Below are 126863 nucleotides of genomic sequence, written 5' to 3' on the forward strand. Positions count from 1 at the left end.
AGACCGCGCAAAGGGACTTTTCACAGCAGCTGGCGTTTCCGACCAATCATTCGCATGCCTCAGATCAAAGTCCCTTTTCCAGACGCCCGAGCAGGTGTTCTGTCTGTTCTCAAGCAGAAAGCATATTCTGGAATCACGGAGTCAATTTTCAAAGCGAAGAGAAATGCTTGTGTAATGAATGGCCCCACGGGGAATGAACAGCCCGCTCTCTTTTCTCCCAAGTTGCCCTGGGATAGCAAGCAGCGCCTGTTGGGCATATTGGCTATTTAATGGATTCTCCATTGCCCTTGTCTTTCGGCCTTTCAGTTTATATGTTTATGATACATTGATTTCCTTCGAAGAGTCCTGCCCCACCGCGCCCAAGGCCTGCAGCCAAGACATGCCCTTATAAGGAGATGCCGAAGGTCCCATCCCTCCTGCCGAGCCCACCTGGCCTAAGCAGGGTGGGTGGTATGCAGAGGCTTTAGGGAAGATCCCACGGACAGGGATTTGCGTCAGACCTGGACTCCCGCTCCCCCGCTGCCACTCACTATCTGTGCACCATGGACCAGCGGCTCCTCTCTCCCTGAGTGTTGACTGAGTGTTTCTGAAATGGAAGCTCTCGCTCCTCCTCAGAGTGGGCGCGTCTCTGCACCCTGAAAGCCTCTTGGGGCAAATCCCTGCACACAAAATTCGGGCTCTTTCCCCCACTCGCGACGCACTCAACCAGGGGCCGGGGGCGGACAGCACGCCGCACGTGACCTCCCCACCCGCGCCACCGCCCCTTCGCAATTGGGGCGTGGTTTCGCAGGGCGGTCGACTAGCGATTGGCTCAGGGGCGGGGCCGGCGGCGCACGGGCGGAGGAAGAGGTGGCGAGGGCGGGGCCCAGTGGGCCGGAGCCGGCTGCAATTGGCTGGGGCATGTCTGGGCGTGGCCGAGGGCGGTGGGCCGCGGGCGGAGCCGGAGGGTACGGGAGTCGCTGCTGCCTGCGGTACACCTGAAGGTGGTCGCCCGGGTCCTCGAAGCTGCAAGCTCCGCGGTCCCCGCCGCCATGAGCCGCTTCAAGGTGTCCAAGTACCGGCACACGGAGGCCCGGCCGCCCCGCCGTGAGGTGAGCCTGGTCCCGCGCCCCCTCTTTCTCTCTCGGCCCCGCACGGGGACTGCGAAGCCCCTCTGCCTGAGGGCGCCCCCTTCAGGTTCGGGCCCGGCGTCGGGGCCGCTCGGTCGCCGCCGCGAGGGCGCCGTCGGTAGCTGCTGGGACGCTCGCTTGGATGCTCTCTGGCGGCTGGGTGAGCCCCGCGGTCCGTCGGCCCGCCCGCTTGGCTCCGGGACCCCCGAGGCGGCGCAGCTCGCCCGGCCGGGCGGAGGCTTGAGGCCTGCGAGGCTGCCTGCCTTCCCGGCTTCCGGTCTGCCTCGCTGGGGAGCCGCGGCGCGGCCACTGCTGGCGCCGGCTTCTCCTTCCTGCGGTCCCGATCGCCCCTGCCCGGGGCTTGTGTGTGGGACAGATGTTTCTATAGTCCCTGGCCTCGGCGAGCCCGGGTGTGTCCCTGGAGGGGGAGCCCCTCGGACAGAGGCGCGCCCCTCCCTCGGGTTTCCGCCGGTGCTTCCTCCTCTCGCGGCTGGCGCAAGCTCTTCCCTTCCTCGGAGTGATGCTACCAGGGCCTGGGTGGGGCCTGGAGCAGCCCGAGAAGGTGGAGCCCTGAGGTGCTGGGGGAGCTCCTCGGACCTCCGGAAGAGCAGCCGGCCTGATAAGAAGTGTGCTTCGGAGATGGTGCCAGCCCTGATCAGCCGCTCCCCATGTTGTTTGGAAGGCCTTGGCGTGTCCTCCCATAAGTGGGCCTAGGAACTGACCCCATCTAGTGACCCCATCAGGGGCAAACGCACGTCAGGGCAGCCTGGGACACAAGACTGGTTTTCATTCTCTGGACAATATTTCCTCTGAACCTCCCATGTGCTGTGCCCAGCTGCTGGAGGCGCAACAGTCCACAGGACAGCACTTTCTGTCCTCTCTGGTGCCTCTCACTAGGGAGACAGCCAGCGAGCGGACAGTCATGCAAGGGATTGCGAGTTTTAATAAGTGCCCTGAGGAACGTGGCGGGAGGGGGGTGGCTGGGATGGAGATTGACAGTGAGGCAGGGGTTAATTTCACCAGGGTGGTCAGGGCAGGCTGCTGGAAGGTGACATTTAAGCTGAGGCTAGAAGGATGAGAAGCAGCCACTACAGGAAGAGTGGTGGTGGGAAAGAGCCTGGTGGAGGAGTGGAAAGGGCCAGGATGATGGAGGGCAGTGATGGGAAAGCATGGTGTTTGACAAGTCCAGAGTGGTCTTGCAGAGCCCAAGGGCCACAGGAAGAAGTTGGCTTTTATTCTGAGTACAATGGGGAGCTGTGGAAAGTGGGTGGGATGGGGGTGGGGAGAGAGGTTCTCAGATTTGCATTAAGACTTTCTCTCTTGAGTACAGTAAGTACTGCTTAGAAGGGTCAGGAGTGTCTTTGAGGGGCTCTGGGGCTTCTTCCTTGGTGGGGGAAGGTAAGCAGACAGGCACGGAAACACAGATTGCAAAGGGAGTTTTAAAAAGTTTATGTTAGGGAGGTGGGAGAACAGGTGATCAGTTCTTTTCAAAGCTATTTCCTGTCACTGTGTTTATACAGTAAACATGAATCAGGAGGGAAGAATAATGTAAGATGACAATTTTCTACTCGAGGCAGGTGAACATTGAAATTGAAACTTGGGTGCTGGAGGTGGTTTCCAGGATACTGTGGGTGGGTGGTCTGGGAAATACAGGTGTTTGATTGTTGGGTGGCAGGAAGGAGTGATGAACGATGCTTTGATACCAACAGAGAAAACGTGGATTTCGCCGATCTTAGTTTCAGAAAAAGGGCTCCTCTGCCCCTCTGGGTGTGGGGCTGTTAACATTATTGCCTTTTCATGGGGGGGTGTCGTTCACCCACCTATGGGACTTCATGGAAAGGCCTTGATTTTCCCCTTCTCTGGGCTTGGGTGTTTTCTCCTGGTGTTTGGAGAACCCTGGACTCAGGTGGAGACCTTCAGTAATACAGTTGAGGAAGATGAGTTTGTCTTCTGAGTAGGTGCTGCTCCATACTCTGCTTCTCTCTTTCCTTCTTAATAGAAACAACACACACACACACACGCATGCACACACTGCCCAGTTACCCTCTTGACTTTGTTCAGCCTGAGATTCTTTCTGACGACCTCCTCTCCCTGTTGGAGAACTGATTTAATAAGCAAAACTACCCCCTTTATGACTTAGGTTATCATTTCAAGAACGTTTTGCATTTTCTAAGGTACTGCATGAGTAGGAACAGGGTTTGATCCAAAGGAATGCTTCTCTAATAGTGCAGCTTTAAGGTAGAGTTTCCTGGATCATGTCCCACCCCTTGCTTTAGGCACTTGGAGAGAGCTCTGGCCTTCACTGTTCTTATTCTTTATTTCCAGGCCTGGATCAGTGACATTCGAGCAGGAACCACCCCCTCTTGTGGGAACCATATCAAATCCAGCTGCAGCTTGATCGCCTTCAACGCTGACCGTCCAGGTAGGGAAGGAGACATGGGTGTAGAGATTCAGACATTATCACCCAAGTAGCGTGGGGCAGAAGGGCAGACTCACAGCAGGCTGGAAGCTTAGAGGGGCTTCTTGGGGTCAGAGGTCAACACTATTTAGGGCCTTAGACACCTACAAACTGGTCATTGTGCAGTAATCAGGTCTTGGTTAGAATATGCATGTGTACTTTATATAAACCATGTTGGCTGTGGTCTTTAGGAGCATGGCCCGGAGGGTGTTCCCTTTGTTTCCAGCTGGCCCCATATGCTGCTCCCCACTCTTCGTCTGGAGGCCTGGGGGGTAGCTGGGATCAATAGGAACACAAAGATTTGAAAAGCTCCCTCCTTTGGTTGGGCCTTTGGGTTGCCTGTGATAACTCAGACCTCAAACTGAATGAAGCAAAAAGCGATACCGTTTTGACTTGCATATTGAAGAAATCTAGGAGGCTTCAGGCAAAGATGTATCCAGAAGCTCACATGTGCCATTGGCCCTGGCTTCTCTCCTGTCCCTCAGCTCTGCTGCCCTTTGGTGATGCCTTCTTTCTCTGGTAAAGTGGGGAAAAGTAGCAGCTGCTGGCCCCAAGCTGACCCTTTATGGCCCCCAGTGCCAGAAAGAGCCTCTTTTCCCACTGTGTTCTGTACCTCTAGTGTCACAGAAGGTTCTTGTATGGGGCAAGCACCTAACCCGAGGCCAATCACTGTGTCCAGAGGTGTGTGATCTTATGATTGGTAGAAGCTTTGGGAAGATCCCAGGCTGAGCTTTTGGGTCTTATTGTCCCTTGGGAGTCTTGGGCAGGGAGGTAGATGGTTTCCATTAGGCCCGAAGTCAGAACCCTGTGTTTATTTGGCAGGTGTGGTGGGCATCGTGCCTCTGGAAGGCCGGGGAGAAGACAAGAGACATGTGACTCACCTGGGATGCCATTCAGGTGAGTGAGGTCTGGAGCCATGAAGTCTGGAACTTGCTTCTCCCTCTCTGGGGTCAGGGATTCATACTCACCTGGCCCCACAGCCCCGTGGCTTGCCAGGTCACTCCTTCGTCCTCACTGTGCTTCCTGACAGGTGGGGTCTAGATTGGAAGGCCAGGTCCTGGTAGAGAATGTGGGCCGAGGCAGAGAGGAGGAAAGCTGGGTGCTCCAGGTGGTCAAGCTGGGAGGAGGGAGATAAGCACCATTCAGCACCAGACTCCAGGCTGGTGCTGGCTCCCTGTCACTACAGGGGACTCAGTCCTATGTGGCTCTTTGTCCTGTGTCCTCTCCTGGAGCCCGAGAGACCACCCCTCGCCACTAGTCCTCCTCCCCAGACAGCCTGTTCTGGGCCCTTCAAGGAGGGGGTGGGCTGGACTGCAGAGCTGGAGATGGGCCCTCACAAAGAGAGCTTTTGTCTGCCACTGCTGCTTCTGGGGGCGCCCAGCAGCCCGTCTGGCAACCTGCCCGATTTCAGGGAACAGTTTGCTGTCCTAGGACAGCGCCCAGCTGCCTCCTCTCTCCCTGTCCAGCTGTGGTGGCTGTGGGCCCAGCCCCTCTGGCCTGCGTTCCTGGCCGCCTGTTGGCTGGCCTTGGGTGAGGGGAGGGGGCCGATCCTTGGTCCCTGGTCTGGGTGTGCAGCTCAGTAGAGGAGTCCTGATGCTGATGGCGGAGACCTCTGCACCTGCTAAGTCTGTTATCTGCGTTTTCTCACCTAATCCTTTTTTGAAGCTTTTAACAACTTTAGTGTGGTATCACTTACGTACCATTCACATTACCTTTTTTAAGTGAAGAATTTGATAACTGTGGTTTTCAAACGTTTCTCCAGAAGATCCCTTGTGCCGCTTTGTGTGTAAACCATTTCCCCCTCAGGCACCGCAGCCTCCGGCCTTCTGCCTGTGCAGTAGAGGTCTGCAAGCTCTGGTGTGCCGAAATCTGGCCTGCTGCCTGTCTTTGTGAACTGTTGTATTGGAATGCAGCCATGCCTCTTCATCTGTGGTCAGTCTGTAGCCGCTTTCTCCTAACAGCAGCGTCAAGCAGAGACCACATGGCCCTCAAGGCCTGAAATATTTACTATCTCACCCTTTCCAGAAAATGTTTGCCGGCCTCTGCTCTATAGATTGGCCTTTTCTAGACATTTCACATACATGGAAAATAGCATACGTAGTCCTTGGAGTTGGGCCTCTTTCACTTAGCATGGAGCTTTGAGAGCCACCTATGTTGTAGTGTGTATAAGAAGTCTGCTTTCTCATCCACTTTCACACCTTCTTGAAACAGATTTTAAAATAACCCACTTTTCAGCTAAGAAAACTGAGGTTCAGATTGGTTAGAAACTTGCCAGTATTAGTCAGCAATGCTGCAGACAGCCGGAGGATGCTGCCAGAACCAGAATCCCACCCTATGTTCTTAGGCACCGTGCTGCTTGCTTCTAGGTGTTTTTTATCACAGGGGAGCTGCCCTAAGTTGGTGATGTTTATGAGGCGGTGAGCCCCCTGTAACTTGGGGGCTCCACACAGAAGCTGAACCAGGCTTCTGTTGGCAGGTTGTAGCCTGTGGCTCCCACTGTTCAGAGCCTCTCCCTGCAGGAGCAGCCTTGCTGGGAGGCTGCTCTGGGAGGAGCTGAATGCCAGCTCCCTCAGAACCTGCCCTCGAGGCACCAGTGCCATTCTGTCTTTTTAGGGGTCTGTGGTGGGCGGACTGTGGTGGGCTGGGCTCTGGCTGCCACCCTGTCGTTGGGGCATCCTCCACCTCCTGGCTCAGGACCAGTTGGTCCAGCTGCCCAGGGAGCAGAAGTCAGGGAGGCATCTAGGGGTCCTCTCTGCATGTCTGGGCTGTGGGATGGGCCAGGGGTCCGCTCCAATTTGGGAAAGGCAGTGTGACCATGTGCTGAGGGTGTAGGTTCTGAAGCTAGACTGCCTAGCCAGACCCTCAGCTTCACCTTTTCTTAGCTGTGTAGCTCAGGGCAAGTTACTTAACCTCTCTGTCTTTGTGTCCTCGTCCTCCACTTGGGTGATCATGCCACTGTGCCATCCTGGTTTGTCGCTGTGAGGATTTGCTGAGATAAGTGCACATGAAGGACTCGGGCTTCCGGCACAGCCAGACACTCAAATCAGACACGTTACCACTTCTCAGTCCCTCCGCGTGCCAGGCTGCGCACGCCAGTTGCTGCTTCGGGCCTGGACCTTGCCTTGTCCCGCGCAGAGCCCACAGGGTGGGGAAGCAGGGGTTTGTGGTGGAGAGTCCAGGCTGGAGCTGTCCCAAGGGGTACCTGTCCTTGCCACCCCCTTCTCTTTATCCCTGGCCAGAAAGAAAATGGAGTTCTTGGCCCCATGGGGAGGCAGGCAGGAGGGTGGCCGCTGTGCTCCTTGCTCTGGTGATGCGGGCCTGGCCGTTCAGCTCACATCCTTCACCACCCCCACCTCCAGGAGCTGGTCTCGTCTCTGCCCCCGAAACCACCAGGCTCGTTTCCACTCTTGGCTCTGGCTCACTCTGTGTACCCCCACCTCCCATGTCAGCCCCCCAGAACCGGGCAGGGCAGGTGGTTTGGTTGCAAAGAACTGAAACCGGTTCCAGCCTGCTTAAGCCAAAAATGGATTTATCAGGAGATTCCTGGGGAGCTTCCAGGCCCGATGGAGCAGCTGGATGCGCAGGCCTGAGGAGGGTCCTGGTGTGGGAGCTGCTCGCTCACTCCCAGCGGGCGGCCCCTCACCCAGGCCAGTCCCTAAGGCACCCTGTCACTAGGCGTTCCCATTCCGGATTTAATTCCCCTATGAGATAAGCTGGCTGTTTGGGTGCAGGTCACGTGCACTCCCATGATTGGACTGGTCAGCTCTGCTTTGAGGGGCAATTGGGGCAGAGAACTCCTTCTAAGTTGGGCATGTGACAATCCCTGCTCCCAACCTCGGGGTCACCCCTGTGTGCACAGCCCACCCCTCGCTGTAGCTGCACAGATGTATGTCTCCCCAAGGAGGTACTGAGGGCAGGTTGGGCTGGGTGGTTTGTGAATCCCTCATGGCTGGAGTGGGGCCAGCATTTGTGTTCATTCACACATTCTTTTTTTTCAAGATTTTTTTTTTTATTGGGGAAGGAGAACAAGACTTTATTGGGGAACAGTGTGTACTTCCAGGACTTTTTCCAAGTCAAGTTGTTGTCCTTTCAGTCTTAGTTGTGGAGGGCACAGCTCAGCTCCAGGGCCAGTTGCCATTGCTAGTTGCAGGGGACGCGCAGCCCACCAACATTTGCGGGAGTTGAACCGGCAACCTTGTGGTTGAGAGGACGCGCTCCAACCAACAGAGCCATCCGGGAGCTCAGCAGCAGCTCAGCTCAAGGTGCCGTGTTCAATCTTAGCTGCAGGGGGCAGGGCCCACCATCCTTTGTGGGAGTCGAGGAATTGAACTGGCAACCCTGTGGTTGAGAGCCCACTGGCCCATGTGGGAACCGAAGCAGCAGCCTTCAGCGTTAGGAGCATGGAGCTCCAACCACCTGAGCCACCGGGCCAGCCCATTCACACATTCTTGACCCAGGCCCTGTGCTGGGCTCTGGATTTGGGACAAATGTAGGTTTCTGGTAATCTGAAGAGCTTCCTTCTTGTTGTCCCACCAACCCCCCCGATGCTGGGCCCTTGGCCCCCTGGGTCCACAGGGCTTTCCGGGAAATGTGTTGCAGGCTGGGCCTGTGGTGTTTGCCCGGGCTTTGCAGAGATGCCCTCCCTCTGAACTTTGAGCCTGCTGCCATGTGTGCAAAGGTATCACCTCTGAAGCCCTGGGCCGTGGTTCCCAGCCTTGGAGAGAGCATGTTGGGCTAGAAACAGGACGTTCTGGCAGGTTCTTGGGCCTGAGTCAGCCATTCCTCTTCCACAGACCTGGTCACAGACTTGGACTTCTCTCCCTTTGATGACTTCCTCCTGGCCACGGGCTCAGCTGACAGGACGGTGAGTGGAGCCCCATTGGAAGAGCTTCTCGATGACTCACCTGCTCCTAGTTGGGCCTTCTGAGCCCCCTGAGCCCTAGGGCCCTGCTCCCTCCCAGTCTAGTTCCTCCTGCTGCCCCTCAGCCCCTCTGCAGACTTGCAGAGCTGGGCTAGCCCCAACTTTCTCGGCTCCTCAGCCCACTCTGGCTCCCATGTGCTGCAGCGTGTTGACAGCTGTGGCCTTGACCTGCTTTCCTGCTGATGGGCTACCTGAGGACAGTAGGACTGGGATGGTGTGGGAGGCCTGGCTCTCCCACCCCCATTTTCCCCCAGCCTCCAACCACACCTGTGATCCCAAGCCAGCTTCCCTTCCTTGGGGTCCCCAACACGGATGCACAGCCCCGTGTCCAAGCATGACCTCTGAGGTCGGGCAGCCCCGGGCAAGGCTGGCTGGAGACATCAAGGCCCCTCCTGGCCCTGGGCTCACAGACTTGCTCTTTCCTGCAGGTGAAACTATGGCGACTGCCAGCCTCCGGCCAGGAGCTGCCTCCAGGGCCTGGGCTGGTGCTGGGCCCTGAGGACACCCAGGTGGAGGTGTTGCAGTTCCACCCCACTGTGGACGGAATCCTGGTGAGCGCAGCAGGCATGGCCGTGAAGGTGTGGGACGTGGCCAAGCAGCAGCCCCTCACAGGTATGTGCCACACTGGCTGTCCCTTTGTGGGCAGTGCCCTCCTGGACAGCGTGGACAGCATCCAGTTTTTGTTTTTGTGTTTGATAACGTGAGTTGTAAAGTGCGTATCAAAGTCTAACATGTACATAGTATATAAAACTAAGTCTTTTATAAATACCCCATCCTCTCCGTTTTCCGTGGGCATCTGTTTTCATCTCGGTTAGCTGTTTTTTTCTGCTTTTTCCTCCATGTGTTTAAATAACTTCCTTATACTATTACCTCTTGAATTGTATGTCATTTTAGTTTTGAAAACAAACTACTGTCTTCTACCCCGGAGATGAGGATTTGCTCCCTTTACAGCTTCTCCTCTCATTTTGCCAGTGTAGATTGTCCCAGTCTGTTCGGGCTGCTGTAACAAAATCCCATAGACTGAGTAGCTTATAAACAATAAAACATTTCTCGTAGTTCTTGAGGCTGGAAGTCCAAGATCAAGGTGGCAGCCATTTGGTGTCTGGCCTGCGTCCTGATTCATAGCCAGCTGTCCTCTCACCTTGTCCTCAGGTGCTGGCGTAAAGGGCGAGGGAGCTCTTTGGGGCCTCTTTTATAAGGGTGCTGGTCCCATTCAGGGGCGCTCCACCCTCCTGAGCTGATCACCTCCCTAAGGCCCCACCTCCAGATTCCATCGCGCTGGGGGACAGGTGGATTCAGGATTCAGACCCTGCATAGGTGCTGACAGCTTTGGGCCAGGACTCCTGAGCGTTTGACTGGTTATGACCCTACAGTGTGACCTACAGCTGAGCGCAGGTGTTCTCTGTGGTGGCGTCACTGAGTCCTTTCTGCAGAGCCCTCCCTGACGTGCTCATCCCCTTTTTAGGGTAAAGACAAGGCTGAGAGGTGAAGGACGGACTTGCCGCCCAGGGCTGTCCTGTGTCCTGTGGGCTAAGCTCACCGTGGCGATGTCCCCACCTCTGGGGATGGGGCCAAGGGCCGTCAGTAACGTAACTGGGTGTCTCGGGTCCCTTCCTGAGAGCTTCAGCCAGTGTCCACTATGCAGGCATCTTGTGGCACAGGGATGGGAGGTGCAAGGTGCAGGCCTTGCCCCCACAGGGCTCCTGGCGCAGTTGAGACCAGCCTAACCCTTGAAGCAGAGGTGCAAGGCACCAGGCAGATGTTATTAGGGCTGGAACTATCATCTCAAGCCTTTCTCATGGGCCCGGCACTGTGGTGAGGGCTTCATGGCTGCTCAGCTCAGGACAGCAGTTCCCCTGGGGGTGTTGCTGCTCCCATGTGACAGATGAGGTTGAATAGCTTGGCCAGGGCCACGGTGCACGTAGGTGGCAGGGCTGGGATGAATCCCAGGGAGTGAACTTTGGCATAGTAGTTACTGTTGCTGTAGATTTAATTACCCCCAAACAGAGAGGCTTCGAACAATGGGAAATACTTATTATCAGTTTCTGAGGGTCAGGAGCTTGAGGGGTGCTCAGCTGGGTGGTTGTGCCTCATGGTTTCTTGTAAAGTTGCAGCTGACGTGTCGGCTGGGGCTGTCGTCATCTGAGGGCTTGACTGGGGTGGAAGACGGTCCACTTCCACGGTGCCGGTTGGGGCAGAAATCCTGTTTCCCAACATGGGCCTCTCCGTGGGCGGCTTGAGTGCCCTACAACATGGCGGCTAGCTTCCCCTGGTGAACCATTAATCCAAGAGAGAGGAGCAAGGAGGAAGCACAGTGCCTTTCATGACCCAGCTCTGCAAGTCACATCCCATCCCTTCCAAGCCAGTCGCTGAGTCCTGCTCACCTCTCACACTCAAGACAAAGGACTTAGGCTCCACCTCATTTTATTTTTTTAAAGATTGTATTGGGGAAGGGGAACAGGACTTTATTGGGGAACAGTGTGTACTTCCAGGATGTTTTTTTCGCAAGTCAAGTTGTCCTTTCAGTCTTAGTTATGGAGGGCGCAGCTCAGCTCCAGGTCTAGTTGCCGTTGTTAGTTGCAGGAGGCACAGCCCACCATCCCTTGAGGGAGTCGAACCAGCAACCTTGTGGTTGAGAGCCCACTGGCCCATGTGGGAATCGAACTGGCAGCCTTCGACTTGAGGAGCACAGAGCTCCAACTCCCTGAGCCACCGGGCCGGCCCCTAGGCTCCACTCTTAAAGGGAGGGTGTGTTGGTTTCCCAGGGCTGCCTAGATGAAGGACCACAAACTGAGTGGCTTAAAAATAACAGAAATGTATCATCTCACAGTTCTGGAGACCAGAAGTCTGAAATCAAAGTGTTGGCAGGGCTGGTCCCTTCTGAGGCTGCGAGGAAAAATCTGTTCCATGCCCCTCTCCCAGCTTCTGTAGCCTCAGGTGTTCCTTGGCTTGTGGGTGGCCGTCTTCCCCCTGTGTCTTCACCTCATCTTCTCTCTGTGTGTGTCTATCTCCGTGTCCAGTTTCCCTTCTCACAAGCACACCAGTCATACTGGATTAGGGCTCACGCTGATGACATCAGCTTAACTTGATCATCTGCAAATAAAGTCGCTTATAAATAGTCACATTCACAGGTATTAAGCCTCAGGACTTCAACATTTTTGGGGGTTGTGGGGGTCAGCCTATAACAGGAGGAGTGTCAAATTTTCAAAGTCATATTGGGGGAGGAGAGGGGATGACCCGAGCAGAGGCCCAGGCAGGAGTGCGTGTAGCATGTCTGTGGGCTGGTGTGAGCCAGTTGTAGGAGGAAGGGGTTGAAGTGTTGGTGAGTGACCGGAAGTGAGCCTGGGTGGGAAGTGAGAGGCAGGCCAAGCAGCAGGGAGCCTTGGGAGGCTTTAGAGGAGGAGCATGGCCGGACGATGGCAGGGCTGAGGAAGGCGCCCCTGAGTGTGGTATAGCATATCTGGAAGGAGCTGCTGCCCTTGTTTTTCCTGCATGAAAGGGACCCTGGCAGCTTCTGCCTCTGCCCTGGAGAGTTACCCTCAACCAGGCCCACTTACTTCCCTGGTGTCCTCATTGCCCAGGGCAGGGTGTTGGGACACTGGAGCCCCTCCTGACCTTGGCTGCTTCTTCACAGAGCTGGCAGCCCACAGGGACCTGGTGCAGGGTGCTGTCTGGAGCCGGGACGGAGCGCTGGTGGGCACGACGTGCAAGGTAAGCAGGCGAGCGCCTGTGGGGGGCCCAAGGCATGCCTTTTCTGTGGGGGCCATGGGGTACAGAGCACACATCCTGGGCTGACCTGTCAGGCTGGGTGGTATTTAGGAGGCAGAAGAACACTAAGATCAGGATGGGCATTCGCGAGAGCCTCCCCCACCTCAGCTGCCCTCACATCTTCTGGCTCACAGCTACATCTGCGTGCCCCCACCCCACCTTGGTACCAGGGCCAGCGGTCCCTATTAGATGAGGACTCAGGTAAAGCCCCAGCTGGCCCTGCTGGGCCCTGGAATGTGCCATCTGGTTCCTGTCACTACCTTTAGACAGCCTCACCTGCCTGCCTATCTGCTCTGTCCAAAGGGCCTTCCTTTCCTCAAGGCTCATGCTAGGATCCAGACACAGGGCACTGTGCCAACCCCCACACCCCGTCAGCGGGCCACAGGGGCCTCCGTGACACCAAACCCTGTGCCCACCCAGTCCTGTGCTGGTGGGGGTGGCTGATGTGCATGATGGGATCATACAGATGAAACAATGATTGTAACCTTGACACCAGCTCTGAGAGAGGGACACAAGGTGCTGGTCAGAGGAGCTGTGGAGGCTTGGCCTCAGGCAGGGGCCTCAGGCAGGGGCTCTGAAGGAAGGGTTGATGGCATGGGGCAGAGAAAGGTGCTGGGCGGAAGGCGCTGCAGGTGCAGGAGCCAAGGCAGGGCTGGGTGCAGAGAGCAGAGTTGAGTGCACGAGGGTTGTGCCTGTTACTATAGAAGCATCCAGAAAGCGCTGGAGTGTTTAAAGCCAGAGAAGGACGAGCTGTGGCGTGAGGTGAGCAGATTTGCATTTTGAAAGCTCCCCAGCTGCGGTATGCACAGAGCATTGCAGGGGGGCTGTACCCAAATGTGAAGGTGGGACAACTCCCCGGGAGGAGAGGAACATCCTGGAGACTTGGGCAGGAGGGCGGCGGGTTTGTGGTGGCTGGGTGTGAGGAGTGGGGGTTACAGGCTGGAGGAGACGCCTGCTACCCACAGGGCACTCTGGGTGTGCCTGTCGGCCTGTAGGGTTGGAGGGACCTGGGACATCCAAGCGGCGGTGTCAGTTCAGTCCAGGGACTGGAGCTCTGGGCAGCAGGCTGCACTGAAGTTGGAAGCATGGGCGTCATCTGTGTTTATGTGGTACCAGCGGAGGGATAGGGGGTGCCCCCAAGCAGGAGAGAAGGCAATGAGAAGAAGGTGACAGAGTGAGCCTGGAGGAAGGATCAGAACTTGCGTGGGAGACAGAAGGACCTGCCGGTGGGAGGAGGGAAGCCAAACAGGGCTGGCTGTCTACCCCAGAGCTGGCGGGGACACGGGGAAGAGTGTGAGGAGCTGAAGGACACACAGCTGTTGGACTGGGGACACAGGTGACCTTGAGGACTTTCTGGGGTGTGCTGTGGCCTGAAGCCATGTGTGAAGAGTGGGTGGAAGGTGAGGAAAGAGCCTGCAAGGGCTCTTCTGGGAAGTGCGGATGGCAGGCAAAAGTTGGTCAGGAGGGGGGTGGAGGGAGGGAGCGCATTTCTCCTTTGGAGAAAACGTGGGCTCTGCATACTTGGGATCCTGTTTCCAACTCTCCTTTTCTCTGTCTTCTTGGAAGCCCCATTTCCTACTCTTTTTGAACTCCCCCCCCATTTGATTCATCAAACAGTAGGTTCCTGACATTGGCCTGAGCTTTGGGGGTCACAAGGTAAATAAAACCAGGCTGCTGGCCTCCAAGGAGCCGCTGCTGGAGGGCGAAGTGGTCGTGTAACCATTGCTTGGGCTTAAGGCTGGTGAGCGTGACTTCCCAGAAACAGGGAGGTCAGGGCTGTTTCTTAGGGATGAGCCCTCCCTGAGAAGGAGGGGACAGGCGTCCCAGGCAGGGGGACCATCCTCGATAGAGTCTTGTGTTTGGACCGTGACCTCCCCCTCCAATGAGAAACCTTCTCTGCCATGGCATGCGTTTCCATGGCATGTGTTTGAGAAAGAGACGGGCGCAGAATGAGGTAGGGAGGGAAGGAAGAAGGAAGCTGGAAGGCGATCGTCCCAGGTTTCTCTTTATGATCACCAAAGTATAGTCGTTTATGCTTGTTTTACAAATTTTGGAGAGCAGTGAAAAAGTAAAGAAGCAAGCAAAAAAAATCACCTGTAATCATCCCGCCGAGGTCACCATTTTGACATCTTGCTCTCCATGCTTTTTCTAGTTCTCTTTTTCTATATGTGTTGAAACCCTTCTCTCCATGTTACTCCATCCTGCATATTTTTGTTCAGCATAATAAACATTTTCCCCAGTTCATCAAAAATGTAACAAATGTCCGGGGAAATATTTTATCACATAGATTTACCAGTTTGCTCAATCAAACTGGTAAATTTGTGAAATGAGCCAGTTACTTCCACTTCTGGTCACTGTATTGTAAGTTGTAACAGGTGAAAGTATTTGTATGTAGAATTTTTTCCTGCCTTTTACGTGACTTTCTTGGCCTAGAGCAGCGGTTGGCAAACTTCTGTAAGGGGCCAGATAGTAAATACTTTGGATTTTGCAGGCCATGCTGTCTCTGTCAGTGCCGCCTTGTAACAAAGAAGCTGTCACAGACAATATGTAAGTGTGGCTGTGGCCGTGTTCCAGTGAAAGTATTTGCAGAATCAGGCCCCAGGTTTGATTTGGCCCCCGGGCCTTAGCCTGCCCATCCCTGGCCTAGATTCCCACCAGGGCGTTGGCTTAGAGGCTATGATGATTTGTAAGGTGGTTGGTACATTTTAACCAGCTGCTGTCCAGAGGAGTAATGCCAGCTCCCTGGAGCCTGTTCTGTGGAGACTGTGGGCTGGAGCAGCTGGGGCTTCGGGAGGAGACTCGTGTCCGTGGCCAGGCTGTGCGGCCCTCTCAGAGTGGATGCAGCTGGGGTGACCATCCCCCAGATGAAAGCCCTGGCTCTGGGCCGCCTGCTGCTCCCCCGCCTTCCAGCTCCAGTGGATGCCTGAAGGGATGAGAGCTGCAGCCTTGTGACAGCCAGGGCTGTGACAAGAAGGTGGCAGGAAGGTGCCTTGGTTTCCCCAGGAAGGGAACAGCTGGCGGCAGCATCCTCACTGTGGGGGACAGTTGTGGTCTCCACACTGAATGTTCTGAGCAGGGACTGGCCTCAGTGGCCCACCGCCCATGCTGGGCTCTCACCTGGCCTGGCCCCTGCTCGTCATTGAGGAGGGGTCATTCCCTTCTTTATGAGGAGTCTGAACCCCATATACCCATCACAATTGGGGGGGCAATGAGCTACCCACGCTCTGAGTGCCCACTGTGTGTTTGCCCCTCCTGCCAGTGTGGCAACTGTTCCTTGTCTGCTGGTGTCTCGGGAGGAAGAATTAGTGCAACCAGGCCAAGTTGAGTCCAGTAGAATGAACACCCCGTCCTTCTAGACCCAGAAAGCCTAGTGTCAGATGAGGAGCACACATTTCATGAGTGGTGCTGAGTGGACCACCCCACCCTTCCCGTCCCGTCCCTGGACCCAGGTGCTCTGCCTGGAGGAGGATGCCAGCCTCGCGGGGCGTCACCTGTTAACGTGTGCTCATGGGCACCATGGTCCTGCATCCACTGCTGCCATCCGTCATAAAGCAGGGGCCTTGGCATCCTGGGTGGATGCATCAAATGGCGGAAACCCGTGACAAATGGTGCGGGAGGGGTGTCACCCTGTGACCGCAGGCCAGGTGGACATGCCCGTGGGTTTGTCTTGAACACGTGCGAGAAACTGGTGAGTGGCCCACCAGCAGCAGCAGCAGGGAGCCTAAGTCCCTCAGCCAGTGGTCAGCCAGGCCAGGCTCTGCGTTTGCCTGCAGATGCCTGATTGGGGTGGGGTGTGGGTTACACTCTGCTTCCCATCAAATCCTCTCCCCGCTTGGCACCATCTCCCCCCTCTCGGGGAAACCTCCTGGTTCCTGGCTTGACCTCCATCCTGCCTTGGAGCAGCTGTGCCTCCCAAGCCTGGGCCCAGCCCCACAGATGCCCCTTCCCGCTCCCCTCACCGCTTCTCTGGGCGGCCACTAGGGGGTGTGCTGGCCTCACGGATGGCGCAGCTCCCGCTGAGCTCCCACTCTGTCTGTGAACCCAGCAGGGGGATATGTGCCCCTGAAGCCCAATGCCACCCCCTCTGCCGCGACCCCGCAGGCCCCCATCAGCACCAGCCCAGCCTCTAGCATCCAATCTGAGCCCTGGTCCGATGGCCCAGCTGCTTTTCCCACGTTTTGAAACTTACTCAGACCCATGAGAGGCGCTGCCATCATCCTCATCCTCCTGAGGGCTCGGGTTTGCCCAGGTCACAGAGCACCTCAGTGCTGGAGGTGGTGTCTGAACCCAGGCCCCTGGCTCTGCACGGCAGCTGTGCCGCTCAGATGCCAGTGGCCCTTGGTGCCAGGAAGGAGTCTCTGTTACCTGGAATCTCTCGAGATCCTGTCTCTCACTATTTCTCTGTCTCTGTCCTTGATCTCTAGCTGTTTTCTCTGTTCCTTGCTGTCTTTCCTCTGTCTGGAGTTGTCACCTCTATATTCCTCTGTCTCTGTCCCTCTCTGTCCTCTTTCTATCCCCTGTGTATCTCTGTCCCCTCTCTATCTCTCTCTGTTCTCTCTGTATCTTTCTGTCTGTCTCTCTGTCTCTTGTCTCTATCCTTTCTGTTTTTTTTCTCTCTCTCTTCCCATCTTTCTGTTTCTCTTCTCTCTTTCTCACTGTCTTGTTCCTCACTGTCCTTGGCTGTCTGATCTCTGTCTGTCTCTAAACGGCATTCTGAACAGCTGTGGAGAGGAGTGGATTAGCTTCAGAGCTAATCCCTGGACTGTGCCTGGTGCCCTCCTGGCACATAGCAAGTGCTCGCTAAACTGTAGCGGGGAACGCTTTCCAAGAGTGACCCAAGAACACTGGGAACCTGCTGAGATGTGTCAGGAGGGCCTGGGACTGGTCCAACAAGGGAGGCCTGGCTTTTGAGGCCATCTTCAGGTGGCCCCCTCCCTCGTCCAGCTGTGTGTTCCCCCATGACCTCCCATTCCCGCCATCTGTATTTTCGCATGGTCAACTCTTCCGTCCACATCACATGCCAGCAAACTCATGTCTCCACATCTTTGCTCATGCTTTTCCACCTCCTCGAGTGTCTTTCCCTTCCCTGTGCAAGCACCGTTTGTCTTTTGAGGTTCAGCTCAGGTCCACATTCTTTCCCGAAGTTTCCCGTGTTTGCCTTTGGGTCGCAGAGTCCCGCACTGGGTGGGAACTGTTTGCGCTCTGCATCCCAGGCACCCAGGTGGGTGCCAGGCAGAAACATTGAGCAGAGAGTACGGAGAGCTTGCATGTCCCCTCCCCTTCCCATCTTGCACTGGTGTGGCACATTTGTCACCGTTAAACCATATTGCTACATGATTCTTAACTAAAGCCCATCATTTACGTTAGGGTTCGTTCCTGATATTGTACATTCTGTGGGTTTTGACACATGCGTGGTGTCATGTACCCACCATTCCAGCATCACACAACTTAGTTTTACCATCCGAAGAGTGCCCTGCGTTTCACTTATTCCTCCCTCCCTCCCTCTCCCCAAACCACTGGCAACTACTGATCATTTTGCTGCCTCTGGAAGATTTGCCTTTTCCCAGATGCCATGTAGTTGGAGTCATACAATGTGTAGACTTCCCAGCTTGTCTTCTTTCACTTAGTAATATGCATTTTTGGTTCCTCCATGTTGTTTTGTGGACTGAGAGGTATTTTTTTAAATTGTGGTTGAAAAACACATCAAGTTGACCATCTTAACCATTTTTAAGTATAGAGTTCAGTAATGTTAAGTGTATTTACATTGTTGTGAAACAGGTTTCCAGAACTTTTCCATCTTGTAGAACAGAAACTACACCCATTAAGTAACTTTCCTGTGCCCCCTCCCCCATTCCCTGGCACCCACCATTCTACTTTATGTCTCTGAATTTCGCCACTTTAGATACTGCATGTAAGTGGAATCATACAGGATTTGTCTTTTTGTGACTGGCTTATGTAAGCACAGTGTATTTGAGCTTCATCCATGTAGCGTCTGACAGGATATCCTTTCTTTTTGAGACTAATATTTCAGTGGTACATACACACACACGCACGCGCACACACACACACACACACCTTCCTTATCCATTCATCTATAATGGATACTTGGGTTGCTTCCACATTTTAGCTATTGTGAATAATGTTGCTTTGAACATGGGTGAGGAAATATCGCTTTCTGACATTGTTTTTCATTCTTCTTGGTATATACCCTGAAATGGAATTGCTGGATCATATGGTAATTCTATTTTATTTATTTATTTTTTTATTGGGGAAAGGGAACAGGACTTTATTGGGGAACAGTGTGTATACTTCCAGGACTTTTCCAAGTCAAGTTGTTGTCCTTTCAGTCTTAGTTGTGGAGGCCGCAGCTCAGCTCCAGGTCCAGTTGCCGTTGTTAGTTGCAGGGGGCACAGCCCACCATCCCTTGCGGGAGTCGAACTGGCAACCTTGTGGTTGAGAGGATGCGCTCCAACCAACTGAGCCATCCGGGAGCTCAGTGGCAGCTCAGCTCAAGGAGCCGTGTTCAATCTTAGTTGCATGGAGGTGTGGGGGCGCAGCCCACCATCCATTGTGGGAGTTGAGGAGTCGAACTGGCAACCTTGTGGTTGAGAGCCCAGGCTCCAACCAACTGAGCCATCTGGCCACCTGGGAGCTGAGCGGCAGCTCACTGACTTCATTCTAGTTGCAGAGGGCACAGCTCGCTGGCCCATGTGGGAATCCTCCCGGCAGCCCCATTGCCCAGAGCTCGCACTCTAACCAACTGAGCTACCTGTCTGCCCTGGTAGTTCTATTTTTAATTTTTTGAGAAACGACCACACTTTTCCATGTGGCTCTACCATTTTGCATTACTACCACCAATGCACAAGAGTTCCAATTTCCCCACATGCTCCGCAGCACTTGTTATCTTCTGGGTGTTTGATAGTAGTCACCCTAAGGGGTGTGAGGTGATATCTCATGGTGGTTTTGATTATCTTCCGATGCTTCTCGGTCTGTGTATATCTTTGGAGAAATGTCTATTCAAATCCTTTGCCCATTTTTTAATCAGGTTATTTTGTTTTGTTGAGTTGTATGAGTTCTTTATATATTCTGTATATTAACCCTTTATCAGATACATGATTTGCAAATATTTTCTCCCATTCTGTAGGTTGTGTTTTTTATTCTGTTGATTGTGTCCTTTGATTAACAAAAGTTAAGCTCGATGTAGTCCCCCTTGTCTATTTTTGCTTTTGTTCCCTGTGCTTTTGGTGTCATATCCAAGAAATCATTACCAAATCCATCATCATGAAGCTTTTCCCCTGTTTTCTTCTAGGACTATAGGTTTGGGCCCTTAGCTGTTTCTTTTTATCACTGAATAATATTCTGTTGTGTGAATGGACCACAGTGTATTTATTCAGTCACCTATTGGGGGACATCTTGGTTGCTTCCCGTTTTTTGCAGTTATGATTAAACTGCTATAAACATTTATGTGGACATAAGTTTTAACTCATTTGGGTAAATACTTAGGAGTGCAATAGCTGGATCACATGATAAGAGTATTTTTAGCTTTGTAAGAAGCTGCCAAACTGTCTTCCAAAGTGGCTGTACCATCTTGCATTCCCATCAGCAATGAATGAGCGTTCCTTTTGCTTCACATCCTCACCAACATTTGGTGTTGTCAGTTTTTTGGCTTTTAGCCATTCTAATAGGTGTGTAATGGTCATTAAAATTGTCATTTTAATTTACAGTTCTCTAATGAGATAGGATGTCCAGCATTTTTTCCTATGTTCATTATCCATCTATATCTTTTTTGGTGAGGTGTCTGTTCAAATCTTTGTCTTTTTTTAACTGGGTTGTTTATTTTCTTATTTTTGAGTTTCAAGTGTTTTTAGTATACTTTGGATACAAATCCTTTCTCATATATGTGTTTTGCAAATTTTTTCTCCCAGTTTGTGGCTTGTCTTTTCATTTTCTTAACGCTATCTTTTACAGTGCAGAATTTTTAAATTTCAATGAAGTCCAACTTACGAATTTTTTCTTTCATAGGTCATACTTTTAGTGTTGTATCTAAAAAGTCATTACCAAACCCAAAGTCACTTAAATTTACTCCTGTGTTATCATCTAGAGGTCTTATAGGTTTGCCTTTTACATTTAGGTCTGTGACCCATTTTGAGTTAATTTTTGTAAAGGTATAAAGTCTATATCTAGATTCATTTTTTCTTTTTTGTATGTGGATATCCAGTTGTTCGAGTACCATTTGTTGAAAAGACTGTCTTCTCTCCATTGTTTTGCCTGTGCTCTTGTCCAAAATCAGTTGACCATATTTATGGGGATCTATTTCTGGGCTCTATTCTAGTCCTTCAGTCTGTTCATCTGTCCTGTGCCGATACGTCACTGTCTGGATTACTGTAGCTTTAGAGTATAGTCGGGTAGCATTAGTCCTCCATCTTTGTTCTCCTTTAATATTGAGTTGACTACTCTGAGTCTTTTGTCTGTCTGTATAAACTTTAGAATCAGTTTGTCAGTAGCCACAAAATAACTTGCTGGAATTTTCATTGCAAATGCGTCGAATCTGTAGTTCAAGTTGGGAAGAACTGGTATCTTGATCATAGTGAGTCTTCCTGTCCATGAAGATGGAATGTTTCTCTGTTTGTTTAGTTCTTTTGACTTCTTTCATGAGAGTTTTGTAGTAGTCCTCATATAGATCTTATACATATTTTGTTAGATCAATAGCTAAGTATTTCAATATTTTTGGTCCTGTTGTAAACAATCTTGTGTTTTTAATTTCAAATTTCAGTTGTTCATTGTGGGTTCATTGTTTTTCAAAATATAAAAATAAGAATCCTTGCTGATTGTAACAAAGTGGAGCCATGCTAAAATGTGAAAAGGAAAAGCTAATTACCCCCACCTCCTCCACCCCTGGTACCCAGCATTAACACACGGCTTGTGGTGGCCAATACCTTTCTCCTTGCTCAGCAAACTTATGAAACCTACAGGAACATGGTTAGACAAACAGGGATTTTTGTTTATTTTTGCCATAGTAGGATCACGACAGGCTATGTTATTCTGCATCTTCCTTTTAGCACTTAACAATTTATCATGGCTTTGTAAGCAGGGGATACAGATTCTGCCCCCACTCTCTCCCAGGTCTTTATGCATATACATTTGTGTACACACACACACACACACACACACACACACACACACACACAATTCCAGAGATATAAAGTCCTTATACAAGGTATGGACATTTTATTTTATTTTTTTAATTTTCTGTTTGTTCCCATTGTCACCCTTGGGTAATCTGAATCAGGAGCTGTGTGCTGAGTGATGGTTAAGATGTATAAGCTCATCATTCTGGTTAGACACCAAGTTTTCTAAGTGTAGAAATGACGTCGTCTTGGGAGCCCTCTGGGCTGGGCCAAACACAGGGCCAGACACACGTGGAGCAGCCAGTAGCATAGAGTTTGGTTCTGGGCTTCAGTTTCTCCATGTGTGAAGGAGTCATGGTGGTAGCACCACCTCATTAGGTGGTTGGAAAGATGGGGAGAGATTCTGCATGCCCGGCACATAGTAGGTGCTCAGAAAATGTGAACTCTTGTCAGTGAGTTCTCTATTGTGGATGATTGGGGCAGGAAAGGGGACCTGACCCCTGCAGTGAGAAGGAGGAACCAGGCTGGGGAGGGATCTGCTGGTGTGCGATGCCAGCCCTGTGTACTGGGGGTGGGGCCATCAGAGCCTAGGGGTTGGGAGACAGGGTGGCTCCCAGGGACTCTGCCTGCCCTAACTTTGCTCTTGTTTCCTCCTGCTTTTCTAGGACAAGCAGCTGCGGATCTATGACCCCAGAGCAAAGCCTGAGGCCTCACAGGTGAGTTGTGTGGGCAGTGGGCTGTATTGAGGCTCCAGTAGCTCCCACAGGTGGAGGTGGGGGCGGGCTCAGCCTCCTGACAGACAGATTCTGCCACACCCCATGCCCCTGCCAGGCCCGCTGGGTGTGTGGGAGTGTCACCTAAGAGGTGGGCTCTGGCTCTTCTGGGAAGTGTGTTCTGGGTCCTGGGAGGGTCTGGCTTTGATCACAGGGTGGGGCACAGCCACGCTGCCCACAGGCCTTTGGTTGAGGCTTCCCGTGGCTGCAGGAAGCTAATTTGAGATTCCAACTTCCTCTTCTTCTTTGAGACCCTCATCCCCACCCACCCTTCCTGGCACGATCAACAGAGGCTAGCCACAGAGGAGCCAAAAGACACAGCCCCCGCCCTCTGCGCCCCTCTAGTCTCACAGCAGGCGGACCCTTAGTCTGTGCCTGAGGTCTGTACTGTGTCCGTGCTGGGGGCCTGCCAGATCTGTGGAACCCAGGCTCTGAACGTGCTTGGTTTTGTCTGTAGTTTTGCACAGGAGTGTGTGGCGCTTGGAGTGGGCAGGCTGCGCTCTGGGTTCATGCTACAGGCATTGAGCCACTGGGGAGTCATTCATTCGACGGCAGCAGCTTGGTGTCAGGCACGAATGTTCTGTGGTGAACGAGGTGGACACACTGGGTAATTGCTGGAGGCTCCTCTTTTTGGAGCCGTTTAGTGCTTCCCTAAGGAACTAGCTTGGAGCTGAAGCCTGATGGTGCAAAGGGGACACACACACATGGCCAGAGGTAGGATAGGCTTGTTTCAGGAGTGAGGGGCACAGGGGGAGGCAGGGCCCGTGAAGAAGGGCCTGTCATCTGTGCTGTGAGAAGCCACTGGAGAGTTTTAAGCAGAAAGTGAGATGAGCAGATTTACATTTTAAAAAAGATTTTTCTAGAAGCTGAGGAGCCTTCCCTGAGGAAGGTGCAGATCAGAGTCCTGCTGCCAGCTCAGGGGACGAGCTCCCCAGCAGAGCCTCACGCCCACCACAGATGCCCCGGTCTCCATTTCTAGGACTTGTTTCCCCACCCAGGGTGAAGAGGAATCCACCAGCTTCCATCCAAACAGCAGTAGCCAGGGCCATTCCCCCTACGCCCCAACACACACACACACACACACACACACACACACACACACACACACACACACTCACACACACACACACACACACACAGACACACACGATCCCCCTCTTAGTCAGTTGCACCTTTTTGCTCAAAACAGTCCAGTCAATTCCACTTCTGACCGGCTGAAGACCAGAAGGAGGCCCAGTCCTGACAGGTGAACCAAGCCGGGCAGAAGTGGTTTTAGTCCTATGGCTGGGGGGGTAGCTGATTCTGAGTCTCAGGGCAGTGGGGGGGTGAGCGAAGGGCCTCACTGTAGCTTTGTGTGGCTAGCCTCCAAGCTTTTGCCTGGAAAGGGGGTCCCAGGCTCAGCGCAAAGGAGGGAGACTGAGGCCCTGTACCCCCCGTTTTCTCAGGCCACACTCCCCTACCCAGGGTCTTGAGGCACAGTGCATGGCACCCTCAGTTTTGCCCCATCTGGACATTGCCAATTCCACCAGCCTGACCGTTTGCTCCCTTCCCCCCTCCTCCTCCTCCTTTTCCTCCCCTTGCAAGGAGGGGGGGTAATGGTGCTGAGGTGGAGAAGGAGTGGCTGCTGTCCAAGGGGCTCCAAGTTCCTAGGAGAGAGAGGGAGGGAGGGAGAGAGAGGATCTGGTTTTGGAGGGAGCCCCACTACAGGGGCTTCTGGATGAGGAGACCTGGGAAGAGCGGGGGTGGCTCCCACCCCCTCCCTGCTGCTGGGACAGTGCCTGTGTTCCGCCCGCTGGTGTGGGGGCAGCCAGCCTGGAATGCTGCCCTCCGTGTGGCCCTGCCCCCCACTTCCGCCCAGGGCATCTGGCCCACACCTGGCTTCTATTAGGAAAACCGCTGCTGGCGGCCAGGGTTGGTGTGAGGACTGGTGTGAGCCACGGGGCCAGCGCAGGGCGAGGCCTGCTGGGAGCGTCTTCACCCGAGATCCACTTCCCCACTAGAGAAGAGGGTAGGGGTCAGGGAAGGATGTGCTGCTCTCTGCAGCCTCTGCCCTCGCTGCTCCAGGGGCTGTACCCCGTAGCCTGGAGGCCGGGTGGGGAGGCCTCCCCAGGCCTCCCGCCACTGTCTCTTTTGGGCGACCTGAGCTTGGCACAGGGCGTACGTGGGCTGCTCCCTCCTGGTCACACCCCCTACTTTGTTTTTAGATTGTATTTATGATCATTAGTTATGTCTGTGGCCCTTCGTACATGTGACCTCCTTCCACCCTCATGGCAGTCCTATAAAGTTGGCTCTTTGGTCACTTCTGTCCCAGGGTCATGTAGCCCCTTCCTGATGCCAGAGTCCTGGTGGCGGTGGCTGAGGCCCTGAAGCCATGGGTATGCCAGAGAAGTAGCAGCGCGAAACTGAAGGGGTGTCCAGGTAGAGCAGAGGCTTCAGTACCCTCGTCAGGGGCAGGAGGGGTCCTGGGACGAGTGCTCTGACCTCTGGTGTAGGCAGGCAGGCCTGTGCCTTCAGCCTGCCCCAGTGTGTCAGACAGGCCTGAGGGGCCGGCATCTGGAGCCCAGCTAAGCCTGGCCGAAGAGGGTCGTGGGTGGAGGGTGGGCATTTTACCACTGAAGCAGGTAACCTTACCCAGGAGGGAGCCCAGGGCAGCTCCTGCAGCTGCCCTGCCCCACACAGGAAGCGTTGCCATGGTGACAGAGAAGGGGATTTGGCTGCACTGCAGCTGGAATGCTGGGTATGTGCCTGCTCCTAGCCTCAGCCCCTCCTGTTCTCTTCTTGGGGACAGGTATGGGGAAGACGTGGGGGAACTGGGGAGCTTCTCCACAGGCAGCACACCCTACTGCCTGTTGGGAGAAAGGCCATCCCGTGTGAGCGGGAAACCCCAAGGCCTGGCCTGCAGGCTCCAGATTCCCACCGCAGCTTTCCCCGAGGCCTCCTTTGACATGACTGGGGCTTGGGGTCATAGGATGCCTGGGTCCCAGCTGCAGCCTCCTCGCTGCCCCAGGAGAATGAGGATCTGGGGGTCTGGAGAGAGGGCTCCTCCTCCCCGAGTCCCGCGGAGGTCAGCAAATAAGAACTTACCATTTTTGAAAATGAAAATCACTCCAATGATCTGGGATAGATGAGGGGAGAGGGGAGCTGTGGACACCCCTTCCCCGCCTGTGGGACATCCTGTGGCCCCTGGGCAGACTGAGCTGGGTATGTCCACAGCGGACCCATTGGGCTCTGCCTAAGCTCTTACCTTGTTTCTACTTCTTGGTTTGGAGACTGGATAGTGTGAGTGGACGAGCAGGACTCGCCAGCCCACACTGCACCCCACAGCACTGCCAGGGCCCAGGGGCCTGGTTCCCCCCGTGTGAACTCGTCCAGGAATGTTTGCTGGAAATCTGAGGTGGCCCAGAGTCAGCCAGGGTCCTGGGCTTTTCTGATCTAGGCTGTGCTGCCTTCTAGCTGTGGCTTTAGCTCCTTGCTTGTCCTCGCCTCAGGTCCCTCTTGCACAAATAGATAGAGAAAAATAACCATGGGCCCCGCCCCAGCGGGCAGGGAGCTCAAATAGCTGACAGCTGACTTGCTGGGTGACTTGGGGCAGATGGCTTCACTCTCTGGGCCTCTGGCTTCTCCATGTGTGAAGTAGGAAAGTGGGGATATGGGCCAAGGCACGTTCCATCCCCAGCCTGTGCCTCTGAATGAAAAAACGCTCCATTACTGCCCACGGGCCTTGCAGACCGAGCAGCACTTCCTCTCGCTTGCCCATCCCGCCAGATATGCTGGGCTCTGCTTTCCCAGGCCCCCCATTCTCGCGACCTGCCTCACACCTCATCCTTCACGTTTTAACTTAAGTGTTACTTTAAATCTACTTTTCTCAATTGTACTTTTGTTGTACCCTGTTATCGTGCTTTAAAAAAAGAAACATTAGCTATATACCAGACACAATCGTCCTCCAGAGTAGGTCCCGTTATGGTGCTCTTTCTACAGATAAGGAAACCGAGGCACAGAGATGCTGAGTAACTCACCCTGGGATGAGGCCCTTGTGGCAGGGCCAGGTTTTCACCCAGGCGGTCTGCCTCCAAAGCTTGTGCACTTATCCTCCACTGTACCCCTTTGTGACAGACACTTGGTGACGCAGTTATTTCTATGCGTATTTGGTTCACATCTGCCTCCTGACTTGTATAGTCTATGAGTTTGGGGACCTTTTCTGTTTTGTCCACCGTGTCCCCAGTGCCTAGCATAGTGTGAGCTGGACTATTCATGTTAGGAAAGAATGAATGAATGAGCAGCTGTGCGTGACCCAGTGCGTGACCCTCCACCTGAGACCGGCCCCACCACCAGCTACTAGCACAGTGCCTGATCCTTGTGAGGCCTCGCGTGTCTGTGGAATGAATGAATGGTGCACAGATGTTTTGTGAGTCATCTGTGTTGCTGCTTTCACTGGGTATTTGCACACTGATGAGAGGGCGAGAGCCCATGTGACACTTCTGACGGACTCTGGGGTGTTGGGGGCAGGGCTGACCCTCGCCCTGACCCTACAGCCCCTTTTGCGTGGAGAGAGGGGTATGGGTCCCTGGTTCTCAGGCTCTAGCCTTGACTTCCTGTGCCGGCTGCGGCTGGGTGGGAAGTGAGCAGTGAGAAAAGCCCCTTGAACGACAGGAGCTGAGCCATTTCCGATGGTCTCCCACGCTGGGGTCTGTCTTTTCAGGCTGGGGAGGGGGCGCTGGGCCAGCTCCTCACAGGCCACCTCCCTCCCTCATTCATTCCCAAGGAGATCGTGGGAAGCTTGGAGGAAGCTGGCCACAGTTTGGGGTGAGCTATTTTTGGTAACAGGGTCTTTTGTCTCAGGCTCCAGAGGCCAGGGTGACTGGGAGGGAGCTGTTTGCATTTCCTCTGGCCCCCTCAGCTCCTCCCTGCCTGGGCCCAGGGGACAGGGCCGCCTGTGCTGTGAACTCAGCCTCTCCTCCCCAGGGCCCAGGAAGCCTTCCTGCTGGCAGCTGCAGCACCATGGGAGGGCGAAGAGGGGCACTTCTCTGCCCTCTCCAGGGACGCTCCCCAGTCCATGACTGCGTCAGGAGGCAGCAGTAATTCTAGTAATCCCTTGATTTGCACGGCGCTTTGCTGCAGGCCTGTTCCTCTCACATGTAGTCTCAGTTGATCCTTGCGACAGCCCTGGGGAGTAGGCAGCCCTGGCAATATGAGACCCATGCACAAGCTAGAAAAGTGAAGTTCTGAGAGTGCACGGAGGTCCCCAGGGCCTGGGGATGATGACCGGCAGCTGAGTGCTACCCCCAGGACACCTGCACGGGCAAGGATGCACCGCTGCCCTGAGTCGCTTTAGCAAGGGGGCTTAGTGGTGAGCAGGACACCCCAACAGTTCCGTTAGGAAGAGGGAGGCTGAACCTAAGCTGGGTGGCTGGGTCGGCCCTCAGGGTACAACACCGCCCTCAGCCGAGGTCCATCTTGTAGTGACATGAGGCCTCCCCTGTCTCCAGCCATTCCCCCGGGGGCCCTGACCTGGCCCCTCCTGCCCTCTGGGGCTCTCAGGCGGGTGGCCCTAGGGTGGCTCAACTCTGTTTCCTGCCTCCTGCAGAGCACACAGGCCCACGAGAACAGCAAGGATGGCCGGCTGGCATGGACAGGCACCCAGGAGCACCTTGTGTCCACCGGATTCAACCAGGTAGGGCTCCTCTCGGGTGAGCAGGACCAGCACTGAGAGCGGGGTGAGGCCCACTGGGAGGTGGGGGCTGCCAGCTAGCTCTGGGCCTGTCCATATACGGCCCTGAGCACAGCCGGGTCTCACAGCCCCAGGGGACCAACCACTGCTAAGAACTGGCAGATTCCATTTGCAATAGCTAAGTCTGACCCTGAGAACTGTGGCAGGCCCCCCAGGGACCAGAGTCCATGGAGGGAACCGCCCCATGTCCCTTGTCACCTAAGGGTTCTTAAAGGGGCAGGACATGAAAACTCAAACTCCCCTGGCATGATTCCTCCCCACATACTGCCTTCCAAGCTCTCTTCTGGGGCAAGTGCCCCTGTGCCAGGCTGTGTCCTTGGGCACTAGGTTCCTGGGGGGCTCTGGGGAGTGACAGATGACCCCTCTGAGTACCTCTCTGCCCCCTCCCCACAGATGCGTGAGCATGAAGTGAAGCTGTGGGACATCAGGCACTTTTCCAGCGCCCTCACGTCCCTCACCCTGGACACCTCACCTGGGTAGGAGCGGGCAGCATGTTGAATGGGCTCGGGGTGAGGGGGTGAGGGCCTAAACCATGTCTCGAGTTTAGACCTGTGAATGGGCACCGCTGCTCAGGGCCCCTGATGCGCCATTGGGTGGCCACCTGCAGAATGCAGGGGCCCAGTCCAGCCAGAAGGGCTTCACCTGGCTCAGATCCTGTCAAAGAGGTGGCCTGTCACCGGAGCAGTCAGAGGTGCCTGAGCTGGGCGACCTGCCACTCCCTGAGGAGCCACCTGGAACTTCACCCGCAGGGGTGGTGAGGCAGCCCCACATGGGCAGAGAAGCCCAACTGACCCGTCCTGTGTGCCCCCTTGGTCGTGGGGCAGGCTTCTGGCTGGTGACTCAGGCTGGCGTATTTTGGCATTTGGGGAGGGGACTGTGACAGCAGACATATGGGTGGCCAGCGCGAGAATGCACTCGGTTTTGCCGTGGGCTTTTTGGTGGGGCTGAGGGCTGAGGAGACCTGAGACTTTGTTTATCAAGGTGGACTCAGGGTGGATGTGGGGTGACATGGGAAAAAATAGGCTGGCAGGTTTGGGGGTGCAGAGGGAGGCAGGCCTTGAACTTGTGGGTTCTATGCTCAGCCCTGCTCACACACCTGTCCCTGCTTGTGCTTGGTGGGGTGCCCAGGTAGCATGGGGGCGGTGCAGCTGCACCTCATCCTTACGTCACCCCCGGGAGTGCGTGCAGGGGAGTCTGTGGTGGTGCCGTGGGGGTCTGGCTGAGTCGGCTCTGCAGGGACGGCCCCGGCTCACCGTGGCTCAGGCGCCGGGAGGCACATGGCGAGTGCTGAGGAGTGACCTGTCCCTTTAGTCCACGTGGCTCCCACATCACAGCCCAGGAAAGAGGCTCAGGGGTGGATGGGAAGGGAGGAGGCAGGGACCTGGCCCTGTTCCGAAGCCTCATCCCTGCTCAGCTATGACTCTCCGAGGGCCTTGCTGGGACCCCCACCACCACCACCAGGCAGGGGCCTGCAAAGGTCAGAGCAAAGAGAGGGCCTTGGTCCTTGGATATCCTTCTAGCTTCTTCCTCTTCTGTTTCACAACTGGGGAAACTGAGTCAAAGAAGGAGGTGTGACCTGTCTAAGCATCGGGAGGAGCAAGGGCTCTGTCTGGGTGTAGGAAAGGCTTAGGGCCATAAAATCTTCCAGGGCATCCCGCCGCTGAGCACCCAGAGAAGGGGTAAAGGTCAGGGTGGCAGTAATCCTCTGCTCCCATCCTCTCACAGTCCAGGGAGAGGCTGGGGAGCTGAGGAGGCCCATGTTGCAGATGAGGAAGGTGAGGCTGGGTGAGCTCCAGTGCCTTCCTAGGAACCACACAGTAAGTGTAGGCTTCTGCCTGTCTGGGCCCTGAAGATTCAGGAAGTCACTAAGACCACCGTCTGTGCTGGAGGAATCAGCTTCCAGGCCCCCTGGTTCCATGTCCAGCAGCACCTCCCCAGGCCCAGATGCTGTGCTGGCATCTTGTCTGTACCTCCCCAGGCCATATAACCCGTCCCCTCCAGGGCCCGCAGCAGAGGGAGGGAGCTCGTCCAACCTGGCAGAGGGACCCAGCACTAGCCATCAAGTGCTCCTCCACCCACCACTTCCTGCCTTTCAGACTCTGCCCCTGGCCTGCGATGGGTCGCCCTTCCCCTGCAGAACAGCTCCCCCACTCCACCCAGCCCCAGCATGGCCCCTGGAGGAGTTAACGATGCCCAGACCCCACGGTGCCACTGGCCAAGGCTGACCCTGTAATTACAGCAGTTAAGAATAGCCTCGTAGGGCCAGTGAGGCCTGGAATTTCTCAAATCACTCCCAGATGGGCCAACAAGGCCATGTCCCGCCCCCTCCACCCCCAGTCCTGGCCCTGCCCCACCACCACGTCCACACCCTTGGCAGAGGAGTGGGGACTCTCCGGCCCTCTACAAAGCTGGTAGATGTCAGGGCCGCATGCCAGCCTCCAGGCTGGCCTGAGAGGTGGTGGGTCCCCTGCCCCCCAGGCTCCCTGGAAGCCAGAACCCCCACTGGCCCCTTGCAGTGTGGGGGCTGCTGAATGAACTGGACTAAAGATGGAAAGTGTACGGGTATCAACTGTGGGCATGGCCATGGACCTCCACTGCACCCCTTCTGTTTTACAGATTTTCCATCTCAATTTAGGCAGAACAGTGTGTGCTCTTACAAGAGCTAGAAGGGGCTAGGGGTCAGGCACATGCCCCTCCTGGCCTCTTCCAGGGAGAACCCAGGGCCCCACCCTCCCAGAGGCCTCTCTCGGCCCCCACCTATGCCCTCCTCTCTGTCATCCCTGTCATGTGTGGAGTGTTCCTCACTAGGAGGAGATGTGCCATGGTGAGAAGAACAGGGCATCAGGGTTCTGTGTGTAAAGCCAGGCTCAGGCAGCAGGTCCACAGATGGCTGTTCCATACTTCTGGGGTGCCAGACCCTGTGCTCAGTGCAGGGTGGAGGTGGACGGGGTGTACGGCAGGGCCTGGTGCTGCAAAGCAGCTTGTGCTCCATACAGGAGATGCAGAAACACCACCTGTCTCTGGTGTGGTGCCTCTGGGCTGGGTGAACGGTCAGCTGTATCGGCCCTGGGCTACAGGTAGGTAGGGATTTTTCTCCCCATGTTACTGAAAGCCGCTGAGGCCAGACAAGTGGGTCCTCTGTTGAGGTCACTCCAGCTGCAAACCAATGTAGGGTGGAAGCTGGGGTTGCATTTGTTTCTTCAATTGAGGTGTCCACCTCTGCACAGACCTCCAACCCAATGCCCAGCCATCGGCCAGAGACATGGGTCCCACACCTAGCATGTTCCCTGGAAATTGGGAGCCCCCTCTCTGCCTAGGTAGCATCTGCTGCTTACACCCCTCTCCTGGAGACCCAAGCCTTCCCCTCATGGCTGGCAACCCCGTCCTGGGCCAGGGAGTGGGTGTTGGGTGTTAGGATCCATCCCTGCCTGCTGTGAGCAAGCTGCTGTCACCTCTCCCAGCCTTTGAGTCTCCCTGGAGAGAGATTGTTAGGCGTGAAATGGGAATGTGTGTAAGTCCGGATGGCACAGGGCCTGTGGCAACAAGGATGCAACAGTGGGGGCTGGCATTTCCCCACATCCGTCCCTGGTCCTGGCCCAGAGCCACTGGGATTACTCTGGGAATGGGCTGTCTTGGTTTGGTCCCCCCAGTCGGCCCCTGGCCCTACCTTCATCTCCCAGCCCCTGATCTGATGGGACACCCCAACTGCCTTTTCTGGGAGGGCTGGCATGAATGTCCAGCCCCTTTCTTTAGGTCCTGCCTCCTACCCCACCCCCTGCCTGCCCACGAGGCCAGGTTTGGCTTTGCAGCAAAAACATTTATTCAGCAGCCACCGTGTTCAACAGCAGCCCACAGGCCCACAATGGCCCCTTTGACGGGGCCGCTGAGGGGGGAGGGCAGGCCTCACCGTAGCCGTTCCCGTAATGGGACCCAGGCCTGCAGGAAATCCACCTGGGCCACTGCTGCTGCCTCAGGAAGATGGGGCCCCACCCAGGCCCACTGCCACCACCCTCTGCCCCCACGACCCACCGCCCACCTCCTCCCTTCTCATGCCAGAACCCTCAGCAGCCGCTAATTGAATCCAGAGCCTCGCGTGGCCAGGCCTGACTCGGCATTTACATCAACGCCCCAGGCCGCAGGGCCTGCTCCCCAGGCCTGGCTGGGCTACCTCCTTCCCGCCAGGGTGAGGCTGAGCGCCAGGGGCCGTGACCCACAGAGGGACACAGGCAGGGGGTCTTGGGGAGCCTTGCTCCAACATCTTCATGGCCTCTCTGCAGCCCCAGGGCCCACCTCTCCTACCATCCAAAAGGTACTGAGAAAAGGTGCTCTGTACCTGCCACTGTCCCCAAGCTCTCAGCACCCTCCCTGGCCCTGCTCCTAGGCCTGCGGCCTTCCTGGACAATACTCCTTCCACTTCCGGGTTTTACAAAACCAGGCACATCCCCATTGTAAAGGGGGCATCGCAAGGCCACCAGGTCCCCATAAGCAAGGCTCATACCTCTGGTCCTGTCCCTGATCTGCTTGTCCCTGACAGCCTGGCATGGCCCCTCCCCACCCAGCGCAGGGCTCCTGCTGCTCAGGCCCTGTGCTGCCCTTTACGAAGGCCCCTTCTCTGTAGCCGGAGCAGGATGCCATGCACAGGGGCAGTGGGACCGCATGGAGGGTGGGCTGTGCGTGCCGCCTGGGCCGGCAGCATCCATGAGGGCCTGACAGGAAGCTGCTCGAGGTACTCCCTCCACAGAGGAGGGCAGGCATGGGCTGCCTGTCAGACCCATCGCTGAGGACGGACCCTTGGGGACTGACTCTCTTGGCCCCCATCTGCCATGAGCCTTTCATAGGAGCACGGCAGCTCCTGCTGGTAGGAGACGGCCTGGGTAGGGTAAGGCTGCCCTATTGTTCTTCCCTGGGGCTGGAATCTGTCCAGTTTCTGTCCCTGCTCCCCCCTGGATGCCAGTCTCACCAGGATGCTGGCCTGGGCACCTCAGTGGAGGCTGGGTGGATACAGCCCAGGGCAGGAGTCCTGGGAAGTCTGCCCTCAGCAGTAGCACTCCCAAGCCCAGGGGTGCTGGCCAGGGCCTGGTACACGTCAGGAGACGGATCCTGACCCCCAGCTTCCGCACAGAGAAGGCTGTCCCTTCACACTCACTCTGTACCCCCACCGTCCCTCCGCCCAGCCCGGTACCCTGAAGGCATGCCAGAAAACCACTCGTTTTATTTTATCTTTTATTTTTCTTACAAAAGGCCTTCATATCATCGTTTGTCTTACAAAAACCAAAGTCCTTGTCTCTGAGTGTAAAAAACATTTTCCCAGAATAAATGGGAAATCTCTTATAAATATATTTTAAAAAACAAAAGCAAAACTTGTTCCTAAAGCGTCTCTCTTTCCAGTTTCTTTTGTTGCTTCACTCCCTGGGGCCAAGGCTGGGCCACACACCCATCCCTACCCCTGTTCTCCCTCTGCTCTCTTTCTGGGGCTCCCTTCACTGGCCCCCAGAGTCTGCTTGGGGTGGGGGCCTGGCAGCCCCGGGCCTGTGTTACCAGCACACTGCAGAGCTCGCCCCACCCCAGAGGTTGTGTGTTGCAGAGGACAGGCAGACACCATCCTCCGAGGCACTCGGGCCAGGGGGACCTTAGAGGTCTTCACCTGGGTCCCAGCATCTTAGATGAGGAGACCACGGTCCAGAGAGGGGCAGGGACTTGCTGCAGTCACACAGCCCCTGCCCTGCCGTGTCCTCGTCATACGGATCCGAGAACTTCTTGGTCTGGCAGCAGGCAGGTACTGGCCAGTCCCAGGAGGGCTAAGAGCCCAGGCCCACAGTCCATCACTCCCAGCTTAGATGTAGGGCTTAGTGGGGAGGGCTCCCTGGGGGCCAGGCCCTGGGTAGCCCATGAGAGGCATCTCGTACTCAGGCCCGCCTGGCGGGGCCTCCCCACCACCCTCAATTGCCTTGGGGCCTGGCTCTAAGGGGGCCTTCACTCCTTCCAGCTCCAGAGGCCCAGCGCCTGGCCCCACCTGCCCTTTGCCCTGAGCCACAGCCGCTGCGGCCCGCCCCCGCCGCACACAGTAGGCTGCCCCCACGGCAGCCAGCGCGGCTAAGAGCACAGCGGCCAGGGCCGGTGCAATGAGGAGGGGCAGGTTTCCCTCCCGGGCCTGTGTGACCGGGGCATGGTTGGAGCGGATGGCTGGCGGCGTGCGGGCCTCCCCACAGGCCTCCTCACCCTCGGGCACCCGCCCAGCCCCCAGCGGCCTGACACAGATGGAGTAGGTGGCATTGGGCCGCAGCTGGGTGACTGTGTACTCGGCAAGAGAGGCAGGTAGCCGCAGTGTCACCGGCCGCTTGTCGGGGCCAGACAAGTTGCGGTAGGTGAGGCGGAGGCTCCTGAGCTGCACGGAGCTTCCCTGCAGGTAGCGTTGTAGCCCCACTCTCAGGGAGGTGGGGCTCACAGGCTCAATGCCAAGGGGCAGGGGCCCAGGCGGCCTCAGTGTGGCCGGGGCAGCGGTGGGCCGTGGCCCCAGCCTCACTGGGCTCTCGCAGTACAGGCCCGTGAAGCCTTCAGGGCACAGGCACTCTAGGTGGCCCCGAGCGCCCAGGTGGCATGTGCCCCCACTGAGGCAGATGGACGCTGGGCAGTCCTGTGGCTGGGGGTCAGGCCCCATGGTGGGCAGGGCGGCAGGTGGCAGGCTGGGGGCTTCTGCAGCGGGCTCTGTGGGGTTGGGCCAGGTGGGGGCTGGGCTGGAAGGCGAGGTTGTGGGCTCCCATACCAAGGGCCTTGTGGTGGGCACCGTGGCCGTGGTGGTGGTAGCTGGGCAGCCAAAGTCGGCGTAGTCAAGGTCCAGGAGCAGCTGGCCGGCATTCTTGGGTGGAAAGTGGCAGCGTGTCTCCTCTGGGCTGGCCAGTACCACGCGGCTCTCTCGAACCCAAGGGCCGAACCAGCTCAGGGGGCACACGCAATTGAAGGGGTTACGGGCTGCAGCCAGGAGCCGCAGGCGGGGGAAGAGGCCCGAGAGCTCGTGCGGCAGGGCCTGCAAGCTCAGGTTGCTCAGGTCCAACTCCTGCAGGGTTGCCAGGCCGGCCAGGGCCTCGGGCCGCAGCTGGGCGATGCGCGTGTTGCCGGCCAGCCGCAGCCGCGTCAGGCCCCGTAGACCCCGGATGGCAGGCGGCACATGCTCCAGCTGGTTGTCAGACACATCTAAGTCGTGGAGGTTGCGCAGGCGGCCAAAGAGCCCCTCGTCCAGCTGCCGAAGCCCCAGGCCGGCCAGCCGCAGCGCCTCCACGTTGGCGGTGTCCAGGGCCCCGGGCTCCAGGGCCAGGAGGCTGTTGTGGCTGAGGTCCAGCAGCAGCAGGCGAGGCAGGTGCAGCGGGGGCAGTGCCCGCAGCTCATTATCCTGCAGCTTGAGCTCCAGGAGGTGGCCCAGCGCATCAAAGGCACCGGGCTGGATGTGGCGGATGCGATTCTTGCCCAGGTAGAGGCGCTCCAGGCGCCGCAGGCCACGGAAGGTCTCGTTGGTGATCTCGCGCAGCTTGTTGGCGGTCAGGTCCAGGTTGCTGAGGTTGGCGAGCGGCTGGAAGACCCCGCCGGGCAGGCTGGTGATCTGGTTCTGTGACAGGTCCAGGAGCTGCAGGCCTGGCAGGCTGGCAAAGGTGCCCGCGTCGAGCGTTGTGATGCCGTTCTCAAAGACGTACAGGCCCGCCGTGTCGGGCGGCACGTCACGGGGCACCGTGGTCCCCTGGCGGGCGGTGCAGAAGACTGTCTGTGGCTGGTTGCACTGACAGCCGGATGGGCAACCCTGCACCCCAGGCCCCGGGGTCAACAGCAGCAGCAGCAGCAGCAGCAGGGGTGGGGAGACCCTGGAGCGCATCTTTTGGTCCCTGGGAGCAGAGAGGAAAGACAAGACTGTGATTCAGAGGCCCAGGAGACCACCATGCCAGGAAGGACCGAGAAGGGAATTCCCAGCCCCCGCCACCACTCCCTGCCCCTAATCCAACAGCGCACAGTAGTTATGAGTCAGGTCTCCAGTGCCCCAGCCCGGCTCCTGTCCCAGCCCTGTCACTCCCTTGCTATGTGACTTGGAGCAGTCACATGACCTCGTGATGATACCAGTTGATACTTCCTGTGCTGTCACCAGGGTTCAGGGGGCTGATGCATGCAGAGGGGGGGCCAGACCCAAAACACTCAGTGACCACAAAGGACACCTCTTTAACCCCAGCTCAGAGAACATGTGGTTAAAAAGCATCAGGCTCTGTGCCCTTCCCCCAAGCCACCTCCCCCCAAATCTTTGCTGAGGTAGAAAAGGAAGCAGGGAAAATGGTCGCTCCTGGAACAGCAGCCCCTCCCCCAGTGTCTGGGAGAGACCGGTGGGCAGTCGGCCGAGCGCGTAAGCAGAGAAGCTGGCTGCCCCAGGCCGCCGGCCCCTGCCTCCCCTGCCTCCACGCTCTGTGTCCTCCAAGTGAGGAGAGACCGCAGCGGGAACACTTCACATGGAAACTATGGGATTGGTGTTTTTCCACTTGTGAAGTCAGACCTGCCCAGGACGGGAGCTGTGGGGCGGCCAAGATGTGGCCAGCAGTAAAGCCTCTGGGGAGGGAGCAGAGCAGAGGAGGGCTGGAGCCATTGGCAGGTGTGTCCCCCTGTCAGGAGGTGTAGGGAGGGAACCCTGATCTTCACATCCCCCCCCCCAGGTACAATGATAGAACTACAGGTGAGGGGGTCCCAGCCTCCCTGGGCTGACCCAGGGCTCAAGCTGGGGGAGACTGGTTGCATGGCAGCCCGTGAGGCAGTGCCAGGCCTGGAAACGCTCCCTAGATTCCTTTATGTACCATTTCTTGGGCTCCATTTTGGGCCGGGCACTGAGAAAGCGGAGCTGCAGCCCTTCCCACGTGCCAGTGCCACGGAGCATTCACAGCCACCTCTTATAGTTCCCCAAAGCAGCCATTCCAGGTGGAAACTATTCTCATCACTCCCAGATGACAGGAGAAAGGGGGGCTCCTGGAAGTGCAGTCACTTGCTGCGGTTGCACTGCCGGGAAATCGGAGCTGGAGCCCAGGTCCTAAAGCAGGTCCAGGTGCAGCTGGGCCTGCCGCCTGTGCTGGACCTGCCCTGTGATGCAGGGGCCCAGTCTCGCCAGGGAGCGGGTGCTCCCCCAGTCGCTCCAGGCTCCAGCTCGTAACTGGACCTGCCCAAGACAGGATGGGGCCACAGCATGGGCCTCCCCTTCGCTCAGACTCCTGGGGGAAACCCCAGGGCCAGCCCCAGCAGCAGTCTCCATGCTTTCAGCCCCTACAGTCCCAAAGAGGCCAGTACCCCTCCCTTCCAGGCGCCTCCTGCTCACACAAGGGCCTTTTGTGCTGGGGCTCAGCCTCCCCTTCCCTCATGCCAGCCAGCTGTCAGGCCACGGCAGGTAACATAGCCCCCCCATCAGGGTGCGTTCTGCCCCACTGCCATCCACGGAGCTGCCCCTCCACCAGGGAAATGGGCTGCTGGAATGTGAGGTGGAGGGGCAGGTGGTCCCAGGACAGATTAGACAAGTCACTTGGGAGGCCACTGTGGTCTTGGGCCAGGTCTAGGTAACGGCCTTTGACCCACTTTGGACCTGCCTACACCCTGCCCACCTGCAGAGTCCCGTCTGCCTGGGAAGTGGGGCCATTGGCCTCTTCCCCTTACTAGTTAACAATGATGACCGCCCTTCAGAGCCTAGCCCGGGAGGCCTTCCCTGACCCCCAGCTGGTGCCCCCTCCCCTGCTCTCGAGGGTCCTGGTTGCCTCAGGTACCCCCTGGCCCTGCCGGCACTGTCCCAGTGGGGCTCTGTATACCCCACCCGGCCTCCTCCCCTGCATGCACCCGCTCCACCCTCACTGACTCAGAAGGCAGTGGGTGCGGCCTGGCCTCCAGATGTGGGCTATGAGGGCCTCCCACCCCCCCACATGCATGTGGGGGGTGAGCCATCTCCCCCTGAATCAGCCCTCCTGGTGGGGTGGGGGTGGGGTCAGGAAGGGAGCAGCCAGGCTCAGAGCGGGAGGGGACCCTACACATGGCCAGCTTGGCCACCCCTGTGACTTTGGCTCCCCCTGGGCCTCATATAAGGTCATGGTTAAGAGCTCACGCTCCAGTCAGGCAGCCCTGGGCCAAGGGCGTCAGAGCTGTGAGGTACAGACGGTGGCTTTCTCTCAGGGCCTAGGTTTCTTCATCTGTCCCCCCTGGGCAATTCCAAACTGACACCTCCCAGGATTGGGGCACTGCTGGGGACACTTCCCCACTCTGCATTGAGGAGGGGGACCAGCATGGACTCTGGGCTTTGCTCTCTAGTCTGTTGGCATTACAGGGAAGGCAGATAGTGACTGCTGTGGGTCTGTCTGTCCCTAGAGTGGCAATCTGGCGGAGTTGCTGGAGAGCGGCAGCTGTGGCAGAAAACGAGCAACTGGCATCCTAGGCTGGGGAGACCCCAGCAGGCAACAAGCTAACCTGCTTCCCACCCTCTTGACCCAGGGGGCCAAGACTGACCGTAGAGGGTGGGCAGTGGCAGGCAGCAGGTGGCAGGAGACAGAGGCCTCAATTCGAGCCCAAGTTCTGCCCCAAATAGCTTCCCAGGTCCCTTCCCACCTGCGGGTCTGTTTCTCAGCAGCCCTGCCTCACTCTCCACAATTGTTCTGAGCAGCAGGGTTGGAGTTTTGTGTTGTTCTGTTTTCAAATGGGGGAAGTTCTTCTAACAAGTTCTGGGAGTGATTCTGCCTATCTGGACTCATGCTGGTGTGTGTGTGTGTGTGTGTGTGTGTGTGTGTGTGTGTGTGGCGCGCGGGCGCGCACACATTGGGGGTGGGAGTGTCTTTTGTGAAGGGGGCCTGTCACGGCTGCCCTGGCCTAGCCAGTTGCAATTTCAGCAGCTTTGAAGGACCAGGGCCGGGGCTTTGATATCTGATCCGCTGACCCTAGGCAGGGAGGTGGGACCTTTCCCTCTGCGAAGGGAGCTATTTGGAGGCAGCTTTGGTGTTTGGGGGTAGGGACAGGAGGGTCCAGGGCCTCCATCCTCCACTTGGACTCAGCACAGCCTCACCTTAGCCTGGCGCCGCCGTGGAGTGGTGGAAAGAGGTGGCAGCCAGAGGCTCAGGCTCTGCTGCTGCCTGGCCGCCCTCCAAGGGACAGTTACTGGGATGGGGCTTTAAGGTCCAACGGCCTGCGTTTGCAGCCTGGCTGCATGCCAGCCTGGCCATGGGCCTTTACCTCAGTTCCCATCTGTGAAGTGGGGGTGCTGGTCATAGCGCCTGATTCTCAGGGATGTTTAGTTTGTACTTGGAGTGCATTCTAAGTGGTCAGTCAACATTCACTACTGAGGGTGTTACCCAGAAAACCCAAGCCCTGCCTTCTGCACACACAGCGGAGGACGCCAGGGTATGGAATTCATGCCCCTTTCAGCACAGATAGGAGGTCCCCTGGGCCCAGGGTGAGACCTCCATGCAGAGGCTGCCCCCCACCCTCCGCCCTTGAGTATAGCCACGGGACAGCAGACTGATGGAGGGTGCCTTTAGTTTTGGATGGGGGTGGGGCTTGAGCTGTCCTTTGGTCAAACCTCTTCAGCAGATGACCTCAGGGTGGGGAGAGAGCAAACGGAGGGCTCTATGAGTAAGGGCATCCATCATCTCAACTCTAAGGGGGACCCAGAGTGCCCCCACTCACCCCTAAGTGTGGAACATACCTGGAGGCACCCGCTCACACCCAGACCCTGGTCAGGTAGGGACTGGTGAGTGGGTAGAACCCCGGACCTTTGGGTGAGCACATCAGACCTGAGGCTGGAGCGCCTCAACGCTGGGGAGGGCCATGTGCTGGGCCAGCAGGGGATGGGTTCATACAGGCCGGCGCACCCCCCTCCTGTGCCCAACACTGCAGAGTGGGTACAGGGATTGGGTACTCCAGGGCTGACCCCAGGGCCCTCCCAGTGCTGGGCCGCCTGGGCTAAGCACTGCCGGCCAGGCCTGGCAGCAGCCCAGCCCAGGAGTTTGCCAACCCCCCAGGCAGGCGGGACCGTGCCGGCAGCCAGGACGGCTGGCTCCGGTTTCGCTGACGTGTCTGAGGAGGCTCAGGGCCCAGGCCGGGTCCGCCCATCTCCCCATCCCTGGGACACAGCAGCCCCTGGCCCAGCAGGGCAGAGAGGTTAGGGTCTCCCCCTGGGAGGCGGAGACAAGGGCAGAGCCTCTGGTTGCTTGGAGATGGCCCCCTCTCCAGGTGGGGGCCAGAGCTCTGCTCTGTGATTAAGCTGGGGGTCCCCCCCATCTCCGTGTGTCTGCCTTACTTACTCCATCTACCATCGTAGCCATCTCTGCTCATTCTACAGATAAAGCTCTCACACTCAATTTGTGATGTCATCCAATTCCCTTCCCTTTCCGGGCTTCCATCTCTCACCTGGAACCCTAGGGGCTTTTCAACCCCAGCTGCACATCAGAATCACCCCAGAAGCTTTGGAAAGTTCCCGATGCCTGGGTCCCACCCCCGGGCCAACTAAATAAGAATGTCTGGGGTGAGACCAGGCAGAGCTGTGTTTTGGAAAAGCTCTTTGGGTGAGTCTCCTGTCCAGCCAGGGCTCAGACCTTGGGACAGAAGGTTGTAAAGGGGACAGTCTGGACATCAGCTTGTCTCCTAGTCTGGGGAAGATCCCTGAGCAGGTGTGGCCAGCTGTTGGCACTGGCAGAACAGCAGGACCTGGGCCCTCCTCCCTCTCCCACTCCACCATGCAGGAGCTGTCAGGCCCGGATGGGGACCTCCTGTGGCACCGTGGGTGACTTGGCAGCCATCAGACCTGTCAGCCCAAGGCAGGAAGACCAGTGACTAAGGCCAGGCTGAGTCTCAAGTGGGCCCTCGGGGCAGCGGGATGTCGCATCTCAGTCAGGAGAGTGCCACTTGGTTGGGAGAGGACACCTGCTGCTCCCAGAGCTATGTGGTGACTACAGGTGTAATGCCACCAGGGCTGGGCTCAGACACGGGGCCTCCTCATTGTCCTGTCCCCACCCAGAGCCAAGCACCCATCAAGTAAGGTCCTAACCCTGCAATTAACCCTGAATTTGCCAGAGGAAGGCCTTAGTCACCAAGGGAGGCCACCAGCCCCAAGCCAGCTGGTCCCACGCTGTCTGGGGCCTAAACAGGGTCTGAGAAGGCAGTGGCCCCAGAGGAGGTCTTGCTCTTCTCATGCTCACCATGCCCAGGGATCTCGGTCACCCTATGTCAGAAGTGGCCCTTCCTGGGGTCTGAGCTGATCATTGGGCAGGTGGGATTGATTTGATATGGGGAGCCATGACCTTGCCCACCGCCCACCCCCATTCCCCTCTCACTTCTCACTGCTGCCTCTCCAGGCCCGGGCCTAGGCGCCCCCACTGACTGCCCCAGCCCTTTCTCAATGCAAGCCAGCTTTCCTCCCTCCTTAATTAAATCTCTCAGGCAGCCTCGGAGGAATGTCAGAACCTTATTGCATTTCCCTGGAGGAGACTAGTGGGGGGGGGGGGGGGCTTTCCGAACCTTGGAGAAGAACTGGCCTCTCGCCTGCCCCCACCCCCTAAACCGAGGTGGTCTAAAGGAGCCTGCTCCAGCCTCCTTTTACCCAGGGAGGCAGGAATGAGGAAAAGCGGGGGAGGCCTGCAGGCCAGGCCTGCCTGGCGGCCCAGCCAGCTGAGGAAAAGCAATCCGGCTGACTCTGGAATGTGGAAACCGATAAAAGGAAGAAGGCTGAGCCCCCGCCTGCCTGTGGTGCATGCAGACTCCCGAAGCACCCCTGCCCGCCCCCAAACACAGCCCTGCTCCAGTCACGCGCACGCAGACACACGCCCACGCCAGACACACGCCCAGTGGGCCGTGCTCTCTCACCCCCTCCCCCTTCTCCAAGAACTGCAAATTCCACAGCAGTGAGGGGAGCTGGTTTTCTTGGCAGTGCAGAGCCTTGGGCTCCCCAGCCCAGGGAGGGGACCCTAAGGAGAGCTGAGGGGGGCTCCAGGAGGGGGTCACTAACCTATTTAGGTGGCACTGCTACCCTTCCCATTAGCTCAGGGCTTGCCAATGGTCAGGGGTGCTTCTGTGGGCAGAGGCTCACGCAGCCTTCTCTGTGGTCACCAAGGGGGAGCTGCCTCATGGACCCAGCTGGGACCCCACTTTCCTGTCCCCAGGGGCTGTGCAGCCCATCAGTGGGGTCCACTTACAAGTCCCCATGAGGACTCAACTCTCTTTACCTGAGACTTTTCCTAGCTCCCCCAGGGCTGTAATTGGGGTGTCAGGAATGGGAGCCAGAAACTGTGGACCCATCTCTTGCCCAGGGCATCTCCCTGGCTCCAAGGCTGCTTGCCAGAGGGTCCTTCCTAGGGAAAGCACGGATCTGGGCAACGTGTGAGGGGCTTCTTATGTTAAACCCCTTTCCTCATTCCCAGAGTCTGGAGAGAGGTGCCATCCCAGCAAATGCCCTGAGATGCCACCCCGCACTGGCCCCATTTGACTCTCTGGACTCTGGTCAGGGTAGCTGTTTCAGTCAGCAGCCACAAGAAGCCAGGGAGTTGGGGACAGGCCCTGCCCAGGCCCCCAGCCTGGCACGAGTGTGCTCATCGACCCTCCCTGGGCCCAGGAGAGGCCAGATAATGGTCTGGAAGGAATCCAGCTGGGCTGCTCATTACCAGAGCCCTCTTCCTGCCTCTGACACTCTGTTTACAGAAGCTCCGGGGCCTGATTCCCCTGAGAGAAGACAGCAAACTCAGGGGACTGCTCTCCCATCCCCCCACCCACTTGCCTTAGCCCTGTTGGACTTTGCCAACAGCTGGGCCCATACTGGACTTTACTGCCGGGTGGGCCAGCGTGAATGGACCCTACTCGAAGGGCACCCACCCAGCCACCCCTCTATGCCCTCAACATGCTGAAGTCCCACCTAGTGGGAAGGGACCTTTAAGAATCAGTCCAGTCGGCCAGCCCCAGAAGCTCTTGGCCTGGGGAGGGGGCACTGGGCCCTGGTGCCTCTCCAGAGCCTCTTCTGCCCTTGGTACAAAAGATAAGCAGGGGCACAGTGGGACCCTCAGGGCCTCTTCCTTCTTCCCACCTTGCTGAGTCCACCTTTGGGCCCCAGCGGGAAAGGCGGTCAGCGACCCTGGTGTGGTAATGGTTAACGAATGGGGGCGAGGCAGAATGGTTGGCACCAATCAGCTGGCCTGCCAGTGACCACAGGGGACCTCGGCAGCCCTCAGGCCCCAGCACTGCCAGCCCTGGGACACAAAGGACTAGGCTGGCTCCAGGCCATTGGGTTCATAGCCCAAGCAAAGCCCCTTCTCTGGCAGAAGCAGAGATGAAGCACCCTCATACCTAGGGTACGAAGGGCTCCAGCCAGCCAAGGTCTGTGGTCTGGAGTGCGTGGGTGGGGGGCAGAATGGGGCATCAGTACCTGCCATCCAGCACCTTACCCCTCCTCAGGGCTGCATGTTTGTGGCCCCCTGGCTCTGCCCTGAGTGACAAGGGCCCTCAGGACCCCAGGTGGGCTGATCTGCACAGGGCCACCAAGGGCTCCTGGCCCAGAACCAGACTGTCCCACTCCAGGAGGTAAAAGTAACCCAAGCCTATGGCGTGGCCATCCCCTCAAAGGGGTTTGATTCATAAAACTGGTCATGCCAGAGGGCCAAGCCGTGGGAGGAGGAAGCGAGGGAGGGGGTGTTTATTTTGTCTGCTCGCAGCCCCGCCGCCTGGCCAGCCGGTAAGCAATGTACACACGCCCGCGCGCGCACCCCGGCCATGGAGCTGTCGGCGCCCCGGGACTGTCGAGGAGGTGGCGAGCCGGGTCAGCCAAGGTGATCGTGCTAGGCTGGGGGCGCGTGCCTGCCCTGAGTGCGTGTGCGCGCGGCCGGGGGTCTGCGCGCGTGATCGGAGCGTGTGCATAACCCGCTCCCGTGGCGTCCCCCGTCCCGGCCCGCAGTCCCCCAGCCCGGCAGACACTCACCGGACAGCGGCGGCGGGAGCCGGGCGGGGCGGGCCACGGCCGCAGTCCTTTCCGGCCGTCCGGACCGGATGGGTCCTCGGTCCCGAGGCAGCCGCGTCCGCGTCTCCCAGCCACAGGCTCGGGCTGCGGAGTCAGCTCGCAGGAGGCGGATTGCGCCTTAAAGGTTGGGGGGCGGGGCTGTCGCTGGCGGGGGGCGGGGCCCCTCCCCATTGGCCGGGGCGGGACGAGCCCGGGGGAGACCCTCCTTCCCTCTAGACTGAAGAGGTCGTTTGGCGGGGCAGCCTGGTCCTCACCTCCACCACCTCCCGACCTGGCGGCCGGGGGAGAGAGACTTTGTCCCGCCCCGTCCAGAGTCTTAAGTCTGGCTCTCCAGAGGGGTCTGCCACTTGTTTGCCCCATGATCTTGGGCAGGTCTCTGTTTTACGTGTGATAAGCAAGTGAATTTACGTGAGACCGAGTCCCAAACCCGGACGCCTGTAACATACCGGACAGGTGACATAAATTCGAGAAGCAGATCCCAGAGCCTGTGGAAACCTAGAGAGACCAGAAAGGAGGGAAGCAGGGGCTGGTGTAGGGACAGTCCCCATGACCTGCCCCAGCCTGCCAGAGCTTCGGGTTTTTCAAGAGAAACTGGAAATCTGGATTTTTTTTATTTTAGGTGAAATCTCTCAATATGCTATTGTTGATAGCTAATCCCAATTTCAAAAACTCCTGGGCAGACCCCACAGAACCCTTCAGAAGCAAACTAGATACAAACTCTAATGTCATATCTGAGTTTGGGGTCCTTTCAGGGCCAGGAACATTGCTTGACCACCTTCTCCATGTTTCAGATGAAGGGACTGAGACACAGGAAGGGGAAGTGACCAAGGCCCCACGGTTACAGGCAGTTCCAAGGCCAGAATGGGGGGCAGGAGGGAGGCTAGGATGGAGTGGGAGGTTGGGCCTCACTGTCAGTGGGTGGGGCCTGGGTGCAGCTGACAGTGGCCCTTGATGGGGCAGGAGGGACGGGTGCCAGGGGCTGGACTAGTACAGAAAAATCCCCTGCTTTGGAGGATTCCAGGAAAAGGCTCTGTCCTCCTCCCCCTCCGTGTTTGTGGTCAGAGGCATGCCTCAGAGCCTTTGGGACCCAGCTCAGCTCTCCACTTCCAGAGGGCGCTGGGACACCCGCCCCCTCTTCCAGCATGTCCTGCAGCCAAGGCCTTTGCCTGGGGCCAGCTTGAGTCTGGGAGGGCTCCGAAGGCTTGTCCCATGGGGCTGGGCCACACCAGCACTGTGTGTGGGGGGGTGTTGTGTGGTCTTTGGAGGACTTGATCACCTCCACAAGGCAGGACGGTCTCAGTTGCTAATAGTCTAAGCAGGATCCAGCTGCAACACTCACCTAGCCTTCTCCTCTCAGCAGCTAGCCTCCGCGGGGCCTCTCCCAAACATGGCCCCTTTCCAGGATAGGCAGGGGTCTGCACCCCACACTTGCACCTCTTATTTTTCTTGGTATTCATGGATATGGAGCATGGCTTGCGAACCTCTGCTCCTGGGCCAGAGCTGGCCCTCGGGTGTTTCATTTGGCCTGTATGGGACTTTTTAAAACTTTGATGCCATTGCCAATATTAAAAATCTGGTGGTTTCACATTAAAATGGGACTTCCCAGCTTGGCTTGAACAGGAACTCTCGGCTGGGCCTGAGTAGCAGCTGCCCCTCTGACCGAGTCTCAGGCTCACGGGTCACCTGCGTCCCCACTACTCCCAGTCATCTCACACCAGGCTGCGTTACTCGGTGTCCTGCAGCGTTTCAGTTTGCAGTTGGTACCATGTGGCTCCGGTCAGACTGTCCCTTTGCCTCTGCCCCTGGGCCCTAGGAGTGTCCACAGATACTGTAGGAAGGAGGGGGTGGTAGGAGGACCCCCAGCCTGACTTTTCCCAAAGAATAGGTCATCCTGACAGGCCCCAAAGCTTCTCACCTCTGTACCCCGTTCTCGATGATGGAGAGACACCACCTCCTAAGTGGTCCATCCCCTGCCCCGATCTTGTACCCTGGATTCACACAGGTCACGCTCCCATCCGTCCAGAGGTTCAAGGGCAGCTGCCAGGCGATCCCCTCCCCAATTTGTTCTTCCTTTCCTCATTTGGCTTCAAGGCACCACCTGCCTTAGAACCTGGTTACCTGGAGCTAAGGAGTGTGGGTCACGGCTTGGTGCAAGAGTGGCCCCTCTGCCCAGCCTGGGTAACAGGGACAGATCCAAGGGACCTGGACTGCTTTGGACCAGTGGCAATGCCAGGTTGTCTAGATGGGGCGACATCCTGATGGGGAGAACCAGAGGAGGCCTCTTGAAACTGCTTTTCCTAGCAGGCACGCCCCAGTACTTCCTGTGCTAATTGCGGGAATATTGGGAGGGCCAATAGGATGATTGGGGGTGACCCCTCCCCCCTGTGACCAACTCTGTACCACCAGCATCCTGCATCTTCCGGGATCTTGGGCTCTGGGCTATGTCCCTAGACCTTCTGTGATTTGGGTCTGGGGCAGAGCCCTGGACCCAGGTCAGAGCCCTTCCCTGTGGCAGGCCCGGATGTTAGCCCTCCCTCTGTGCCACGGCAGTGGGAGAGGTACCTGTGCCAGCTCTCACCACTTCTGGCTCTCTGCCAGGCCAAGTCTCAATTCTGCATTCCAGACCCAGATCTGGCTTAGCTCTCTTTATAAAGCCTAGGGTCAGGCTCGTGCCAGCTGTTGGCCAACCCTTGAGGTTGGGTGCCATGACCCCGTTTCCTGGCCCGTGCCGTGCTGGGCAGGTGCTCCTTACCTAGCCAAGCCGCCCAGATGGCTCCGCTCGAGGCAAGGAAGACTGGCCTGACCTGTCAGAGGAGCCAGTCCTGCCCTCCATGACTTCCTGCCTGAGTCAGTGGCCGGCCAGTCGCGGCTGATGGGGTGGGGACGAGGGAGGTCAGGTCAAACCTCTTAAGGTTGGTTTAAGACACGGTGGGACCCATGGCCCCAGTCCCCAGTTCCACTAAGGTAGCCGTGGGGCAACAGGAGTCCCCCAGCCAACTTGCCATTAGACTCTGTCCTGAGCCTATCTCCACATGGTGATCTCTGCCCAGCACACATCTGATCTCATCCCTCTTCACTCATGAAGTCCCATCAGCTTTCCATTGCTTGTCCGATGGAGGGAGGCAGAACTCCCATCCGACGCGCCAGACCCTGTCCTGTCTTGCCTCTGCCCTCTCCATGCTGAGCTTTAGCCCTCACCCTCACCGCCCAGGCCACCAATCACATGTTCTCCTTGTTCCTCAAACAGGCCGGTGTATGCTGCTCTTTCTGCCCGAACTCTGTCCCACGGACATGGTTGATTCCTCCTTAACCATTGGGTCATAGGGAGTATCCCCTCCCCTGTGGCCAGCCAAAGTCAGGCCACTCTGCCCCCTGCCGTGTATCCTCAGAGAACTTTCCCTGCATGTGTTTATCTGTGGGACTGTGTCTGCCTCTCACATCAGGTTGGGAGCTTCTTGAGGTCAGAGGTAGGGTCTGTTGCAGATTTAGACCTGCAGGCAAGTCGAGGGCTGGGCACAGACCAGATTGCCAAAGGAATGAGTGACTGAGAATGAATGAGGAAAAGGCCTGTTAGAGCTGCTGAGGAGACCTTTGGGCCCTCTGGAGCCAGCGTCAGTGTGGGGGGAGCACCCCAGGCCACACACCCACTGTGTCCTTCCAACCATCCCCCTCCCCCAAAGCAGGCAGTAGTCAGACCAGGTCAAGAAAGGCAGTTCTCACCCTGCCTGACCTGAGGTAATTAGAGGCTGTGTTACTCACAGGTGACCAGCCCAGGGCCTTCGGGAAGCTGTGGAGACACCCGGGGCCTCACCCAGCTTTCCAGCCCACTCTGTGGCTCCCAGCAGGGTGGGTGGAGGCGGGCAGCTGGCCAGGAGGGATAGATGAACAAGGAAGGAGGGGGCTGGGCTCTTTGTTGCCTGGGTGAGGAATCGAGGCAGCTGCCACAGCTGGGCCACCTTTGACCACTGGGACCACAGTGAGGCCAGTGTTCTTTGTGGGGACAAGTGTCGAGCTGGGGGTCCAGGCCCACAGGTCCCCAGGAATCTGAGACCAAGACCAGGAACAAGAAATAAATGGATGTGAAGGCACCTATCAGAGTTCTCCTGGGCCCCCTCCCCCTGAGACCCTGGGCTGGAAGGCAGTGCTCACAGGGCGGCGGGCTGCAAAGGGGCCACCGCAGGGCCTGGGGAGGGGCATTATAAACCCCTGAGCCACAACAGACCCTTGGCCAAGATGAGATGGGCACAGAGCATGCCCTCCACGTTCCTGGCCACTGACCCGCCCCAGGCCTTGCCTTGGGAAGGGGAGACTGAGAACAGGCAGGCAGGGAAGCTGGGCAGAAAGGGGGGCCCTGCTCCAGCCCCTGGCTCAGGCTTGGGCACAGGGGCTCAAGGTCAGTGCCGGGGAGCAGAGAGGGTGCTCTGAGTCTCTAGGATGTCATCAAGGCCCCAGGCGCCTGGGGTGACTGAGGAGATGGCCCCCAAACCTTAGTGCAGACCTGGAGCACCCACTTAACTGCACTGGGTAGGGACGGAGTGAACCCCCAGCTCCAGCACCCCCTCATCTGCCCCAGTAATACTGGCCTGATGTCTAGGCTGGCCAAGGTGGGACCAGGGTCACATGGTATGTGGGGTCTGCCTGGTGTGCAGATTGGGGCTGAGGTACAGAGGGAGAGGATGGTTGCCATGCCCAGCGCCTGGCACGAGTCCTGCGTGAAGCAGGTGAGCAGAGGAAGGACCTGGGGAAAGAAAGGCTGGTGTGGAGATGTGCGTGGTGTGTTGGTAGCACAGGGAGAGGAGGCAGACGGTCCTTGGGGATCGGGCTGGATGTATTTGAAGGGGCCGCATTGCTCCTGGCCACTGGTGCTTGGCCTGAGACCCTATCTGGGATCATAAGCCTCACAGACCTCGTGCCGCCCCTCGCCCATGGGTGGCTGGCCCCACCTGCCAACCAGTCCTCTCTCCCCCAGGTCTCTGATGCCTCTGCTGGACCCGGACTCCGGGCTCCTGGTCCTGGCAGGAACGGTGAGTGAGAAGCTAAAGCCCCCACCCATGTCGGCCCCCTGGGGATGGTGTCTTCACTGGCCAGGCCTGCGCCTGACCTTTGTCCTAAACAGCCTGCTGGGAGAGTGGGGACTGCAGGGTGCTACCTTCTCAGCAAGGAGGGGCTAGAATGGTACTGCCCAGGCTCCACCGCTGCCAGGCTGAGTGGCCCCCTCCTCCTCCAGGGGCTCACATGTCGGGCCCTCTGCGTCCTCATCCATGAATGTCAGCTTCGTGAGGACAGGCTGAAAGTAGAGCAGTGTTAGCACACAGTAGGCGCTCGGTAAATATTGAATGTCTACCTCCAGTGCTCATGCCGTGCGCGCTGACGAGAAAGGTGAGGTAAAGTCTCCGAGGTCTCAGCTCAGTGCTTAGCACATGGGGGTGCCCAGTGGATGTCTGCCATGCTTCTGTGGCTCAGGTCCTTGGAGATGAATGGGAGAGACGGTGCTGGACCTGGGGCTGCCCCAGGCCCCTGAGATGTGGTCAGCAAGGGCACTCAGGCTGGGCTCCTTTCAGGGTGAGAGTCAGCTGTACTGCTACGAGGTGGCCCCCCAACAGCCGGCTCTAAGCCCAGGTAAGCCTTGTCCTCGCCCCTCCCTTCCGCTCTCTCCTTCCCCCTCCCCACTCACCCTGACTCTCCTCCGCTGGTGTCCCCAACAGTGACCCAGTGCCTCCTGGAGAGTGTGCTGCGAGGAGCTGCCCTTGTGCCCCGGAGGGCACTGGCTGTCATGGGCTGCGAGGTGCTCCGAGTCCTTCAGCTGAGCGACACAGCTATCCTGCCCATCAGCTACCATGTGCCCCGAAAGGTGAGGGGGGCCTGGGTGAGGCTCTGGCAGGGCCTGGGAGATTCATGCCTCACCAGCCCCCATGCCTGTCTGTCACCAGGCTGTGGAATTCCACGAGGACCTGTTCCCGGACACCGCAGGCTGTGTGCCTGCCTCCGAGCCCCACGCCTGGTGGGCTGGGAGCAACCAGCAGGTAGGGTCACGGCCTGCCTGGCCACTGTTGGCCTCACCAGCCCCTGCAAGCCCTCACGGCAGCAGCCCACTCGTGGCCCCACAGTCCAGCTGTGCACTAACAGCTGCCCTGTGCTCCCCATCCCTGCCTACCCCTCAACCGCAGCCTCTCCCCACAGGTGCAGAGGGTCAGCCTAAACCCAGCCCGCCGGCCCCACCCCAGCTTCACTTCCTGCCTGGTGCCCCCTGTGGAACCCTCCCCTGACTTGGCCCAGCCTGAAGAGCCGCCTGTGGGGGACGAGGACCCCAGTGTGAGTGCCAGGGCTGCCCCATTCTCGACGCCGCAGTGGGAACTCTAATGGTCTTTTGAACTTTTTCTAGCTGTCAAGCATAAAAGACAAAGAAATGCATGAAGCATAAATAAAGAACCTCAGTGTTCTCTAAATGGAACACTGAGTAGAAAGTGAGGCTGTCACAGAAAACCTAGATTTCTCACTTCTCTTGAAATACTGGCAGATCTTAACCACCCTGGGCCTGCCTTCTCACAAATGCTGGGAGCCAGCAGTTGCCACCTGCTGTCCCCAGGGTCTGCAGTTCACCTCACCCCCATGTTACCCCCAGCCCCTGTCACATCTGTGATTGTGCCCCTTCCACGCGTCCCAGAGCCAGGGCTGCTTGCCCAGCCCGGGTCCCACAGCCTGGGCGGAGGGCCCAGAGGGATGATCTCAGTGTCCTCTTGCTTTGGCCAACATGCCCGGGGCTTGTGGCTGACCCCGGGTGCTTCTCCCCCAGGAGGGCTTCTCTTCCCCTCCCAGCTCGCTGATCTCACCTTCCACGCCCTCCAGCCTGGGGCCCTCGCTCTCCAGCACCAGTGGCATCGGCACCAGCCCCAGCCAGAGGTCACTGCAGAGCTTGCTGGGTAAGTGCTTCAGTAGGAGCTCACCCCTCCACCCCTTCGGCAGCCATCTCCTCTGTTCCCCAGCCCTGCCTCCCCTCCTGGGGGTCACATGTCCTATGGGATGAACTCAGTCTCATCTGGAAAAAGGCAAACTGGATGTTCCCTGGAGCCCTGGAGCCTTGGTCTTCCACCAAGACGCCTCAAGTTTCATTGCCAGGCGCCATTCTGGGCCAGTTGTGCTGGCTGGACCGGCAGAGGTCTGGGCCTGGCACACGCCCTGCGCAGTCCTGCAGGACAGCGCAGGGCAGGCAGGGCATCCTCATGCGGCTCCGTGTCCCTGCCGCACACCAGGCCCCAGTTCCAAGTTCCGTCACGCTCAGGGCACCGTCCTGCACCGAGACAGCCACATCACCAACCTCAAGGGGCTCAACCTCACCACGCCCGGGGAGAGCGACGGCTTCTGTGCCAACCGGCTGCGTGTGGCTGTACCCCTGCTCAGCAGTGGTGGGCAGGTGGCTGTGCTCGAGGTGAGGGCCCCACCCCACTATGGCTGTCCCCCAAGTTCCTGCAGGACGCTAAGAGCATTGGGTATCCCCACCAGCCCACATTCTCTGAGCACAAACCGTGTGCCACACACCCGCGCAGCATCCCCTTTAATCCTCCCAGCTGCCCCATGTGGGGGTGCTACTCTTATTCCCATTTTACAGATGAGAGCGGTGAGGCACAGAGAGGTTTAGTGACCTGCTGGGTCACACAGCTGTGTAAGTGATGGAGCTGGGGATTCAAAGCCAGACTGCCTGAGTCCCAAGCCTGAGCTCTTTGCACCACTCCACGCTACCCCCCATCTCACTTTCTGGGGCCTCACAGTTGGCACTTAGGGCTCAGAGCACGAGGTGGCTGAGGCAGAGAGCTTGGGCCACCCAGTATACAGACGGTGGGGGGCCCAGGCATGTTGCTTGCCTTGCAGCCCTGCCTGTTACTGACGGGCCTTGGGGTGGGGACACTTCCCACAGCTGCAGAAGCCCGGCCGCCTACCTGACACAGCGCTGCCCACGCTGCAGAATGGGACAGCCGTGACTGATCTTGCCTGGGACCCCTTTGACCCCCACCGCCTGGCTGTGGGTGAGGAGGCTGGGTGCCAAGCTCGAGGGAGGGTCCCAAGTCCTGAATAGAAGCAGGGGGAGCCTGGGAATCGGGCCCAGCAGTGATGAGCCTGCGCTCTCTGCAGCCGGTGAGGATGCCAGGATCCGACTGTGGCGGGTGCCCCCCGAGGGCCTGGAGGAGGTGCTCACGACGCCCGAGGCTGTGCTCACAGGTCAGGTGGGCCCTGGTGGGGGCCCTGGGGTGGGCAGTGGCTCCTGAGGGACTCAGCGTCACCCGCTGCCTCGCCCCCAGGCCACACAGAGAAGATCTACTCTCTGCGCTTCCACCCCCTGGCAGCCGATGTGCTGGCCTCCTCTTCCTATGACCTTACCATTCGGATCTGGGACCTTCAGGCTGGAGTCGAGCGGCTGAGGCTGCAGGGCCACGGGGACCAGGTAGAACAGCTAAGGGGGCAGGTGCCCAGCCACAGGGCGAGAGGCCACCTCTTACCTCCCCACCTGTCCCCAGATCTTTGGCCTGGCCTGGAGTCCCAATGGGCAGCAGTTGGCAACTGTCTGCAAGGATGGACGCTTGCGGGTCTATGAGCCCCGGAGTGACCCTAAGCCCCTTCAGGTGAGGAAGGTGGGCTGGGCTCAGCCCTCAGACCCAGTGGGGGGCCTGGCTGGGCCTCATGTGCTGTATCCCAACAGGAAGGCCTAGGGCCCGAGGGGGCCCGTGGAGCCCGCATTGTCTGGGTGTGTGGTGGTCACTGTCTGCTGGTGTCTGGCTTTGACAGGTGAGGACTCAGGGACCACCATTCCCATCCCCAGACTTCAAGAGCCACCTGTGTCCCCCTTCCCCAGACATGCACCTGTCAGGCATGCTGAAGCTGTCCCCACCCCTCACTTATTAGGTGGATGGATGGATGGGTGGATGAAAGGGAGGGAGGTGAGGAGGGAGAATAAGTCACCTGGGGGCCCAGAGAGACGAGAGGCGGGCCTGTTGCCAGGAGCTCATGCCTGGTGGGGACCAGGTGAAGCGCACGAAACACACAAGCAAGCCTCCTGGAGAGACGCAAGGATTAGACATTTGGCACTTTGGAGGAGGGATCAGAGAGGGCCTCCTAATGGAGGTGTCATCTGAACTGGGTCATGAAAGGCCTAGTAATCAGAGGGCATGAAGTGTGGGTGGAAAAGCCAGGAAGCTGACCAGACTGGCTAGAGCAGAGGACAGGAAGCGGCAGATCATGGGGAGAAAAGTCCAGACTTAGTGGGCCACAGTGGCCACGGGACAGTTGCTGGAAGGTTGGCGTGTGGGCAGTAGTCAGGTAGGCGGGGCCGAGGCAGCGCAGCAGGTTAGGACGCCGCTGCATTACGCCAGGTCTGTGGTTCTCAGAGCTGGACCAGAAAAGGGGATGGGCAGAGGCCTGTCCTCTGGCCCTGAAGCCCTCAGGCCCCCAGCGTGACAGCAAGACCAGGGTCCTTGCTAGAGTCCTTGCCCCAGGCCCCTCCAGCTCCACAGACTTATTTCTGCCCCCCGACCCCCTTGCAGCCGAAGTGAGCGCCAGCTACTCTTGTACTCGTCCAAGGCCCTGGCCAGTGGCCCCTTGGCAGTGCTGGGGCTGGACGTGGCGCCTTCTACCCTGCTGCCCAGCTATGACCCGGATACTGGCCTGGTGCTACTGACAGGCAAGGTATGCTCGGCTGCTGGGCTCTACAGGTCTGGGTGGCGGGCAGGTGAGAGAGGGCTGGGGGAAGGCAGCTTTAGCTGGCCACCTCACTCGCCACCCATCCGCCCCCTCCAGGGCGATACCCGTGTCTTCCTGTATGAGCTGCTCCCCGAGGCCCCTTTCTTCCTGGAATGCAATAGCTTCACATCATCGGACCCCCACAAGGTGAGCCTTTTTACTCGCTCTTCTCCTTCTCTAGGTGGGACCACAGGGCTTCCCCGCCCTCTTGTGGCCATATGGGGAAATGCAGGGGCCTGTAGGGTCAGTGGGTCACTAGGCTGGGTGTGCCCCGCAGCTCCCTGGAGCTGGTTGTTCAACTCAACCATTATTAGAAGTCAAATTATGTAAGGTTAAGTTATATGAACCTGCAAATAAATTATATTAAAAGCTGAGGCAATAAATACTCAATTTGTCATTTCCTAATTATTTTACTCAGTTTTACTACCGTGTTTCCCCGAAAGTAAGACCTAGCCAGACAATCTGCTCTAATGCATCTTTTGGAGCAAAAATTAATATAAGACCCAGTATCATATATCATATCATATATCATGTATCATATTATAAAGACCCAGCCTTACAGTAAAATAAGACCGGGTCTTATATTGATTTTTGCTCTAAAAGACGCAGTAGAGCGATTGTCCGGCTCGGTCTTGTTTTCGGGGAAACACAGTATCCTTCATGCCATCGAGGTTATTTACAGCTGTTGATCTGTCGGGTAGAAAGACCTATGATAGCATGCTGTGCACATCGCTTCCCACATCTGCACGCAACAAGTCAGGGAAAGCAGCCGTGGTCGCAGTTTTCACACCACAGGCAAATACTACAAATCGGTGTTTTTCCTTCGGAGAGCCAGTTGTTAAACATGCACCAGCACCCCACTGTCCAGGGATGGGCCTTGGTCCTGCTGGTCCTAATTGAGGGGTGCTGGCACCGTGAGGGCCCAGGTGCCCAGCTGTGAGCTCAGCTCCCACCCCAACACAACTCCCCTGCCCCTTCAGGGCTTCGTCCTCCTGCCCAAGACAGAGTGTGATGTGTGTGAAGTGGAGTTTGCCCGCTGCCTGCGGCTTCGCCAGAGTTCCCTGGAGCCTGTCGCTTTCCGGTTGCCCCGAGTCAAGGTGAGGTTGTGGGCCTAGCACGCCAACATCCAGCCCCTGTTAGGGGATTTGGGGTCTGATTGAACCTGTCCCAAAACCACCCCGTTCACTGCTCTTTGGGGCACCTGTCCCCTTACTCTGCTGAGATTCTAAAACTTGTGGAAATCCAGACTGGGGCCTGGGGGCCTGGATCTTGCCATGCCCCCCCCCCCCAATGGATGCCAGTGTGCCCTGGGCTTCTGGTCAGTGCCTCAGGGCAGTCCCTTCTCCCTCCCTGCAGAAAGAGTTCTTCCAGGATGATGTGTTCCCAGACACGGCTGTGAGCTGGGAGCCGGTGCTCAGTGCCAGGGCCTGGCTGGGAGGGGCTGATGGGCAGCCCCGGCTTCTTAGCCTACAGCCCCCTGGCATGACCCCAGGTAGGATGAGGGACAGGGGAAGGGTAGGAAGCAGGGCTGGGTGGGGGTTGGAGAAAAGGGCAGAAGGCCCAAGTCAGATGAGATGCCGAAACCTCTGGCGCTCTCAAAGACGGGGTGGCTGCGTCTCCAGGCTCAATCTCTGAGCCATTAGAGCACAGGGTCCAGGGTCTGTGTTTCCATCACAAGTCCCCAACCCCAACTCAACGCATGCGCACACTCACGCACTCATGTACTTACTCATGCACACAGCCTGGTGACCAGCAGGCCTTGTGAGCAGAAGGTTGACTAGTTGTTAATGCCACCTATAAGGTCTCTGCCATGGAATCCCCTAGGTGGCTGGTTTCAAAGGGTTGGGCAAGGAGCCTCCAGGGAGGGGACTCTGATGCCTGAGGCTTGTCTCTGCCCTGCCCCAGTGAGCCAGGCCCCCCGTGAAGTCCCTGCCCGGCGGGCCCCGTCCTCAGCACTCTACCTGGAAGAGAAGTCAGACCAACAAAAGAAGGAAGAGGTAGGCACGGAACAGGGCTGGCCGTGGGGTGGGCGTGGGATCCCCTTAGTTGTGGTTGCCCTTCACTTCTCTAGTTCGACCCAGATTGGGACAGGAGCCAGTGTCTCACCCCTCTCAGTTGGAGAACTTGATGGGGAGACCTTCCAGAGCCGACACTGACTGCTGCCGCCCATGGGCTCAGGGCTCGGGAGCCAGGGAAGGGCAGAGCGAGGCCCCGCCCTGGCCTGGCCCACCCCAACCAGAGCCAGAGGTTGTGGACCCAAGTGCCTTTGGGACCCTGGTGCACACTTGAGTGTCTGAGGCAATGTGCGGAGACAGCTGCACTGTGATTGCAGCGCTGCGTGTCACAGTCGGTCTGTCTCTGGCTCCCTTGTCTCTGTAGGGGTGTGTTTTTCAATGAAAACCATCAACTTTGTCAGGGCTCTAATGAAAATGGCTCTTTCACAACCTTGATGGGATTCAAACTGGGATCTGATATTCTTGGGGTCAGAGTTCCTGTTCCCTTCCCACCTCTTGTTGTGTCCACTCTCCCAGCTGCTGAATGCCATGGTGGCAAAGCTGGGGAACCGTGAGGACCCGCTCCCCCAGGACTCCTTCGAAGGTGTGGACGAAGACGAGTGGGTGAGTGGATGAGTGGGCCTCCCAGCATCCCATCCCTCCCCTACTCATCCCTGCAGCCATCTGCCTTCCCATCGCCTCTCAACTCCCTCCCATTTCTTGGTTTATCTCCCCAGGACTAGCCTGCCCACCAGCCACCTCTGGCTTCACCTGCCGCTGCCACCTTCTAGAACCACCTAGTGCCCCTGCACACCTCATATCTTACCCTCAAACTGGAAGGCACCTCTTGGCCCTGACACACCTCATCCAAGATGCTCTGGCTTCCTTTGGGCTTTTGGCGCTTCCATGCCTTCTGAGCCCCGCTGCAACACGTGTGGATTGTCTGCACCTCTGCTTTCTCTGGAACCACCCGCTTTTCCTCCGCTGCCCGCTAGCATGTGAGCCAGGGGCATGGGGGTGGGTTGGGGTGGAGGATCAGTAGCATGTTCCTGGGCAGGCCCTGGGTCCCTGTCTCCTTACTGTGGCCTGGGCTGGTCCCAGCCTGGGCTGCCTTTGCCCAGCACCTTCAGTTATCACATGCCACCTCATCTTGCCTGTTGCCTCAATACCAGTCAAGGGCCTGGGGGCTGGCCCCCTGCCAGGCTGTTTGGAGCAGCACCAGCCTCAGGGGCCTGGGACCAGTCATTCTGCTCCCCAGGCATGAAGCCAGGAGAAGGGGGCATCACAGGCTGACGGCCCGATGAAGGGGCTGTGAGCCCTGCAGGGACTGGACTGCACATGCCTGTAATATTTTCAGCAATTAAAGTTTTCTAAGCTGGCCACCTCTTGTGCTGCTGTGGTCTCTGGGATGGCTGGGTGCGGAAGGCGACAGAAGTATAAGTGAGGGTGTTTTGGCCCTGGGTTCACCCTGGTCCCAGGCCGTGCTTTGTTTCTGAGGCGTTTTCAGCTGCATGCTCCTTGGAGTTCATTCATTAATCCAACACATAGGTACTCAGAAGTGCTCTGGGTGGTACTGTAATGAACAGGAGAGACAAGGCCTCTCAAGGTGCTTATTATAGTCTTATTATGCAGCAGACCTTGTGCAAGTAAGCAAATAGTGTGGAGAGATCTGTATACAAGATAAATTATGTGGAAGGAAGTAACTGGGATGCAGGGGGAAGCAATGTTCAGGGTCTGAGAAGGGGGGCATTTCAGCTGAGATCTGAGATCTGAAAGCCGAGAAGCCACGGAGAGAGGCCTGAGAATGCTTCAGACGAAGGGGAGGACAGCCTGCGCACGGAGGGAAGAAAGAATTTGGAGAGTTAGAGGAAAGGAAAGGACAGTGGTCCAGAACATAGCACAACGCATCATAACTTTCATTCATTCAACAAACATTTGGTGAGTGCCTTCCATGTGCTGACATCCAAGAATGGAGAAAAGAGATAAAAGGAATCCCTCAGGAATCCACATTCTAGTGGGAGAGAACAGATTATAAACAATAAACATAAAAATAAACAATACGGTAGAAGGAAATAAGAACTTTAGGGAAAAAAATAAAAGGGATGATTAAGAATGGAGGTTTAAGCCAGACACAAAAGGCCACATGTAATATGATTCCATTTGCATGAAACTTCCAGAACAGAAAAATCCATAGAGACAGAATGGAAATTAATGGTCGCAGGGGCTAGCGGGAAATGGGCAGTGACTGCTAATGGGTAGAGAGTTTTTTTGGGGGGTGATGAGAATATTCTGGAACTAGTGATGGTTGCACAACTCTGTTAATACTGAAAAGCACTGAATTGTACACTTCGAAAGTATGCATTGTATGATGTGTGAATGATATCTCAATAAAGCCATTATATAAAAAACGTTAAGTATGGAGGGCAAGTGGCAGCGCTGGGAGGGGTCAGGGTGGGCCTCACTGAGGTTACATTTGAGCAAGGACCTGAGGGAGGAGGGAGGGAATGGGCCCTCGGTCCCAGCAGGAGGATCCTGAAATGAAGCCCTTGAAATTTTCTATTTTCTTAAACATTTGTGAGAATTTGACATCCTTCTCCTTATTATGTTGGGGAGGTGTTGTAGGTTTATTGCATATCTTTTAGTCCCATATGTTTTGGCAAAATCAAGGGAAGAAATTGCCCCATATCTGACCGAACTACTCTGCTGCTCCTAGCGCACCAGGTTAAGCGCGAGGGCCACAGAGGGTCCTGGGACTGTCCATCATCCGCCCGGGGTTATCAGCCGAGCGGGAGCCAGAGGCAGGACCCGCCCTAACTCCGCCCATGCCGCATACGTCACCAAAGATGCCCCGCCCCTCTAACGAGGCTTTGCGCATGCCCGGCGCGGTGTTGCACACGCGCTCTTCGGAGCCTCCGTTCACCTTTGACCCGCCGGCCGCCCTTGAGCCGGGGCCGCGGGACCAGGAAGCTGGAGCTCGCGCCCCCCAGGCAGAGCGGCGGTCATGGTGAGGCCTGAGTCGGGGCTGCTGGAGGAAGGGGAGGCCGTTTCGGGGTTGGAGCGGGGGCGGCGAGCTCCAGCCGGACTGCGGGCGCCGCATGTTCCCTGCGTGCCCGGCGGGAAGCGGGGCCGGGGGCGTCGCACTTGGAGGGACGTGGGCAGACGCTGGCGGTCTCGGGGCCTGGGAGAGCCGGCTGGCTGGGAGGCATGGCGAGCCTGGCCGGCTGGAAGATGCCCCGCAGATGCGGTCGCCGTGTGCGTGCCCATGTGCGGTCAGCCAGACGTGGAGGCCAGCCCAGCCCCCGAGCCCCTGCTCTGTCCCCGAGCTAGTTGATGGTGTCGCCCTATTGTCCCCCATTTGAAAGCTGGCGAAACGGGCTCCGAGAATGGCAGAACTGCCTGGGTCTTGAGCCAGGCCCCACGACACCCAAAACAGCGTTTCTGCGGTACTTTTGGCACCTAGAGCCGGTCCACACACCTGGGCCACCTGGGGACCCTTTAAGAATGCAGGGTCCTGGGCTCTACCCCCCGGAGTTTCTGTATATATAAGTTCCCCAAGTGATTGACGCATGTTTTGGGGAGTCACTTCTTAACTCGCAATGATAAAGATAACGTACGATCTTGCTAGTGCCATTCCCTGAACCGAGGCTTTATGTAGAGTCTCAGTTAACTCTTATGAAGTCCGTGCGCTCACTGTCCCCATTTTACAGGTAATGAACCTCAAGTTCTGAGAATTTGACTCCTCCGGGGTCACTCATCCTACAAGTGTCAGAGACTGGTGTCAAGCCCAGCTTCTGTGCCCGGAGACTCCACGTTTCCCTCCACATTATTCCTGCCTTGTAATAATCACTGCCATTTGTGGAGGTCCTTCGATGAGCCTCTCTGAACTGGGTCCTTCCCATGCGTTCTTGCGTGTAACTCTGAGCCCCCCTCAAGGGCTGAGTAAATCGTGGCTCTGGGGAAGTTTATATTCTACAGGAGAAGGCAGGCTGGGCTGTAAGTTAAGACAGTATGACGATATATTAAGAAGAAAAGACAGTGCTATGGGAGGATAGAAATGCGAGGAACCTGGGAAGGTTTCCCTGGGGGGCAGAAGCGGTGAACTAAGTCTTGAAGGATGTTGGTTTTGACAGACTATCGAGTAGGAGGAAGGATATTCAAGGTCAATGGGTATGGAGTTTTGGGGGGAGATGGTGAAAATGTTCTGGAACTAGTGGTGATGGTTGCCCAGTTCTGTAAGTATCCTGGAAAGCACTGAATTGTATACTTCAGAAGAGTGATTAGTGTGGTGTTTGAATTCAGAGCTGTAGAGATAGCGGGTAAAGAAGTAGGCGGGCTGATCTAGGAGTAGATAGAGGTGAGAGGAGAAGAAACCAGAGAAGCCATTTGTAGCCAGACAGCTGGGGACTGAATTTTGCAGGTGGTGGAGAATTGTATTGTCAGGTATGGCTAGACCCCTCCTTCAGCAGAGAATTTTGCAGGTGGTGGAGAATTGTATTGTCAGGTATGGCTAGACCCCTCCTTCAGCAGAGAGAGTGGAAGGCATTTGGAAACCCTGTCTGGGGGCCTAGAGATGATTACACTTTAGTTTGGCCACAGCAGAGCCGATGGCAACTTGGTTAAGTGTCACATTCATTCAGATATTTATCAGGCACCTGCTGCACCAACCACAGGCTGGGCCCTCGCATACCATGGCAAATAGGACAGTTGTGGTCCTGACCTCCCTCCTGCCTCGTTGTGATACTAGCAGCTGTTTGCAGGGGCCCTGCGTGAACAGAGCCCCCTTCCTTGCTCAGTGTGTCCTTGAGAAGTGGGTGAATCTCAGTGGCTGTCTCTGTCCACCAAACTGAGGGCCTGGAACTGTGCCTTGAAGGAAGCATTGCGCATCTGTCTGTCTGAATGCCAGGCTCCCTTGATGCTCTTGGTGTGGGATAAACCACATTCCTGAATGCTCTGCAACCTTCCACGCTACCTGTGGTCCTTTGCCCCGGCTGCAGGCCTTGGTCCTGCATTGGGCCATGATGCTCCCTGGATGAGAAAGCATGTGTGCCATCCACAGTGGCTTCCAGGCTTGGACTCCTGTGCCTCTGACCTCTGCTCCCTGACTGTCAGCTTGGTCTGAAGTTGGACGCTGTGTCAGCCAGTTGCTCTGGCCCAGGCTCTTCAGGTCCAAGTGTCAATTCGTGGACTATAGGATGTATAAGGGCTTTCTGGGAGAGACCTTGGCTGGTGTCTTCATCACCTGTGGTAGCTGCAGGTGGCAGAGCTCTGCACCCTGTGAATCCACAGCTCTGAACATAGTTGACCCACAGCTGGTGCTCAGCGGGCATCTGGGTATTAGAACAGGTGGATGAGAGGCTTAGCTGCACCCCTGATGTCTAGACTATTCAATACCAAGTAGGATCTGGTGCTGAAGGAAAGGCAGCTCTTGAGCTGCTCTGGACCTGCCATTGTCTGTCTGTCCACTTGGTCTTACCATGCGTTGCCTCCTGAGGGTTTCACAGCCCTCCTGTGAAGAAGGTAGTATTCGCCCCATTTTGCAAATAGGAAAACTGAGGTTCAGAGAGATTGAGTAATCTGCCAGGGTCACACAGCTCACAAGAAGCAAACCTGGAATCCCAGGTTATATCACCCCAGTTCTAAAGCAGCATTCCCACTCTTTCGCACTGCTTCCCAGCTCCCTGGGAATGTGGCCAGCTTTTTGCAGCCATCTCCCCTGAGAAATCAGAGAATCTGTCAAATGAGTAGCTGTATTGGGAGAAGCTTTGTTACTCCATAGTGCCTGGCCATTGTCAAGTTTTGTGAAACAGAATAGTAATAAATGGAAACCAACAATTTGGGTACCTACTGTGTTATCAGGCTCTGTGCCAGGCACTTTACAAACATTACCTCATTTAATCCCCATGGAAGCCCCATTGTTTTTTTGTTTTTAACTTTTTTAAAATTAGTTTCAGGTGTACAAAGCAACGTACTAGTTAGACATTTAAAACCTCATAAAGTGATACCCACCCCCCAAGCTACTACCCCTCTGACCTCTTATACAGCTGTTACAGTCCCATCCACTATCTTCCCCATGCTGTACTCCACATCCCGTGACTATATATACCTGTACATTCAATATGATTCTACTTCAGCTTCAGGTGTTTAGCATGTTGGTCCGGCATCTACAGTCTGTGACGTGATCCCCCTGGTAAGTCCAGTGCCCATCTGGCACCTTACATGAGCTTTACAACATTGTTGATTATAGTCCCCATATTGTATTAACTATCAATTTGTATTTCTTAATTCCTTCACCTGTTTCACCCTGCCCCCAGCCCCATTCCCGTCTATCGCCCTGATAGGTCTAGTACCCACCTGGCACCGTACCTAGTTATTACAATATTACTGACTATATTCCTTATGGTATAACCTACATCCCTATGACTACTGTATAACACCCAATTTGTTCTTCTTAATCTCTTCCCCTTTAAATAGCTCTCCCGATCTTTAATAGTCACACACGGGTGTGGGACGAGCCCGTTCCACGTCTCTGCCCTTCCTACCAGTCGAGGTGGCTTCTTCTACAAGCCCTTAGTTGAAAGGCTTCAGTTCATCCTGATTTTAGGTGATTCTCAATAAAGGGTGTTTTGTAGATTAGTTATAATTTTGATGTGGTTGTGAGTGAAGGTAAACACAGGTTTACCTACTGCGCCATCTTGGTTGTTGAGGAAGCCCCATTGTTGGTAAGGAAACTGAGGCTTGGCGATGGAGAACTTGTCCAGGGCACACAGCTGGGATTTGCACACAAGTGATCCCAGAGCTTCCCTGTTCACCACCCCAGCCCCTCCCCTGGGAGATGGCTCTCTCAGAAGCCTTGGTGGCCTCAGTCGTCCCACCAGGCAGCTCCCTTGGCTGGCCAGGGTGACCTCTGAAACTTCGCAGGCCAGCCCAGCCTTCTCTGCAGCCATGGAGCTCTGGCAGCTGGAGCCATGGGGCCGTCATGCCACTTAGGTTTGAAGCCTGCAGGGGATGGTTAGGGGAGCTGCCCAGTTACAGCCTCATTCTTAATTACAGTCACCTCATTATTTAGCAACAGTCACCACCCTAGGCAGAGAAGTAAACTGCTGAGTACAAGGTCACGGCAGAGGAAGTGTGGTCTGAAGCCTGAAGGTGTGCCAGGTTGAGGAAACCCTGTGGGGTCACGTAGTGTGGTTTGTCAGCCTTTGTTGCTCAGACAGGACCAGTAATCCATCTCAGAGCCTCCTGTCCCACTTAAGAGTGGCTTTAGGTGGCGTGGAGGGGTCAGGTGAGGCTTCCCAATCAGCAGTATTTCCATTATTTGTCTTTACACCTGCAAGGCAGCTGGCTGCAGCCCTGCCCTTCCGTGTGATCACAGGAGTCTTCACTGAGCTTTGCTTTCTGGTGTGAAATGTGGGGCTTATGAAATTTCCACCCACTTGTGAAATCCAAACCCTCTTTCATTTATTAATTCCCGCTGAGAGCCCAGAATCATGTCCTGCCCCATGCGTTGTGAAGGGCAGGTTCATCGGAGGCCAAACAAGACCAATTCTGGGGTCTGGATTCCACTGGAATCCGAGCAAGCCCTTCTCTGGCCTCTGGGTTGAGTCCTTGCTTCTTGACATGTTGCTCTGTCGCCCTCCCTGCAAAGCCCAGGATCCTGTGTGAGGTGGGCAGCCTCGGGATGCCAGGGCTGCCAGCACTGGCTTTGGGCTCCCTGCCTGCTTTTCCCCGAGCACTAGCTGTGTGTCTCCAGGCTGGTCACTAAACCCCTCTGTGCCCGGGTCTTGAGTTGTTGGGATTAAATGGCACAATAAATAGAATGTGGTTGGCATGGTGCCTGGCATCCAGCTCCGTCAATACTTGTTGACTGATAGGAAATCTCATGACAGAGAAGCACAAAGAAGAACAAGGAAAAATCACTCGGGTGTGCCCCACGAGCAGTGTTGACCTGCGGTGAGCGTTCTCCCGGGTGTCTGCACACTCACGTTGGTACCGTTTCACACACACGGTCATTTTCACGTGTGCTGGCTGTCTGTGATCTCTCGTCACAGTTAATTCTGCACATTTGCCCATCTCAGCCGCCTTCCTGGTCTCTTAACTACAAGTCAGCGGGGCTCCTGGCTGTGCCCGGAACATCTCATATACTTTCTCCCAGTTTTGGCTCCCTCTGTTCCCTCTTAGGAAATCTCAACAGTCCCATCATAACCCGCCCTTCACATCCCGGCCTAGTAGAAATACTATCCTTTCCCAGCATCTGCACCTCATTCCGGGGTCTCCCTCCATTGCTTCTCCTCACCTCCAGTCACGGTTAGTGAGACTCCCCGCTTGCTTCCCTGGCGCACTGAACCACGCACTGCGGCTGTGGAGGATTTCCCTGCTAGGCCAGTGGGTGCGGGAGCTCGGAAGGCCGGGGCCGGGGTACCTTTGTAATCCAAGTACTGCCTGTCAGTCAGTGAGTGAGTGAGCCGGGGGAGGACGAGTGACCGTCCTGCCCTCTCACCACTTGGTCCTTGGTGCATTTGTCTAAAATCCCACCTCATGGGCTTCCACTCCTGGAAGGTGGAGAGTGTTTTGCTCTTCTGTTGTGTTGAATGGGACGCACTTGAATCGTGTTGGGAGAATTAGAATGGCTCTGTTTCCCCACCAGTAGAATGAAGGTTGGAACAGCTGATCTGAGAAGCACACCAAGTGCCCTGGTTGGCCCGGGTGGCAAAGTGAGTGGTAAGGCTGGAGCCAGCCCTTGGTTCTGGCTCTCGGGCCATGGAATGATTCCTGAGGCCAGTGACCTCTGTGCCCTGTAGCCACTTTGCCTTGGCTCCCATCTGCCTCTGGGAAGTCTGGCACGATGACCCCATCCTGCTGTCCCCTGAGCACCTGCAGCCCCCCCAAAGCAGCTTTTCTTTAGAGTACTTTGGAGGAAGTGCCCAATGGCTGCTGCTCTGTATTTCATTACATCAATTCTCCAGAGGCCTTACATCTCAGCAGCCATTTCCAGGGTCCCATCTCTGGGGGCCCTGAGAATACAGCCTACTAACCAGCTGCCTGCTTTACCCACAGGCCAAGTACCTGGCCCAGATCATTGTGATGGGGGCACAGGTGGTGGGCAGGGCCTTCGCCCGGGCCCTGCGGCAGGAGTTTGCAGGTAAGCTCTGCCCCTGTCTCCCCCTCAGCTGGGAGCTCCTGCCCAGGTCACATTTCCCCCATAGCTATGGGTCCCTCACACGGGGCTAGTTGTGAATATAGGGGCTGGAATTCTAGCAGCTTGGGTGGCCTGGGACACTTCCCAAGGTGAGGTGGGATTGGTGGGGGGGTTGATGTGAGCATCCAGGCAGGAGTTGGCAAACTGGCCCACCTGGCCATCTGTTTTTGTAGATAAAGTTTTATTGGAACATAGCCACACCCTCTGGCTGCTTTCAAGGCAGAGTCCAGTAATTACAACACAGACTAATTGGCCTGAAAGCCTAAAATATTTAGTCTGTGACCCTTTAAGAAAAAGTGTACTGGCTTCTGAGTCTAGGGTCATTGAAAGGACAGAGGTCACCTGAGGCAGCCTGCTTTGGTGGCCTAGATAACCGGGGGGCAGCTGGGTCTTGACAGAACTATTGCTGTCCCCACTGTCCACAGCTTCGCTCTGCCTCCCTCAGTAGCCTGAAGCTGCCCATCTTGGCTATGTGCCCGGATGAGGGGGTGGGTGGGAGAAGAGGGACAAGGTCATCTCATGGTCCAGGCTGGAGACAGGACTACAGGATTGGTGACCAGACCCTGCCTTCCAGTGGGGCAAATCTGTCCTTACCTCACTAGCCCCCGGCCCCCCCAAAAAAAGAAACCACTCCTGGAGAAGAGATGACCTCTAGCCACCTCTGTCCCTGCATGTCTTTTCTCCCATGCCACCTGGCAGGGGTGAGCCACCCACATGGAAGGCCCAGGAGAGCTCTGGGCTGCTGAGGGCTAAGCACTAATTCACGTGTCCACACAGCCAGCCGGGCAGCAGCTGACGCCCGGGGACGTGCTGGACACCAGTCTGCAGCCGCCTCCAACCTCTCCGGCCTCAGCCTCCAGGAGGCACAGCAGATTCTCAATGTCTCCAAGCTGAGCCCTGAGGAGATCCAGAAGGTGAGGCCACTGGGCTGGTGCTGAGACAAGCAGACCAGAAGTGGGAGGGGGAGGGGTGGAGGCTCTGGCCGCAACCAGCTAGGACTCCGGCTTGTAGGACCATTGTCCCTTGTTACTTTTTAGGCCCAAGGCAGGCAGTGGCAGAGGCATAGAGCAGGTGGTGGTAGCAGCCGAGCCCCTCCCTCCGTGGCTACTGTTCACCTCGCTGCCCCTTAGCAGTTGCAGGAGCCTCCTGTGTTGCTTTTCAGGCACATAGAGCAGAGGGGTTGAGCCCTTTTGCTTTCCTTTGTCATCTCCTAGCTTCCCCTGCCTTTGTAACCCAGAGACTACACACCTCTGACCATCTCCCCTCCTCTGCAGAACTACGAACACCTATTCAAGGTGAATGATAAGTCTGTGGGCGGCTCCTTCTACCTGCAGTCAAAGGTGAGTGGTCTTTGATGCTGGGAGTGGGGCAGGCCACTTTCCCGCTCGTTCAGAGCTTGGCAGGTAGAAAGGTGTGCGGGCCTTTCCCTCGTCCCCCAATTTAGGGAGGTCCCCCTAAACTGCCACTCCCTCTGGCTGCCTTAGCTGTCGGGCTGTCAGCCTGGGCCCTGCGTCACCCTGGACAGAAGTCCTCCCAGCAGCCATGGCTTTGAGGAAACAGGACCACTAGCTGGTGGATTGCTAGAAGCAGCTCTCAGCTCCCAGATTTCAGTCCAAGTGTCCCCTGGGCTTTGTCTCCCTGGAGAGCAGGCCCCCAGGCCACCCCTTCTACCCCAGGCATTAGACCTGCCCACGGCTCTCCAGGGACTCAGAGCTGGAACTGGACATTGGAAGGGAGGAGGCTGTCCTGCGCAGGTCACCTTGCCTAGCTGTTTGTAACTCCCTTCCCAGGTGGTCCGAGCGAAGGAGCGCCTTGAGGAAGAGCTCAGAATCCAGGCCCAGGACAGAGAGAAAGAGCAGAGGCCTCAGACGTGACCACTGGGCTTCTCCCACCCCACCCTGGCCCCCACCCCTAATTTATAGCTCAGTAATAAATGTCTTTTCCGCGTTTTTCAATTGTGCACATCCAGATTCCAGAAGGCAAACTGCTCTTCCTGCCAGCTGTGGGCTGAGCGTGGGGGGTAGGTGAGTTTGGCGAGAAGCCAGCAGCCTGCCTGGCCCTGCCCACCCGCGGAGAGCTGGCTGCATATTGTCACGTACAGGACGCAGCCACTCTTGCTGTCATATTGCCAGTGACAAGCCCCTCCTATAGCATGACTTTCCTCAGGTCTATCCCGGCCCTTCCTACCGCAGCGGGGAGCACCGCTGTGTCACAGGCTGCCTAGTTTCACTCTAGCATCTCAGTATTTGGGCAGAATGTTCCATGTGCAGCCAGGGAAGAGAAGCCTCTCATTGGACCCCAAGGCCAGGGAGCTGGGTCTCCCCAAGAGCTAAGCCCCTCACCAGAGTCACAGCAGGTCCTGGCAGGACAGACCTGACAGCCCGTGGGCTGTGTCTGGAATCTTGCATTTCAATTCCTACCCGTCCTGCTCTCTCAGCACCTGCCCCTCCCAACCCTTCCAGCGCCCAGCAGTGGCGGCACCCACAGGATCAGAAGGAAGTCCCAGAACAAGACCTCTGGGTGCTGCAGTGTGGGGTGGGTGACACCAGAGCCAGAGCCAGAGCCAGGCACAGGGCAGTCAGAAGTGGTCTCATCAGGAGGCCCAGCTTCTGACACGTCCAAGACAGATACCATCTTTGCAACTCACTTTTATTGTTTCTTTATAAACTTCCTCTCACATGGAGGAATATATTGTTATAGTCATTAGCTTATCTCTTTTTTTAAACTCTATGCTAACAGCAATGGAGCCAAGAGGAGGAAAAACATAAGCTACGATAGAAAGGCACTTAGAACCTGTTAAAATACTGATATCCTGGAATGTGCAACAACAAACCGACAACAACAACACGTACACCGGCCCTCTCGAGCCTGGTCTATCACTGAGTCACATGCTGAGCTAATGTCACCTTCCAGTGCCCTGTTCCTCTGCTCCCTGGGCTCGAGTCTCAAACCCCTCACCCCACAACTGGGGACTTAAGGGCCTGGGGCCCGTAATGGGGGTGGAGGTGCCTGGGTCCTGGGTGGGGCCCGAAGAAAGGAGGCCAGCTCCTTCCTGCTTTGCTCACAACCCCTTCGAGGGGCAGAGCCAGCATTGCCGGGCCCTGTTAGGGCCGGTCAGGGTGACCCCTCTGGGACAGAAGGGCAGTCCAGGAAAGGGAGGGGTCAGCAGAGCTGCTCAGAGGAACCGCAGGGCTGCTAAGGACCCCGCTGCTGTGCCACAGCTCCCTTGTTCTATAGCCAGGAAAGGGCGGGCTTGCTCAAAGGCCACGGACAGGGCAGGCCAGGCCGAGGAGCCAGAGCTCCTGATGGCCAGGCCAACACCTCCCAGATTGCACCAGGCCACCTCAGGGCTCAAGGTGGGAAGAGCACGCGCTGCATCTGCAGGGCCTGGTGGGAGAGCCCACCAGGTGGAGTGTCAGCTCCTTGGCTTACTCCAGCCCTTGGGAGTCAAGGGGACACCTAGAACAGGCTCAGCTGGGAGAAGCCAACGGTGTACCCCGAGTCCGGACTAGTTCCTCCACTTTCCCCTCCCAGGTGCAGGAGCCGGCCTCCTGTGGCTGTCCGCGGCTGCTTCACTGTCCCCCAAGCCTAGGGCCTCCGTCCATGGTGCCCAGCACTGGCCTGAAGCCCTCCCTCACCTGTGTGCTGCCTATGATTTGCACCCCCAGAATGAGTGCATCCCAGCCTGGGGTCATCCCTAGCCAGCCTCCCGTCTCCTGCCAGCTTGCAGGCTTCTGCAGCCCTTTGTGCAAGGAGGCACTGCCCAAGGCCAGGCCCCCCCACCTGTTCCCTGAGCCGGGCAGACCCGAGGTCCTGGCACCTCCCCTTCCCACACTCCAGGGCTCCTTAAAAGGCAGAGGGAGGAGGCCCAGTGGAAAAGGGGCAGCTGAGTGGCCAGCTGTCCCCTCACCTTAGAGAGCATCCTTCAACCAAGAGAAGGGGCTAACCCTCCGGCAGTGCTGGCTTTCAGACAGATAGGTGAGAGCGGGCAGAGCGGGCCTCCCTCTCCGAGCGGGAGGCACCTTGTCGTAAGGATAAGGTGGCTCTTCCTGTGGCTTTGCTGGTGCCTGCGTCTGTCTTGCTCTCCCTCTGGAGGGTGGGCCAGAGGGAAAGGGGTCCAAAGAGCCCCCAGAGCAGGGGCCTAGTGAGGCTAGGCAGGAGGGGTGGGGCTGCGATCCTGGGGCTCCCTGTCACAGCTCAACACGTGAAGGGGTGCAGAGGGAGCCCTGCACCAGCAGGGAGGGTAGATGCCACCACCCCATCTGCCCCCACTGCTGGGATGGGCTGGCAGGTGGACAAGGCAGGGAGGGAGGGCGACCTGCCCAGGTTGGCCACGGGGTGAGGGAGGCACCAGGGTGGGGGATGGGACAGGGGACTGAGGTCCAGAGCTGAGCAAGGCCTCAGCACCCGGGAGCTCAGCTCTCCCTGGCCGGCGGCAGTTCTCCCTCAGGAGCAATGACCTAGCACCATCCTTGCTGCCCAGCTTGTCCAGGGCTAGGGTTGCTGGGGGGGCGGGGGGGGCGGGGGCACAGCCAACCAGGCCCCAGGGGCAGGAGGACATTATTGCTATTTCGCAGAAGAGTTTCTGTTCGTCGGGGCTGGGCCAGGAGCTGCTGGCGGTTGTGGGTAGCTGTCCCCGGGATGGGTTCAGTTCACCACGGCCGGTTTCAGTAGCACAGAGCCCGGTGGGATGACCACCCAGCCAGGGGCCAGCGCCTCTGGGCTGCTGGCTGCTGAGTTGACACCAGTGGACAGGTCCAGCACCGTGCCCGGCAGCAGGGGGAGTCCATCTGGGCTGGGCCGGGAGCGGCCACTGTCAGTCCTCGCCAGGGGGGTCTTGCGGCCCTCCATGCTGAGGGCTCTGGCCGGCACTGCCCCACGCCCCTTTTCCCCCTCGGCCTTCCCACCTGCGGAGCCAGCCAGGAGGGAGACCACAGGCAGGCCCAGTCCGCCTGCCCCAAAGGGCGAGGGTAACAGTGGGTTCTTGGCCAGATTAAGGGGCAGAATGGGGCCTGGCAACCCAGGGCCCATGCCTGCCGCACCCCCACCACCTCCACCATTGCCACAGGCCAGGGCACTGAGGTCGAGGGGGCCAGGAGCCAGGGGTAGGGGCAGGCCAGGCAGGCCGGGGCCTCCAAAGAGGGCAGCAGGGTTGGGGATGATGATCTGGGCCCCGCTGACGTAGGGGCTTCCGTCGGGGGTGGGCAGCGGTGGTTTTGGGGGCGGGCGCAGTTGCAGAAGCTCCTGCTGCTCATGGGACACGAAGTGGCCATGGGCCTTGATGTGCTTGCGCAGCGAGCTGGGGTCCGTGTAGCGCTTGTGGCAACCGGGCATCTTGCAGTAGTAGGGCTTGTCCACATAGTGGGTGCGCGTGTGCTTGAAGCGGTCGCTTGAGTTGGAATAGCGCTTGTTGCAGCCCTCGTATGGGCAGACGTAGGGCTTCTCACCTGTGGGCAGGGCCGGTGTGAGGGGTCTCCCAGCCCAGTGTCCTGCCCCCACGCAACACCCACTTGGCAGCCCCCCAGGTTCCTCACCCCAGACCAAAATCTTGAGAGCACAGGCTGTCCAATTTGGGGCGCGGTGGCTCCACCACCTGGCACAAGATTTGCCCCAGGTGTGGGCAGTGGGCACAGCCACTGAGAAGCTAGCCTGGTCACCCCCAGAACCGCCATGGCCCGACTGTGTGCTATGTTTCAAATTGTGGGTGACAGTGACCACTTCAGCAGGTGAACCAATGAACCTGTATAGACTTCCATAAAGCCCCTACTAGGGGCAAGTCCACTGTGAGTACTACGTGAGTGCCAACTACCCTTTATGTGGCCCTTCCTCCGCAAAATGGCTCCAGATTTACTAAACGTCGGCTCTGGCACTGACCGGGACGGAACCACCTGAGACTATGGACCTTTGAAGTATGGCCAGTCCAAATTGAGACATGCTACGAGTGTAAAATTCACACCAGATTCTGCAGACTTTGTACGAAATGAAGAATTGCAGTGTCTAATTGATATTTTTAATATTGAAATGATAACACTTTGGACATACTGGGTTCAAGGAAATATATTATAATTCATTTCACCTATTTCTTTGTAATTTAATGCAGCGATTAGGAAATTTAAAATCAGGTGTGTGGCTCTGTTGCTCAGTGCTGGCCCTTCTGTGTGCTGGGGTATGGTGAGGAATGAAGCAGACACACTGGCTGCATCCACAAGTACCATTAGTCAGAGGATCTTACAAACCCAACAAAGCTGAGTGTGACCCAGGAAGGTCTGTCTATGCTCCCATATATGGAGGGTCTGACCCACAAGAGTGTCATCCCCAGCAAATGGCACTCGAAAAGAGACCGGTGAACAACGCGACGCATCCCTCATCTGTTGGAGGCTCAGGGACGACTGGCACTCCACCATGGGCAGCCTGTCCAACCGTCACCCTCCGGCCGCGCCTCTCACCTGTGTGAGACCGGTTGTGTATCTTCAGGTTCTCCAGGCGGGAGAAGCTCTTACTGCAGGTGGGGCAGCGGTGCGGCTTCTCATTGGTGTGCGTGCGGATGTGGATAAGCATCTTGTACCTGCTCCAGGGAGGGCACAGAGCACGGCTCAGCTCGCTGGACACTATGCCCCTTCCCTTCCACCCACTCTCGCCCTCCCTCACCTGGCGTTGAAGCCTCGGCCGTGACGAGCACATCCCTCCCAGTGGCAGCAGTACCCTGCGTCCTTCTCGGGCTTGACGTGGTAGTCGTTGACGTGATCCACCAGGTCTTGCAGGAGCTCAAAGAGCTGGTTACACTGCAGGGCCGGGGAGGGTTCTGAGCACATGTAGGGGCACCCACCCCGGACCCTGCCCCACTCTTCCAGGCCCCCACTCACCTTGGCCCAGCGACACACCAGCTGCTTGGGCAGGGGTAGTTCTGGTGAGAGGCACTTGTCCTTAGGGGTAGTGAGGAAGGAGGAAGCAGGCAGGTGCAGGGCCCCCCCGGAGCCCAGAGGCAGGAAGAACTGGAAGGAGCTGGGGACGCCGTCGAGGTAGCGCAACGGCTGGAAATCCTGGCAGGAGAGGGCGATGGTCAGAGTTGGTCAGTACCCGTTGGGGCCGGCAGGCCCAGACACCCTCTGTCTCCTGTAGCAGGTTGAATTGTGTCCCCTACAAGGATATTTCCCAGTCCTAACCGTCTCCCCCTCCCCCTGTGTACCTGTGTGTGTGGCCTTATTCAGAAATAGGGTCTTTGTAGATGTAATCAAGTTAGGAGGTCAGACTAGACTGGGGTGAGCGCTAAATGCAGTGGCCAGTCTTCATGAGAGAAAGAAGGAGGTTTGGACACAGACACACAGGGAAGGCTGTGTGACGATGGAGGCAGATCGGAGTGACATGGCTACAAAGCAAGGATCGCCTGGAGCTACCAGAAGCTGGAAGAGGCAAGGCAGGATTCCTCTCTAGAGCCTGCCTCCAGAAGGAACCAACTCTGTCGACACCTTGATTTTGGACGTCAGCTTCCAGAACAGTGAGAAAACATTTATGTTGTTTTAGGCCACCCAGGTGGTGGTCCTTTGTTATAGTGGTCCCAGGAAACCAATATACCATCCCTTTCCAGAACCCGCACCCCCTCCTTACCGGGGCGGTGGGCACTGTAGGCAGGTCCCCATTGCCTTGACGCTCAGGGGACAGCGAGCTGCTGCCATTGGGAGAGTCCAGCCCAGAGGGTGGCGACAAGCTGAGGTCCACCAGAGGGGCCGCTGTAAAGCGTCCTTCCACCTTCTCAGGGAACTTGGGGTTCAGCAGGAAGCCTAAAAGACAGGCACAGTTTAGGGGTGCTGGAGCCATTGGTCCTCATCAGCCAGGCCCTCCCATCTCTGAATCCCTCACTGTGACCCTAGAAGCAGACCCCAGCCAGGCCATGTTCCCAGACCACCCTGGGGCTCCAGGCTTCTGACAAATGTGACCTCTGCCATCATGAGAGCTCGGCCATTGGTTGACATGAGAAGGAGGAAGTACCCATTTTACAGATGCAGTAATCTGGTACACTGAGTGACTAGGAACTGGAAGCCAGGGCCCCTAGCTTCCTGTCACATTTCTAACTTTCCCTGGGCCCCTTCTGCCTCACTGGACCCTTCTGTAAAAATGAGAGGTTTGGGCTGGGCCGCTTCCAGAGCCTTCCAGCTCAGATGTGGTAGATACGGTTTTCCGGCACACTAGAGGCAGAGCAGAGGACCTGAGCCCTAAGCATCCCTACAAGCACTTGCTGGGCTTGGTCCCCAATCTCTACTGACCTGGTTGGCCGCCCACAAAACCCAGGAGTTGGGCCTTTCGTTACTACATGTGAACCTCCACCATTCCACATTCTCCCAGAGGCCTCAATTTGAACCCTGGCTCTGCTGTTCCAGCTTTATAAACCTGGCAGATCAGTTTCTTCCTCCCAGGGACAATGTCACCTCCAAAGGTAAACTGCTGGGAGGATGAAGAACCAGAGCGTAGGCGCGCTCTAAGCTGGAAGCTGTGGTTATGTCCTGGTGGACACACCTTGGACATTCTCCATCAGGGCCCGGAGACTGTGGCCCGGCCTGGGTGCAGTACCTGAGGGCGGGGAGCCCGGGGAGCCCGGGGTGGGGCTGTCATCCACCAGGCCCAGCTCCCTGTGCAGAGTTCGGTGCCGGACCACACTCAGCGTCCTCTCCCGCTTTTCTCTCGCCGCCCGGAGCTTGGTGATACTCAGCTTCAGGTCGAGCGGCTCGTCCAAGGAGTGCATGGTGATGCGGGGCTGGGGTTGGCCGTGGCAGCGGGCCGTGGGGCGCTCCCAAGCTGGTATTCAGGCAGGAACCTGAGGGAGGACAGGGCCAGGCTGTGACAGTGCCCCAGGCTCCTCCTCGGGCTGCACCCGTTAAAGCCCACAGGACAGGGGGGCAGCGGGTGTGCAGCAGTGTGAAGGCTGTCTCCTCAGAGAAGGAGACCCTCCGAGTGGCCTGGCCAGCAGGTATCATAGCACCAACCACCTACTCAGGGCTTCCATGTCCACTTCCCACAAGTTTTTTCTGGGAGGCAAAGCTCAGAGAGTCCATTTTGCCATGAGACAGTGTTAGAGACACTGCCTCAGGTCCCAGAGCTAGGAAGTGGTAGAGCTACCAGATTCAAAGCCAGATCTTCTCCCTGGAAATAGCCAGCCAAGTCCCAAAGGTCATTTCTGACCAAGTGGCAAGTCATGCCTGGGACACATGCCTGGTTAGAGCCAGAAGACCCAAAACCAAGCCAGAGGAGCAATAAGGGTCCTCCATGGTGGCCCTGCGTTGTCCTTAGCTACTGACTGCAGAGTGCCCACTGTGCCGGGCCCCAGGGGCAGCTGTGGTCGCCTCTGACAGAACGAGGCTGAGAGTTTACTGGGCAAAGCTGAGCAAAGCTTGGCCCCAAGGGATGGGGGTACAGACAGGTGGCCTTGCCAAGTGAGGTCAGGAGAGGTGCCAACAGGCGTGGGGAGCCAGAGGGCTCTGGGCTGCCACCAGGGGGCAGCGGGGGACTGTGGCCCAGCCCGGCCAGCCAGGGGTAGGGTTGGAGGGAAATGAGCCAGCTCTGTCTGGTGGTTAGTAAAATATATACATACATCATTTTTTACTGGTCATGATATTCTTTTACTATGAGTTCTCATGCTGGAATTTTCACCATTTTCTTAGAATGTCTCAATGGTGTAGTTTCCTTCACATAAATGACCCAAGAGCAAGGTCAAGTCTTTATTCCAAATCAAACGTCTTAGAGCAGCACTCTTTTCACGTGTGGTGAAATAGTCACAGTGTTTCCTTGCATTTGTTAATTGAGACGATTACACCCTGAAAATCTATCTGCTAAACAAGCCAACATTATGAGATATTCCCGGCTATTCACTGAATCCAGGTTTTCATAATACAGAATATCCCCATAACCACCATGTGGTAAAAGACTGGTTTGTCTTCTTGGGGACCAGTGTTGCGCAGGTGCAGGCAGGACAGGGGAGGGCATCCCCTGCTCATCTTTTCTCCAGGCCAAGCACCTCAGCAACTTTAAACAGGTTCTGAGCCCTGGCTTATGGGTCTCCCAGGACAAGCTCCACTTGTGCCAAGATCCTCCAAGCACACAAGGAACAAGGACCTTCTGCTTCTGGGGGCACATCCCAAGACCCCACCAGCACATGGCTAATATCAGACTCTCTGAGCCCAAGGGGGACTGTGTTACTAGAGCACAGGTGGCTGCACTTGGCCATGGGACCCAGGTCTGTGACTTGACTTGTCCCTGTTAAACTCCACCAGGTGAGAGCCCTCAGGTCTGTTTGGATTTGCCCCCCCCCAGGCCATGCACAGGCCAGGAGCTCCCAGCGATGCAAGAGGGGCTGGGACCAGAGTGCCACCCTGTCCTTCAGAAGCTCCAGACCCAGGCGGGCAGGTGAGTGGATGACAGTGATGGATGGACTGAGGCCCCTCCACTCTCCCTTTGGCTAGGGGAGGAGCTGCCCTCTGCCTGACCCACTCCCCAGTTATGTCTGTCTGTGTGTCTGCCTGTCCCTCCTCCACCTGTTTATTTTTAGACACAGGCCCCGTCCAACCTCCCTGAAGCTCCTCTGTGCTAGGAGCCTGGAAGGAGAGGAAGGAAGTAAATATTTATGCTGATTAAGAATTCAGGAGCCAGGAAGGGCTGGTGGCCTGGTCCTTGGCTGGCCTAGGGCCACAGGCCTCCCCACAGCCTCCATCCTCCAACCCCAACCCGACCTTCCAGAGAAGGGCACTATGGGTAAAGAAGTTTGGAACTGGGAATTCAAGTTGACATTGACTCTCATAGTGATGCTTCCCAAGCAACATCCTTGGCACCTGCCCCACTGCTTTCCCCCTGGGCCCTGGGTCACCTTGTGCTGAGGACCCGCAGGAGATACTACCTCAACTCAGAATCAGGGAGGGCCCCAAGAGGAGCCTGTCTCCCAGGGCGGGGCCAGACACAGGGCAGAAGATGCTGGTTATCATGAGTTACATCAGGTGATGGCTGACTGGCCTCCGTGTTATCATAGCCAGTCTCAGGGTTCCAGGCCCTGTTGTCTGCCCCTTTGGCCTCCAGAGAGCGTGACCCTAGCTCTCACCCGTGCCCCCCACCGCCCTTCATCCAGCCCAGGAACAAAGAACAGAGCTGCTGTCGGTGAGGTGGAAGGGGACACTTTGAGGTTGGCCAAGGAGTGGGGTCACAGGCGTTTTCCCCTGGGGGTGGGGGAGGGAAATTGAGGTGGGGCCAGCCTAGGGTGGGAGTGCTGGGAGCTGTGGGTTTGGGGGCGGCTCCTTCCTCCTTTCCCAGGGGTGGGGAGGCTGGGCCTCTGGGCTGGACTCCGGCTTCCATCAGAAGGAACCCCTGGGCAAAACCCAGGGGCAGGAAGTTGGGGGGGGGGGTGTCTCTGGGGACTGGGCCTTCTGATTAGGGTGGAGTGCTGGTTTGGAACTGGGAATTCAACCAGGGAGGTGGGGAGAAGGAAGACCTCCGAAGGGCGGCTGCCTGCTGAGGGTGCAAGATTTTTAACCAGTGGTGGGGCCAGCAGTGGGTGGAGGGCCATGTGTCTCCTACACCCCAGTGCGGGCACTCAGCAGGAGCCCCCTGGGTGCAGCGTGGAGATCCTACCTCGCCCCCTGCGCCCTCCCCCCCACCCCCCCACTCCCCCGCACTGCTAGCTCCGAGATGCGACTCCACCCTGCTGGCGTGGGGTTGTGGGGTGCCGGAGCGCGCCCGGGGAGGACTGGACGCCGGGTGGGGAGGTCGCACCAAGGTGGTCGCGTTTCCGCGCGCCTGCGCCCGGGCTCCAGCTGCAAAAGGAACTAATTAGAGCAGAGGGCGTACCGGGACGACTCAGGGACCACCAGGGCGGCGGGGGCGGGGCGGGGGTCATCCCGGGGTGGGCCGCGCTGGCCCTCGGGCTCGGCCCCCGCCCCTGCGCACCCTCCCCGCGGGCCGGCCCGAGACAATGGCCGCTATTGTGCGCTGCTGGCCGCGGAGCAAATGCCCCCAGCTGCAGCGCTGGTCGAGCCCCTCGCCTTCCGGGCCTACCTGGAGGCCCCGCCCACTCTCCGTGGGTACGGTGAACGCCAGGCGGGCCCTCACCCTCCAACTGGCGGGTCGATATTTGAGGAAACTGAGGCCCAGAAGAAGCACTGTCTCCTCCAGGGCCCTGTGGCTGGTGTGGAACGCATCCGTTAAACACCTACCGTGTAGCACCGTCTGTCCATGAATTCTCTTAACCTTCTAAAACCTCTACTGTGAATAGGTGGCAGTCATGTCCCCTGTCATACAGACGGGGAAACTGAGACTCAAGTCTACCAGGCTACTAGGAGCCGCCCGGAATCTGCTCTGGATAAAGCCCCTTTCCCTCTGCTTAGGGAGGGGTGGGGAACTGGCCCTGAGCCTGGAGGGGGGCCCACCACACCCATCCTAAGTACTCAGGGTCTCCTTGGCAGAAGCAGGGAGAAGGCAGGGCCCTCTGTAAGATGAGGGCTCTCCCTGCCCACCTCACAGCAGACTGGAGCCAGGTGTGTGACCACCTGTGTACCAGCACTGTCAAGGGCAATGTGAGGGATACCCTGAAACTGCCCTTTGGTCAGCTGTGGCCTGCCCAGCCTAGGACTTGGGGACGGGTCCAAGATGCAACTCAAAAGCCCATGTGACATTCTTGATATTGAATGGAACGGGGTGCTCTGGGTACCCCCATGTCTGGTGACTGGGACCATCACTTCACCATGCTGGTCTTACAGGTGGGGAAACTGAGGTCCAGAGGGGCCTCAATCCCAGATTACACAAGTGGGTGGCAAGCCAGGACTGGAAGCCATGGGTGAATATTACACAACATTACCAATAGCCAAGTGTCGACAGTTGGACAATGTGCCAGCACCTCTTACAACAGGTGCTGTTCATCCCCATTTTACAGATGCAAAAACTGAGGCTCAGAGAGTTTAAGTGACCTGTCCAGGGTCACACGGCTTGTCTGTGGTAGAGCTTGGTTTTAAGCCCAGGTGAGTCCAGAAGTATTGTTCACCATTAGCCCCTCTTGTGCCCAAGATAAGGGGAGGGGCAGGCAAAGGGGCTCAGGCTTGGCATCCCCCCCACCTGCCCTGGTTTGTGGGAACTGGGTGCAGAGTATAGGATGGGGCAGCAGGCTGTGGGTGGGTGCTGGAGAGGCCCACTGAGGGGCAGCCAAAGGGAGGCTTGGAGAGTACCAGGCAGATGTACTGCCAAAGCAAAGGGCCCCACAGCCCTGCATTCCTGGGAACCACTGCAGCTCCACCTTCCTCCACAGCCCAGAGGCAGGGGCTAGGGCAGGGGCAGGCCTCATCCTGGGGTGGGGTTGGGGGGAGGGTGCTTCCTGACCAGGCAGCAGAGCAGAGCTCCAAGTATGGAGTCCACCACTGGGTCTCCAATGTGGCTCTTGCCACTTCTGGCCCATGTGACTTAGGGCAAGTCACCCCCCAGTCTTCACCTCTAAAATGGGAAGATAGTAGTTATAAGCCATCCCCATTGGGTTTGGGGGAGAAATCAATGATGCACATCCAATGATTAATATTTCCCATTAATATGCAATATTCAGCACCTAGAACAGTGCTGGGTGCATAGTAGGTACTTAATCACACTTGTTGAATGAAGTGTCACCATCTCGGAGTTCCCCAGCCTTTGGCCAGTCTAGAGCTGTGAGGACAGCTGAGTGGGGGAACTGGCGCTCCCTGCTGTACCCACACACTCCACTCACTGCCCTCGTGGGGAGCACCTGGGCTTTGGTTTAGTTTGTAACTAAACAAGCATGGGCCCCTCAGAGGGCCTCAGGCCTCTCCTGTCCTGTGGATCGGCCACAGCTGACCATGGTCACCTTCCAGAGCTTGGCTACATCAAAGAAAGAACACTGGGAGGCCCCAGCAGACCTCCTCCCAGGATGCAGGGGAAGGGCTTATCCTGTGAGGTCTCTGCCCAGCAGATCCCAGGAGAGGGGCCAGGGCAGGCAGCACTTCCTGGAAGAGCATGGGGTTCACCTTCCCTGGGAACCTCTTGCCCTCAGGCAGGCCCCTCCCCCATCCCCAGATGGGTGCTCAGCCAGCACCGGGGCCTCCCCAGATCCTCTGGGAGGGCAGACCCAGCTCTGGTGGGAGTGCAACCACCCCCAGGTGACCTAGCCAGGGCAGAGTTCTCTGCTCTAGGCTATGGGGGCCTCGGGAAAGGCCTCAGCTGGGCAGAACCTGTGCAGGGGTGTGTGTCAGGAGCCCCCACTTGGGCGTTTTAGAGAGCACTACCCAGAACCAGGCTACCTGGTTCCAGTCCTCTGTGTCCCTACCCCTGGTTATGAGGCCTCAGATGGGTCCCTGTCACCCCTCTGAGCCTTGATTTTCTCAGCCATAACACAGGCACCACAATAAAGTACCAGCTCATCCAGCAGGGTAGAGATTTGGGGCATCTGCAGGGTGCCCCTGGCCTAGTGCCTGGCATACAGCAGGTGCCAGCAACTGGTAACCCTGAGGATTCTTGTTCCCCACCCCAGGCTCGGGGTGCTCCACACAGTAACTTGGCCTGCCAAGGTCACCCAGATAGTTCAGGCAGCACTGAAGCTGGAAAGCATGCAGCTGGCTCCCCGCACATGCCTCCCCAGCCCCAGCTCTTCAGGAGATGTACTTCCTTCTCCAGTGCCAGCAGGGTGACACCAGGCTGGGGGCAGCAGCCCACACATGTACACTCATATAGATGTGTGTGCCCATCCAGCTGCAGGGGCCAGCCTGGCACAGAGGCCTCCCCTCAGCCTGGTGGCTCTGGGCGCCCTAGTGCGGCCCCCACCCCCTGCCGCCTGCCGCCCTGCAGCCACCTTTGCACAACTATGTCTGGTATTTTCCTGTCTGCCCAGCTTGGGGGGAGGTGGTGTGTGGGGCTAGGAGCACTGCCTGCACCTGGGCCTTGGCCAGAGGCGAGCCCGCCAAGCAGCCCCCACGCCTGCCCGCCTGCCCACCCGGGCTGGCAGGGAAGAGCTGGGCCCAGGCTGCCCAAATCCCTGGGAGGGGCCGGCACCAGGGAGCCAGACGGGGACACACACCCAGCGAGGCCTAGACAGAGGCAGCCCGGGCACACCAGGCAGCAGTGCCACTCGTGCTGGGCGGTAGGGCTGGGCACTCCACCAGCTCCCTGGGGCCAGCAAAGCATTGGTCAGTGTCCACAGGACATGGACGGGCATGCACAGCACCCCCCGACATCCAGGCATATGCATTGTGTCACACCTGTGCACACACGGGACACACTGCATATGGCAGATAACCAGTGTTAGAGTCCGGGACCCAGGAATCTCAGCTTACGGGGGGGAGACAGGATGAGACGTGCGGCCCACGCCTCCCACCACCCAGGACAGGCACCAGGCCCACTGAACAGCACCTGCCAAGTCCCAGCGGGAGGGGAGGCGGGCAAGGCAGGCTCTGGACTTTGGCCTTCCCTCCCTGCTTCATTTACCCCATCACTCAGTTATGCATTCCAACACCAGGTCCTCCACTTGGTTCTGGGGTGCCCACAGATGAGTGAGAATGAAGAGCACCCAGACTTCGGTGGGGGAAACGCGGGCAATGGAGAAACAGTGTTGGGGAGGGCTGCTCCAGCCGAGTGTGGGGGGCGAATCTGAGTCAGCCATGAGGACCTGGGGTGAAGTGGGTGGTAGTGGAGGGGGTGCTGGGTCCTAACAAGTTCTGCAGGCTGCACCAGCCATCATGCCTCCTGCTCACCCTCTCCATGCATCCTCAGCACCCTGCCAATTAGGTGCTATTCTCCACATCTTCCGGGTGGGGACACTGAGGCTCAGGGTCGCTCAGTCACCTGCCAAGCTCACAGAGCTGTAAGTAGCACAGTTGGCTTCACCTCAGGGCCAAAGCCCACACTCTTTCTGGGCCCAATGCTTCAGGGACCTGGGGGTGTGGCCCCAACTGACCGACAGAGAACCTGCCTGTCATTCAGCAGCGGAGGAGGCCCCGGGGGAGGCTGGGCCAGAACCTGGAGGGCACTGGGCAGCCATGGAGTGCTCTGCACAGAAAGTGCCATCTTCCTTTCCAGCCCAGAGTCTCCTGTCCCCAGGCTCTCCCCTGCAGCATCTCCTTTCTCATGATTCCGGGCCTCCTTTAAGCCTTAGGCTCATGTCTTGAGTGCCAGCTCCTGCTTTACAATCTTCCACGTTCCCCCTCATCTCCTCTAGCTGCCACTCTCCCTACCCCCTCCTTCAGCAAGTCTTCCCTGATTCACCCTGTCCAGCCTCAGCCTCTTGCAGCTGTACACGAGCTGTTCTTCCAGGTGCCTCAGAGCTGAGCACAGGACCTGGCTCTGGCCCACACTGCTGACAGCCGCATCCCGAGCCCTGCAACGGCCCTGTACCACCTGCCACACTTGCCCTGGCTCCAGGTCCTCACTAATACGTCACTAATGCCACAATGTCCCAAGTGCCCAGCCCTACACAGTGTCATATACGAGATCTGACAATTAAGTTTGCGAACTTGTTGCAACGATGTTTGCTGGGGAATTGTTCATTATGAATTTGTACCAACTGGATAAACAGTGAACCAAGTTTACTATTTGGAAGTGCTGAAAAGCTGCGTGAAAAAGTCAGACGATCTGAACTTTTCTCCAACAATTCATGGCTCTTGCATCGCGACAATCCACCAGCTCACACGGCACTGTCTGTGAGGGAGATTTTAGCCAGTAAACAATTAACTGTATTGGAACACCCTCCCTACTCACCTCATCTGGCTCCCAGTGACTTCTTTCTTTACCCAAAGATAAAGGAAATACTGAAAGTAAGACATTCTGAGGACATTCAGGACATCAAAGGTAATAAGATGACAGCTCTGACGGCCATTCCAGGAAAAGAGTTCCAAAATTGCTTTGAAGGGTGGACTAGGCGCTGGCATCGGTGCATAGCTTCCCAAGGGGAGCACTTCGAAGGTGACCATAGCGATATTCAGCAATGAGGTGTGTAGCACTTTTTCTAGGATGAGTTCGCAAACTTAATTGTCCGAACTCGTACACTGCCCCCTGACCTTCAGCACAAGATACTCACCCCTGCACCTGACATTTGGAGCCTCTTTCCAAGAAGGGAAACCTAGGGTTAGCAGCTCTGAGCCCTCTGGGGGTGTGGAAGAGAAGGCCTCATGGAACAAACCGCTGCCCTTCTCCCGTGGCCCCCACAGCGCTCATTCCTTCCACCAGCTTGAACTGGGCAACAATGCAAAGTGCTGGGTCTCAGAGCCAGAAGCCAGGCCTGCCCCAAGGTGACGTGGCCCAGGCTCTGGGCCTTGGTTTCCCCATCCATGAAAGGAAGGGGCTGGCCTCGAATAGCACTGGAGCTGGAGCATCCTCGCCATGCCCATAACAGCACCAATATACCAACCCTTCGCATTTCCCGGACACTTGGCATTCAGTGAATGTTTGCTGAATGAGTGAATCTACCTGTGGTGCCACCGGCCAGGGACAGAGGGACTTGCAGCCCAAAGAAGGAAGTGGTTTGCCCAACGTCAAGGTGAGAGGCAGGGCCTGGGCCATAACACAGAGGCTTCTGCCTCCCCGTCTGGCTCAAGGGACCCAGGAGCAGGACAAGGCTGGGGCGGCCGGCATTGTCTTGGTCAGGTGAAATGACCATCAGGGCCTAGTACCCCCATTTCATCTCCTGTAACTTCCACCCAGCACTGGCACAGAGCCCAACCCAGAACAGCCAGGCAAGACCAGGCCCAGCAGGAGCGCCAGCACGAACTCTGGACTCCACCCCATGCCCTTCTTCCCCACCACCCCACCCTCCCCTGCTTGTCCACTCCAGGCAGCAAAGCAAGTCCAGAAGCCAGGGAAGCCTCCAAACCCAAAAGGAAACACCCGCTGGGTAGGGCCCTGCCAAGCCTGGGCTGCTTCGGGCACTCACAGCCCAGGTCCATAGGACCCTGCAGGGTGGTCACTAGGTGTCCTCAGGTGGCACTGGGGGCTTGGTCTGGAGGAGGGTAGGGCTGGCAGGCAGACAGCCAACAGTACTGGGATGGGGGGTGTGACTTTAGAACATGCAGAACAATGGAGGGGCCCACGGTGGTGGGGCAGGGGGATATCACAGCTGGGGTCGGTCAGCCTGGAAGTGTGGGGGTGGGGGGCTCTGGACACAGTAGGCAGTAACCAGGGGAGAAATGGCTCAGGGAGTCTGGGACTTGCCAGTCAGACCCAGGTGGACATGGGGGTGAGGGGAGGGAGGCTTTCTCCAGACACAGCTGTCCCCCAGGTTATGCCTGTGCAGTGGGTAGGGGGGTGGGACAGGAGTGGAGCTGAGGGGATTCCCAGGCTAAATTGACATTTTAGGGGCCAGGGCCAGACAGCCCTAGGCTCCAGGCCCCTTCTTTCCTTTCCTGACCCCAGCTGACCCCAGGCCAAGCCCTCAAATCTCTGAGCCTCAGTTTCCCCCCACAAGGCAGCCAGCCTCCTTACTCCCAGGGTCCCAGTGGGGCATTGCATGTAAGCACATTGTGCAAATGGTGGAGACCCTTGGTCAGCTGGCAGGATTGTTTTCCTGGAGGCGCCCAGGGCTGACTCAGGCAGCTCAGTAGTCTCCTGGGGCCTTTATGGTCTCCCCACCCGCCCTTGGCCATGATTGGAGGAGGGGGCCAAAGGCTGGGTCTGAGTTCCCTCCCCAGGCAGCCATCTGCCAAGACAGGAGTATGTGTACACATACATGTCACAGGCTCACAGGTTGAGCCCTCTGTGGCATGTACTACCTGGCCTCTCAGGCAGTGCAGACAAAGGGCCTGAGGAGGCACCAGACCCCCCTCCCACCCCCAGTCATGGCCTGGAATTCTCAGCCCCCTTCCATCTCCTACCAAGGGCATCTGGAAGAGATGGGAAGACCCCCTCCATCAGAATCATTTCCCATTTCTGTGCCCCCCAGGCCCCTCCCAGCCTAGCCATCAGTTAACCAGAACCCTCCATCCCCTCTGGGAGGAGGAGGGGGCATGGAAGGCCAGAGCTCCCCCAAGAGGCTTGGAGAAACATCTCAGCCAGGAGTCAGACCTCTGGGGCTCCTTGGGGATTGGCTGTGTGTAGGCTCCCTGAGCTCCCCTGGAAGGGTCCCTGAGCTGGAAGGGAAAGGAGGGCCAGGGACCCCTGCAGACCTGGGCCAGACCTGGGCCATGGAGAGGTCTGGAACAGAAGCCAAAGGATGGATGCTTGGGACCCTGTGTGCATAGCTGCTGGGACCAGCTCAGGCTCCCCTCAGGAACAGGGTCCCTTCTCATGCCAGGCTGGGAAACTGGCCATCAGACACTACTACCAACCCCAGCTGTAACAGACCCCGGGGAAATTGGGCCCCAATGCCCAGTGGCCCTTTTCCATCCTGAGCCTCAGTTTCCTCATTTGTCTAATAAAGATCAATAGATCGCTCTCACAAAGTTAATGTGGAAATTTCAAGTGACAGATATCACCTCCAAAGTCCACCCAGCCATTGGAAGGCATTGTGATTTTTTTCAGGAATTTGTTTCAAGGCATTCCCCCATGATACTCCATCCCTAACCCATTTCGCCCCCCACCCCGTCCCTGGGGACCTAAGATGGCATTTGTATTAGTTGCCAAGATAGCAAAGGTGTAGGGGGCTACGTGGGAGCCAGAGGAGAAATCTGGGTCTACTGCAGGCTGTGCCCCTGCATGAGACCCACCCCACCCCACCCCCACTCCCTTAGCAAGTCCTTTCCTGCCCAGCATCAAAACAGTTGCACCAACCCTGGCCAATCAGCAAAGCTCTAGAGGTCCTAGTTGACAATGAGTCCCCACCTGGCCACTCCTGAATTAGAATCCTCCAGGGTGGGGCTGAGGCATCCACCTTAGACTGGTCAGATGTGTCCCAAGGGCCTTGAAGGAGCTGTGTGGTACCCCACACCCAGAGCTGGCAGCAGGCTGGGGCAAGACCAGGTGTCCTGGTGTTCTCAAAGAGGTGAACCCCCAGACACATGTCTGGGCCTTAGCCCCTCTCTTGGGCCCTGTTACAGACCCTGTGAGGGGAGACAACTCAGGTGGACTAGGGGAGAGGCACACCTTTCTGGCTGGCCCCAGATACCTCCTCACCGGCCAGCAATACTTCCCACCTCTGAGGAGGGCACTTGTCTGGGTGAAGGGAGGACCACCCAGTACCTTCCAGGCATTCCCGCTCCGGCCTCAGGCATCTGTGTGAAATATACAAGGACAATAATAACCCTGAAGAGAGGAAGCCTTCTCCCCAGCCTAGGAAAAGGCAGCCTCCCATCCCATTCCACCTAGCTCAGGCCTCTCTACTGCAGTCTGAATTTCCCACTTAGGTGAGGGGCCTCCCTGGGACATTGGAGGGGAGAGCTGGGAGCACAGTCTTCTCTGCCCCACCACAGCGTCAGGGGCCCACCCCAAACACCTCCCAAAGAGCTCAATTGCAGGCCCCACTCCCCACATCTGGTCCCCGGCCACAGCTGTTGCCACCCTCCCTCATCCTGGGATTGCCCCAAACTCTGTCTGGCACCAGTCCCTGCCCCCTCACCCAAGTGGGAAATTGGGATTCCAGGCCAGTCTGGGTAGATGGAAACCCACATGGGAAAATGTCAGGAAAACACATGCAGCTCAGACCCTGGGAGGATTAGGTGGCAGAAGACACTCCCACCGCCTGCGGCCAAGGCCAGGCCAGGGAAGGAGGGGAGAGAGATGTGAGGAGGACGGAAAGGTGGGGCTGAGAGGGGTCCAGTCCTCCAGACAGGCTCCAGGAGGGGCCCAGGAGAGCTCTGTCTTCTGCAGGCCAGTTCACCCCCTCATTCTCCTTGGGCACGCCCAGTGAGGCAGCCAGGAGAGCCCAGGCAGAGGACATGGCTGTGGCTACCCATTTGCAGCTGGGCTTTTTAGAAACAACAAAAGCTTTGGGGGGACGCGGTTCACAAGATTGTTTAAAATGAGGTTTTTGGATGTCTGTGGCATGCAGTTATTCATACTGGCTCCACCCACGGATAATTGAGAGTTGGCTTTTGTTGGCCTTATCCCCTCTCTCACTGCCCCCTCCCCAGTTTTCTCATGGACTCTGGCACTCAGGAAGCTCATCTTGTTCGACCTCTTGGTTTGACAGATGAGGAAACTGAGACCCAGAAAGGGGAGGAGCCTGGCCCAAGAACCCCTGGGAGTTGGCCCAGCTAAGACTCAATTCCAGGACAGCAGACTCATGGGGGGGGCTTTTCCCACTCACCCTCCAGGCTGTGGTCCAGCTCCAGCGAATCCCCCAAAGCCACTCACCCCAAAAGCAGTGGTGCCTGGAAGTGGGGTGACTCACTGTCTGGCTTCCTAGGGCACCCCCTCCCCATCAGTGAGGGAAGGACTGGCAGGTGTCCTTGTGTAGAGAGCCAGGAGGAGGGAGAGGCCCCCCCAGGGGTCCTGCACCAGGGTCACTCAGGGGCCGAAGAGCCCCAGCTGGAGGGATTTAACACCAAAGGTCAAAGGTCATAGACAGGGAAGGGTGGGCAGGCATGGGGGGGTCAGAGGGTCAGCGCTAATAGCAGCTCCGGAAAAGGAGGGGGAGGGGAAGGGGCTAAGGAAAACAGGGCTGCTTTCAAGGGGTCCCCAGCCCCTATAAATTGTGCCCCAAACCCCTGGCACTCCCTCCTGCTTGGCAGGCTGACAGTGCCAAGCGCAGCTGAGGGGTGGGCTGTGAAATGGGCTGGGCTGAAGCAGGGAAAGGGGTATCCCAGGGAGTGGCCCCCAGGTGCAGCCCCTCCCACATGGCCAGGGCCAGCTGGGAGGCCCCGCCATGGCCCAGCCATGGCCCAGAGGGAAGAAGGAGGAGCAGAGGGAAAAGGCTCGGAGGTCATGAGGAGGGCTGTGTGGCTGGGCTGGAACAGCTGTGGCCCCGTGGCACCCGTGTGGGACTGGGGAGGGCTGGGTGGGTGGGCAGACCGAAGGGGCCAGTTTCCCCTTCCCTGGTTCTGGGGGCTGAGGAAGGCCCTCTAGGAGACACTGAGGAAACTCTGGGAAGCAGAGTGTCTCCAGCTGTGGGTGAAGCCCCACCTTTCCTCCAGGACCAGGCATGCTGGACCCTCAGGATGGCTGCCTCCCAGGACCACAGCTCGGGCCCTGTCCCTGGCCCAGACCAAGAACCACGGGAGCCCAGGCCTTGGCCAGGTCCTGGGCTGGCCTGGCTGCCCCTTCAGTGTCAAGCGTTCCCTTCAGAGCCAAGATCCTGGGCTGAGATGGCTGGGGGCCCAGGACTCCTCCCAGGATCCCGTCCCGCTTCCCAGGCCCCAGGGCAGGGCCGTGTAGCTCCCTGCAACCATCGCTGCCCGGGGTGGCCAGATCAGGCAGGCCCTCCTGGACAAGCAAACGGGCAGCATGCTGCCCTGCTGTGGCCTGAGTACCCGGCTGGGCAGGGCAGTATGCCAAGGCCTCCAGGTGCCAGCTTGGATTCCAGCCCCATCCCAGGGGGCCAGCGGGGAAGCAGGGCGCTGGGCATCTCCCTCCCTCCAGGTGCACCTGCCTCGCCCCCTCCCCTGCCCCTCCAGATCTTTCCTCCGTGGGGTTGGGTACCCCTGCCCTCCCCACTCTGCCAGGCCCTCTGCTGCACCCAGCCAGCAGAGGGGGAACAAGTGCTGGACTGGACTCCAGCTCTCTGTCCAAACGCGGCAGCACCCCCGTCCTGATCTTTAGGGACGCCTCCCTCCCCTGCCCAAGGAAGGGCCGGGTCTAAGCAGGGACAGCTGGGGGTAGACTTTCCGGGACAAGGGAGGAGACACCTTTCAAACCCTGTTCCAGAAACAGCCCCGGCGCAGTCGTGGGAAGGAGAAGCTGCCCAGCTGCCCCAGACAACTTCGTGCCCAGGCTCCGTGGCCTCCCTCTCATCCTGCAGCGCACCCCCACCGCGGCCGCCCAACTTCCCCGCCGAAGTTTGCTCCCGCCCCGGACCGGGCCGCAGCTCGGCCCGGCGTCGGGACGGAGGGAGGGCAGAAGGGAGGAGAAAGACATAGACAGAGGGACGGGGCCGGAGTGCCGGCGAGGGAGGGAGCGCGCGAGCCAGCGAGCGAAAGAGCGAGCGCAGGGGCCCCAGCGAGGGCTCACAATGGCCCGGGGCGAGGCGCGGACGCAGGAGGGGGAGGCGACCCACGAGCCCCGCAGTCCCCGCAGTCCCCGCGCGACAGGCAGAGCCCCCGCCCGGTCCCCGTCCCCACGGCGCGACGCCCGGGGGCTTCCTACCTCGGCGGCGGGGGCGGTAGGGCTCCCGGCTGCGGGCTCCGGCGGTCTGGGGGCGGCAGGGAGCGAGCTGGGGAGGGGCCGGAGCGGGCGGGGGCCGGGGCGCGAGGCTCACGGGGCGCGGGCTCCCCTGGCACGGCCGCCCGGCGCCCGGCCGCTCCGCCACATCTGCAGCTCCGGCAGGGAAGGTGGCCTCGGCGGCCGGGCCGGGCCGGGATGTCTTGCAGAGGGAGGGAGGAGGGCGGAGGGAGGCGGCGGGAGGAGGGACCGGCAAGCTGCGGAGGAGGGGGAGGAGGAGGGGCGCGGGGGGCGGCCGCCCTCCCTCCTCCCTCCCTTGCTGTTTCCCTCCCGCCCTCTCAGCAAACCCCTGTCTCTGCGGCGGCCCCAGGCCCGGGGCGCCAGCTGCCAGGCGGGGCATGCGCATCGGGGGGAGGGGGCTGCCGCGCTCCGGCGCTGGGCCGGGGGAGGGGAAGGTGAAGGGCCGCGCGGCGGCCGGCAGCGGGCACCGGGAGGGAGGGGGCACCCGGCTGCGGCCGGGCAGCGTGTTTCTCCCTCGACCCCATCTTCGGGTCCCCCCCCGCGGCCCCGCCCTCGGCCCGAGGGCAGCGCTAGGACACGGCCGGGAGGTGGCCCAGGGGTGGCGGGGGTGGGGGGGACGTCCCGCCCTCGGGGAAACCCGGGGAGGGGGCGGTCTCGCAGAAGACCGGAGGGAGGGCGTGCGGGCCCAGAGGCAAAGCCCCGAAGACCGGGAAGATGGAGGAGGGGGCGGGAGCCCCTCGCCTCCCTCCCGTGGGGTCACCTTGGCCAGGCCCCCCGCGGCCCTGGGCGGCAGGGAGGGCGGCCGGAATGCCTCTCTGCAGGCCCTGATTTCTCCGCCCAGCCCAGTTCCAGGAACGCGCGGGCAGCGCCCGCCGGGCAGAGGCCCCGGCTCGGGATTCGGGGCGGCGCACGCCGGGGTTCGAGGCCGGGTTCAGCGCCTTCCTCCCGTACTTTCCAGGCTGGTCCCTGCCTTGCCCTCGGCCTCAGTTTCCTTCACAGTGGAATAAGGACCTGGTCCGGACCAGAGCAATCAGAGCTTCCGCTCGGCCGCCGTCTTGGTCCCAGCCGTTGGGACAACATACATCCCCAGCCTGAGCGCCGCGGGATCCTTGGTTGCGACTGGCCCCTCAGCGCCCAGCGCAGTGCCGCTTAAAAAGTGGAAAGACGCGAGTGAGAAATCCCCGCACCTGCACCTTCTAAGTTGCTTTTTCCTCCTGATGTTGAATCCCGACTCGCGTTTTGTTTGGGCCAGTCTTGCTCTGCTGTCTGGTGGCAAACCTTGATTCAAAAGGAGCCCTGCTGCCTACCAACCTTGCCGCTACACAGTTGGCCTTGAGGAATCCAGCAGACAAAAAGTATCCTCCATAGGTGAGGCAGCTGCCTCCGGGCGTAATTCCGCCTTCATTCGCGTATTTCATGGCGCGATCTCTGCCAAAGCATGCAGCATCCCTAGCGCCTGGCACATAGTAGCTGCTCATGAACTGTTACGTGGACACACAGTAGATGCTCATATTTTGGGCAAATGGGTACATAGTAGGTGCTCATGACAGCTGCATGAATGGACAGAGTAGATGATTATGAACTGTTGGGTGATACAAGAAAGGCCGGTAGGCCCGGAAGGCGGTGATTTGTAGTTGACACTACCCCCACCTCACCCGGTTTCCCTCGTGTAGATAATGTGGAGTGAAGCTGGGTTAAACATTAGCTATAAGATGGGCCCGGGGGAAGGCCAGCTTCGTGACCTAGCACCTTGCAGGAGGGGGCTGTTAAGAGCCGACTCTTTGGGTCCACTGACCAGCCGGTGCTTGGGGAGGGGCGGAGGCTGAGGGACGATGAGCGCCCCCTCCCGGCCTCAGGGATCGCGGCGATTCAGCCCGCAGCGTGGCCCTGCCGCAGACCGCGTCACAACGTCTGACCTCTGCCAGGTCTTGCTCCATATGAAGGAATCCAGATGTATGAAACAGGTACACAAGGAGCTAATTTTATATCTGTTAAAAATGCTTACCGAGTGTTTGCAGGATGCCAGGCATTGTGCGACAGTGTGGACAAAGGACGACAACCCCAGCTGTCCTTACTCTTTTGGGGCTTACAGTCCAGTAGGAACTGAATCCAGAGACCAGGGAAACCCAATGACCTCTCAGCCATAAGGGGCACTTGAACATAAGGAACCTTCACCCTTGAGGGCCTTCTTTTTTTTTTCTTTCTTTCTTTTTTCTTTTTTTTTTTCTACACACATTTATTGTCATGGATAAGCAGGTTGCTTGCAGTGAGAAGTCAGTCTGACTTGGTATTCCCATGTTGGGATGATGAATAATAGTATCTCCTTTCTGAAGTTGTGAAGATTAAATAAGGTACATTCTCAATACATATTAGCAATCACTACCAGGTGTCAAGCCTGGTGCAAGGATTGTCAATTCCAGGACCCAGCTGGTGGGCCCTTAGCTGCAAATAAGCCCCTAAATTTGGCTCCTGCAAATCTAACAAGAGTGAAGAACTCTATAATCTTGATGGATGGAGTTGACTCAACCAGAAACCCCCAATTCTCAGCCAGTCCAGTTCTTTCTCTGCACCAGATATTTTACTTTCATTATATTCACACCCGCGAGGGTGGCTCATATTATTGTTTTACAGAGGAGGAAACTGAGGCACAGGCAGGTTAAGTAACCTGCTCAAGGTCTTAGAAGCTAATAGGAGGCATAGTCCATATTGCAATCTCAGTCCCTCTGCTTCCAAAGCTTGTGTTATAACCTGCTAAGTCCCTGGGGCATCACATAACTGGCAGGGTGGGGTTGGGGGACATCTGAGAGGACCAGGCTCTGAGAGGTTTCTGGGGGTTGGCTTTTCCAGGAGGCAGCACTTGCTATAGCAGTAAGGCCAGGCCTGGCTTCCTCCTCCTTAGTGAAAGGTGGATAAAGAGGGATGTCTTCCTCCCCCACCATCAAGCTGAGTTTCCTCCCTCTAGAGTCTCTACCCTGAGCACGCATTCTTTGCTACCTGCTCCCTCCCATGTTTTATGAACTGTCCCCCATTAAACCCTAAATTCCCCAGGAGTAAGACACAAGGGCACTATCTGCTGCTTCATTCTCCCTGCAGAGTTCTGCCCAGGACCTGGAATATAGTATATGCTTCATAAATATTGCTGTTGGGAACTGAATGTTTGTGTCCTCCCCAAATTCATAGGTTGAAGCCCTAATCCCCAATGTAACTGTATTTGCATGTGGAGCCTTTAGGAAGTAATTAGATTTAAATAAGGTCATGAGGGTAGAGTCCCCATGATGGTCTCTCTCTCTCTCTCTCTCTCTCTCTCTCTCTCTCACACACACACACACACACACACACACACACACACACACGTGAGGACTCAGCGAACAAGGAAGAGAGCCCTCACCAGGAACTGAATCGGCCACCACTTTGATATCTTGGACTGCCTCTAGAACTGTGAGAAGTAAATGTATGTTGTTTAATCCCTGCAGTCTATGGTATTCTGCTATATCACCCTGAGCTAAGAAAATTGCTGATAGATGTATTTTGGGGACTGAATCTTGTCCCCTAATCTTTCATCAATAGACATTTATCGAATGTTTCCTAGGTTCTTGTTCATTCAACAGGTGCTTATTAAGCTGTTATTATGTGTTCATTCAACAACATTTATTTATTTATTTATTTATTTATTTATTTATTTATTTATTTTTATTGGGGAAGGGGTACAGGACTTTATTGGGGAACAGTGTGTACTTCCAGGACTTTTTTCCAAGTCAAGTTGTTGTCCTTTCAGTCTTAGTTGTGGAGGGCACAGCTCAGCTCCAGGTCCTGTTGCCGTTTCTAGTTGCAGGGGGCACAGCCCACCATCCCTTGCGGGAGTCTAGCTGGCAACCTTGTGGTTGAGAGGACGGACTCCAACTAACTGAGCCATCCGGGAGCTCAGCGGCAGCTCAGCTCAAGGTTCTGTGTTCAATCTTAGTTGCAGGGGGCGGAGCCCACCATCCCTTGGGGGACTCGAGGAATTGAACTGGCAACCTTGTAGTTGAGAGCCCACTGGCCCATGTGGGAATCAAACCGGCAGCCTTCGGAGTTAGGAGCATGGAGCTCTAACAGCCTGAGCCACCGGGCCGGCCCCCTTTATTTATTTTTTTTAATTAAAGTTTATTGGGGGTGACAATTGTTACTAAAGTTTCATAGGTTTCAGGTGTGCAATTCTGTAATACATCATCTATATATGACATTGTGTGTTCACCACCCAGAGTCAGTTTTCTTTCATCACCATATCTTTGATACATTCAACAGCATTTATTGAAGGCCTACTGTGTGCACAGGGCTAGGCAACCCCATCCATGTCTTTAAAAAGATCTCTCAGTCTACTGGGGACCCCTTGCCTATCAGTACTCAGAGGGGAAGTGGCTCATTCTTTCACACACATACACCTGCCCACTATACGGAGAGTTTCCTGCACAACGTAGGTGCTTAGCAAATGGCTCTTTAATTAACACACAGTACTAGCTCCAGCAGGAAACTCAGTGGTATAAGCACAGTTTCTGTCTTTCCAGATCCTTTAATCTATCCGAGGAGCTGAGGGTAAATATGAAGAAATGAGCCCTAAGACTTACATTGCAGATGTAGGCAAGATGACAGGAACCAGTATGGATGAATGGCAGCAGATCCTGAACTCTTGTTTCTTGAACTTAGCCCAGCCATTGTGTCTCTCTGAGCCTTAGTTTCCAGTCTGAGAAATGGTGATCCTCGTGCCTGTTACCAGGCTGTGTGAGGCTCAGTGGAGAGGGCACACAAAGGGCTTCCACCAAAGCCTGAGGTGGGGGGCTGGGGGGTGCAGCGCAACAAATGGTAGCTATTATTGTTATTAACGAAGGCTGCAACCCATGGGCGGGGGTGGGGGGGGGCACAAGCCTGAAGTGATGGAGGGAGTGAGATCAGATTGACTTATTAACCTTGAGCTGGTGGCCTGGTGAGCGTCTCTCCTGTTGGCGCTGGCTTGCCGTGCCTGCAGGGCTGGGGCAGACTATGGGTGGGGTGTTTGTTCTGGGAAGCAGCCCTGGCTGGTCCTCACACCCTGAACTAGTGAGAAAGGAGGGATTCGAGTCAGCACTGAGGCCTGTGCTGGGCCTGGTCTGACCATATGACTCTGCCCATCTGCTGGCAGGGCCCAGGGCTGAGAATACCTGGGAGGCACAACCGCAAGGCCAGGCTGGGTCGTACACACTGTCCCTATGGGACTCACCTGCCCCTTAGGAAACTGCTCCTGGAGGGCCTAGAATACTTAACTTTTAGAGTTCTGGAGGCCAGCCCTGGATGCCAGCATGGAGGTAAGGCTCCTGGGCTGAGAGTTGGGGGTGGGACAATGGAGGTGGGGATATGGCTTCTCTGCCCCTAGAAAAGCCGGAGCTTCTTCATAGGACCAGCTTCATGACATTTACCTGTGCAGTCGCACAAGCCTGACACTTAGAAGGGCTCATGACTGGGGCTCAAGGTTCTGCCATCAATATCTTGAAATTTTTAATCATTTTTGAGCACGATGCCCCACATTTTCATTTTGTGCTAGATCCAGCCATGATGCAGCCTCGCCTGTTTTCAAGCTTTGGTTTCCTCCAGTATGCAGTTTCTCCCTCCAATGGGGCATTCGGAGGGCGGGGAGTGGGGGAGGCAAACACCTGACCCCGCAACCCAACGGGAAGAACCTTTCCGGAAAAGCCCAAGGCAGGCTGTGTAAATGGTGGGTAAGGCAACCACCTTTTCTGAGCTTCTGCCTGACAGTATTTTTCTTACTTTGCTTGGATTGTTGGGAGGGTTAAGAGATGAGTTCATATAAAGGGCACGGTGCCTGGCACAGAATACGCGCTTAATAAATTAGAACTATTATTATCTTTTTAAAATGAGGATTATTCCAGACTTGTTTTAGAGGGAGGAAAGGAGGGAAGAAAGGAGGGAGGGGTCAGCCCCGATCCCCAAGGATCTGCCCCAGGAAGGAGGAGCCGCCCCTCCTGCCTTCCGAGGGAGGAGACCCCCTCCAGGGCAGGGATGAGGGGGCGGAGGAGCAGGAGCGACACATTTTTGAGTCGTGACCAAGTGGAAACTCCCTCCCCGAGGCGGAAGCCGGGGGCGCCCCACTGGGGCCGGAGCCTCCGCCGGGGCGGGATCCGGGCCCAGGGGCGGGGCGCCGGGTCCCGCCCCTGGGCCCCGCCCCTCATCCTCTCATGAATATGAATAACCGGCGGGAGCGAGCGGAAGTGTGAGGCGGCCCCTGCCTGGCTGGCCCCGCCCCCGTCGCGGCCCTGCGGCCGGGGGGCGTGGCCTAGCCGCGGACAGCCCGCCCCTCCCGCCCCGCGCGGGGCCTCCTTCCGGCCGGCGCGCCCCGGACGTGACCTCGCGGGCGCGCGCCGGAGCTTTCGGGGGGAGGTGACCGCACCCCCAGCACAGGTAGGGCCGCCCTTTTGTCCCCGGCGCCGCTCCCGGGAGCCCGGGTCCCGCCGCCAGCCCTGGCCCGCGGCTTCGGCGCGCGCTGCTCCTCTTGCTCCGGCCCAGGGCGGGGTCCGGCCGCTGAGCCAGGCTCTTGGGCGCGCCCGCAGCCCCGGAGACGTGAGCGGAATCTTGCACTCACCCCGGCGGGCGCGGGCACACTGGGTGGCGAGTGTAGCAGAAGCTCTGCCCGCAGAATGCTTAAGGTCCAGGGTATCAGTAGAATGTCCAGTATGTCCAGTGGTGCCAGGGTGAGGACAGAAGCAGGCAAGGGCATCGAGCAGGCGGCTAGGGAGGGCTCGCTGCAAGGTGACTTTTGAATCAAGACCTGGAGGAAGCCAGGGAGCAAGCCGGCGCCTGGGGAGGGTGAGGAGCAGCCAGGCACAGAGGCCCGTGGGGCTGGAGTGAAGTGGGAGAATGAAAAGGATGGAATCACGATAGTAATGGCTCACGAGTTGAGCAGGTGCCAGGCCAAGTCCTAGGTGCTTTATGCATATTATTTCCTTTAATCCTCAGGACATCCCGGACCTGGACACTGTCATTAGCTGAGAGGAAATCGGCTCAGGGAGGTTAAATAACTTGCCCAAGGTCACACAGCATTGGAACCCAAGGAGATTGATGTCATTGCCTGAAACACCCAGGAGACCAGGGTGGGGTGACCTTGACCAAGACAGGTTCTCTGCTCTGCCCCTCAGTTTCCTCCCGCAGTACTAGAGGGAGGGGTGGTGAGTGACCTGAAGGGAAGAATGGGCTGTCAGGGCCCTTTTTGCTGACAGTCTGCCCTAAACCCAGCTTGCTGTATTGCACACCTAGCATTTGGGGCCCTGAAATCCGGCTTAAAGTCAGTGCACAGAACAAGGGTGTAGCAAGAGCCTTCACAGAAGTCTGTTCTCCCAGGAGAGGCTTTTGTTGTCTGAGAAGCAGTTGTCACCCCTCCAAGCTCTGGAGCAGGCACAAATGTCTTCAGGGAGACCGGGCAGAAGACCCAGAGCAGAGAAGAGGCTACTGCTGGGAGTGGGTGGAGAGAATCCTGGTATGGCCGAGTGCTCTGGAACAGTAACAAAGACAGTGTCAGTTGGGCAGGCTGTGTGTACCCACCAGCAACTGCAGAACAAGCAGATTCACCCAAACATCCCTGTGAGCCTGCAGAAATTAAGACCCACCCACGAAACCCACCCAAGTCTTCACCCGAGCAGGTTCTCTGATGACCAACCAGACGTGGTGGAAAGGTCCTCAGGGTTGCTGATCTGGACTGTGCTGGCTCTGCCAGTCACTTCTGTGTTGTGGAAGGGGGGAAATGTTTTCATGCTCCTGGGAAGATCTGCCTGTGAGCTGGTCCCAAAGTTCTAAAAGGCTGTGGGTTTCGCCTGGGGGCCCCTTCTCCAGCCTGGCGCAGCGTCCAGCCTTGGCCTTTCGACTGTGGTGTGAAATGTGGCCCTGAGGGGGTTAGGAGTGGGACCCAGCCCTCTGTGTTTGAGCCTCCAGTCACCAGTGACTGGAGGTCCTGGTGGTACAGGACACAGGGAAACACTGTCAGGCCATTTGTTAGACCAGAGGGAGGCTCAGAGAGGACACAGCTACAAAATAGCAGAGATGGAATCCAAATGCAAACTGTTGGAGTTCAGAGCCCAAGCCTGCCCCTCAGGGAGTGGAGTCACCCCAGCTGAGGGGATGTACTGTGTATGTGGCCACGTGTTTGCCAAAGTGGGTGCATCACTTGGAGACCCTCCCCCCCCCCACACACACACTCTGTGAGGCCGTAGGGATGGTGAGGGGACGATGACCAAGGGGGATAGAGACGCCAGGTCTTTGCTCTGGGCCGAATCAGTCAGTCCCTTCTCAGGGTGGGACTAGTGTAGGTGGGGCCAGAGGCATCTCCGGGGCGCCAGGCAGGGTCTTCAGCCAGGGGCTTCCTCCTCATAAAGTCTTGGGCTTTGGTCTTGGAGCCGGGCCCATTGGTGAATGACTCCACCTGGGCATCCAGGACCCACCTGTACACCTTGGCCTTGAACTAAGGGCGCAGCTGGACTAAGGCCTTGAACTAAGAGCCACTGAATGGGTGGCCGTGAGTGTGGCTGGAGGGAGAGAGGTCTGAGGCAGCACATGAGCGTCATGAGACTAATATGGGTAGAACGCACGAGGGAGATGGGAGCTCATCCCCTCAAGTGACCCCGTGAGCCAGGGCTTGTGGCAAAAATCACTGCATATTGTTTCGTGTGGAGCTGGTTCCCCCTTCCCTCTGAACTCCTCGCCTCCCTGGTGATATTCTGAGTCTTAGAGCCTCAGTGCGTTCTCAAACTCAGCATGCTGACCAGTAAGTCTAGGGCAGGGCTCAGGGATCTGCATTTTTAACAAGCTCAAGTGACCGTGATGCATGTGGTCCTCCAACTACACCTGGAAAACCACTGTCCTGGGCTTTCTAACTGGACAGTGGAGAGGAACCCCTTCCGAGTCTCCTAGCTGATCAGAGCCGGGGGGTGTGTTTTCCACAACTGAATTTAAACTCTTTCCCTGTTGGAGCTCTGTCATCAGCTGGGCTTCCCCCTTGTTTAAAATAAACGATGGCGTCTCCAGCAATAGCCCCGTCTCCAACCCTTCCAGCCGAGTTTCCCCAAAGAGCTGGCTGCCCTAGATCACTCACTCCCTTCTGAACTGAGCTGTCTACTCACGCAACACTTTGCCCCAGCTTCTGCTCATGTCCTAAAACCCCCAGGGTCTGCCTGTGGCCCCTGAAACAGGTGTTCCCTAAGGTGCCATCCTTGGACCTCCCTTTTCTTGGTGGGTTTCCTCAATTAAAGAGGCAAAAGTGAGAGGAACCCAATCTCTACGCAGGAGAGTCCCAAGTATTTCTACCCACCCATGTGGGGGCACCAGGCTCACTTTTTTAGGGCCTAGCTTGATGTCTCCCCTAGGCCTGCCCACTGGAGCTCTTCCAAATAGGCTCTTGATTTGAGGGGAATCTAGCCACACCTGTCACTTAGGGTGGTCCAGCTGGCGGGCTTCTGTATGGCCTCTTACTGAAGCTGCACACCCTGAGAAGAAAGAGCGCCTGCCATCTTTAAGGGAGTCCATCTCATTAGCCAGGCTTCCCTGCTGGTAACTTCTGACTTCTTTTGCTTTCCCTGATAAAACTATTAGTACTGTCCCATCTTCCGGACCCCTGAGCCCCCCACCCCCACTAATGTCTGTTCTAGTGCCTCAGGCTTACAGCCTCAGGGTCTCTTTGTACCACCTCCCCCACCCCCACCTCCCACCCCTGCCTCGGACTACAGTCCTTAGTTTGGGGTCTCTGAAATTAAGCAGCAGACTGCCCACTTTGCTGAGAGCCAGACGCTGAGCCCAGGGGTGTCGGCTGAGCGGGTAGGTCTCCCTCTGGACCAGTCCATCTGTTGCCTGCTCAAATACGGCCTGGCTTTCCTCCATCTGTGTTAGGGGCCACACAGTGTTGGGCCACTGCCCTGCCTGGAGTTAGGAGTCTTGGTTTCCGTCCTGGTTTTGTCCTAACCAGCCTTATGACCTGACAGATTCCTTGAGCCTTCTGAGTTCCCATTTCCTCGTCTGTAACATTGAATCTGGTAATAACAGTCCTGTCTCACAGGCTCACAAGAGGATTGACATTACATGACCTCATCTCTAAGCATCCTTGGCACATAATATTGCCTGATCTTTATTATCACATTTAATCCTCCAAACCATCCTGTCAGGTAGATTGTTACCATCAGGCTCATTTTGTAGATGAGGAGAAGGAGGCTCAGAGAAGCCAAGTGATTTGCCCGAGGGTACACAGCTATAAAGTAGCAGAGATTGCATTATTCTAGAGCAGACTCACTGCAGAGCCTGAGATTCTAGCCACTAACATCCCACATCCCCACACCTGCTCTGGGTTCTCACTTCATTTGATTCATTCAAATATTGATGTGCCTACTTCCTAGGGACATAGCAGTGAATGTACAGGAAGCTCTGCCTTCATGGAGCTTACATTTTTGTGGGGACACAGAAAGGAAGAGGTGTATAAAAACTCCTGTAGGAACTTGGCTGAGGCCCTTCTTCTTCACTGTCTGCCCTGGGGGCACAGACCAGGACTCCCTAACTCGCCTCTCCACCGCTCCGTTTGCCTGAAGGCTTCAGGCAGTAGGCATTGGCTGAATTGGACTAGATGTGAGTGTGTCCCTGTGAAGGAGGAAGTGACCATAGCAGGACCTGATGTCGGGTTTCCAGGTGTTGGAATCCTCGGGTTGGGGACAGTGCAGGCACAGAAGGAATGGGATTGCAGTCCGGCGCCACGACCCACAGGCCAGGCTGCGGACAGGCTTCATTAGGGAACTGCAAATCAAAACCGCAGCGAGATACCACTTGAAACCCCCCAGGATGACTATAACAGAAAAAGGGCAGTAAATATTGGGAGGATAGGGAGAAATTAGAACCCTCACACACTGCTGGTGGCAATGTCAAACGGCCACTTCGAAACAGTCCGGCAGTTCCTCAACGTAGAGTCACCATTTGACCCAGAACTTACCCTCCTAGGTATATACCCAAGAGAATTGAAAACATATGTCCACATAAAACGTACATGGATGTTCATACCAGCGTTATTCACAACGGCCAAAAGGTGGAAACAACCCAAATATTCATCAGCTGACAAATGGGTAAACAAAATGTGGTCTAGCCATGCAATGGAATATCACTCAGCCATAAAAAGGAATGAAGTACTACTGATGCATACTACTTGAAAACATTATGCTCAGTGAAAGAAGCCAAACGCAAAAGGCCACGTACTGTATGATTACATTCACATGAAATGCCCAGAATAAGCAAATCTTTAGAGGAGGAAATTAGACTAGTGGTTGCCAGGTGCTGGGGGTACAGGGATTGGAGAGTAAGGAGTGCAGGGTTTCTTTTTGGGGTGATGGAAATGTTCTAATTGATTGTGGTGATAGTTGCCCAATATTGTGAATCTACTAAAAAATATTGAAATTATTTTAAAATGGTAAATTGTATGGTATGTGAGTTACATCTCTATAAAGCTCTTACTAAAAAAGTATTAGCCAGACTTCCCTGCGTTGATGCTGACAGATGGCATGAGGAAGTGGACTCAAGAACTTGCTGAGTGACTGGGGGAGAGTCTTTGGGGTTACATTGCTGTAGTTCTCATGATATGATCCCCGAGATATGACTCTGGAGGAGGCTTTGATGAATGCTTCAGGCCTCAGCTTATGTGTTACCCCTGAGAGCGCCCCTTCCCCCATAACCCTCCCTTTGTCACTTGCCATCAGTTTCAGCCTCTTTTCCTTCTTTCCTTTGTAGCTCTTGCCACACTTAGAATTGGTTTTTGTCTGTGGACCTGATTTTGTCTGACTTTGTTGGGCTGTTTCATGAGGTTAGGGGCTTGCTTGTCTATATCTTGATTGCCCCATGGTAGGTGCTCAATAAATACCTGTTGAATGAATGAACCCATATATACTGATAACAACTGGGGGAGGGCTGGGCTGGGGTCCCTGCTCACTGAAGGGGGGCTAGCGAACAGAATGGATCAGGGTGTCTCCTGGCCCCAGTGGCTTTCTTTTTGTCTCCGTTTCAGTTCCAAGAGAATGTCTGTGGAAAGGAAGCCCAAAGCCTGGTCTGGCTGGGAAGAGGGGTGAGGGGAGGGGAGCAGGAGTGGGGGCTGGGCGGGCCTGGGGAGGAAGTCTGCAGCCCCAGGCTGCCGAGGGCGCGGCGTCTGTGTTTGCACCTTTGGAATGTGGCTGATTCACTCTGGGGGGAGCCATGTGCAGCCACCGCTGCCGCCGACATCTGGAGGCTGAATTCCAGGAGGAGACAGATTCCTGCAAGCAGATGCCAACTTTGAAGGTCAAACTGAGCGATGGAGCTGCTTTAGGAGGAGGCCCAAAGGGTCTGACACTGCACCCCCCTCCTACCCCCACCCCAGATTCTGGGAGAGAGGTGAGGCCCCATCTCCAGCCGTGTCCCAGCCCCTAAGCTACCAGAGCCTCTATGGGAAACCACGTGAGTTCTGCAGTGAGACCTGTGTGCAAAGACCAGTTACTTAACAGCTCATATAAATGCAAAGGCTGAGGGCCTGGCTGGTCCAGGGCTCATCGTGGTGCTGGGACACTGGCTTGCACCTTCTGATCCAGTATCCTCTGTGTGGCCTAGCTTGCCTCTCCTAAGGCTCCAGCAGGACCCCAGGCTTGCCTCTTGTTGGGTCCCCGCTTATCTCCGTCACTGATTGGGTCAGGAGCTTGCCCCAGCCCAGGGCCAACACCCCTAGAGCCACACGGAGAAGGTGGGAGTGAGGGGTCCCCCAAGGGGCCAATGCCAGGGGGTGGGCACAGACACCACACACCCCACTTTCATCAGCTGCCTCCACAGGACTGGTTTCTGGGGCTTGTGCCAGGCACAGTGCTCAGCTTCATGGCTCTTACCTACTGGGTGTCCCATTGGCTAAATTCCTTAAGCTCTCAGAAGCTCATTTTCTTCATCTATGAAATCTCATGAGATTCTTTTAAGGATTGAATGAGACAATGCATGCAAATCCCTTGGCACTTGCCTGGCCCAGAGGAGGCAAGATGCTTACTCACGTCTACTTCCCTTTCTCTTCCCAGTGTCTGGATGCTATGTGATCTGCTCTGTGACTGCATGTGTGTGTGTGTGTGTGTGTGTGCATGCATGTGTGTGCACACGTGTGTACATGCAGCAGGCCCCTTTCTCTTCTCCAAGGAGTTCTGTATGGTTTGGCTTTTTCCCAGAGGGTTAGGGACTACACAGGACAGAGGGTGGAGGCAGGAGACAGAATGAAGGGGTTGAGGGAGAAATGTGGGCCTCACCTGCAGGTCTGCAGGCTCAGGCCTGCCTGCCTCTGGGAGTCACCTCCCTATCCCCTCAGCTGCACCTGGGGCTGGAGGAAGGGCCCAGACTCTGAGGAGTGGCTGCCTCTGACCCTCCCATGCCACATTATAAGCGTGTCTGGTTGGGGGGCTCTGAGCCCTGAACCAGGCTTGCTATATTCTCTCTCGGAACCCTGGAACCTGGGGGTGGGTCAGAGAGGAACTCAGGGCTGGGGCTTCTCAGAAGAATTGGTGCCCGGAGTAGTCCCAGCCTCTTGGATGCCTTCTGCGAGGAAGCCAGCTATAATCTTTGTCCAGCTATTTCTGAACTGAGGTGAGGCACCCCGCAGACTCTGCTTGGGGCTGTGTATCCCTAGAAGGAGTGTTCTACCCCCTGGGCTCAGCCTTCTCCTCTCCTGCCAGCCCTGCTCAGTGACACACCTCTGAGCTGCCACACGTCTGTGGGTGCCAGCTCTTCCCCACCAAAGCACCCAAGTCCTCCAACTCTCGGCCTAAACACCGCTGTATGCATGTGTGGTCATTCTCGTCTCCATGGCTCTGGGTTCAGTACCTTCATGCAGAGCTTAACTGGGATACTGCATCAGTCAACACAGTGGTTAGTGGATCCTGCCAGCAGTCACTCATTCACGTCTGTGTGCACTGAGCAGGATTGTGAAAATTGTCCCAGGCTGCCTAGCTCTCCTCTGGGTGTCAAGCATGTATTAATGTGTTCATCTGGTCTCTTCCGTTTTATGGCAGACTCTGAAGCTGAAGGGCATAGTCATGAGAGCTGCATTTTCTGAGCTCTTAGTGCTTTTTAAAAATTGAGATATAATTTACATACCATAGAATTCACCCTTCTAAAGTGTACAATTCAGTGGGTGTTAGAATAGTCACAGCGTTGTGCATCCATCACCACCATCTAATTCCAGAACATTTTCGTTGCCCCCAAAAGAAACCCCAGTAGGTTCTTCAGTTGTAAAAAATGTACCACTCACGTGGGGGGTGTTGATAATGGGGGAGGCTGTGCATGGGTGGGGGGAGTGGTGTATGGGCAACCTCTATACCTTCTATTAAATATTGTTGTGAACTTAAAACTGCTCTAAAAAACAAAATCAATTAAAAACAAAAACTAAACAAAAAACCCCTAAACCATTAGCAGTCACCCCCCCCCCCCAGCCATTCTTCCATCCCCCCCAGCCCCTGGCAGTCACCGATCTGCTTCTTGTCTCTGTGGACTTGCCAGTTCTGGACATTTCATATCAATGGAATCCCAATGTGCGGCTTTGTGTGTCTGGTTTCTTTTACTGAGCATGACGTTTTCCATGTCCTTCCATGTTGTAGCCTGTGTCAATACGTCACTCCTTTTTATGGCCAAGTAATATTCCATTGTGTACATAATTCAGAATCTGTGTATTCATTCATCCATCAGTGGGCATTTGGGTTGTTTCTACCTTTTGTGAATAATGCTATGAACATATGTGTATAGTTTTTGTGACGAAGGAGGCTTTCAGTCAAAGTGCTTTTTGACAGAAGCCTCGTTGAATCCTCACAGCGTGCTCCCTTTCCAGCAGATGCGGAGACCGAGGCTCAGAGGTGCGTCACAGTCGCAAAGCTGGCAGTGCAGGGATTCTCCTGCTCTGGCTGCCGGGCCCAGAACGCCGACTGAGGCGGCCACTCATGTTTAGCAGAGCCTGCCTTGCTTAGTGCTGCCTCGCAGTAGATGCTGCTGACTCTTCAAACAAGGGCCGTGCAGCCCTCAAGCCCCAGAAGCCCTCCATGTTCTGTCAAGGTGAGTGCCGGTCACCTGCTCAGTGGTGGTGATCCTGTGCTCGCCCGGAAGCACCTCCGGGGGTTAGGGGAGGTCCCCACTGCTGCAGAGTCGTCCACAGACCCGGGACCAGGCATTTGACTGCTTCCTCTGGATACATTCTCAGCCTGTACCATCTCGCTTTCCTGGGAGTCCCAGGGCTGCCTTTCATCTCTTGCCTTGGATTTGGCACACAGACCCATGTTCACTACCGATGAACTTTGCTTCTTCCACCTTCTTTCCCCCATGGCATGTTGGGTAGATGTGTGAGTCCTGCTGTCAGACAAGCCCTGGTTCAGGTCTGTTCTGCCACTCTGGCTGTGTGGCTTCGGGCAAGTTTCTGAATGTCTCTGAGCCTCTATTTGCACATCTTTGGGGGGGTTTGTAATAATACTACCTATCGATAAAGATACACTGATTAGGTGGCTGTGGAATTGACCAAGAGAGGGGAGATGAGGTGCCCAGTCAGCACCCAGCACTCAGCACACATTTGGGAAGCCACCTTCTCCCGTCAGTCCTCACTGCAAAAGCAGGCTGGCAGCCTGCCCGGGGAGGGGGCAGGGAGCTTTGTGTGTCTCTTGTCCCTGGTGCAGCAGGAGGCTGCCATGACTCAGTTCTCCCCAAGGAGGGGGGAAGTCAAGGCCAGGCCTCTGAGGTCTGGACCCGTCCTCCTCCCCACTCTGCCCTCTGCCCATCTCCCCACCCAGTGCTTCCGGCAAAGCTGGGCAGGGCCTGGTGCATTCTTTGCTGGTCGCCTGGGCCCAGCTCTCCACCCCTTCCCCAGATCTGCAGCACAGACCTGCTGCCCCATGGACCATGCTGAGTGGGTGCCACAGCCCATGGCCTGAGGCTGGAGGGGCAGCCATGTGGAGGGGACACGGGCCAAGGATGGGAGGACCTCCTTTGGCCACCAAAGCGGAGCCTCGGGCTCCTGCCAGGGAAACCCTCTCTGCTGCTGCTGCTGCTGCTGCTCAGCCTTCCCCAGCCCTGCCTCTCTCCTCCTGCTTCTCACATTTCAGCTTCTGAGTTACTGGCACCACCTCTGCTGCTGCTGCTGAGGCCACTGCACCAGACAGACGTTAACCCCCCATGTGCTGGCAGTGGTGCACAGCCTGAAATGGGCAGCGGGGGCGTGAGATCTGGAGGGGCTAAGGGAGGAAAAAGCCATCCTGAAACCAGTCCCTTTGCTTTAGCCTGGCTCCCCTCCAGGGCTTTCTCTTGCCTCCTTCCTCCCTGTCTGCCCAAACTTGAAGCCAAAGCCTCTCTGACCCCTAGAGTCATTCCTTCCTTTGGCTGCCTGTGCACTGACAGTCAACCACAGAATGTAGGCTGTATCACCGTGTACTTGATCTTGTCCTTTCATGCAGGCCGTGTTTTCTCCCTTCATATCCCTCACTGTGCCCAGCTGTGCTCCCCTCTTGCACCTGGCCTTACCTGGTCAGGACCAGGCCACCAGTCCCAGGTGAGCTCTCGAGTCCTGAGGCCACAGGCAGTCGTGAGGAGCCAGCAGGGTGCTGGTACTGACCAGCCGGAACGATCTTGGTCAGGTCCCTGGGGTACGATCACAGACTCGGGGTGCAGTAGTGAGGACGAAACAGGGAACTCAAGTATAGCCTCCAAAGCAGCAGGGGGCACTCAGCAGACACTCAACCACTTGTGCCCATATACACATGTGCTCCCCACACACACACTGGGGCTCTGGGCACCCCCTCCCCTAGGAGAGCTACTCCGATTTCCTGGCTGCCTCTCCCCTTGTAGCCACCACCCAAGTCTGCTTTCTCGTCGGAGCAGGCCTGTGTCTCTCCCTGGCCTGGCTAGTCCCAGCCCCATCTGCTTCCATCCTCAAATGGGACTGGACATACTGCCTTCTCTCCCCCACCGCTGTCCGTCCCTCCAAGGAGAGCCACTGCCCAGACAGACACTGGACATTCTCTCCGAGCTCAGCAGCACGCCCAAATATCCTCCTCTCCCTCTGCTTCTGACCCTTCTCCTGAACTCCAAATGCCCCCTCCTGGTTTCTTGTGGCACCTCTGCTGACCACTCACCCTCTCTACCACAACCCCTTGGTCCCTAGGCTGATGTAACTCTCCTTTTATATTGACCAGAGGCCCCCAGCTCCGTTCTCCCCTTCCCCCTGCACTGTCTGGTGGGAAGGGCCCAGGCTGGGTGTCAGGTCCCACCTTTACGGCTATGCCATGCCTCAGGCTCCTGGTCTACAGGGTGGGATTGTCATAGCAGCCCTGTGTGCTTACAGAGATCGACCGAGGAAGTGGTCAGCCAGCCATTTCTGTCTAAAATTGAAACAGAGCAGCGTGGCCATGGGTTGGATTTTTATAAAGGGAATGGAGCTAACTGAAGCAGGTTGTACCTGGTTCCTCCTTGTTGACGTGGTGAGAAGCAGAGATGTGTCCCTGGGGAAAGTCCCTCACAGAGGGAGGTGAAATTTTCCCATGGAGTGTGAAGGGAGGAGCTGAGTGCTGACCATGGAGGCGGGAGGAGTGAAGGCAGAGCCCACCCTAGTGGGCTGCAGGAGCAGGCCTGGAAACACAGGACGTGGGACCAGAAAGGGGGGGACGGGACATACCACAGATAGGTGGACACCAGCCCCCTTTTCAAGGGCTTGCTTATGAGCTAAGTGAGTCAGATCGGGCTGGACAAAGGAAGCGGGCATCCGGACGTCAGCGCCTTTTGGGGCTCCTAGAAAAGCCCGATGCCCCAAGATCTGCAGGGCCGTGGAGGTGCAGGAGGCTAGAGGTCAGGCCCTCCACCCCAATCCCTGCTTTGGATTGCTCAAATGTGTTCGTTCGTACGCTGCCTGCCCACAAAGCATCATGCGTGCCGGGCGCCCCCTAGTGGTTGGGAACCCCCAGCCTTGTTGGCCCAGAGATCTGCCTGTGTCTAGGATAGGAAAGGGGACCAGGGCATTGGGGGATGTTGAGGTTTGCTCCAAACTCCAGCACGGGCCTCTATCCCCCATTCTGCATTTCTGGGAGTACTCAGGATTTCCTCCCACGCAGGGGCTGTTTGCTTCTCTGGGGCCTCCATCCCTGATCCGAGAGCTGGTGTCCCTGCCCCTCTCCCTAGCAGGCTGAGGTTCCTCACTGGTACCAGATCATGCTGGGATCTGAAAGGCCGTCTGTCCGAACCCCCGATCCTGGCATATTTGTGTGGAGGGGAAAGCTTCACATTAGGGTTGGGGACCTAGATTGCTGTTTGGGTTCCCTCTCCAGTTTTCTGTCTACCCTTAGCTTTCTCTGCACCTCTTTCCTGTTCCTCCTATCTATGGGAGCAGAATTCTCCTAATGCCCGCAGTTACTTTTGCCCTTGTATACCCCCTCTTTTTGAGCATAGGCAGACCCTGTGCATATGGTATCACTCTGTGATTAGGTTATGTTACATATGCTCAGTTGACCTTGAGATAGTGACATTACCAGGTGGGCCCGACCTAATCACCTGACCCTTAACGAGAGACTTTTCTCTGTTTCTGGAAGAGAAAATTAGATTCAAAGCGAAAGGGATGCACATGTGGGATGTTCTCTCGCTCAGATGGAGGGGACCACAGGACAGGGGCCTGAGAATGGCTTCTAGGAGCTGAAAGCAGACCCCAGCCAGTAGCCAGCAAGCCAACAGGACTTCAGTCCTACAGCCAAAAGGAACTGAATTCTGCTGACATCCAGTGAGCTCGGAAGAGGATCAGAGCCCCAGATTAAATCGAAGCCATGGCTGACAGCTCGATTTCATCTGGTGCCACCCTGAGCAGAGAACCCAGCCATGCCATGCCTGGACTGTGCAATGATAAGCAGGTGCTGTTTTAAGCCAAGAGATTTTTAGAAACTTATTATACAGCAACAAGAAACAAATACAGCATCTTTCCAAAAAGAAGAAGGTTATTCTAGACACGTAGGATAAAAATGAGAAGAATCTATTCCTCCCTTTACACTGTGCTATGTAGAATCAAAACCTGCAACAGCCACCTGTGCTTACAATTCCCCTTCCTGGCTGCAGTTAAACCCACATTCTTAGGGTTCACAGCTCTCATCTGAGCTTCCAAGCATACTGGGATGAGGGCAGGTTTGTTCTGAGAAGGGCTATGCTGACAGCACCACCAGAGCAGGCAGATCCCACTCTGGCTAAAGAAAGGAGCTCTGAAACCCTCTGCTGTAGGGGATCCCCATGATTTCTGGGGTCCCCTGGACTTCTGGCCATTTTCAGGGTCAATAAAGCCATTTTAAAAATAACAGCTTTATGGCTTCTGGCTAGGCTGAGGGGTAGCTTCGTATATTGAAGGACACAGCCTCTGGAATTCTTGCCTTTTGCAAGATTGAAATCATGGCAGGTCCAGAAACTGATGCCTAATTCCATTTCACTGGTGTCAAAAAATATTTCAACTCTTATACTCACAGGTAGAATGAATTGTGTATTGGCCATGTATGGAGGCGTTGCTTTGCTGGTCTTACTCTTCAAGTTCAGGTCTAAAAAAACTCCAGCTGTGAAAGCAAGATAAAAGGATTCTAAACTGTACCTCATTGGTTAATTTCCCATGCCTGGAGAAACTAATGTCAACTCATCATGTGATACTGAGTTTATACAATAAATCATGAACCTGGAAAAAAATAAAATAGCAGCTTTATTAGATACAATTCACTCAATCTAAAGTGTACAATTCAGGGGCCTGCCCAGTGGCTCAGGTGTTTGGATCTCCGTGCTCCTAACCCCGAGGGCTGCTGGTTCAGTTCCCACAAGGGCCAAGTGGTCTCTCAACCACAAGGTTGCCTGTTCGACTCCCACAGGGGATGGTGGGCTGCGCACCCTGCAACTAAGATTGAACACAGCACCTTGAGCTGAGCTGCCCCTGAGCTCCTGGATGGCTCAGTTGGTTGGAGCGTGTCCTCTCAACCACAGGATTGCCGGTTTGACTCCCGCAGGGGCTGGTGGGCTGTGCCCCCTTCAACTAACAACGGCAACTGGACCTGGAGCTGAGCTGCGCCCTCCACAACTAAGACTGAAAGGACAACTTGACTTGGAAAAAGGCCTGGAAGTACACACTGTTCCCCAATAAAAGTCCTGTTCCCCTCCCCCAATAAAATCTTTAAAAAAAAAAAAAAGTGTAGAATTCAGTGGTTTCTAGTATATTCACAGGGTTGTGTAATCATCACCACAATCAATTTTAGAACATTTTCATCACCCAATAAGAAACCCCCAACACCCTTTAGCAATCACCCCTCATTTCTCCTTAACTCCCCCTCATTTCCTGGCAACCACTAATCTGCTTTCTATCTCTACAGATTTCCTTATACTGGACATTTCATATAAATGGAATCATACAATATGTGACTTCTTTCACTGAGTAGCTTGTTTTCAAGGTTCATCCATGTGGCACGAATCAGTACTTCATTGCTTTTTATGGCTGAATAATATTCCATTGTATGGAAGGACCACATTCTGTGTATCCATTCATCATTAAAGCCTGTGAATGACTCTCACTCACTCCCCCTACCTGGAATTTGGGGGTGTGGCTGGGGGAAGGGGAGCCAAGGGGAGGGAAGGAAGCTGGATACTGCAGCTCTGTAGATGCTGATCTGCATTTCTAACGGAATATCCAAGGGCAGCTATCTGACTACCTCCCTCTTAAAGGGCAAGCAGTTGTGCAGGCTGATTCTCACACCACTTGATCCCATGTGCAGTTGTCTCTGCAGCCGGTGAGCCCCATGTTCACTGTCAAAGAACCTTACAACATGTCTGCTCCCTTTCACCTGTGGCAAATTTTACTAGCAGGGAAGCTGGGGAAGAGCTCAGCTCCTTCTCTGTCCTTCTCTGTATGTCACCAAACCCTGTCACTCTCCCTGGGCCAGCTCAGATGCCTCTGGCCACCACTGCCCATGGAAACCTGGTACCAGTGATATAGCAACTACCACTTACTGATGCTATGACATGCCAGACATGCCACCAACTTCTTGTGACAACCTGCAAGCTAGGTGCTATATGCCTCTGTTTTACAGACCAGGAAGCTGAGTAAGGTTGAGGAAATTCCCTGGGGTCACAAAGGAGCTGGGGTTCAGGCAGAGCCTGGATTCTGAACCATACTGCATGGCTTCTAGTCCTTTCTGGAACGTTGTTGTCCGAAGAGCAGGGAGTGTGTGTAGACAGAGACGAGGTCTGAGGACTGTGGCCCCAGGGGGTGGGGGTCCCAGATGCTAAGCAAAAAAGAATTTCAAGGTCAGATATGGGAAAGACAGAAAACAGCTCCTTGGAGGTCACGAATGACTTTAACGAGAGCAGTTTTCATGGCGGGGGGGGGGGGGCAGGTGGACTTGGAGAGGGAGCATAAGCACCCACTTCATGGGGTTTGGCCGCAAAGGAGGCTTGGGAAGAGCGTGGTAGCTGGAAGGGGATGCAGGCTCATGGTTTGTTTTTGTTTTTAAAAACGGGAATAAGGACAGCTTGTATTTGGTGGTGGTCTAGTCCAACGGAGGCACACACTGAGGGTGAAAGAGGGCAGACAGCTGCTGGAGAGACATCGCTGAATTATACCCGGTTACGCACAGACATTCATCCAGACACATTGCAGGTACAGGTAGGGAGGCAGAGGTAGTGACGGAGTGTGGGGGATTTCTCTTCTAATTGCTCCCATTTTCTCACGGAAACAGAACCTGAGAGTAAGCAGTAGGAAGAAGTGGTGAGGTTTTGAGAGAAGGTGGGAGGAGAACGGACAGGGCAATATGAAGTGATCGCCAGTGGTCTCAGGTTCCACTCCAGGATCCAGGTCTGCCTTCAGAAACCAGACCAGCCAGCAAGATTGTGGGATTTCCTTTTCCCAGCCCTGTTCAGTTTGGGGGGATGTGGGTGGGGGTGGTAGGGGCAAGGCCGGAGGGGTAGGGAAGAGTATGCATATTGACGGGCTGTGAATTCTAAGCCATATAAAGAAGGGAGTAAGAAGATACGGGGGGGGGGGGGGGGGGGAGTTGGTAGGATCAATGGGGTTGGGCAAACTACAACCCATAAGCCAAATCCAGCCCACTGACCTTTTTAAAGTTTTTTATTGTGGTAAAATAGATATGAAATTTGCCATTTGAACCATTTAAAGTGTCCAGTTCAGTGGCACTGATTACATGCACAATGTCATATAATTATCACCACTATCTATTTCCAAAAGTTTCCATTACCCCAATCAGAAACTCCATACCCATTAATTCCTCATTCACCCACTCCCCCCATGTATCAGAGCTGCATTCCTTTTAAGACTGAAGAATATTCCATTGTATGGATAGGCTACATTTTGTTTATCCCATCAGTTGGACAGTGGGTGGTCTGCACTTTTGGCTATTGTGAATAATGCTACTATGAACACCGGTGTACAACATGTTTGAGTCACTGTTTTCATTCTTTTGGATACATACCTAGGAGTGGAATTACTACAGCAGATTGTAACCTCTGCCTGGTTTTGTATGGCTCACAAACTAAGAATGGTGTGGTAGACAGAAAAATGCCCTCACGTTCCCCCCCACCCCAAAATATTTATGCCCTAATCCCCAGTACCGGAGAATAAATTACTTTACATGGCAAAAGGAATTCTGAAGATGACTAAATTAAGGATTTTTGAGATGTAGAAATTTTTCTGGTTTATCTGGGTGGGCCCAAGGTCATAATAAAAGGGAGGCAAAAGGGTCAGAGATGTGATGACAGAAGCAGAAGTTGGAATGACACACTTTGAAGATGGAGGAAGGGGCCACTAGAAATATGGGCTGCCTCTAGAAATTGGAAAAAGCAAGGAAATATAGTCCCCTCTAGAGCTTTCAGAAGGAACACAGCCCTGTTGACACCTTGATTTTAGCCAAATATAACCCATTTGGACTTCTGACCTTGAGAACAAATTTGTGTTGTTTTATGCCACTAAGTTTATAGTAATGTTACAGTAGCAGTAGGAAACACATACAAATAACTTTTACATGCCCTTTTACATGTCCAGAAAAAGTTTGCTAACTCCTAATTTAGAGCAAGAAGGTACCTGGAGAATCTGGGGTGGAGGATCTAAGGGATTTTGCTGAACACTCTCGGAGGGCTCAGAAGGCACAGTGGACTGAGTTTTGGGGTTGGGGAGGGAAAAGGGGTCATACTAGGGATGTACAGAACCTTCTGGGAGTGGGGGGCAACCTGGATTTTAGGGACTACTTGTGCTGCTGTCATAGTGATGGGAGAGATTTGGAGTGGAGGCCTGGGGGCAGGAGCAGTTAGGAGATTTTGGGTTTGTGCATCTGAGACAGCTCTGGGCAAGAAAGTGCCTTTGGCAGAAATGGAGAGGCCAGCCTGAGTGACAGAGCTCATGGGGACCAAGCCTGGTTAAGGCACTTCTGTAGAAGAAAGAGCAAGGGGGTAGGTACACTTTTCCCAGCTCTCATAGGTTCTATTCATTAATCCAGGCACTGTATACATTGCTCAGTGTACAGTTAATATGGCCCTGTATCCTATGTTGTCCCCCAGATGTCACTGTTTCCTGAATACATTCCGTCCCCACAATGAGGCCCAGGGACTGTGATGTTACGTGGTCTGAGCTCTGTCCTTAGAGAGACTGCCTAACACGTTGCTTTAAGGACTGGAAAAGCATGCATGCAAAACTGCTCTGCTTCTACCAGGTGCTCGCACTATCTAATAACAATATTTCCTAATAATAACAGTAATCCTTGTTATTAGTAGGAATATTTCAATTAGGAGGCGCTGTTTGGGCAGAACCTAGAAGGCGGATGGGATTGGGAAAGGCGGTGGGCAGGAGGCAGGACATTCCAAGGCAGGCGTGGTCTTCCTGAGCAAGGGGCCAACCCTCTAGGAGCCAGGGGAGGGTCTGGGGAAGGAAGGTGGGGACGTAGTAGTTGTGGTGGGGAGGTGGGGGGTGGGACAGAAGGTTGCTGCCAGCCAGTGTCCCCCGCCCCCCTCAGGCTATCACCCCTCGTAGAGAGCGCACCCTGGCGGAGGAGCAAGTCTCGAACTGGCTTCGCCATGAATGAGAAGCTGCAGCCTTCCGCCCGCCCAGGCCAAGCTGGGGCGGGCCTCCTGCGGTCCAGCCTCCCCGCGGAAGGGGAAAGTGTGTGAGTGTGTGTGTGTGTGTGTGTTTGTGGGGGGGTGGGTAGAATGGGACTCGGCAGCAGCCACCAGACCTCCCAGCCGCTCTGGCAGCCGGTCCCCGGGCCGCTGCCGTCTGGTCCCCCTCCACTTTTCCCTCCCCGCCAGGGTCCCCGCTTCCTAGGGCTACCCCAGGACCCGAGGCTCCCGGCGCGCCCCCCCTTGCCCTCCCCTCCCCGGCTCCGGGATTCCCAGGCTCCGGAGTCCGCGCCGGGCAGCCAGCGGGGGGCCGCTGGGCAGGGAAGGAGGCTGGCGGGTCTCCGAAGTCGGCCCCAAGTTACATGTGGGAAGCGGTAGCTGTGACGCAAGTTTCCAGGGGGCCCTGGGCTCGGAGGGAGCGCGCCAGAGCGGCTCCACTTCGTGCAGTTGCAATCGTAAAAAAGGAAAAGCCCCGAGCAGCACCCCAGGCCGCCCTTGCCGCCGCATGCCGAGCCCAGCTGCGCGCCCTCCGCTCCGAGCGCGCAGACCCTGCACCCAGCAGTGCCCGCCGGACCCCGGCCGCACGGACTGGGGCTCCCTCTCGGTGGCTGGCTTTTTTTTTTTTTTTTTTTTTTGCATCGCTTGCCAACCTGTCAGCTGATGGACCTCATCACCCATAGTGGCGCATGTAGCTCGGCCGCAGCTCGCTCCATTCACCCGAGCCCTACCAGCCACCCGGTGGCCCCCAGCTCCCCGCTCCCGCGGGAGGCCTGCAGACACCCGCTGCCACCCGTCACCGGGGGCCCGCGCCCCTCTCGCCCCGGCCTCGCGCCGCTCGGGGGGCGCTGCAAATAGTCCTTTGTTTACATGCAATTCCTTACTCCGCGGAAGGAGGCCGGGGGAGTGCTGAGTTTTCACCAGCTGTTTCCCGCCTTGAAACAGACATCTGATCAGCTGCAAACACACACACACACACACTCACTCACACACACACACACACACTCGCGCCCGGGGAGGCAGGCCGGAGAGACCTCCCTCCCGCCCCTCCCGCCCGCCTCCCTCCCCTCGCCGCTGCCGCCAGCATCTGGGACCGGCCGATTCTGCACCTCCGTCCGGCGCTGCCCTTTGATTCGGATTTCCATCTTGCATTCTCCGGCGGACCGCGAGACCCGGCTTGTGCAGAGGAGGGGGGCCGATCGCTATGGAGTATTTCATGGTGCCCACTCAGAAGGTGCCCTCTTTGCAACATTTCAGGAAAACAGAGAAAGAAGTGATAGGAGGGCTCTGTAGGTGTGTACTCCTCCTCCCCCCCACCCTCTTCCTACGATTGCAGCCCCTGGCCAGCCCGCCCGGGCGGGCGCGCGTGTACGCACGCATGGCCTGCGCCGCCAACCCCGCTAGCCTTTCTTAGCCGCCGGGGCGGCTGCAGTCCCGCGCGCCGGGCTTGTGCCGTCGGGGGACCCTCCTCCCTCGGAACGTGGGGGCCCTGAGCGGCCCCGGTCACTTTTGTCCGCTGCAGGCGGGCGAGTCGCGACGTTTGTAAATTGCAAACAGACCCACGTGGTTCTGCAGCAGTCCCGGCCATGCTTGGTGCTGGTGGCTTCCCCCCCCCCGCCCCACCGCGCTTCCTCCTCCTCCCTCCCCCGGCGGCTTCCTTCCTCTCCCTCTTTTCTCGCTCTCTCTGGGCGCTCCCCTCCCAGGGGTCTGGGGGCCCCGGGACGCGCGGGGGCCCGCTACAATGCAGCCACGCCGGGGCTCCGGGCGTGGGGGGGCGGGGAGCCCGGTGGTGTGCGTGTTTGCAGGGCGCTGGGCTGCAGCTGGGTCCGGGGCGTGCTCGCGTGAGGGTGCGGGTGTGGGCGGGACTTGAGGGGCCCGCGCGGCAGGTCCGGAGTGCTGCGGACCAGGGCACGTTGGCCGCAGCTCGCTTGCTCGCTCGCCGCCCGCGCCTGGGTGCTGTTTACTAGCGAGGCCTGGACGTGACTCTGCAGCCCTCTTGGAGTAGGCGGACCTCGGCGCGCCGCCTCGCGGGGGCTGTAGTTCTCCGCGCCCCGCTGGTACGGCATTGTGGGAGTTGTAGGCGCTCCCGGGCCACGCTTTCCGCACACAAAGCTCGGTCCCCGCGGGCGAGATAGGTGAAGCCGGCTGGTGGGAGTTCTTTTTGGGGAGGGGCCACTGGAAGCTTCCCCTAGCCTCTCGAGGCCACTGCTCGTCGCACGTGGGTCTCAGCTGCAAGCTTTTCCATCCACCTCCCCTCCCCCAGCCATAAACCGAAAGCGTCGCCTCTCCCAGCCGGGTGGGTGGGTGGTCCGAGGTGAGCGGTTCTTCCCCAGGAGCCACTTGACAAGTCTGGCTATTACAGATCCACCCTTTACCAAAGGGTGATGGGTTCGCGCACCCGAATTACCCTGGACACTTGTTAAAATGCCGTGCCCGCAACTTTGGTAGCTAGAAGGACCTGGCCGTCTTGCATACTGAGCATCACCCGCGGGGATGGCGATGCTGCGCGGGTGGTGGTCGGGGGTTCTCCCGCGTGCCCAAGTTTGGGACCTGCGGCTCCTTTCCTGCGACGCTGATCTAAGAGCGAAATGGCTCCCCAGGGCTGGGGCCACGTGCTCCGCCGCCGGGGCAGGCAGGGCGGGGATTGAGGGAGGTGGAGCCCCAGGTGGTGTGGCCCCGGCTGGTTGGACACCAGGGGCTGCAGAAACCAGGTTGGGGAAACGATGCTGCACCCGTATTAATCCTATCCCCCTCCCCCTCGCTGCCACTTTACTCTCAAATTCAAGGAGGACGGGCCAGTTAGTGGGTTCTGCAGCCAGCAGGGCCCCCCTGAGTGCTGGCTAGCCCTTCCAAAGTTCCACCTGGAGGACCTAGCAGTAAAAAGTTTTAAAAAAAATCAAAAAAAATCTAGAGCTCTTAATATGTTCTAGGGACTTGTTTTGCCAGATTTTTCTCATTGAATTGGCAGGTTTCCTGAGTTAAGTGGCCTTACAATTCCTGTGTGGGAGGAGGACACAGGCTTGGGAAGGGAACGGCTACAGCAAGTGGTAGAGCTAGGACTTGAACCCTGATCCCAGTGCATGCTCTTATCTCCCGGCTGCTGGTTGCTCAGAGGAGGGCTGGGCAGAGGAGGAGGGGTTGAGCTGTTCCTGATGCTGGAGAGGACATTGCAGGTCCTGACCCTGTGCAGGCTTGGTGCAATGGGATCTGGTTTCACCCTGTCCCTAGCCCCATTTTGGCGGAGTCCTTCTGTCCCTCAGGGGCCAACCACTGGAGGTGGCAGGACCTCCCTACAGGGCTGGGCATGTGGGCTTCCTCAGCCTGCCTTGCTGGGAAACACTTGTCAGCTTCTGCATACACTGCCCTGACACGGAGTTGGGGCCTCTGGGTTTGTTCATTTTCAGAGGAGGTTGTGGGGCGAAGTCGGAGACCTGTCGAAGATCAAGGTTGTGGGTTGAGCAGGACCTTCTGGCCAGATGGACTTGCTTCTCAGGCTGGCGGACTTCATTTCATCCCTCAGTGACTAGCAGGGCTCCCTGCCTCTTTAGAGGGGCGCTATACTGCACAGTGGAACCTGCACAAGCTGTGGTTTTGGACCTGTCACCTAACTGCTCTTAGCCTCTGTAAAATGGAGCACCTGTGAAGTTTGGCTGTGTGTGTGGGAAGTGCCTGGTATGTTAAAATGGTTCTCAACCTTTTAGAAGCAGGAGCATGGTGGTCCTAAAGAGTAGTGATTGCCCTTGGCCAGGAAAGAGACAAGCTGCTCTGAGGAGTTAGAGAACAATTAAGGGCTTTGGAATGTATGTTGGGACCCTGATTTGGTATTTACGAGGCACCTACTTTGTGCTGGGATTAAGGATATCACAGTGAACCAGAACTGCCCCCTGCCCGACAAGCTTGAGGTCTTGTGCTGAAGGATCTTGTCAGTCCCCTAAGGGAGAGCTATGGGTTCTCCTGGAGTCCTGGGTACAAACCTGGGAAAAACAAGACATCCCGTTATCCTGCCTCTCTCTCTCTCCCTCTCCTTCACTCTTCCCCTTCTCCCTTCCCTTTCCCCTCCCCAGCCCTCCCTCTCTCTTCCTCTCTTTTAACAACTTCACCATGACCCTGTGAAGTGAGGCAATATTCCTCCATTTTACAGATGGGGAGACTGAGAGTTTGAGAGATGAAGTGGCTAAGCTTGGGGTTCCACAGCTAGTACGTGGCAGGCAGGGCTGAAGTTTGCACTTGGACCTACTGATTGCAGAACTCCCTCTGAGGGGCTGGAGGAAGGGTGTGTGTGTGTGTGTGTGTGTGTGTGTGTGTGTGTGTGTGTTTCTGATGGGAACAGCCTGGATATGGTATGTTCTGGGACTGAGGGCAGGGTTAGTAGGCTGGTTGGAGTGGGGTGTATAGATAGAAGCAGAGGGCATGGGCGAGGGCCCTGGGCTGCTTCTGTACCTGCTGCAGAGAGAAGGATGAGCGCCTCGGGCATCCTTGGTGAGGGTCGTCTTTCTCCCTCCTGTTCTTTGGAGCATGGCTGTCCGTAAATCCCATGTGGCTGTCCCACCTCTGACTGTAGCTAGCAGGTATGTGAGTGACTTGGCGGTGAAATGAGAGTTGACAATGGCTAATTTGAGGCTGGAGCCGCCAGGGGGATCTAGGGGAATGGGGGATACTCACTGTCCTTGGGCTCAGCGGGAAGAACAGGTACAGGTCAGGGATCTAGACTGGAAGAGCGTGCTCCCTGCCCTGAGCCTCTGGTTGGGATGCTGACATTATTCCCAGGGGGCTGTCTGGGGGTACTCTGGTAGTGGGGTGACAGTTCTGGTGTTGGCACCTGAGGCTGGTACCCAAACTGTTTCTTGGCAGGTGCCTTATCCCTGAGGCACAGCAGCCCCTGGCCAGCCCCAAGAGACTGTCGGAGAGCAGTCAGGGAGTAAGAAAAGCAAGAGATATTCGTTGTCAGTGGACCCAGGCCACTTTTGTTGCTCACGTGAGGGGTCTGAGGTGGATGTAGACAGGGGTGCGTAGGACTTTTACAATTACTGTATATCATGTTTACTTCTGCAGAACTCGGAAAGAAATGCAAAAGACCCCAAACAACTTTAAGACATTTGCAGCAAAATCTAGTATATCTAGTACTGTATCAGCTGAAATTCCAATTAGCCATCCTTGATAGGAACCTCTGGTTGGCCAGCACCCCACCTGTCAGAACTCCTGATTAGCTGTGAGGCCGCCAGTCAGTACCGTGTTTTCCTGAATGTAAGACCGAGCCGAAAAATCAGCTCTAATGTATCTTTTGGAGCAAACATTAATACAAGACCCGGTATTATATTATATTATATTATATCCTCTCTTATGTTAATGTTTGCTCCAAAAGACGCATTAGAGCCGATTGTCTGGCTAGGTCTTATTTTCGGGGAAACAGGGTACCCCTGGTTAGGCAGCATTCCATTAATTAGAATTCCTGGTTGGCCAGCACTCCACCAGTCAGAACTCTTGGTTAATTAAATCTATTAAAGAAACTGTCAGTTGGTACTTCCTGGGCTATTTAGGTGAGTGCTGGTGTCAGCCCAGGTCCCCATGAGGAACTGCAGCTTTGGGGAGAAGTCTTTTCTGGGACTTAAGTCTGCACTAGCTGGTTCCTGAGCCAGGAGGCTGGCTGATGGACTTGGTGGCAAAGGGGACATGTTGGAACATTTGGAAGAACTGGGCTGCCGGCTTCTTATGAGCAGGACCCTTCCTCCTGGGAACTTCTAGTTGGGGCTTACAGGCCTGGGGTCCTGCAATCTCCTTTGGTCTTCCCAGTTTTTGGACATTCTGGGGAGAAGGGAGAGACTGAGGGTCGACTCCCCAGAGCTGAGGTTTCATGGGTACGTGAGCTGGCTGGTAGGGGCCTTGAGCTCTGCCTTGGCAGGGCAGTCAGACGGACTTGGGGCGCTTGCTCCCTCTTGCAGCCACACACACGGGGCTCTGGTAAGCAGTGGGCTGTGTGCATGGGCGTCAGTATACGGTGCCATCAGCAGGTGCGGGAGGAGGGTATGAGCTTCATTGTGGGAAGGTGTTGCTCCCTGGTCTGGCTGCCTGACCTTGGGCATGTCACTTAACCTCCAAGGACCTTGGATTCCTCATTGCAACAGGATACCGTGTTTCCCCGAAAATTAGACCTAACTGGAAAATAAGCCCTAGCATGAGTTTTCAGGATGACATCTCCTGAACATAATAAGCCCTGATGTGTCTTTTGGACCAAAACTTAATATAAGACCCAGTCTTATTTTCAGGGAAACACGGCAGTGCAGCTACTCTGCTGGGTATCTGAGAGTCAGACGGAAAAACATAAAAGTTCTGCGAATGATAAAGGAGCTAACAGGATGGCCAGGCATCCCCATGCTTGGTTCTTAACACAGGGGTAACTGTCACCTGTCTGTCTGGGTGTGCTGCTCTGTGGGACAGTGCAGAGTCCACTCTGCTCTGTGACAAGACCTCTTGGGGGTTAAGAGCAGGGCCCTGGGATCGGGGTTCAAGTCCCAGTCCCAACACTTGCTGAGTTTTTCCCATTCCAAGCCTCTGGGTCCTCATCCCACTCAGGAAGCATAAGGCCACTTAATTCAGAGGAAGAGTGTGACAATTCAATGAGAAAATCCCAGCAAAGCAAATCCTTAGCACATTATAGTGAGAACTTTAAAAAGACTTCTTAAAACAACTTTTTACTCTGTTGCTAGGCCCTCCAGGTTGGCCTTGTGGAAGGGCTAGCACCCAGGGTGGTTCAAGGATGGATGTGGGGCTCCTTTTTGACCCCCCTCTACTCTGGTCAGCTCTGGCCTTTGGGCACCATCGTGAGAGACCCAGGGATTGGGTGAGTGGGGGTCTCGTATCTTTCCTGAGGGGGGTGTGGATGCTCCCAGACAGAGTCACTCAGTGGACGTCTCTCCCCACTTTCTCTTGCCCCAAAGATCCCCAGTTTTAATCCACCGACCGCTGAGCTTCTGGAGGGCTGTTCTAATGCACCCTTCCCCAAAGGGCAGGCACACCTCTTCGTGTCAGGTCTCCGACCTGCACAATCTCCAACCACCCCAGTCACCCCCACTGTAGGGGCGGGGACGCTGGGAGAAGTGAGGTGCCCAGAAGTAGGGTAGCCAGATTCTAGGCTGTCTGACCTTAAAACCGTGTCCCTTCCCACTCTGAGCCCTAACTCCTATCTGTAAAATAGGGATCATGGGTCCCCTTTTCAGTGCTGACATTCCGAGGCTCTGTGAGGGACCTGTACCCTGTGGGAGGGGGCCCAGGGAGGCCCTGGGGGGACTGGTGGAGGAGGGGTCTTGTCTTTGGACCCTCAGCAACGGCTGATGTGGAGCCTGCTCCTGGCCCACCCCCAGCAAACCACCCTCATCAGGAGAGGAGGCTAAAGCCCAGGAAGGGGTAAGGACAGTCCAGGGTCTTGCAGGGAGCCGAGATGGGACAGATAGGGTGGGCGGGGGGCAGGGGGCCAGGAAAGGCCTTGGCTGTGTCTAACTGTGGCAGATGTGTTCCACTCCTGGGTTTCTGTGCAGACTCTTTTCTGCCTGGGGCTGTGCATGGGCGCCTGGCATGGCAGAGGAGCTGGACCAGGCACCTCTTTGAGCCCAGGCTCCCCTATCTATGGAAATAAAGCTACCCAAAATCCTTTCCCCATTCCCCCAGACCCAAGGGTGTGAGCCCAGGCCTGGACCAGGTCACCCGGGGAGGGCCCCTCAGGAAGAAGCCAGGGCTGTGGCTTTGGGTGGGGCCAGTGGCCTCTTGGAGCCCAGCATCTGGAAGCCATCAGGCCAGGGGTGGGGGTGGGGGTGGGGTTGCAGGAGAGGGCCGGGAAGGGGGACATGCCTTCTCGAGGCCACACACAGGCCTACCCCTTGGGAGCAATGGCTTTGGGCGCATGGGCCCACAGGCCCCGCTGCCGTCTCTACCTCCCGCCAACGCCTCTCAGCCTACAGCCTCAGCCCCTTCTGCAAGCTGCCTTCTCTCTCACCCTCCTGGCTGCTTCTTCTCCACAATGTAATCCCATCATATGCAATAACATTGTCCACTGCATGCTGGGAACCTTGCTTCTCTGGCATGGGGTGGGTTTGCCTCTTGGGGTAGGTGGGCCTGGTGTCCCCTTCCTGGAGTGAACGGTACCTGTCTTGTTTTTGAAATCTTATTGCAGGGAGGCTGGGGGCTTGCATAGGAGCTTGTGGTAGAGACATGGCTGTAGGGATGGGGAGGGAGGAGGGACATCTTCCTCAGGCCTCAGCCTGTGACTCTGAAGGAGGTAGTGCAGGTGCGTAGCAAGGAGCCCAGAGGAGTCCCCGAAGTAGGTGTCTCCAGTTGTCACCTGGGCCCACCTGCATCAGAATCGCAGGGATTCTTGCTAGCCATGCAGGGTTTGGGCCCCACTCAGACCTGCTGGCCAGACACTAGGGCCGGGACCTGGGGTCTGCACAGTGACTGACACCCAGGTGGCACAGAGCACGCTGCTCCATTGCCCTGCTAATCTACGTGGGCGTAGGCATCACACAGGTGTGGCATCTTGCAGGGAGAGAAATGCAGGTTACACTCGGGGCCCTCTGTAGGTGAATCGTAAAGACAGGGGCCCATTGGGGTCAGGGCATGGAGGGCGCCTAGCCTGAGCATGTCCCTGCCTCCCTGCAGCCTTGCCAACATTCCACTGACCCCTGAGACTCAGCGGGACCAGGAGCGGCGGATTCGGAGAGAGATCGCCAACAGCAACGAGCGGAGGCGCATGCAGAGCATCAATGCGGGTTTCCAGTCCCTTAAGACCCTCATCCCCCACACAGATGGAGAGAAGCTCAGCAAGGTAAGAGAGGTCTGGGAGAGCTTCCAGGAGGAGGTGGTGGGCTCCAGTAGGCAGAAGGAAGTGAGCTTTGGTAGACACTACCAGCCGGAGCCCCTGACTTGTCTCTCCCACCCTCAGGCAGCCATTCTCCAGCAGACGGCAGAGTACATCTTCTCCCTGGAGCAGGAGAAGACCAGGCTCCTACAGCAGAATACACAGCTCAAGCGCTTCATCCAGGTAGCACCTGTGGAGGCCTCCCGTCACCTCAGTGCCCTGCCCTCCTGGCTCCCTCTCCCTGGCATGGGCGTGTCTGGGCCCCACCACTGGCCTGGGACTCTGATGTGCCTGCAGGTCCCACCTTCCCCACTGACCCGCCCACTTCCATCACTTGCCTTCCTGCCAGGGCCTTAGTTTACCCATCTACGAGTGCAGTGGAATGGCTCTGGAAGGAACTGGGTGACTTTTGGCAAGCAGATCCGTTCTGCCTCCGTTTGTGGCCTGTGACCATTGTTGGATTTGCAGAGTGCACCTGGGTTGACAGCTTTTGGGGGCTACGATGGAGCGCCCCGACTTCCTCATTGGTGGTGGTGGTACGGGGTGTCAGGGCACGCCCACTGACTCCTTGGGGTCCTCAGGAGCTGAGTGGCTCGTCCCCCAAGCGACGTCGAGCAGAGGACAAGGATGAGGGCATAGGCTCGCCCGACATCTGGGAGGACGAGAAGGCAGAGGACCTGCGGCGGGAGATGATCGAGCTCCGGCAGCAGCTAGACAAGGAACGCTCGGTGCGAATGATGCTAGAGGAGCAGGTGAGGTGGGGGTGGGGCGGCGGGGTCCCAGTCCCTCTCCTCCTGTCCTCCCATCCCTGCTTCTCTGGAGCAGTTCTTTACAGGAGTGCCTGCTTTGTACCAGGCCTAGGAGTGGGGGGGGGGCCCAGTGGGGAGCAAACAAGACAGGGTCCTGCCCTCAGGGGTCACCGTCTGTGTTGGGGTAAGGACATTAGTCAGTGAGGACATTAGCTCTCACACTGTAAAAATGCAGCTCTGATAAAGGTTGTTCAGGAAGCATGGGTGTGGGGGGGCCGGGGGCAGGAATTTGGGCTGCCCCATCCCACGGCTTCTCTGTTAAAGTGATTTGAGGCAAGTTTGGGAGGTTGGGAGTGGGGGTTGAGTCTCACAGTTACCCAGGCAGAGCGGGGAGAAGGGTGCTCCAGGCAAAGGGAACAACATGGGCAAAGGCCCTGAGGCTGGAGGGAGGGAGGGCGCGTGGCGTGAGGAAGGCCATGGAAGGAGAGGAGATGAGTCAGGGCCAGCCTGGTGTGCTATGGTAGGACTTTGGTCTCTACCCCAGGGTGACAGGCTCCTGCTAGGGTTTGCAGCCAGAGTGAATGGCCTACTTTGTGAAGGGCAGAGCATGGGAGGCTGACCTCAGCAGCCCTGAGGACCCAGCACTCGAGGAGGCTCCAGGGTGGTCCAGGCCCTGCCCCTGAGCCTGCAGCTCTGCCCCCAGGTACGCTCACTGGAGGCCCACATGTACCCGGAAAAGCTCAAGGTGATCGCACAGCAGGTGCAGCTGCAGCAACAGCAGGAACAGGTGCGGCTGCTGCACCAGGAGAAGCTGGAGCGGGAACAGCAGCACCTACGGACCCAGGTGAGCAGGAGGCACCGGGAGGGACCGTGTGGGCCTCGGCTAGGACTCGTAGACTAAGCATGGGTGCCTTGGTGTCTGGCAGGGCAGATCCAGGGCCTAAATCGTAATGATGCAGACACACCTGGTTTCCAGGTGTGTGCATATATTATTGCATAAGTCCTTGTAACTGCCCTTTGAGACTATTTTACTGATCAGGAAAGTGAAGCACAGAAAAGGTAAATAACTTGCCCAAGATCCTCAGTGATTGGGACAGGGATTTGAGCTGTGGCTGTCTAAATCCAGAATCTAAACGCCTGACCACCACTGTATTAGTTGCTGGACTGCCTGCTTGGTGCTGGACAGTGAAGGGGCCGTGGGATCTTGGAAGGCTGGAAGCCCCTCTCTAGGCTGCCATTTCTTTGTTTCTTAAAATAAGAGGGGATGGGGGATCCCAAACTGGCCAGCCCCCCATGAGTGGTCGGCAGAGGCTGTCTTGATGCAGGGGGCAGAGGGAGATGGTTTTGGAGGTTATCTCACACCCTCTGTGACTACTGGAGGGAAGGGACAGCTCCCAGAACCTTTGGAGAAAGACTGAGGGCCACTGTCTTGCAGCTCTTGCCCCCTCCGGCCCCCACCCACCACCCTACGGTGATTGTACCTGCGCCGCCACCCCCACCCTCCCACCACATCAACGTTGTCACCATGGGCCCCTCCTCGGTCATCAACTCTGTTTCCACATCCCGGCAAAATCTGGACACCATCGTGCAGGTACCTGGGCTCGGGGAGGGGGTAGCATGTGGGGGTTGTCCCTTGGGAATGGGCGCTTTGGGGGAGATTAGAAAGTAGGGAGTGAAGGGGAGTGAGACAGGGCTTGAGTGTGGGGAGAGAAGGTCTGGAAGGTGTGTGTGTGTGTCTGTCCATCTCCAAGTCTTCTCTGTTTGGGGGGGCAGGAGAGGGAGCTCTGTGGAGAATGTGAGGGGGGGACAGGAGTGATTGGGGATAGGATGGCCCTGAAGGAAGACCTTGTTCCTTCTTTCCACGTGGGGTTTACTGAGAGGGTCCTTTGCTCCCAGAACCCTGGGCTTCTAGAGTTCCTGCATCCAACTCTGGGGTTGGTCTAGAACTTCCTCTCACAAGGGGTGGAGGTGGCAGTGGCTGGGAGGGTGACAGATAAACCTCCTACAGAGGAGGAAGACATGAGATAAACTCTGTGGGTTAGGCCCGAAGTCACTGCTGTCCCCAGCCAGGGGCAGGGACCCCTTGGGACACCAACAACAAAGAAAGGAATAAATAACTAAACAAAAAAAGCATCAACCCATGGACCTTTAGTTGCACATCAACCCAGCAAGTTGAATAATAAAATTAATAACAAAGACCTCCTATCAGTGAACAGGCTGACTTTAAAATATAAATGAGAAATAAATGAAAGACGCTGGTGACTTCTAAGCAGCCTTGCACTGTCATCTGGAAGGGATTTTTCAGCTCAGCGTAAAGTTTGTTTCCCCTGATTGGCAGGCCACCTGCTGCTTTGCCAGGCTGACTTCTAAACCTCCGTGGGGGTGTATGTGTGTGTGTGTGGGGCAGATGATGGCTCTTCGTGTGCCATCCTCACCACAGCCTGTCCCCCCAGGCGATCCAGCACATCGAGGGGACCCAGGAAAGGCAGGAGCAGGAAGAGGAGCAGCGGCGAGCAGTCATCGTGAAGCCGGTCCGAAGCTGCCCGGAGGCCCAGGCCTCCGACACCGCCTCCGACTCAGAGACCTCAGACAGCGACGCCATGGATCAGAGCCGGGAGGAGCTGGCGGGACCTGGGGGGCTTCCCTGACCACCCCCCAGCCCTCCTCTCCCTTCTGGGGGCTGGAGGGGGCCGGGGCAGCAACAGGGAGTACATGCAGGCCAGCGAGTGAGGAATTTTTACAAAATTATAACGGCATTTGGGTCTCTTTTATGACCTCTTTTTCAATACTGTAAATCCACTTTTGAGCGAAGGCCACCCAACCGGTGGTCCCGGGGGCTGTGGTGGGGGTGTGTGAGAGCATCAGGGGGCTCCGGGCGGTGACCCTGAGGCGCCTGGTCTCTCTCCGCCAAAAGCATTTTTTTCATTTAAACATGTTGTTAAAAGAACAGGGAAAATCAAACAAAACCCCACATATTCTGCCCTCCCCAGAGCCAGCCCTATGTCTGTCAGTTTTTAACCACCTCCTTACCTCTTTGTTTTGGTTTTCTTCTTTCTCCTTTAAGCACTTACATGGGTTGGGGGTCTGGCTGGGTCAGGACTCTCTGGCGGTCTGGGGTCGAAGTTGCTTCTCGGTTGGGGTTTGCTGCTGCCCTTCTGCCCTGCCCTTCCCCTCCCCACCCCATCTCAGCACTAGGTTCGCCACTCTCCACCACCAGCCGGCCCCAACTTTCCCTCAAGGTTTCCCATCTTCGACCCCCCAAAAATGTCTTTGTCTCTCTTTTTGTTTTGTTTGTTGTTGGTTTTATTTTGTTTTTGTTTTTTTGTTTTTTTGGTTCTTTTTGTTTTTGTTTTTTACAATTTTGAGGTCTTTGTGTTCATGGAGAGCTATTATATTTTGTTAAGAAAGTGGGGGGAAAAAAACCAAGAGGCCACTGTGCCTTTATAAAGAAACAAAATAAAGTTTGTACTTTGTTTTTTAGATTCTGTGTCTCCTGGTACGTGCTGTCCTGAGTTACTGGGGAAGGCTTCCTGGACTAGAGTAGGGGATGCCTTTTGGGCCCACCAGAGGGGACTGGATGTGGGTGAGCATGATGACTCCCCCAACTTGTATGTGGTGTTGCGGTGAGAAATCAGGGTCCTCATATTCCCTGGGATTGCTCTGGGTGTTCTGCAAAGAGGAGAGATGGTGTTGGGGGTGAGAGGAGTGGCTCCCAACTCCTTGAAGGAGGGGTCAAGGAGAGAATGAACAACTAAGCCACAAGTTCCTATGTCCTAGAGAAAGGACACAGGATGTCCGAGTTGATCCCTAGGCTTTACCACGTTTTCAGCTTGTGTAACTTCTCTGAACCTCATTCTCCTCATCTACAGAAGAGAAGGGAGCACTCCCTCATGGTGTGGTGTTTAAGAGCTAAGGTCCTGGAGTTGGTCTGCCAGTGTGGTCAGTTCCACCTTGGGCAAGCCACTCGATATTTGAGCCTCAGTTTCCTCTTCTGAAAGTTGGGAATAATAATGGCACAAGGATAATTCATCTTATGGGGGGATGGGGGTGGGAGCGGTTCTTTTAAATCCATCCTCCATGACCAGAGAGCACTTTACAATGTACCCTTCTGGGCTTGCTTTTCCTCAGGCTCATTCTGTGCCAGGTACATGGGAACTGAGTCCAGAGTGAAGTAGCCAATTCACTTCTTACCCTACAATGAGTATCTCCAGACATGAACTTGTTGAATAGAAAGGCAGTCAGGAGCCTGCATTTTTTCCCCCCAGAACTTCTATAACTTTTTAAAGGTAAAATTCACATAACAAAATTAACCATTTTAAAGGGAATAATTCAGTGGCATTTAGCACATTCACAATGTGTGCAACCATCATCTCTATCTAGTTCTAAAACAATCCTATCACTCCAAAACGAACCACTTACTCATTAATCAGTCTCCCCATTTCTCCCTCCGTCCAGCCCCTGGAAACCACCAATCTGCTTTCTGTTTTATAGCATGTTTTACAAATTAAAAGTGTAATTTACATTCGGTAAAATTCACCCTTTTTAGTTTTTTGTTGTGAGTTTTGACAAATGCGTACAGCCATCATAATTGCCATATGACTTAGTTCTCTCATCTCCGATAAGAATTAGTTCTCTCATCTCTGGGGTTCCCCCATGTCCCTTTGCAGTCCACCCAGCTCCTGGTAACCACTTACCTATTCCTATAGGTTTGCCTTTTCCAAAATGTCATAAATGGAATCGTACATTTAGCCTTTTGAGTATGGCTTCTTCCACTTAGCATTATAATTTTCTCTCTTTTTGGTTATATCTAGCTAAATTTACATAAGTTAAATACGTGTCTGAGGGGAGAGGCTTAGCTAGGATCTGCTCAGGATGAGGCCAGCCTAGCGACTCCTTTTGGGCAGGTGCAAGGCGCGCCCCACGGGCTCCATGCAGTTCCTAAAAAGATCAACAGAGAGCGCTGTGGGCCCAGGACACCTGGCCTAGCAAAGGCAGAGGCTCCGCCTTCCGGGGCTTGCGGGCCTTCAGTTCCTATAGGCCAGAGGCGGGGCTTGGGGTGGGGCCAAGGAAATCCCCTCTCCCCCGACCTGCGGTGGCGAGGCCCTGAGACCGTAGGCGGTCT

At 56.5% G+C, this 126863-nt stretch overlaps 5 protein-coding genes and 1 pseudogene across 16 annotated transcripts; 4 read left to right on the plus strand and 2 right to left on the minus strand.

The window, feature by feature from the left end:
- Nucleotides 1-914: 914 nt before the first annotated feature.
- Nucleotides 915-56970, plus strand: CORO7 (coronin 7). The gene is made up of 28 exons (XM_019756401.2): nt 915-1091; nt 3435-3531; nt 4390-4464; nt 8361-8431; nt 8917-9100; nt 12123-12199; nt 22050-22100; nt 27742-27828; nt 28279-28361; nt 48837-48891; nt 49429-49486; nt 49573-49718; nt 49798-49890; nt 50048-50179; nt 50661-50787; nt 51118-51293; nt 51780-51888; nt 51995-52081; nt 52162-52304; nt 52378-52482; nt 52560-52645; nt 53401-53542; nt 53654-53743; nt 54577-54693; nt 54953-55088; nt 55502-55593; nt 56128-56214; nt 56328-56970. The coding sequence occupies exons 1-28, from the start codon at nt 1032-1034 to the stop codon at nt 56331-56333; spliced, it is 2772 nt and encodes a 923-aa protein (XP_019611960.2). The 5' UTR covers nt 915-1031; the 3' UTR covers nt 56334-56970.
- On the minus strand, nt 33092-43986 carry VASN (vasorin). The gene is made up of 2 exons (XM_019756402.2): nt 43829-43986; nt 33092-35756 (listed from the first exon to the last, which is right to left on the minus strand). Exon 2 carries the CDS (start codon nt 35744-35746, stop codon nt 33719-33721), a length of 2028 nt encoding a protein of 675 aa, XP_019611961.2. The 5' UTR covers nt 35747-35756; nt 43829-43986; the 3' UTR covers nt 33092-33718.
- Nucleotides 56971-58436: 1466 nt separating the features above from the next.
- On the plus strand, nt 58437-66735 carry PAM16 (presequence translocase associated motor 16). The gene is made up of 5 exons (XM_019756410.2): nt 58437-58594; nt 64645-64729; nt 65564-65700; nt 66061-66126; nt 66577-66735. Exons 1-5 carry the CDS (start codon nt 58592-58594, stop codon nt 66658-66660), a joined length of 375 nt encoding a protein of 124 aa, XP_019611969.1. The 5' UTR covers nt 58437-58591; the 3' UTR covers nt 66661-66735.
- A 681-nt stretch (nt 66736-67416) lies between these two features.
- On the minus strand, nt 67417-88114 carry GLIS2 (GLIS family zinc finger 2). 5 transcript variants are annotated; one of them, XM_074322622.1, is made up of 7 exons: nt 87977-88114; nt 73352-73595; nt 72392-72564; nt 71650-71826; nt 71435-71568; nt 71233-71351; nt 67417-70233 (listed from the first exon to the last, which is right to left on the minus strand). In XM_074322622.1, exons 2-7 carry the CDS (start codon nt 73521-73523, stop codon nt 69434-69436), a joined length of 1575 nt encoding a protein of 524 aa, XP_074178723.1. In that variant the 5' UTR covers nt 73524-73595; nt 87977-88114; the 3' UTR covers nt 67417-69433. The 5 variants fall into 5 exon arrangements, with proteins under 5 accessions (XP_074178723.1, XP_074178722.1, XP_074178721.1 ...); XM_074322621.1 differs by having other exon boundaries at nt 71233-71354; XM_074322620.1 differs by adding an exon at nt 84917-84948 and having other exon boundaries at nt 71233-71354; nt 71435-71826; nt 87977-88108.
- On the plus strand, nt 75803-108219 carry LOC109436710 (uncharacterized; annotated as a pseudogene).
- Nucleotides 108220-112239: 4020 nt separating this feature from the next.
- On the plus strand, nt 112240-125221 carry TFAP4 (transcription factor AP-4). 8 transcript variants are annotated; one of them, XM_074322623.1, is made up of 8 exons: nt 113485-114201; nt 118849-118982; nt 120794-120959; nt 121077-121175; nt 121574-121744; nt 122445-122585; nt 123177-123332; nt 124195-125221. In XM_074322623.1, the coding sequence occupies exons 2-8, from the start codon at nt 118903-118905 to the stop codon at nt 124387-124389; spliced, it is 1008 nt and encodes a 335-aa protein (XP_074178724.1). In that variant the 5' UTR covers nt 113485-114201; nt 118849-118902; the 3' UTR covers nt 124390-125221. The 8 variants fall into 8 exon arrangements, with proteins under 8 accessions (XP_019571028.1, XP_074178726.1, XP_074178724.1 ...); XM_019715469.2 differs by lacking the exons at nt 113485-114201; nt 118849-118982 and adding an exon at nt 112240-113437; XM_074322625.1 differs by lacking the exons at nt 113485-114201; nt 118849-118982 and adding an exon at nt 112241-113378.
- Nucleotides 125222-126863: the final 1642 nt, after the last annotated feature.

Source organism: Rhinolophus sinicus, linkage group LG18 (assembly GCF_036562045.2).
Source record: "Rhinolophus sinicus isolate RSC01 linkage group LG18, ASM3656204v1, whole genome shotgun sequence".
Classification (NCBI taxonomy): Eukaryota; Metazoa; Chordata; class Mammalia; order Chiroptera; family Rhinolophidae; genus Rhinolophus; species Rhinolophus sinicus.

Excerpts from the sequence above, each read along its gene's own strand:
- TFAP4 (XM_019715469.2), top strand. The coding sequence starts at position 113,349 with ATGGAGTATTTCATGGTGCCCACTCAGAAGGTGCCCTCTTTGCAACAT. Across the intron at positions 121,176-121,573 it reads AGCTCAAGCGCTTCATCCAG|GAGCTGAGTGGCTCGTCCCC; the intron begins GTAGCACCTGTG and ends TGGGGTCCTCAG. Across the intron at positions 121,745-122,444 it reads GAATGATGCTAGAGGAGCAG|GTACGCTCACTGGAGGCCCA; the intron begins GTGAGGTGGGGG and ends CTCTGCCCCCAG.
- VASN (XM_019756402.2), bottom strand. The coding sequence starts at position 35,746 with ATGCGCTCCAGGGTCTCCCCACCCCTGCTGCTGCTGCTGCTGCTGCTG.
- GLIS2 (XM_074322618.1), bottom strand. The coding sequence starts at position 73,523 with ATGCACTCCTTGGACGAGCCGCTCGACCTGAAGCTGAGTATCACCAAG. Across the intron at positions 72,565-73,351 it reads CCCGGGCTCCCCGCCCTCAG|GCTTCCTGCTGAACCCCAAG; the intron begins GTACTGCACCCA and ends CCTGTCTTTTAG. Across the intron at positions 70,234-71,232 it reads ACACAACCGGTCTCACACAG|GTGAGAAGCCCTACGTCTGC; the intron begins GTGAGAGGCGCG and ends CCCTGCCCACAG.
- CORO7 (XM_019756401.2), top strand. The coding sequence starts at position 1,032 with ATGAGCCGCTTCAAGGTGTCCAAGTACCGGCACACGGAGGCCCGGCCG. Across the intron at positions 53,744-54,576 it reads CATCATCGGACCCCCACAAG|GGCTTCGTCCTCCTGCCCAA; the intron begins GTGAGCCTTTTT and ends CTGCCCCTTCAG. Across the intron at positions 55,594-56,127 it reads ACCAACAAAAGAAGGAAGAG|CTGCTGAATGCCATGGTGGC; the intron begins GTAGGCACGGAA and ends CCACTCTCCCAG.
- PAM16 (XM_019756410.2), top strand. Across the intron at positions 65,701-66,060 it reads GCCCTGAGGAGATCCAGAAG|AACTACGAACACCTATTCAA; the intron begins GTGAGGCCACTG and ends CCTCCTCTGCAG. Across the intron at positions 66,127-66,576 it reads CCTTCTACCTGCAGTCAAAG|GTGGTCCGAGCGAAGGAGCG; the intron begins GTGAGTGGTCTT and ends CTCCCTTCCCAG.